At 35.5% G+C, this 111453-nt stretch overlaps 3 protein-coding genes across 4 annotated transcripts; 1 reads left to right on the top strand and 2 right to left on the bottom strand.

Annotated features, from left to right (window-relative positions):
• Window positions 1-7457: 7457 nt before the first annotated feature.
• Window positions 7458-37892, bottom strand: LOC123309376 (high mobility group protein DSP1-like). Of its 2 annotated transcripts, none has more exons than XM_044892464.1 (5): window positions 37740-37892; window positions 22381-22833; window positions 8738-8898; window positions 8344-8518; window positions 7458-8261 (listed from the first exon to the last, which is right to left on the bottom strand). In XM_044892464.1, the coding sequence occupies exons 1-5, from the start codon at window positions 37818-37820 to the stop codon at window positions 8145-8147; spliced, it is 987 nt and encodes a 328-aa protein (XP_044748399.1). In that variant the 5' UTR covers window positions 37821-37892; the 3' UTR covers window positions 7458-8144. The 2 variants fall into 2 exon arrangements, with proteins under 2 accessions (XP_044748399.1, XP_044748398.1); XM_044892463.1 differs by lacking the exon at window positions 37740-37892 and adding an exon at window positions 34806-35442.
• Window positions 37893-52718: 14826 nt separating this feature from the next.
• On the top strand, window positions 52719-108957 carry LOC123308972 (exportin-5). Its single transcript, XM_044891797.1, has 11 exons — window positions 52719-52910; window positions 52963-53254; window positions 55104-55325; window positions 55480-55794; window positions 55855-56004; window positions 83023-83405; window positions 83464-83792; window positions 87947-88917; window positions 100146-100269; window positions 100329-101029; window positions 108677-108957. The coding sequence occupies exons 2-11, from the start codon at window positions 52970-52972 to the stop codon at window positions 108797-108799; spliced, it is 3603 nt and encodes a 1200-aa protein (XP_044747732.1). The 5' UTR covers window positions 52719-52910; window positions 52963-52969; the 3' UTR covers window positions 108800-108957.
• Window positions 77215-78011, bottom strand: LOC123308973. The gene is made up of 4 exons (XM_044891798.1): window positions 77947-78011; window positions 77770-77850; window positions 77574-77651; window positions 77215-77457 (listed from the first exon to the last, which is right to left on the bottom strand). Exons 1-4 carry the CDS (start codon window positions 77972-77974, stop codon window positions 77321-77323), a joined length of 324 nt encoding a protein of 107 aa, XP_044747733.1. The 5' UTR covers window positions 77975-78011; the 3' UTR covers window positions 77215-77320.
• Window positions 108958-111453: the final 2496 nt, after the last annotated feature.

The raw sequence follows: 111453 nt of genomic DNA, 5'->3' as shown, positions 1-111453 counted from the left end.
AGGTTGTTAATTTTCGAAGAATTTCTAAGTTATTTTGTAATTAAATAACAAAGTGAGCTGGATTTTTTTTCTTATTTTTTCTGAAGTAGTCACGACCATGTACACCCTACGGCGCCGGCTTATCGTTGAATTTTGGGACACGTTGTATATATATATATATATATATATATATATATATATATATATATATATATGCTGAATAGCATAATCAAATATTTCATGGAAAACAAAATGGAACCAAAAACTCGAATACCTAAACATTGAACATGCATATCTGAAAAACTAGTAATTAACTAAAAAAATTGGACAATAAAGAATCATAATTTGTTTCCGAAAATACCACCCCTTTCTTTTAAACACTTCCTAGCTTTGGTTATCAAATCTGCTGCTTTTTTATTATTTCTGGTTGATTTCGTATCTTCTGACATGCAGCTTGAATTCCAATCAGTTGCCCCCTATCAACACTTGAAGTGCATAAATCAGATCGTAAAGACTTGCATTGTATGTGTACCAGGTCCCAGAATAAACAAGGTACCTAGTTACCTAGCATAAGATACCTAGGTATTTTTGTAGTTTTGTTGAATCGTTACTAAGATATGCCATAGTTCAAGTTGTATGGGAGGGCTTATTTGACAGTGCACTGGAAGGTTTGCAAATAATACAAAAATATATTTTCAAAATAATTTTTAATGTCAGAAAAGTCATTATTATCTATTTGAAAAATGTAAAAACCTGAAAGTACGACAACTTTATATTTCGGAATGCTTGATACATCAAATAAATAGTAGCAAATCGAAGTGAACGACGGGTACCACTTGTTTTCAAGAGTCATTTACAACGTAGTTATCAATATCTTGGTTCTAATAAGTTTTACAATATACTCCACTCTACATTAAAACATATCAACACACAAAGTGCAAAAATAATGAAAATAGTATATTGTCTACTATGTTGACATTGTTGACAATGAATAAAATTTCAGCAAATTTCTTTTATCATGAATGTTGCACAGATTTTCTCCTTCCTGGTTTCTTATGTGAGTCGGGTCCGGGTCGCTCCTCGGCTCCCTGTCGCCAGTTGGATTCCTGCTCCATCCGCACTTCCTGTCGCGGCAGACGGTGTTCCTCTGAATTTCCCATGTACTTGGGTACAGTTCTCGCCGTTCCCAGCAGTACCGCCTTCTGCATGACTCTATAGATATTTTCGTCCAACTGAAGTTTCCTCAAGTTCTCTAGTAGTTTCTTCGGTATCAGGCCTGCAGATGATACGACAATAGGGATGGTCTCGATATCTTTCAGCTTCCACTGTCTCCTGGTTTGTTCCTCGAGATCTCTGTACTTTGAAATTTTTTCAGTGTGCCTATATCTAGAAGATTGTTATTAGTAGTAAACGCCACATCGATGAATAGTGCTCTGTCCTCATCCTTATTGAGCAATATGAGGTCTGGTCTATTAGGGTTATTTTCCGGTCTGTGAGAACCGTGCGATCCCAGTAGAGCTTGTGATGTTCATTTTCCAATACAGCATCCGGATGCGGATGGTAATTGCTGTAAGGAACCTTTTTCGAACATAGAAGTTGGTGTTTTAGTGCCAATTCTTGGTGAAGAATCTTGGCAACGGCATCATGTCTACTTTTGTACTCCGTGCCCGCGAACTTCTGACATTCCCTGGTGATGTGCTGGATAGTTTCATGTGTCGCACAGCCATAACGACAGCTATCATCCGCCACTGAGGCATCCTTGGCGATATACAACCGTCCGGAAATCAACCAGTAGTTCGACGCGTTATGTCGACGTAATCATGGTTAACCTCGTTCTGGTGCCTTCCATGCAAAGGTTTGCCAATCAGTTTCTGCATTTCACTTTCTGCAGAGTGTTCGACGGTTTCCAAGTGGTTCTGCTGTAGCTTTAATGGTGTAGAACTATCAGCAACACAAACTACTTGATGGATTTCTGATGAAGCAGCCTTGCTCAGGAAATATTTTCGAAGTGCTTCAGTTTCCTGGGACATACGGTTGGACAAATCAACAATTCCTCTACCCCCGAGATGTCGTGGCAGCTCGGTCCGTTCTATTGAGCTTTGGGGGTGAAGTTTATTGTGTTTAGTCAGCATCGTCCTTATTTTTCTCTGTAAGGCTGCTAAATCGGTAGTGCTCCACGAGATGATACCGAATGAGTAGCTCAGCGCCGAACAAGCGTAGGTATTATTCTTTCTTCATCTGGCTCTGATTGATTTTTCTTGCCTGCATGTTTTATGCCCAGATACCTGTATGTGTCACCCCCACTTAATGCTTCAATTTCTGCATCTTCCTTGAGTTTGAACGTACCATCTTCTATTTTCCCTCTCGTTATGTTCAGCAGTCGACATTTTTCTAGTCCAAACTTCATTTTGATGTCTTCCGAGAATCCTTCGATCATTTTCAGCATTAGTTGCATTCGTTTTTTGGTAGGTGCGAAGAGTTTCAAATCGTCCATGTAAAGGAGATGATTCAGTTTCATCATAGTTCTACTGCCGCTTTTGATGGCAAATCCGTAGTCCGTAGAATTCAATCTATGAGACAAGGGATTCCGGGCCATGCAGAACCACAGAGGGCTCGGCGAATCTCCTTGGAAAATTCCGCGTCTTATTGGAATAGGTCCTGTTGTAATGGAGCCATCTGCTGCTTTCATTTGAAGACTAGTACGCCAGGTTGACATGGCGTTTTTCAGGAACTTAACAATATTGGGATCCACCTTGTGAATCTTCGCACCCTCGGCTGTCTTTGGTGCATCCTTTCTGTTGCATGGCGATGATGTTATTCCTTTCGCAATGGTTGTGAATTCGGTTTGAAATGCACGATGTGATTAATTTGTACATCGTTGGAAGACATGTGATTGGTCGGTATTTGGATGGATCTTCTGTATTCCTTTGGTCTTTAGGTAACAGGTAACATGTGTAAGGAATATTGGCATTCTTTCAGGATTTTCAATGACATAATTCATTGCGGAGGTCAATTTGTCATGCATGATCCAAATTTTTTTGATCCAGAAATTCTGTAATCCATCAGGCCCAGGTGATTTCCAGTTGTGTAGTCCTCTGATAGCTGATTTTACTTCTTCAATTCTGATCATGTCATGTTGCATCGGCTCATATCTTATAGCTTCAGACTATTCATCTTCAATCCATTAGGTATCTCCATTGAACTGAGATTTCGTTGATAATTGTTCGGTCCAGAATTGTTCAATGGCTTCCTTTGGTGGTAACTTTCCATTTTCTCCATCACACGATGTGAGTGACCGGTAGAAAGTTTCTTCCGACTTTTCGAATGAATTATTGTCTCTTTTCCGGCTATAATTGCTTTTATATCTCCTCAGGCGTTCTGCATACAGCCTTAACTTTTGCTTCAGAATGTCGAGGCAGTGGTGAGCTGTAGCATTCTCCGGCTCTCGTTATGTGAGTGTTCTTTTTCTATCCATGATTTCTTTGACAGCTTTCACAACCTTTCTTCCGCGATTCCCGTTCAAGTACTCCGTCAGTCGTGCAATGTCTATTCTTAGTCTTTCTGTTTTGTGTTGAGGACGTTTTTGCCATGGTGGCGCATGTAATTTGTGTAATTTTGGACCATCGTTGTTCGTTCGACGAATTTTTGCCCCTATGGTTTTAGCCGTCGTTAGCGCTGCACAGTAAAAAACTAGATGCAGAGATTCCAATGAACTTCCATTCTGTAGGTACTCAGGTAATACGTCCTTATTCAAGATGTCGATTATGAGTGACAGTTTCTTGGATGTATTGAGTCGGGGAGGTGCTATTCGATGAAGAGGATCTGTTCCTTCCAGTTCGGCAAAGTATCTCCTCATCTCAGAGTCAACTTGTCGGTGGAGCTCTTCCCTATCGTCCTGGTGTTCCGGCTCACTTCAGTTGCAAGATGGACTTTCAGCATCAATTTCTTCTGGCTGTTGTTGCCCAGGCATGTGTATTTCATCAGAGGTGTTGGTGTTGCTCTCAATTGCTAGCGGACGCTGAAGTTCTTGTTTAATTGCGTCGATTCGGGCCATTGGTATTAGTTCATTTCTCAGAATTACGCGGTATTGGTCTGCCATCCGTTGTTCATTGACATTGAGATTTGGGTAGGCGTTGCAGAATTCCTCATGGAGCCTTTTCCTATAGTTGTTCGTGTTCTGACATAGTCCCGTGATGAAGTTATATATGCGCACAATAGTTTCATTCATGGACGTTGTCCACTTCATGCGCTTTCTAACTAACCCCGCTTGGGTGAGCACTGGCTGAATATCCTGCGCAGCACCTTCAGCGCTTCGAGTCGGCAATTGAATTGGACTCGTTGGTTGCTGTTGTTGCTTTGGAGCTGTAGCTTCTTTTGCAGCAGGAGCCCGCTTCCTCAACATCCTGCCACCGACGTCCCGCATGCTGTCATGTCCAGCGCCGGCTCCAGACATGCCCTGACGATCCCCAGGCTGCGACTTGTTTCCGAGGCTTTTCGTTATCACCATTTTCATGGGTTTGTGCTCCCCTTTCTCGGTTTGGATGAGGGGTAGAGAAATGGGAGCAGAAAGAGCACACCTATGAAGGAGGTGAAAGAGAGAGGAAAAAGGAATGGGACTGCGGACAGCAGGCGTGGCTCGCTGCACCGTCTACGTCGTTACGTTGGCTACCTGGCAGGCCATCTAATAGATAGATATTATTATATTATTATCTTCCTATTTATAAGATGTTTTCAGAATGAAATATATCTTTCAAGTGTCCTCATTGAAAATAATTTAAGCGCATTTAAGATCGGTTAATCTTTTAGGCCAGTCATAAAAGGTCCCCCCTCATCCAAACCGATGATTCATTGGAAAATGGATGTAGATAACCTAGGTGCTTCAATAAATACCAACCTGTCCACCTGCGACAAAATAGTCTCGAGAGCAGTCTCGAGCACTCTCCGACACAAGTCAATACTAGTCTCCGAGACTGAACGCGTCTCAAGTGCTTAGATGACCAACGCCCTGAGATTAATCTCGAAATAACTTTTGCTCTCGTGATTTGATCTCAGGTGGACACTTACCATAACCCATATTTAATAGGTCTACCTTTCTTGTAACCAAGATACAACCTGATTTAAATCAGGTTACAATTAATTTTAATTTATATGAACCACCCTGTAAATTTCTGTAATATTTTATTCGTATGTCATTCTCTGTCAGGAGTGCTATAGATTGACAATAATGACATGATAAAAAAGTCTCATTACATCAGGTCCGGTTCTATAAAATTTAATGATTAGTACATTTTTCAGTTAACGAATCAGATTTAATCTCTTAGATACTTTATTATATAAAAATTTCCGTGAAAAAATTTCCAAAAATCCCATATGCCCATAAAGAAATCCTAAGCGGAATTGTTGAAACTTTTCGTAGTTATAAGCTATTTTCCATCCTAAAAGAGAGTATGAAAACATAATCATAACATATTTACCTATAAATTTTTTGCCAAGGTTTCTTGCATTGAAGTTATTACGTAAGGATCAAGCAACCGATTTGAGGCAGATCGGCCTAACTGAAATATTAGAAAAAGAGAATATTTTTGTGATTATTGGATATTATCATCAATAAAGTTACAGCCATAGAGAAAGTGTCTCTCTTGTCTCTGGTTACAGCTCTAGACATGAAAAAAATTGTGTTCGGTTTTTGTAAAAATTTGTTACGAAAATTCTTGAAAAATCCAGTGGGTAGGTATAAAGCCCGTTTGCAACAGCCGAGAATTCTCTAGAAAATTCACTCGAGATTTCATGCGCCGTGAATTATGTACCGTTAAGCCCGTTTGCAACAGCAGAGAATTCTCTAGAAAATTTACTCGAAAATTCATTTAGCGTGAATTATCTGCAGTTGCAACACACTTTCGGTAGAATTCTCCAGAGAATTCATTTCATTCCGAAATTTTCTAAAAGTGGTCGAAAATATGACAGTAAATATGCGCAATGAACCAGAACGGGTTGACGGTACAATTATGTACCGTTACATACGCACTTTCGGTAGAATTCTCTGTTGAGTTGCGTACTAAATAGTCTCTGCCGTTTTCTTGCGAGAATTTTGTAGAGAATTCTCGGCTGTTGCAAACGGGCTTAAGAATAGAATTCCATTTAAGAATTCGTGAGAGCACAAAAATCTCTTGTTTGTGATTAGAAACCTCCTTTCCAAAACACAAATCAACTCACTCAGCAAATTATTGCTGTAAAATAAAAAATAACCATACTCTGTAACCCGCTTATGCTTCGAAAACGGGGGTTATATCAAAACGGAAAAATGTTGGTGCAGTTTATAGAGGAACACCCTATATACTCAATAATCAATACTTAATGGGGAACTATAACGGAATCGTGCCAAATAATCAAACGGGAAAATTTATTTTCCTGGCCCTGTTTATTATTTTCTCATCAAAAAGAATATAGTTTACGGTCTAAAGCCCGTTTGCAACAGCCGAGAATTCTCTAGAAAATTTACTCGAGATTCCATGCGCCGTGAATTATGTACCGTTACATACGCACTTTCGGTAGAATTCTCTGTTCAGTTGCGTACAAAATAATCTCTGCCGTTTTCTTGCGAGAATTTTGTAGAGAATTCTCGGCTGTTGCAAACGGGCTTAAAACGGAATTTAAAAAATTTACCGCGTTCTATCGAAAGGCATAACAAGTCAAAGGAGCATATAGCATCCTTTTGCATTGAAAATAAGTCTTAGAACTGGCAATTTTTCAATATTTTGAAGAAATATACTTTATTCACTGATAAAGAGTTTGTTCCAACACTCCTCAAAAACTTTTAGCCTCATTAGCTCTCATGACCACGAGCCGCCACTGGTGTGTATACGTATATCGCTTAATTTTTTCAATAATAAACGTAAAGTGTTATTATTGAATTTATTTACTAACTGCTTCTGATGTGTTGTATTATTCTTACCGAGAAAATACGAAATTATAATACTATTCATACTCAAGCTGAAAGAATGATCAAAAATGGTTGAAACATTATTTTTGTATAAAATAAAGTTACGATTTCTTCGGAATGAACATGATTTTCATTTGACATTTTTTTTCAATTTAGTGCGATGAACACTTTCTATGATAATATTCGGTATTTGCGACAATTTTAAAATATTGACATAAAGGATGTTCGCCTCATGACCTATTCAGGACCTAAAAAGACTTTTTTCATGATCTTTAGACTCAACTCAGAATGTATAAGCCAAATATAAATATTATAAAAATGTGTAGGTTGGTTCATGAGTTGCGATTAATTGAAATGATTTGGAAAATCACTAAATAGCCCTGTATCCTAGTAATAGTAATGAATAAAAATAGACCCATCAAAATATAGGTTATTGAGGGGCACCCTGTATCCCCTATCTCCCCTTATTTTATGCGCAATTCCCAATGAATCACCCTGTATAAATAATTAATTTTGGGTGTGAATGAATGAAAAATGATTTGTTATCAAATTTTTATTAATCATTAATTTAAGATTCATCAATATAATAATAACGGATCAACTTTAAGTTTATGAATAATAAATTTCAATTATTTTTACATGATCAAATTTTATTTCCCTAAAACAATCTTCATAAGAATCAATAATAAAAAATTGTAAATCATAAAGTCAATAATAAAATAGAAATGATATTCATTATAAATTTCTAATAAATAAAAATGGTCAATTCTATCCATAATATACAATTGTGAATCTTCTGATCCTTATCATCAAATCATAAAAATTATAATATTACATATTTGAAATTCCAAAACGGAAAATAAAATGTTTATTCACAAAAGTTGCATTTTCACAATGCAACTAGGAAATCATATAACCTAACATTTCACACACACAAATAATAGATGAATTCGTTTATGGAAACTTAGGGCTTGTGTTATGGCAATGAACATCACTGTATTGATTTCTTTACTATGACGGTTGATCCTATTTCGGGAAGTTGTTCCACTAGCACTTATTCTGTCTTTACCGATAATTTTATTTCTCATTATTTGTAAGTACACATAGACGACGCAGGTAAAAAGAACACAAAACACTGCCATGTATATAATCATATGTACATTTTAAGGAATGAAATGAAGGCGTTGCTAAAAATGAGGTAACGATGAAAGGTCTTATTCACCACTTAATCATCTTCTTCATCCTCCACTTCATCATCATCTCCTTCATCATCATTTTCAGGTACAGGTGCGGGCTGGGCTTGCATTGATGGATTATTCTTCTTCTTGTATGCAGTCATCTCCTATTGAAAGAATTAGAATGACACAACACACTTGTATTTTAAAATATATGAGATTGATACTGAAAATCAATATGCTACTTACTCTTTCGTATCTTTGTTTGTCTTTGTCTGCCAAAGCTTCAAACTTGCCCTTGGTTTCAGGGTCTGCATCTGCCCACCTTCTACCAAGTTCCTTAGCTATATCCCCTACTCCATACTCAGGGTTTTGTGCCTTGACTTTACCACGCTCATCATTACTGAACCAGAAGAACGCCGACCTATAAATCGAATCAATTAAAACCAAAAAGTTCTTTCAGAAATGTGGTAGTACACATCCACTAGTATTATTCAGCACAGGATCATAAATGCTGTACTACAAAGGAAAAAAAAATAGTTCATAAGACCGTGCGATGGTTTTCAATTTCAACAATTCAAAATACTGGGGTACTGGGAAAATAAGAAAGTATAACTTTTCATAAGCAGCTTGTAATACTTACAGAGAACGTTTAGGTGCATTTGGATCTTTGATTTGTTTCCTCTTCTTTCCTCTAGTTTTCTCTCCTTTAGGGGGTATGTAATTTTGCATTTCGGAGTCATAACGCTTCTTATCGTTCTCAGCCATTTCATGAAAGCGCTTCTTTTCTTTGTCCAACATTGTCTGAAAAAAAAAAGAAGGAAATTGTTTAATTATATAAGCAAGAACACAACTGATTCTTCAGCTCTTTAGTGTGCTTTTGAGAGGTAGTTAAGATGATGTTTCATATGAAAATGAAAGCTGCTTACATTTTCCAATAAAGTAAAACAAGGTTAAGCATAATCAAACAAACATCAAAGGTGATTTTTTGAGCAATACAAAAAATAAGACAGATTTTAATTAAGCAGTTGTAAGACCAATTAATGTGCAACCCCATCCATTTGTAGGTTCTTTGAGCTAGAATTATGTGATCAGGAGTTCTTAATGAAAAATTAAATATTAAAACAGTACAGATATTTGAAACTGTCTCAATATCCGAAAAAAGTCAGAAAATTGAAATTGCGAGTCATTCTAGAAAGGAATCTGTAAAATAATTGAATTGCTCTGAAATGCATGAATCATCGCTTATTATTATTATCAGATATATCCCAAAAACTGTCAGGAAGTCAACAAATATGTATGAAACCAATTTTTGGGGATTTTTTAACAGCTGCCGTTATGAATGATTTTTTTTTAAATCTAGACATGGCAATTTATTTCCTCACTTAATTTTTGAAGCCAGACTTACTGCAGTCACAGAGAATGGAATCTATTGACCAGTTTCGACTGATTATACAAATAGCCAAAAATTTGGAAACAAATAATATAAATAAATATACCTGGGCATAGCTCGATTGCTTCTTGCTTACGCAATGAAATAATGTTTTTCATATAACTGAAAACCATCATATGAATAGATTATGATTAGGTATATGACTCGACAATAGTCTCAACATCGTTCCTTACAAAGCGCATACACATTTAACGAATAGAAATCGATAATATTAAAATTCAGTTTCTGCCCCAAATATAATTTGTATCAGACCCTGCCGCAGCACCCTCGTAATTTATCTTATTTCGTATAGGCCAGTTATGCCTGCTAGAGGAGGATAGAAGCTGGAGCAAAAAGAGGAGCCGTTTCCCTCGTATCAAAATAACCCTTTCCTCATCCCAAAGCCATCATTGATTTTCAGAGGTTGGAATATAAGTCGGCGCTTGCGTGAATTTATTCCTCGATATACATATTCCAATACAACCAACGCAGAACCCTTCTCGAATTTCTAGCCCTTCCCATTCTGGGATTAATGAATTTCTTTCAAAATGAAAATAAAATTTATACGTAGACGAATGTGTAATTGAAATTTCAGTATTTTCTTGGGAGAGGAAAAAACGGCTAAAATAGTTTTGCAATACAAATAGATTTCTTTCAATAAGCACTAATATATAGCTAAGCATTTTCAATTATTTCTGGGATGGGCAACAGTTGTCATCACAATTGTTAAGTATTCCAAAAGATATCATTTTTTAGCAACGAAAGGGCTGTCTACATATTAGTCGAGGATTAAAAAAATGTTTCACTGCTAATTGCATAGCCCGACCTGTGTTTTCGTTAGTAGCGTATCATTTTGACGAATTGAAATGAACGCACAGAAAATTTTCCGTCCACGACAATTGTTCAGATAAAGTTTTTTCAAATGGGTCCAAGATAAGTCCCCCTAAATATCAGCATTTTTTTAGGAATGCCTTTTATTAGTAGCTTTGATACTTCAGTTGAAATACTTCAAAATTGAGGTGAAAAAATGTGTTAATTGTTAGGTAATATAATACAAAAGGCTGTTCTTCAAAGAAAAATTTCATATTTATTTCATATTATTCGTGCTAATATAGCTAACTCCCAAACTAAACTTTCAGTTAGGGGATCGCGGAAACCAGGAGAGTTAGAGCAAGACAGATGGCAACTTTCCGAGTTATTTTTCATAGAAACAAGTCTCCTACGATGCTTCGTTTTTGATTAATTAGGAAAAATTGAGTTTTTGACGATTTCGAATAATTCACATAACTTTTTAATCTTTGAAGTTAGAGATTCAAATTTGGAACCTCTTTCAGGAACTTTTTCCTGATAATTTGAAAAAATTTTCATCTTGCTGTTTTCGAATTATGGATTGTATTTCCTTAAATGAAAACTACTTAATATTGAGTTTATCATCGTTGAATTGGAGAAAAATTCGTAGATTTAAGAAATATTCAGATGTGTTTTTCTTTCGTTTTGAAAGGAATACTTCAAATTCCTATAAATTTGCAACTGTAAAAATCGAGCATCAAAGTTCGAATGGAACTGTATCAGTTGATCACACCGATCGACACACCTTTCCATCTTTTTCTTCATCTTTTTCGTTCAAAAATTATGAATTTTTCTGGTTGCAACACTTCGAAAGTATATTCGCAGTCTCTCAAATATTCGCATACTTTGCGATATGAAATAAATAATAACCAAACAGTGAATAAACGTTGATTCTGAAACGCAATGAGGGTCTGCAATCGTCTCTGTTTTGTGAATGAAAGGAAATTGTATACTTCATTCAAATTTATTTTAGCAGTCGGTTGGCCATGAAATAATTTTCTCAAGTTTTTGTAACTAGAACGAAGTTAGGTTGGCACTCATGAAATGTCGTTAATGTCATAACGCCGTTGCCACAACTAATATCAATTTTTATTACGAAAATTCGAAAATGCCGAAAGTGATTGAAAAAAGAGACAGGGTTTCAGGAAGTGCTATTTAGAATTCAGGTCCGCTCATTCAAATGGTTATACCCTGATATTCTAAAATCCACAATATGTCAGACGGTATCGAATATATTCAAGGTAAGAGAATTTATATAATGTTTCATCTGAATCTAAACGACTTATATTTCAGCTGAATATTTCCACAATCAGAAAGATTGTGAATGAAGAGGATGACAAAGAATTTCCTTCTATTGGGAGACCCAAAAAAGTGGTGGCATTTGGGAATTTTATGTTTGAGTGAATTTATGCGAAAAGTTAACTACAGGATTTTCGATAAATGTCATCGGAGAATGAGTTCCCTAAAATGGATTTTTCTGTTTTTCATTTGACTTGTCCTATACAATGTAAATGTCTTAAGGTGCTAATAAATACCTAATTATTATAATTACATCAATGTATAAAGATGAATAGCTACAAATACGCGCAAGTTGCCCTGTTACTGTTTATTCATGTGAAATTTTTGTTCAACGGTGAAGTTGCATCTTAACTTGAACCTTCCTTCAACTCCTTTTACTTATATTGATGCAAGATGATTTTTATTGAAAAATTTAACATTCTTGTAATTATCTGTTAATTCTTTCGGGAGATACCCATTGCCAACCACTGCATCATATGCATTTCATCTTCGGGTTAATATTTTTGAAATCTACAAATGATGTAAGCCAAAGAAGATAACGAACATTAACTCTCCTCAAGCTAGTGCATATTATGATATTATACTGATCTCTTGTATTTTCCATGCAAATAACTGGATTTGGTATGCCTTCAATCAGTTTGTATAAACTTCAATTATGTTCGTCAGATATTTTCCGAAGAGATTCGACATTGTGATAAAATACGTAATAACAGAAACTTTTACGTAGAACGGGCAACATAGCGTTAATTTAAAACCCAAAAATGTTTTGACAAGCTTCATAACCCCACATTTTCGTACTATACAGAGTGAAATGTGTCAAATTTCCATGGCCAACCGACTGCTAAAATAAAGTTGAGTGAAGTATAGAATCCAGAATTTACAAAGATTATAGAGAATATCGTTCATAACAATATTGGCAAGGTAACGGTTGTTATGGTACCTGTCCACTTGCGACAAAATAGTCTCGAGAGCAGTCTCAAGCACTGTACGACACAAGCCAATACTAGTCTCCGAGACTGAACGTGTCTCAAGTGCTCAGATGAATAATTCCCTGAGATTAATCTCGAAACTTTCTCTCGAGATTTTATCTCTGGTGAACACTCACCATTTCTTGTGCGAAAAGATACATTCTTTCTGCATTGGATATGCAGGATACCTATTATTTTTTGAGAAAATTCTCTATTCTAGACTGGTTTTAATTAATTATTAAGTACGTTATTTACTGGGTATATCATCCAATAAAAATTTTCATTAAATAAAATTTATTCCAATGGAAAATTCAAGTTCAGAATTGCCAATTTGATTTTATTTATTGTCGATTTGCAATTGACTAATGCCAGATTGAAATTGATTATGGATGGCCAATTGGATTCTGATTAATGTTTTCTTATTGAAAGAAAAACATTAACAGTACAAGTGTTAGTATTTCGAAACTCTAAAAATGTGTTAAATATTCTACCGCTAACGATTCTGATATCGATTAAAATTCAATCTGGAAGGATTCTGCATTTTCTGAAACTTTTTAGGGTTTTCACCTATAATTTTAATGACAGAACCGGATCATTATAAACGAAAGATTGAAGAGGCCACGTGTATTCTGTTGGATCAAAATAATATTATAATTTGGCCAATTGTTCGGTAGGAATAGATCATATTTGGATTAATTTACTGAAGAGGGAACTGTCATCCGGTAATTTCAAAATTAAATGAATCAACGTTTCTATGCAATTCACCTTCGTCTGATGAAGGAGTCTGATATTGACTCCGAAACGTTACTGTACATTATAATGATTTCAAAGTTCTTCCCATTGTCAGGCAACAATTATTTCTACTTGATTTGCTCCTGACAAATTAGTGCAAGAATTTAAGCAGGCGCAAATCGGTTATTTCATTTCTTTAATTGCTTGTGTTCCAGAGTTGGGAGTGAAAACCCTGAAATGTTTCAGCTAACGATTCTGTTCGGCTTTCAAGTTCCTTTTTCAGAATTTCCAGTATCGACTCTACTTATGAAAATAGATATATCGAGTTAATTCTTTTCATATGTATAGTTCCTCAAAAATGGCCAATTTGTAGTGCACAAGAAACACATTTAGTTCGTTTAATAAGTACCAACTTTACTTTTCACTCATTCCTTTTAACTGCTTCTTGAACATTTATTAATTAATAGGATCTATCGAGTTTCAATTTTTTCAAAGATTCTTATTGTAACAGAAAGCTGAATCCCAGTATCAGCGTAACAGATTCAAAAGTTGAATATTCCTATACCCCATCATTTCCCGACCGTAGATCTCGAGATTAACATTAGTTGCTTTTCGGTTTTAAAACAACGGTGGTTAGGAGTTTGGAGAGTAATATTCATCTGAAGGTAAACTGGTTTTCTGCCGCCCATCTGCGTCCAGTACACAGGATTTCTGTGGTCAGATCGAAGCCGGTATGCAGCGTTGCCTTTTTAACCGATGATTAACGTACGCTCTTCCTGGCATGAATTTATAGATGTTCTCGGTTCAAGATGAATTGAACGGAATTGGGGAATTTTTGAATGTAGTTGGAGTTGAACTTTATATGTGCCATATATAGATTGGGCTGTAGGAGTTTAATATGACATAGATTTCAACAATATCAACAAAAACATCCCGTTACCTCACTCAGAAGATGTTTAACCCTATTGAAATTCCAATCCGGCGATTTATCCGAAATCAGTGTTGAGATAGAAATTCAGTTAAACGGGATCAACACAGGGTAATTAAATACATTTTTCCATGAATGAAGGGAAAGCAAAAGAACAACTTGAGCAACGAAAACTCACGTTGTGAAATTCCTTTTGCTGCATAAAGTTTCCAAAATATTGTGAGTTGAATAATTGCCAATTTTTGCAACGAAATGTGGCCACTCTAAGATTGGTCCTCATATCATTAGGATGTGATAATGAAAATTAAGTTTTCTCATTTGATAGCGGTTCTCGATTTATAGATGTGTATTCCTTCGAATAAAAAAAAAAGTTCTGCAAAGCCGGCCGCCACAGCTTGTTTTCAATAAGAATGCAGTTTTTCATGGAATGTGGAATTGTAGAAAATTCTCGAAATGTTTGGGTTCATTTGCGAGAGTTGAGAATCCTATCCAAATCCTTGCTCGATTTCAAAGATAAAGAATAAGGAAATACTGAAAGAAAATCTATTGTGTAATAATCTCTGAAATGCCGATACATCTCGGGCTTTTACTCTTGGATTTTCATATTTCGGGAGGATTTTTTGTTGCATACAACGGAATGCAACAGATCTGACGGGATCTGTTTGAATCACCGCGATCTAACAGGAACATTCTTGAGAGATTAATCGATAAGATATTCCTAAAAATAGTGGTGTTGTAATTCCGCTCATAAAGTAATGATTAATTTTCGAGAAATAAATTACGATAGAGCCACGAGAGAACGGACTGGCTGGAGGTTATTCACTCCCAGCTCATGGTCATTAAAGTTTATGGTGGATAAAAAAATGGCCCTGCGGCACAAACAATAATTTATAGTCTTCAGCGCACGCTACAAAAAAAAATCAACCGGCATTTTCAGCGTTCAAATCGGTCCTTTTTTCATAGGAAGTAATGCATTCTACTCCGAATAGATATAAGAATTCAAACCATCCAATATATATGCTCCAAATAAAGTTTTTGATGCACCATCTTTGAAACATTGGAGACAATTCAAATTTTGCAATTAATTTCCCCAACATCTTCTTTCGTATCACTCCCTTTCAATTTCGACACCTCATAAACCCTAACATGTTCATGAAGTTTTTTTCCGGGATTTTTCCCAAGAACGACAGCGTTATAATTTTGACCGAACCACTGTAATTTACGGATTTTGCACTGAAAATTTAGTCCCAAACGATTGAGTTGTACTAATTGATGAAGAATTTGAGGTCAAAGTCGATTATGTCTGTCCATCCGGCAATAAACATAACTTCCTAGCGAAAAAAATAGGGACACGAAATTTTCAGTGGTAGACTCATTGTCCGATATTGAGCCAAATAATCTGAATCCACTTGATGGTTTCGCAGTTATAAACATCTAAAATATATTTTCAATATTTGGAAGAATACCGATCAGTGGCGGCTCGTGATCTATTTCACTAGGGGGCTACTTTTAGAATAATAATAAAAATATGAAATTTTAAAACCAGTTTTCCGCGAAATTTTATGCAATTTATAATTCTTTTTGAAACATACCTGTTCTTATCTACTTGCTCGTTGTGCTTAATAATATTATTCCGGTATTCTAATTGAGCAGCGATATTAGTCGTAACCAGAAAAGCTAACTCTGTCGAACAATTTACATACTTGGCAGATAGCTCATGCTTCTTAATTTTTTCATTGAGGTGCTTCAAATCTCTAAATCCTGCCCTTGCCCATACGTTATCAATTGTTATACACTTGTCTTGAGAAGTTTTTGGAGTTTTATCTGCCTGGGTTAAATTTAAATCGGGAGTCGGTCTACCCAGCAGTTGAATACGGCTTTTTTCCGCCAGCGAAATCAGTTTTTAAAATATTTTGAACACTATTGTCCGCCGTGATTTGAAAACGTAAACAAATACGAACGCACGCTAAGATGTCTATACGCTAGCCGGCATCGGCTAGAATGAAGCGGATAGGGGCGACTTTTATCGTAGCCCTTTTACTCCTTAAAACGACCGACACGAAGAGTTGCGGCTGGAGCCGAATGACTGTCCGAATGCAAGAATTCGGGGCTACACGATTCATCGCCCATGCAGGGACGAACTGCTAGATTATGATTGAAATAAACAAAACTGCAGGAGTCGCATGAAAGTTTTACATTAATAAATTATATAAATAACCGTGGAGAGTAATATTTTCATTGAAAATCGTATGGGAAGGTAAATAGCATAAAAGGATTGATTTCTTGTGATTTCTTGTATGGGGGGCTGTAGCCCTATAGCCCTCACAGACCAGCCGCCACTGATACCGATCCGATAGAATGAAAACTCAGCAACTAGTTGTAAAGAACGGACGAGAAGAATTGTGCAAAATTTCGTAGGGATTGTTTCACTCCAAAATAAAAAAAAACCTCAAATTTTTTTACCTCCAAAACAATGCAGAAAATGCAGTACCATTCAGAACGTTATCATAACCAAGTATTCATACTAGTTTTCAAATTGATCACATGCAAGTGCATTGTGGGAAATATTCGGAAAATATTTGTTCTTGGAGCCAAGCAGCTTTTTGGAGGGTTTGTATCTACTTGTAGGTACTTCACGTCAGTGCTTTTTCCATTTTTCAATCAAAGGCATCACTTAATTTTTTTCAGCTATTTGATACAAATATAAATGACATTAAATAATACATTGAATAATACGTATTGAAAAGACGTTTTTTTTTGGAAACTCGGATGCTATGGAGGATGAGGAAATGAGAATCAGGTGCCTATTTGGAAAAAAACTTCTGCAAAATTTCATTATTTAATCCCTGTCCCATTATGAAAAAATGGAATAAATCCTAAATCCGTAATCATACAAGAAGTCACCTCTGACTCAACGTTAACTTTTCAGCGAAGCGCTCCTGAACTTCCCCGAGATTCTGGTACACCCTGTATAGTGATCGATCAACTTAGTTTGAGAGTTGGTTGTTGTTTCTGGACATAATGAAGAAACTGAAAGGTTTGGGTGGAATTTTGTGTTCGGGAAGATTCATTTGAAGATGAAAACTAGCTGGTACTTCATGGGGTGCACATGCAACTCCTCTCGAACGGCAGCCCTAGCTTAGGTTTTTTCGGCTGCTGATTATTGTTGCCCCGTTTGGGTTAAAAGTGCTAATTTGCAAAAAATTTATGTTCAGCTTAGTCTTTCTATGAGAATTATAACTGGAACTATTAGATCTTCTCCTATTCAATGGTTACCAGTTCTTTCAAACATTGTACAGCCCCATATTAGTAGAATAAATTGTGATAAATTCTTGGAATAAATTTCACTCCTTTCCCTACTCACTTCCAAGTAACGGTTTTGAAAAAAAAATCAGGTACGTAGCGCGAGTTGTATAGGTTAGGGATGGAATTATCTTCGAACTAAGATATGCCTAGTAAGCGGATATTTTGCTGACATTAGGTCCTTTCGTTTGAATAAAAAGTGTAGCACTTTTCTACACTCGATTTTAGTATTCGTTTGCTGATTGAATTTACACCAGTGTAGAGGAGGTGTAGTTTATCTATATCTCCTCTTGATTATGTGTAGATAAACTACATTTCCTCTACACTGGTGTAAATCAAATCGAGGGTAGTAAAGTGCTACACTTTTTATGCAAACGAAAGAACCTATTATATATTGCAACACCACCAAATTTTTTTTGTTTTCCTTTTCGCTCCCATAGAACATCTGCTCAATTTCATTTTTGCCGGTTTTCTGGTTTCTAAGAAAAAAAAATTTTGAATTGCTTAGGGAGCTCAAGTGAGCTGTATCTTAGCAGGGGCTACGAAAAAAAATTATATGGAAGACCCACACTATTTTTTCACGATTATTCATTTATGACCATCAATAATATTCACTTCTATTTCACGTTGCTTTTCTCATTATAGGTACCTCCTAACTCGCAAAAACTTGAATAATATTAAAGTATTGTTTGGCTGAAAAGAGATGGCTGTTTAGAAATTAAAAGATTTCGTTACATAGATATCTAGATAGATAGAGGTCAAGTTGATAGAAGTGCGAAAAACGGCTTTGCTTCTTCCCCACGTATTGTACAAGTTATCAACTCTTCACATCACAGACGTCCGTTTTGTATCAGGTTTCCTATGTGAACTATAAAGATAGATCCTTAATCTTGTATTTTGAACAGATGTTCTCCATCTAGCATTTGATTTACGTTATACTAATTTTCATGTAGACATCTTGTGGGTATTCTTAACATTCTTGATTTTCACTTCCGTTTCGAAAGGATAGTCCCGAATCATACCCCAAGTTACATCATAATTTTGGCGGGTTTTAGCCAGCAAATGAAACCGTTGCGTTGATTGGAAAATAGCTTCCACACTCTATCGAAAAAAGGGTCCAAAAGCATCATTAGACTCTACCATCAGTAATTGGCACTTCCTCAAATGAATAGAGAACAAATGAAATAATAGACTCGAGTGAAATAATTCAATAACCCCTCGAAGAAACATCAAACTACTTCCAAACTGGGAGCACCAAAAAAGGGCTAAGTTTGTATACTGAGCTTATCAAGTTTATGACTGTTCACATGAGAATGTGAATGTTATTTCTACACGAGAATCGATATTCTCATTCAACAGATGCATAATTTTGCATTTTCAAGAGACCTGAAGTAACAACTCAACAACTTGAATCTGAAGCCACAAAGTAAAATAGCAAAATCAAACATATTTGGACGCATAAATGGGTTTGAAAATAGAATTAATATTTCCAAGTCGTTTTTCCATTTCTTGCAAGATTTCGAAAAGTGAAGTTCAAAATATAGCACGTATCTTTGAGAAAGTAGAGTTTTCAACATTAAATTTATGAAGTTGAAATATTGATGTTTCCTGTCACATGCTCACCGTTCATCAAGAAAAAATATAGTAGTTGCCCGTTTGCAACAACCGAAAATTCTCTAGAGAATTTACTCGAGAATTCATGCGCCGTGAATTCTCTACAGTTACATACGCACTTTCGGTAGAATTCACTGTTCAGTTGCATACAAAATTATCTATGCCGTTTTCTTGCCAAAATTTTGTAGAGAATTCTCGGCTGTTAAGAACAGGCTTTATGCACTAGTAGGCCAGGATATCCAGGATAACAAATAGTATATGTGGTGCTGGAAAAAACCAAATGGAATAAATCTTGGTTACTGTACAGGGTAGGCAAAATTGGTGATACCTGAACTACAACTTTTTGACCCAACGAGATGAATGAATGGCACATTACGTTCGTCTTTTTTCGAGAAACTAAGAATGCCATAAACTGCATTTCTTCTTCTTTTGTTTTCAAGTTATAGGCCAAAATTGAAATTGGGGCGATTTCAACTTTGGTCATTGTCTCCGTTTCTGTTTGTGCTAGAATGTTGAAATGAAAAATTATGCAGACCCTTTTTTGATAGCGTACTATGTTTTTTTCCAACAGGTTTATTTGCTGGGCTATAATATGAAGTTCCTTTTTTTCTTATGAAAACAGTGGTTTAAAATCGCCACTTTTTTCCTGTTTCAGAAATATATCATACATCGCCCTCAGATTCGTTCAGACATTATGAAAAATCACATCTGTATGTTATAGCTCGGCAAATAAACCTGTTGGAAAGAATCTTAGTACGTCACTGGATGGCTATCAAAAAAGTGTCTGCATAATGTTTTCATTTCAACATCCCAGCACAAACAGAAACGGAGACAATGACCAAAGTTGAAATCGCCCAAATTTCAATTTTGGCCTAAGTATAACTCGAAAACAAAAGAAGATAGAGAAAAGCAGTTGATGGCATTTTTAGTATCTCGAAAAAAGACAAAGTAATGTGCCATTCATTTTCCTCTATATCGTTGGGTTAAAAAGTTGTTCAGGTATCACCAATTTTGCCCATCCTGTACATATTTATGAAAAATCACGTCAAATTTAATTTTTTTTTTCGTAAAAATACGAACCCTACCTTCAACCCAGCTCGAAAGACAGGTACAACCACAATTTATCATTTTAATGTTTATTGCAAAAATCAAAATAGAAAAAAAAATGTTTAGCGAAATTTGGTGCAAATACTAAAATGTAATACAAAATGTATGGAAAAAATTATCAATATTGATGAAGAAGATGTACTAAGTGTTCACCGCTAACGCCTTGGCAACATCCGAATTTCTTCCAAAGTTATTCAACATCTTAGGAGTACCTAATCGACCTAATCGTAAGCATGCGATTTTTGCAATAAACATGAAAGTGATAAAATTTCTGAATAGAGACTGACGCGACCTTTCAAACGATTCATAAAAATAGTAATAATAAGCTTTATTAATCCTATATAAGACATCAGAAACAATGTGTAGAACAAGTCTGAGGAAGAAAGAGAAAGAATAAAATAAAATGAAATAAACATCGAGTTTGGCAAACTGAGTATTGACAGAATATATACCCTAGTCAAATACAGTAGGCATTATTGATTCAACGTTCTACGTATTTTAGGATATTTCATGGATATTAACAGTAAACGAGAAAATATTTATTCCATTTGGCTTTTCCATACTGTGTACTGATTAGTTGAAAACCAAATTCCCCAAAATTCCCACTAGGTCTTTGCATTTTGTATTTTTTAAATGAATAACACAAACACGTTTCTCCTTTGGATATCACGCTCATAAGGTTGCAAAGATAGTACTTTTCAAGTTTTTAATGAGGACCTTCGAACAGCAGTTTTCATAAAGTGTATCTTGGGTGCCTTGGGACAGCCCTGTTCTAGAATAATTTACCAAAATTAATTGTTCATTTGCCGGTCAATGATATTTTAGCACACTTTTTCGCATATAATTCCAAAAAAAATCGAGAACCTCCTAGAATGTTCAGTCAAGCTGAAACTTTGAACAGGTCTTGGGTTTGTTTTTGAGCAAGTTGTTTTAGGATTCCACCTGATAGGACTAGGTATACGCATGAGAATTTTGAGAAAATACATATATTAGACCCAGTGAAAAATCTGTTGAATATTCGGAAGCATGATGTAACTGCTGCATTATATTTTGACCAAGTTTCGGATTCCCTAGAACAGAGGCCCTCTTATCTCATTTTATTTCAAAGCCTGGTTTACTTTATTTGCATATAAAATCATCTTAATACAATCGAAAATATGAATCTCCGACGCTTCTGAGGATGCGGCTGCTGGAAAGTGGCAACACGATATATAGTCTACTAGTATACAGGGAGTATCAATACTACATATTTTGAAATATTTCACTGATTCCCGAGTTCAAAACACATATGAATATTTAACCCAAATCATTTAAAACAATTGTGTCTCCTGTCTGAGAACCTACAGGGTTTTTCGTAGAACTTTTTTCAAGCTCTACAAAACTGTAGCTGATCATTTTTCTCCGTCTTCCCCATCTTACTCAGCGCCGGCCATTAAGCCTGAGACGAACGGGTTCTTTCAAAATTTGTTGTCATCGATACTTTCCTCATCTTTATTATGTAGGAATGAATTTTACACAAAAACCTTCTCGAATAAATTCTGTACACTTCAGTGAAATTCCCATCGAAATCGAACATCTTGTTTGAGAGTTAAGCAAGTACCTACGAACTTTCACATTTATAATAGTATAACGGAAATATATATAGTATATAGGAAAGAATTGTTAATTGCGTATTTTCTGTGCAAGTTATTACTCCATAACCGAATCTATGGTAATGATTAACTAACTGTATCAGATAATGAAACTGAATCATAATGTTCTTTATTGTTAAAGAATAATTAATTGATCCTTTAAGCGAACAGAGAACTTGGAGTAAGATTCTTCTCGAATATATAATATCTTCAACAGAGCTTGATTTAGCAAAATGACAAATGAAAAATGAGGGGAATCTAATGTTCAAATAAACGTAGCAAGTCGAGGACTTTCTGTAATTGTAACGTTTATGAAATTAACCTACTAAATGTGGAACTTGTTGGACACCCTATATGCAAGTATAGCTTATACAAGTAGTAGAATTCCTTTCTAAGCGAACCTTATAACATATAAGAACTTACCTTCCACCTATCGGCGCATTTCCTAGAGAATTCAGCGAACACGACGTTCTCTTCTGGATGTTTTTTCTTATGCTCCTCCCTGCATGTCTGCACGAAGAATGCGTAGGCGGTCATACGCCCTCTCGGCCTTGCATCGGCTTTAGCACGCGGCATTCTGCCTTTAGTAGCTACTGGCGTTAACTGTTGTTGATTCTGTTGCTGATGCAAAATCGATTGGTGGTGTGGTGAATGATGGTTGTTCAGTTGCTGATGATGCCTCTGCTGATGTGCATCTACCAGTGCCTGATGATGTTGCAGAGCGGCGTGTTGAGCTTCGGCCTGTCGCTGTCGCTCTTGGTGGTATCTATGAATAGCTTCGTTCTGCTGAGTCTGAGCCTCTTGATGCCTCTGAACGGCTTCTTGGTGCTGTTGCTGCCGGTGTGCTTCTTCTAATCTAGCTTGAGCTTCTGACTGCTGAAATTGAAAAGATGCCTTGTCAATGAGGATTTTTTTAATGAATAATAAATTCAGTTAATAAATTAAATTTGGTAATGAAAATAAAAAATGCTTTCATATGTTGAACCAGATACTTCTTTACCGTGAATGAATGATTGTAATTAATTATTCACGAGAGTTGATAGAGATACACATATATGTTTCGACTCCACCAGTCCAATTGTATATAAAAGCTCTATATTTCGTCACTTATCCTTGACTTCTTCAGAAGCGCCTGAATAATACAAATATCTCGCATTAAAAAATTCAAATTCCCTTAAGATAGTTGATGAAATAAAGAGCTTCAATACATTTTGACTCTCATAGGAGTTTTGTCCTAAAAAAAAAGTAGTAGAAACACCCTTAGTGTAAATTAATGATTTTCTAAACGACTAGTACTCCTTCAACTTTCTTTTTAATAATATATACATACAAAATACAAAGTTAAAAACCATGATAGTGATTACCTATATATAAAGTTAATCTCGGTATGTCCCTTCTATCATCTTGAACAGATTGCGACTAAGCTTTGTGGAATGATTGGACGCATGCCCGGGAAAGTTTCTGAGTTACTAAAACTGTGTTCCGATTTATAGGTAAGACAGTTCTGCGGTAAGAATTTTGCCAGGTCATCAAGTGTAGAAAAAAATGAAAAGAAATAAATGAAATATTTCAGTGGTAGTGGCGATCCCTCATGGATAAATGAACTATGCATTATAAGATATCCTGATTCTCCTAGATGCCAAGGTGTACCCCTCAGAAGCTCCTCAAAGAGCTTGTAGTAATCCCAATTTTTTACGATATCTTATATTTGGAGCGAATAAATAGGGAGGATACGTACTTCAGATTGCCCGATCATAAATGAATATAATCTCAGTTGTTCGAAACGCCCACGGCATCAATTTTTCTTTATAATTTTAAGAAATGCAGTTACTGAATTATTTCTTTGTGTAATTACTGAAAATTGATTTGAACTTAATTTGAGGAAGACAAATGATCAAGCAAAACAGGAGATCAGCGAACTATTTCCCATTTGGCATCCCATTCAACGGCAACCAGCTATTCGACAGATAAGCAGATATCCTAATGGAATACCACTTGCGTATATGCTCCGTGAAAAAGCTTAAATTGAATTTGAAATGACAAAGGTAATCAATTGCACGGTACGAACAGGCATAAAATGAAACGAAAATAAAAAAAAATTAAGAGTATTGGAATTTTTTTTACAATCATTGCCATATAATTGATTAAATCACTAAAAGGCATATTAAGTAATGATTTGAGTTTTTCGTAAACCATTTTTCGTATTATGACCTAAATCTGGCTGCCTAAACTCAGAACACCAATTCACTTCATAATCTCAATATTCAATATTTCAATAGTATTCACTACTACCGAACCTACTAACTATCGACTTCATTTTATTATAGTTGCATGAGATGCGATGTTCAAACTATTTACACCAAAACTATCAACTCTTTCAGTTACATTAAATATGAAACCGAATGATTTATCCACAATAAAGAGTAGAATAAGAACGCTGCAAAAATTCCACAATGCCTGCAATTCCCAGTTTTCTTCAAGCGTTCTAGATAGATTATATGCGCAAATAGCTGTTCGCTATATACCTAAAATTTACATTCGAATCCAAAGTGTTGGATAGAAAAATAGGATACTGAGAAGCGAGCCATACTCTCAAGTTAAATTATAAATATGCTCCCCCCGAGTAGGCGGGTATGGAAAAACGTAAGATATTTTTTCAGTCGACGGGTCTCAGGCTAATTCCATATTTTCATTATAAATCCGGAAAACCGAAGTGTGAATGTTCGACCTATTTCTTCAACATAAATTTTTCCTATCTCTACTCTGTGGACATCTCATAATATCCATAGATTTATTTAGGTATATTAATTCACCAACACCTAAAAATTTCTAGGTCCATATATGTAAGATAACCTCCATCAGCTTCATTATTGAAATTCCAGCCTAGCCGCCGAGCTCAAAGGATAGGGGTGGTAAAAATGAAAGCTACCTCGATCTCCACCCTTTTCGGCCCCCAGCATTAAAAAAGTATGACCTGCATGATTGGACTGACTTTCGAACATAGGTTCTAAAGCCGTCCACAGAAATAGTGTTTCGAGTTTTTTCGATTTTTGAAAATAGCTCTTGCAAAACAAAGTTATTTCAATGTAGTTTGGTCCCACATAAACTAAGGTTCAACATAGTTAGTTTATTATGTTCTCAGCAATTTCACGCCCTAGGAGCTAAATAACATACATCGATATAGAAAATTGGAAATATCTCGAAAACGATCACCTCCATCGTTGTTGAGGAAGTGTAGGTACCTTTTCTGCTTGGAAAAATATTTGTAAACTTGGAGGTTTTTTTATAAAAAGTACCAAAAATCGAAAATGTTAGGGCAATTCGAAATAAAAGATGTCAGCGTTCGCAGCGCTGTCTAGATGTTACATAAAAATTAATACAAAATTATCATTTCCAACGTCAAAAAAACCCCTGATGCCAAATTTCGTGCAAATAACTTGTTTTTCGCAAGAGTTACATATTTATAAAAAGCGAACGAAAAATTTCAATTTCAAAACGCTGCATGTCCGAAACGAAGCATTTCCGGACACAAGTTTATATAGATTTGTTTTCTTTAAAATTGTCTCAGGAACACGTCACTTGAACTGATGTTACACCCTGTACAAGGGAAGTTATCAGAGTAGCTCCAATATATCTCAAGGTATACCTCAGAATCAAAGAAGCCCCAGTTTACGGTACAGAGTAGTATGAAAAGGACGTTGAAATAACCATTTTTCTTCAAAACCATCCTGAAAAAATTAATGCGGGTATCTTCATGGGTAATGTTTTCATTCAAAAAAAGGTTGAAGAGTTTTAAGCTGATCTTATATAAGCGCGAAGTTTATAAAAATGTTCGAATGATTATTTTTGAGTTAGTAGTTTAGTTTATGTGAAAAATTCACCCCCTTCTGAATATTCAATGCATATTTAAGTTTGGGGTCGAGTGCGAAATAAATTAACTTGTATTTAGATATTGACATCATAGAAATAACATTAATTCGGAAAAACTTATCAACTGCTACGAAAATCCCCAAATCTGTCTTAGAAAAGTGAACATTTCATAAAGGGCGTATAGGAGTTATAATTTTATTCGTACTTGATTCCAAAGTTTCAGATCAAAAACTGTGTTTTTGTCAGCGGGTTTCATAAAATCTTGATTGTCCGATAAACGATTTGACAGTCACGAAATCACTGAAACCTTTTCATTTATGAATACATATATCGAAGAAGTAGCAATTGTAAATAAATGAATGAACGTATGAACATAATAATTATAATGATATTCTGATGCTCATGACTCCATTATCGACTGAAAAAAATGGACGTCTATTCGTCAATCAAGCGTTGGTTCCCCGATCGAGCTTTATGAAACCCGGGGTATATCTAGTAACTACACATATACGTAGATAATCAAGAAAAAATAGATCTACAAATACCTTCGGAGTGGATCAAAAGAAATTGTGTGCCTACTACAATTTTTTCGAGAAATTTTAGTAAATTCTGTTCCTTCTTTTCCGATATCCTCGAAAATCGATAGGCAATATCCGAAACATCTTGCCAAAATTGAGCTCGATAGCTTCAACGTTGCAACTTGTATCGTTTCCACAATAGATCGCACATACAGAAATTTTATACGGATTCTGAATCCAATAAAAGTTTGCATTTAAAATAATTAAAGTTCACCTAATGTTACGAAATGAAAAAATATTTTGAGCTCATCAGTGGATACGTGAAAAAGTGCCTATAGAAGTTTCAGGTTTCAGATTTGTAACTTTAAAGACAAAAAGTTATGAAAACTGAGTTTATGAGAACTTGCCCACCCTGTTCAGGGTTGGCAAAATTGGTGATACCTGAACTAAACCCAACGAGATGAATGGCACACTACGGTCGTCTTCCTTCGAGAAACTAATGTCATGAATTGCATTCCACTTACTTCTTTTGTTTTCGAGTTATAGGCCAAAATTGAAATTTGGGCGATTTCAACTTTGGTCATTATCTCCGTTTCTGCTAGGATGTTGAAATGAAAACATTATACAGACACTTTTTTATAGCAATCCAGTGGCGTACTCGGATTTTTTTCAACAGGTTTCCTTGATGATCTATATCATAAAGTTTTGTTTTTTCTTATGATATCTGAACGAATCTGGGCAATGCACGACGTATCATATTATATATTTCTGAAACGGGAAAGAATTGGTGATTCTTTTAAAACTACTGTTTTCATAAGAAAAACAAAAAATTATTTTATAGCTCGCCAAACAAATCTGTTGGAAAAATCATGGGACTCCACTGGATTGCTATCAAAAAAGTGTCTGCATAATGTTTTCATTTCAACATCCTAGCACAAACAGAAACGGAAATAATGACTAAAGTTGAAATCGCAATAATTTCAATTTCGGCCTATAACTTGAAAACAAAAGAAGATAGAGAAATGCAGTTGATAGCATTCTTAGTTTCTCGAAAAAAGACGAACGTAATGTGCCATTCAATTTATCTCGTTGGGTTAAAAAGTTGTAGTTCAGGTATCACCAATTTTGCCCACCCTGTAAAATAACCGAAAGAACAGAAAAATCTTATATCACAGGAGAAATATTAAACATTCGTATGATAGGTACCTAACGGTATTGGTGGCCTGAGGGAACCATTCAATTTCTCTCCAATGATAAAATGCTGATCATCCAATGAGAAAGTCACTTGATCGTAAAATCATATAATTTAACCGTTACTAAACAGTAGAAACCCCCTTTCAATTCCTGTCTTAATATTTTACCGAGTATATTTTACCGTGGTTCTTCTCAAAAATTATAATTTCATTTCATTCGGCAAGTTCAACAAAACTTCAATGATAGAGTGAAACACTTGATCGAAAAAACAATGTTATTTTCAATTAAGGAATCCTGATTTTAAGAGAATAGGTAGGCATCAAAAGATTAATTCAATAATCGAAAATTTTCCTTTGGGTTCGATATTTTTTTAATACAATCAACGAAATTTAAAACGGAAAAAAACATCCCGTAAATTATTAATTTTTAGGGAGTATGTAGATTCTGACAGTCGAATGAAAAAAGGAAGTCTCAGGTCAGTTAGCAATATTTGTTCTGAGGCCCGATTCTCAAATATCTATGGTCTATTGGGTCCTTCTCGCATGCGACATTACTAAATTGTCGAACGACATTGGTGATCGGTAGTTTTCATTGGCTGATTTTGAAGTATCGCATGTTTTAATAATCCCAGCTTTGATTTTGAATTTATGTGCTCGATACTGAAGATGTTATTCTATGTCCTATATAGTAATTCAGTTTCTAGTTTCTTCTCAAAGGTAAGTTGAAATCTTGTACAAAAAAGAAATTGGTTAAAGTAAAAGATAAGGGAATTTCGCTTTTCGCTCATATGTAAATACCAACAATATAATTCACAAAAATCATACAAAGTTCTCTTTACCTCCAAGGCATCTTCGATAAAAACATAAAATATACAGAGTGGGCCGTTAATAACGAAACAGCGGCTCTGTAGGTCGGCAGAACCGAATTATATAAAAACGTTCGTATACGCGTCGATTATTGATTCCACGCAGGGGGACAACTTCAAAGGGCGAATTCAAAAAACGGGTCGCTTCAACCCTTCGTAATACGACCACAACCCCTATATTTTGAATTGAGGAGATGGGGTAAGTGATACCTCTTCTGGAAGGCTTTCCTATTCAGAGTTCAGCATATTTAATTTTTTTTCAATTATTTAATTCGTTTTCGAAATATTCACATTTGAATTTCAAACAAATGTTATGGTTTTCGGTTTTCCCTCCGAATCAGCCGATGTAGAGTTTCCGCACTGATGGTAATTTTTGGAAAATAAGGAAATTATTTCAATTATTTCTGCCAATGAATAAACTATTTTTATCTTTTGTAATAAAAGAAACTAACAATTGAGCAAACAGTTATATTTTGATGGTGTAAATGAAACCATAGAATAAATTAGTGTAAATTTGATTGATTCACACAGAAGGTCTAACAAAATGACCAATTCCTCGCAAAATTCAAACCTGAATAACTCTCAAACGAATGGATTGGATGAAAAGAATTCAAACATGCTGAACTCAGATTAGTCTTATGTGTTCAACACAGTGAATTTTTCAATTAACGTCTGGAGCCCTCATTACCAAGTATAGATACATTTATTTCATTTCACATATGGAAATGGTTCAGAAAAACCTCCCCGGGTTTCTCTGCGCAAGATGTGGTTTGTCTACTAGTATACCTACATAAATTGAATTCTGAAGAAAATTAATCGACACTTTGGATTGTTAAGCTTGGAGTTCCGTGGAAAGTTGAATTGTGTTTTATTCATTAATAAGTTATTTAGGAATTTTCTCGAACCGGATTCATATCTTGATGAAATTTCATTTTATCCATAATTATGGTAAGAATATTGATGTTAATGTTAGCGCTCACGGTGTCCAACTGAAGAGGGTTGAAACGGTTAAATTCCTAGGGATAACTTTGGATGAAAATCTTAACTGGAGATCTCACTGTGAAAATATTTGCACCAAACTGAATTCAGTCTGTTTTTTATTAAGAAACTTGAAGAAAGTCTTGACATTGGATCAACTTCTTTTAGTGTATCATGCTCAGGTTTCTTCTAGACTTAGGTATGGTGTAGTGTTTTGGGGCGCGTCCTCTTTTGCTGAAGATGTTTTTCTCCTACAGAAAAGAATAATAAGGTGTATTGCGGGAATATCACAGAGAGTATCATGCAAACCATATTTCATGAAGTTTCAATTGCTCACTCTGCCATCATTACTGATATTGGAGATGGCTTCGGATGTTTTTGTTAATAAGAACTCACTCTTAAAAAATTCTGACAATCATAATTATGACACAAGAAACCGTTCGGATCTAGTTTTACCCAGTTTCAAATACAGAATCGGTAGGCGGTCACCGTTCTATCTTGGATTAAAAATTTTCAATAACCTAACTGAGGATATAAAAAGTTCTTTTAACATAAAAGTTTTCAAAAACAAATTAAAGCAGTATCTACTGGAAAAATGTTATTATAAGGTTGAGGATATTTTTTTTGTAATTCTCTTGTAATGTACTTTTTTTGTATTTTTTCTTTTTTTCAAATTGATTCATTCACCTGATATTTTTTGTAATTCTCTTTGTAATATACTTTTTTGTATTTTTTCTTTTTTTCAAATCGATTCATTCACCTGTGCCTATTGTAATTTTACTGACCTTTTCTATAATGATGTGATCATTCAAATGGAAATAAAGTATTTTGTTGTTGTTGTTGTATGTATCTGTTAGAACCTTCAGACATCATTATCTTTTTTATCTTCCTTTGAGAAGTACAAATTGTGCCAGAACTCTCCGATATATAGAATCTTAAAGTATTCCAACTCATTTGCTGATGATGTTTATATTTTTCACGACGAAACTGAAATCAAATTTTTGAATAGTTGATAAAACTTTCTATTATATTTCTGTCGGTCGGTTACATATTCCTTATATTTTCTGTCTCTATATATGCTAAATTCAATAGTATAATTATTTCCCTGCATTTTTAGTTCACAATGTGAATATTCTGTGTGAAGTCCACCTGTTGTATTCCCATGATCGATCAAATAAATAAATGAGGTATTAGCTACCCCATCCTCTATTCAAAATATCTAAGTATAAAGAGATTGGGGCAGTTTCCTAATCAAACTTAAAATTTTAGAAGTCGTCTCCTTGAAATCGAAAATTGACGTTTCCGAACAATTTTATATAATTTTTGTTCTATACAGAGCCGATGTTCCGCTTTCAATGGCCCACTCTGTATAATATTTAAATTTTTCGTTATGAACTACAATTACAACAAAAATTTAATCATAGTAGGAAAAATCAAGAAAACAGACTTAATAGTCTATAATAGATTATATTATTATACAGAGTGGGCCATTGAAAGCGGAACAGCGGCTCTGTATAGAACAAAAATTATATAAAAACGTTTGGAATCGTCAATTTTTTTAAGACTTTTAAGATACAAAGTTTGATTATGAAACTGACCGTTACTGTTAAAAACCCAATCTCTTTACCTATATTTATATAGATATTTTCAATAGAGAGGATGGGGTGGGTAAGTGATATCTCATTTATTTATTTGATCATGGGAATACAACAGGTGGACTTCACACCCATAATAGAATATTGACATTGTGAACCTACAACTGAGAATGTAGGGAAATAATTGAACTATTGAATTTGGCACACTGATATGAACTAAAAATATTGAAAGAATTATCAGTGCATAGCGGTGGCGCCCTTGGTTTATAATTCGTATATTGCCAATTTCAACAACTTCCAAGTTTGATTCTCATTTCTGTTCAAGGATATTTTTGCAGTTTTTTTTTTTTATTTGTTAGTGCTTGAAAATTAAATCCATTCTTCGATTTGTTGGTTTCAGGGGATAATTAGCACCCCCCCTAAGAATTTTTTGTTTGCTCATCTTATGTTGTTTTTTATATTTGTGAAATAAAAAAAAACTGATTTTCATAACTAATGCACGATAAATTGCACAGCAATATCCTTTCTATATTTTGTAGACAGATTGTAGAGAATTTAACGGTCTACAAAAAAAGTCTGATGGCATTTTTCGATAAATGAAGGTCAAAGTTTAATTTACCCTCAATTTAGCCGTTTTTGTGATTGATTTGCCAAAATAATATGTTTTTAGAATAAATGAGAACAAAACATTTCACAAAATATAAATTACACCTCTACTAAAAATAGACTTAGTTTAAAACGAATTATTACAGTTGACTCTTTTGAAAATTCCGGTTTTTTAAATTTAGAATCAATTGTTCAATTGGAATCATTTTTTTTTAACTCTGAGAATTTAGATATAAACTTTCAGTTTGTTTCAAAACCTGTAAACTTAAAATCAGAGTATTATGAAGAAAACGGCTAAATTAGGGGTAAATTGAATTTTGACCTTGAATAACTTTCAACAGAGTTCATTTATGGAAAAATGACATCAGACCTTTTTTGTAGAGCGTTAAATTCTCTACAAAATATAGAAAGGATATTGCAATGCCATTTATCGTTCATTAGTTATAAAAATCCTAGAAAAAATCAAAAGAAAATTTTTTTTCCTCTGTTATTCTTAGGGGAAATGGAAAAGTGCGATGCGAACAACTCGAACATTAATATTAAGAGTTCATATTTTCAGAGGCCTACATTAGCATTTGAACGAAACTTTTGAGCGTGCTTCCGGGCAAGAATAATTTCTTTGATATTTTTTTTTTAACGGCCTAGTACCTTCTATATAGTAGATTGTGATTTGCTTTATATTTTGCCAACTCTAGTCACTACTGAAATATATGAATGGGTGGGTAGGTAGAAAAAATTTTGGTTTAGCACAAGAATCAGGTGTTTGTACTTCAGAAATAGTTACGCGCTTACAATTTCAATGAGAACGAAATTTAGACTTAACGAGATATGCATTCAAGAAAACTAATAGTTTTACTATTAGAACTGGAACCTCTATTTTTCCGGCAAAACCAAGATTTCTTCATTAAGTATACCTACTAAAAAACTGAAATAATACTTGGGGAATGAATTATATTTCTTATACACAAGCCATAATTTGCCCATGAGGCAAAAACAGTTTTCAACTGTAACCTTGGAGGTAATCTTAGAAGTACAAATAAAAATTGTATAATTTTCCAAAGAAGTGAAGTTTCCATGATTTTAGAAATAGAGCCTAATATAGTATAGAAGAATTTTATTATATATCCCGTAATAGATTATAATGTTTATGTACCTATCCAGGTACCTATGCCCATTTTTGAATTTGATATGAGTTTCTTTAAATCAAAGGGTTTATATACTTCAACTTGCATTTTTATAATCTACAATTATATGAAAATAAAATCTATCTATCATTATTTTTCCCTGCCATCATGAAAAATAGGATTCCACTTTGAAAACCAAACTTACGGTCCCATTCTGTTCATAATTTTGGAGGCAATGTTCGAAACATCCTGTGATAATAATAACAGTATTTCTCAGATTCAAATGTTGCACATTTCCATACTCTTCTACTTCAAATACTCACGTGAAGGTGGTGTGAGCATAATACGGACTATACCTTCTCAAATTCCCTTTTTTTTATCAGTTTTTTTTCAAATATTTCGATTGGACTAATGCTACAGAACAGAAAATCCTCCAGAACTGTATACTGAATCATCAGGGAAGAAAATTTAAATTGATTTGTGCGGATGCGTCAAGGTTGCGAGCATATTTTAGGTTATAAAATAATATTGAAAAATGTCAATCTCAATTTACATATTTCAATAAGTCCTATAGTTCCAGTTCCCCAAAACGTGATTGAATATAACTGAAAACACAAAACAAGTGCTCACCTAGTCCTTAAACCTTTAATGATGGTCATCGTGTATTAATTAATACGTAGGTATAAAAATTATTTTGATTTATTACTCGTCCGTCGTGTCGATTATCCTTTTATAGGTTTTTTAGCTTTAATGTTGAGTTTTGAGTTAGTAGAACTCATTAAAATACGTCCATATAAGGAAAAAGAAAGTACTTCATATAAACCTTCGATTAGCTTGTCTGGATTCTGCTAGTTTAAAATTAAGAATTCTCCAACAATAGGAGAGAAAGTTTATGGTGAAAAAATATGGCCAGAAAGCATATCCAAAATTCCTAGATGGTTCTTCTATAGCTTTATGGGGGTTAAATATTCATCAAAATGCTTCACAGGTAAGATTCAACAATTTTTATAGGTGAAGACATAGCACAATTTCTTGACTCCAATCCTATGTATTGAAAAAATTGTTCTATACTCGGTTCTATACCTATTATTCATTTCAGCATAGCTACTGCATTAAATTTTGATACACACCGGTTTTTATGAAAGCTTTGAGGTGCCCCAAAAAAATGTTTTTTTCTCGACATGCAGGTATTCCGATCTGAAAGTTGGAATTCTCTGATACAATACCTACTTACAGGCCAGAATTCTGACTTGCAACTTGCAAGTGGGTATTACAACTTGAAACCGAAATTGAAATTCATAATTCCGGCTTATTGCAAATCGAAATTAAACATTTGGGAAAACTTATTTTTGTGACACGCAATTTTAGGTTCCCTTCATATATTCCAAGTATTAATTACGGCTCCGAGATTGGCCCTATCCTTGAATATTCGATTTCTTCGCTTCTCTACGATTCGAGTATTCGCGACTTGTTAAAAAAAAACACAATTATGATAATTTCTTTCGCACTATCCATATCGATTATTCCCAAATTGGGATTAGAAGCGCTGATAAAAAAAAAATGGATTGATTATAGGTATCTTATATCAATCATTGAATTTGAAAGAAAACTACAACATATTATGTTATAGCTATATAGCTTTACGTTCCAGAACATAATATTATTCAAAATTTCATAGCCTACCTACATTACGAAGGATTTTCTTGAACGTAAGTATAGGTACCTACTTCATATAGATAGAGTTTCTTAGATACCTACATAACTACACGTATCATAATAAATTCAGCCGAAATCTGAGAGAATGGAGATTCAAATTGACATTTTTTGTTCGAGATCATCGTTAGGAGATTTTACAAATAGATTAAGAATCAATAATATCAGTATCCACACATGAATGTTGTTTCATGAATCAGTTTGTGACGAAAATAGATGATAATTTGAATATTTTCAAGACTTATAGTTAGTAGGTATATTGAAGGTCATAAGAGACATAAGAGAATGTCCGAAATTATTTCTAGAAACCTTTCAGGGTTTGTTTATTTCCAATTTCTCCACAGGTAAAAAATAGTTATATGAAATGCCAATCAGAAAAACCTACCGTAGGCGAGGGTGACTGTACAGGTGCCATAGTCTGTTGTGGGGGTTGCTGATGTGATAACATGGATGAATGCATGTTATCCATCGTAGATGGAGGATACCACCACTGCGCTGCCGGGGAAGGCATTGACATCGTGGGATTGCCACCACCATGTCTATAATCATATTCGCGAATCCCCTGCGCCCCTACAGGCGACGTACTGTGCACATTTGAAACGTGCATTTGAGAGTTCTCGAAACTATTGGCCATTTTATAAGAAAACAGCTGTTGAGACTGAGATGCTGCAGTGCTAGCCGCTAAAATCTGTTCTTGATGTTGCTGCTGAGCGATCTGCTGCGCTTGGTGCTGCATCATCTGCTGATGATGAAGCGATTGCTGATCGGGGTTCCACCACATCCCCTGATCCGAACGGGAGCCCCATCCTCCGGAATGATGCTCCGACATTACAAACTAACTATATTCGAAGGGGACGCAGAATTGTGTGCGCATGGATTCGCAAGACAATTATTCACAAAAAATCACAAAGGGGCATTCCACAAAAACATTTAGCGGACACTTGCATTAATGCCATCACTGGTGTCCATCGCACTCGAAAAAATCGTGTACCAAAAACATTGAGCACTCAAGTAGCCGGTTCTTGGTTCTGCACGCCGCACGATGAATAATGAACGAACCAGCAGAGCGCGCGAACTGCTATGCTACGACGTAGCCTTTGCCTGAAAAATATGGCAACATAGCGCGGAGTGGAGGACCGAGGGACGCCAATACTAGCATCTAATGATCTGCAGCGCCCTCACACGCAGCGGCCGACTTTGGAACTCCGCGTTCATAATCCCTCCCTTGCCCTCCGCCCACATTTCGCCAGGCGCTCGATAAGACAAAGCTCAATGCCTAAAGCCCCCGGGCCGAAGCCTACGCTAATATCCACTCATGAAAACTGCCATAACTCATCAATAATGAATTAAATCTCATCTTTCCACCCCATAACTCTATAAATTTTATATCTTACATACTCTCAGATTAGCATGGATTCGTGAGTGTGGTGAACTACAGAAACTCTTGGAACTGAACCGGTTTTAACATAAAAATCTGTGACCGGTATTTTATTCAAATTTTCAGGAACAACCAATGAGGTTTAGAACGAAGTGCAAACTACATTAGGTATAGGGAGAGTCTCCTAAGATTCCCTGGATAAATTCAAACACAACTGACACTTAAATTATTGCAGTAGGTATAATTCAATATCAACTCTTCTAACAATTCGAGCTATCACGAAATTTTCAACTTCTTAGTGCTGAAAACCCAATGATCACCAAAGGGATACTAAAACTATCCCTTGAAATAATTTGTGGATAGATAAGTAAGTATAAATTCTTCTAACGCAATCTTGGAACAGAGAATTTTCGTTGATATTGATATTATCATAATATAAAACAAATAGAATTTCTCACATACGAAAATAAAAATTTTCAATTATATGTACATATTAGATTTCCCAACTAAAGGAACAAAATCCGAACCCAAGAAAAAAATTATTCGATTAACAACCACCACTGAACCATCCACTCAATTTTCGAAAAAAAGAAAATTGTTTGAACCGTTGAGAGTAAAATTCATTCTCTTATTAGTTCTCGAAACATATTTCATAATTCATCAACTTTAAAAGAAAAATAGTTCATCAAAATTATTGATTGTTGTTGCTTTTTCAAAATTTCGAACACTACCTATTCATCAATAAAATTTTCAAGTGGATAATTTTGGCACAAAATATTTATTTGAAGTGGATGTTATTAAATTGATGAAATTCCTGGGCATACATTGAAAAAAGAACGAAGCACAAAAAACTGTTGAGTGCAAATCCCTGAAAATTTTCAAAATATCTACATATACAATCTACATACTCAATTTTGGTGTAACTTTACTGATCACTGCATAAAATTCAGATTCAATAATTTTTGATTATAATAATAATCAGATACCAAATTTGTATAAATTGAATCAACGAATTAATTTAATCTAATGACACGGAAACCAAGAAAATTTTTCTTCGAAAATGAATTCACAACATGAAATTCTAAATTATCAATCAATAAAAAAATGGTCCAGGCATGAGACAATTAGGTACCTACCTACGTAATTTAAAAAAATATAATAAATGTCTGGAAAATTCACTTGACCTTATATAACCTTCAGAATTGTCTCTATGAAGAATCTAAATATTAATGAAAGCTGTAAGAACCCCCCTACATCGAAATTGACGAGTGAAAATTTTGGCGCGAAATATTTCCTACATATGACATAGCTGGAAATGAAACAAAAATTGGGAATAATCCGAAAATCACAAATTTACTACAACGTCATCAATTAAACCTGATATGAATCATCGAAAATATTCCTTCATTGCAATTACATTCCAAATAATAACGATTTTTAAGGAAAAATAAGAAATTTTTCATCATCGGTATAACGCTAATGCAACTATACGAGCCATAAGCCTAACGCTTTATTGTATAGGATCTACGTGCTACAATGGAGTCCAATACACGCTCAAATCGTAGCCATATGAACAAAGCGTTAAAGAGTATTTAATTATAAATGCTATTTCATCGAGCTCAAATAACTGAAAATTACCCTAAAAATAAGAAATAATTCGTTTTCCAATCTGTTAAATTTTCAAGTGCCTCATTTTCATAGTTTCAACAGAAAAAAATAAACACTGTTTCGTCTGGAACTTCCAATGCAATCCTTATGGCAGCCATTTGCCATATATTCTATATGTATACCACCAGCTAGGAGATATTCACAGTTTTCAAGCAAACGAATTACATTTTCTAAGCACTACTCGCAGGATAAACTACATGTTATTATACTAATGAAATGATGGAATATGAAACTATGACAATTTCTACAAACAAAAATACAAACGATTCTTACCTGACAGAGCTTCAAACTACTGCTGAAACACGGCTTCGTATTTGGATGCCCCACGCCACTTACGAGTGTATAAGATAGCATAGGAAATTTCGAGCGTTCTCATTGGAGCTATTCGAAACTGCCGCGGCGAATACACCAATGGTCGATCTTGAATACCACAACGTTACATTTCTTTTCATACCCAATAATATTTTCAGTTGCACAATAAAGGCGGCATCAACGTTTTTTAGTGGATCTAACAAAGGCGGGAAATAAATCATTAATTTGTCCTAATTAAATTCAACAGGACCCTCACTGATAACATATTATTGTACCTACGTTTATATGTAGGTATTTAGATTTGATATTAGGTACGATGTGCAAGAAGAAATATCTCTATTTTTAGTTAAAACCCGGCACTAGTAATATAATGCGTACTTTTTACTTCGTATGCGTAATAATAATGCACATATGGCTCTCACTCGAAAAAAGTTAGTTTATGAGCATTCCGTCCTATCGGCTCAATTCAGAACCAGAAGAAAATGATAGTTAGGGAAGTGTTTGATTATATGATAACGATATAAGTATGTAGAACATTTTTATTTATCAATGATTTTTTAATCACCCATGCAGACATACATAGGTATTTAATAACTACCTAGGAGGTGGTTGGTTCGAAATGTGAAAACCAATTAACGTCAATTTGGGAATATAGGTAATTCAAGCATATAATCCGACTGGGTTGAATATATTGCCAAAAGTCTTATGTATCAGACAAATTGATTAAATAATTTAATTGAGCATAGAATTTGAAAATCAACTGAAACTGAAAATCTACCGTAAAAAAACACTTCCTTGAAAGAAGAGTTGATGAAATTTCATTAGTAAGCTATTTTAAAATTATTTCTGGTCTGTGATTGAAAACCTTGAGGTTCCTTTATCCTTTCTGAAATATAAGAATATTGCAGATACATCAACTCCTGAATATGTAAAAAAAAACCTGTGAAGAAAGCTGTGTCAAGGGGAATGAGAAAGTAATGAAATGAGGATAAATGGCGGATGCATTTTATGTTGATTTCAAGAATTAATTTTCCTGATTTCAGTTGACTCGAATGATGTTTTTCATGATGAAGATCCGAAATATTTCAATAGTACCATTAGTACCTATACAGACTGCTGAGTGCTGAAAGTAATCATTTCGCAACCCAACAATAAAAGTGGCGGATGTGCTACAAAATAGTTTTGAGATTCCACTCGTATCCATACAAGAAAACTCATGCAGCGAATGACCGAATATCCACAAATTTGATTCTTTTCAGTTTTCGGAATGTTAGCACAATAGGTAGGTACATTAAAATGAACTAGAAGTTCATATTAAAATTCACCTCTTTAGGCAATCATTCGAAACTCATATACTGAGTGGTTCATGGCTGCTGATACTTACCGGCCTTATCTCGTAAAGCATATATATATCAAAGATATTACACATTACATGTGTAATATCTTTGGTGTATATGTCCTATCAGTGGCGTAGCCAAGTATTTGTTTTGGGGGGCCGAATACCGAACGATCGAGATGAGATTTGGCGAAAGCGCGGGAACCCATATAAAAAACTTTAAAATTAAAATTTTCTATAAAGGAATGAATAATCAATTTTATTAATAAGAGGATCAAACTGAAGCTCTAAATATTAAAAACTTCTTATGAATTCCTGAATAAATTCATCCACAACTGACACTTGCATTATTGCAGTAGATACCTAATTCAAAAACAAGTCGTCTGACAATTTGAGCTTTTTCCTTATCACGAAATTTTCAAATTTTTTGGTGTTAATAAACCTAATGATCATCAAGAATGTTATAAATAATTTGTGGATAGGTAGTACATATATTCTTCTAACACAATCTTGGAAAAGAGAATTTTCGTTGATAGTGATATCTATCACAATATGAATATGAAAAAATTAGAATTAATTGCATATATGTAATATATATGAATATAAAATATAAAATTTTCAATTATAATACCTACATTTGGTTTTTCAACTATATAGAAGTAAAATACAAACCCCCAAAAAAAACAATTTTATTTGATTACCAACCCAACCATAACGAAACAATGCATTGATTATCAAAACTGTCAACTGAGAACTGCCTACCTATATATAATGACCGATGAAACGTCTCCGAGCTTTTTTTCAGAGAAGAAAAGAAAAATATGTAAAAGCCTCCTAGGATCTTTCTTTATTGTTTATTGAGATTTTGACGATTTCGAAAGGTTTTAATTTAATAACTTTTTTGTCTTTGGAGTTACAGATCTGAAACTTGAACTTTCTAAGGCTTTTTTATACGTAGAATCTACTGACAAAAGATTTTTTTCCAATTCAAAAATAACAAATTCAATAATATTTCGCATTTAAAAAGACATAAGTTGACCAGTAGACTTAATAATTGGAAATCAAGAACAAAAAATTTTTTTTCGAACTCGTCAGTGCATGGATTCTACATGTAGAAGGTTATCAAAAATTGTACGGGCACATGAAAATCGTTATACTGGTTAAACAATTAGGTAACATGAAATGAATGAATTCACATGTGCCTATTTTACAAGTAATATAGATAGGTATTATTTCAGGTCTGTAATTGAAAATCTTGAGGTTCCTTCCTGGAATATGAAGATATTACATTGCATTCACTCCTGAAAAAGGATATAAGAAATTTATATAAGAAGGCTGTGTCAGGGGGGACGAGAAAATAATGAAATGAAGATAAATGGCGGATGAATTTGATGTTGATTTCAAGGAATTCAATGATTAATTTTCCTGGTGAATTTGTATGAAAAAGTCCATTGAAGTAGGCTCGAATAATGCTTTCTATGATGAAGATCTGAAATATTTCAATATATGTGTATACAGTATACAACAGACTGCCGAATTACATCAGGAAGTAATCGTTTCACAAACCAACAATAAAAGTGGCGGATGTGTTACAAAATAGTCTTAAGATTCCACTCATATCGGAAGAAAACTTACGCACCGAATGATCGAATAGTCACAAATCAATAATCTCATTCTTTTCGAAATATTAGCACAATGCAGATACTTCAAAATGAATTAGAAGCTCATTTATCAAAGTTTACCTTTTTAGATAATCCACTAGCTCAAACCAGCGGTCTCACTCGAGTAAATTTCATATAGTAAAACGCTAGTTAAGATATAGTTATAGTTAAGATATAATTACGCTAATTCAAGAGAGAAAATGAGCAAAAAATTAAGAAGGCGTAGAAGGGCCACATAATATTTTAAAAATATGTTTCCTTAAATTCCGACTTTGAAGTCGGAATTTTATTTACATCGAAACCGATGCAGGCTAGATGCACATGTTCTACGACGACGTAGATTATTTCTCCATATATAAAGAAGGATTGATGAGAGGTTTTGTTTTCGTAATTCAAAGTGTTTCTGTATTAATGAATACTGAAATTTATTCGTATTGCATGTGTTCGTTCATTTATGATGAATGTGATTGTTATTTATACAGGATGTTCTTTGATATTATTCAACTCTCCTTGCTTGATGAAATTATATGTAATGTATGTATGTATTATGAAAATCTTAAACAGGCTGTTCCATGACGGCTTCGGTCATTTCTCGATATGCAGAATGATTTATGAAAACTAGTTTTCCATATGTAGGTACATAGGTACAGGTGTAGGTATATAATGGAAATCGATAAGGAATATTATGTACACATGGTTCTTTGATTCTGTTTTGTTTAATGAAGAGGAAATTTCAAACGAGCTTTATGCGGTTCTCACTCTGTAGTTTCGACTTCCTCCTGAGAAAAGCGCAGAAGATATAGTCATATCCAAGAACCTTGTGTATACATACAATCCTAATTGTAGCCGTTTTTTTTTTTAGCCTGGGAGCTCAATGTTATTTTATGGTTACTATTTCAGTACTGAGGTGGGGGGAGGTTGTGCCCAACCTTACCTCTACCTGTCTACGACCATTAATTCTTAATTATTCAAAAACAGGTACCTATTTAATGACAATTTTCTTCAATAAAATACATCAAGTTCAATATTTATCAAAGAACAGCGTGTTTATTTTGTGAAATCTGAATCCTCTCATGATTATCTCAGTATATTTGGAAATGAATCAATTCGTCATGTAGAGCAGCCTATATGAAGTTTTCTCACCGTTGAATGACCTCTTCATGTAAGAAATCTAAAGAAACATCAAAATACATCGGGTGTACCGATTTCTTGTCCATTGATATAACCTAGGCTCACGAGTAGGTACATATGAGAAAGAAATTTTTCATAAAATATCCGCAATAAAGCTAAAAAAATATTCATGTCGTTATGGAACACCCTGTAAAAGGTTGTCATATCATGGTTATGACCTCTCATAGAAGAAAACTTAAATAATAATTTACACCCTGTGTACAGGGTGGGCAAAATTGGTGATACCTGAATTACAACTTTTTCAACCCAACGAGATAGAGGAAAATGCATGGCACATTACGGTCGTCTTTTTTCGAGAAACTAATGCCATCAACTGCATTACTCTATCTTCTTTTGTTTTCGAGTTATACGTCAAAATTAAAATTTCAACTTTTGTCGTTATCTATCTCCGTTTCTGTTCGAGCTAGATGTTGAAATGAATAAAACATTATACAGACACTTTTTGAAAGCCATCCAGTGGAGTGCTATGATTTTTTCCAACAGGTATATTTGCTGAGCTATAACATAGGGATGTATTTTTTCTTATGAAAACAGTAGTTTAAAATGACTTAGAAAGACTGGGGGTGATGTATAATACATATATTTCTGAAACGGTAAAAAAATGACGATTCTTTCTAAGTCACTTTAAACTACTGTTTTCATAGGAAAAAGCACAACTTTATGCAAATAAACCTGTAAGAAAAAATCATAGTACGCCACTGGATTGCTATAAAAAAGTGTCTGTATTGTGTCTTCATTTCAACATCCTAGCACAAACAGAACCGGAGATAATGACCAAAGTTGAAATCGCAATAATTTCAATTTTGGCCTATAACTCAAAAACAAAAGTAGAGGAATGCAGTTGACGGCATTTTATTACTTTCTCGAAAAAAGACAACATGAATGGTACATTCATTTTTCTCTATCTCGTTGGGTTAAAAAGTTTTAGTTCAGGTATCACCAATTTTGCCACCCTGTACATACCTAATAATCCATTCATCATAAAAGGGGAAAGATGGTTCGCTTACTGGAAAATATGCTGTCAGATAGAAGGTTTCGCGTTTTTGTAGATGATAACAGTAGTAATTTCAAAACTCTGAATAACGGTCTTCCACAAGGATCAGTTTTAGCACCTCTTCTTTTCAATTTATATCTGTGTGATATCCCTACGACTTCTTCTGAGAAATTTATTTACGCTGATGATATTGCCCTCGCATTCCGTCATTCTGATTTTAGATGCATAGAGAATAATCTATCTACATATTAAGAAATTTTGAGGAATTACTTTTTCTAGTTTGCGTCCTAACGCAAATATAAAACCGAGGTTTCGTGTTTCCATTTGAATAATCATCTAAAATATAGAAAATTGAGCGTACCTATAGTTTTCGGTAATTCTTTTTTGGGACATAACTTCAATCCGAAATATCTAGGAGTTAGGCTGGATTCCTCGCTAAATTTCAAAGCCCATTTGGAAAATTTGCGTCTGAAGTTAAAAACTAGGAATAATATCTTTCATAAACTAGCAATGTACTTCATGGGGTGCTGATGCAGCCACTCTTCGAACGGCAGCCCTAGCTTTGGTTTTTTCGGCTGCTAAATATTGTTGCCCCGTCAATAGTGCTCATGTGCAAAAAATTGATGCACATCTGAATCTTTTCATGAGAACCATAACTGGAACTATAAGATCTTCACCTATTCAATGTTTTCCAGTTCTTTCAAACATTTTACCGCCTCATATTCGTAGACAGACTGCGGTTATGAATTCCTGGAATAAATTCCAATCCTATCACGACTCGTTTCCAATTCTTTCGTACATTCCAGAAAATACGATTCCAAGACTGAAGTCGCATAAACCTACATGGTCCAACTCTTTTCTTAATTCGAAAATAAGGGACAAAGATCTTTGGCAGTCTGAATGGAATAGGTGCACTATTTTCAACAAAGAGAGAATAGAGTTCCTGGTTTTGATCCCAGGAAAATATGGTGTATTCTGAATCGTATAAGAACAGGTCACGGACGTTGCAATAGTATGCTTTAGAGGTGGAATTCAGTTGAAAGCCCTAGTTGTGAATGCGGGGAACCAGAAGAAATCATAAATCATCTGGTTAATCATTGTCCGATTTATAAATTTCAGGATGCTTTTAGAGCTATACATGCAGTTTCCGAATCTTTTTTGAATTGGGTTGTCAATTTTGGGTCAATCTGACATATTGAATCTGATTTTATTATTTTACCTTTTTCTGCTTTTGTTTTCTCTCTATTTCAGATAAAAGTTTCTGGTATCTTGGAGAAGACTTTCTGGATTTTCCTTTTTGTTGGAGAAAGAATCAATTTTTGCAGTGCGAGATGCCCTCCAATATGGAATATTTCAGCTTATTTCGTGAACAACTACAATCCACTACACTTACGGGGAGAAAGGGTTTTTTTACTGAGGTTTTTCCTAAGCTCTTGTATCATACACCAATTTGTATGGTACCCCGTTTACGCTAACCTTTGCTAAAACTGTATCTCATCCACATGCTATAATTATTGTTTGCCGTTAAAGATTGTAATGCTCTGTATCAAAAGAATATATATATTCTTTCGATCATAAATGTGGGAACAACTAGTAGTTAGATTTCCAAAATATCTTCATTTACTCCCTCAAAATGAGCGCCGCGTCTGGTGTGGGCCACCCGGTATATATATTTTATAATTTTTTTGTATTATTGTATGAGAAAAAAAAGTATGCACTATTTGAAAACGAAGTTGTTTTTTTTACCCTTAGTACAAAAGTTAAAAAAAAAAGAATATAGTGTCGTATTTCCAGTGAAAAAGACTCTCCACGAAAATCGAGCCCAGGACTCATTTCAACGCTTTTACCTATCTAGCCTACAAGTACCAGAAACAGCCAAAATCGAGCAATTTGGTAGATATTAGGTATACCCTGTACAGAATGGGCAAACTTCGATAGTATTGAAATGTAGCTATATACCTAACCATGAGAGCTAGTAAAAATGGATAGTACTGTAACGTTTTCTTCGCTTAATTAAAACGTCCAACTTATTAAAATTATTTATTTTCACTTAATACACTTATAACTCACACACTAACTATGACACAACTATTTCTTTCCACCCGTATTTATTTCCACTAGTCGCTTGCACTGTGAAATATTCAGGTGTTTCAAGTTATAAGTAAAAAATCATTTTTCGGCTCTTTGAATTGGTGCCTCCATTTCGTATAGTGGAATCGACAAGCAACAGTAACATTCTAGAGACGCTTTTTTATGTGGAATGCAGTGGCGCCACATTAGTGATATAATAGTAATTTTTATTTTTTTTAAATATAAACCTTACTATGTTGTTTTTTACATATTCCCCTCCCATGTTTTTTTTTTTTTTTGATTCAGAATATTAGTAGGGGAGGTAGCGTACTATTTTTTTATTGATTTGATACCGCATGAAATTCTTTTTGGTGGTAGATTGATGTTCAAGTATCATGAAAGTGAACGTCAGTCGCCGCGCCAATGGTGGAGCTATTGGTGGCGACGTGTTAGAGTTGCCGAAAAAGAAAATTTTAGCCTTTTCCATAGAAAAAGCTAAAAAATGGTTTTGCACAAATGGTTTAAAATTAGATACTGGAAAAACTCAAAAGCTGACTTTTACCAACAAGAAGCACACTGATGCATCTCTTACTTATCTCTAGAGGAGTGTGGAAACTGCTGAACTCACCTATTATTCGGCATTTCACAGTCACATTCTGTGGGGACAAGGTTCCTATATCGAGAAGGTTCTCATGAAACAAAAAAAAGGGCCATCAGAACACTCCATTATAGGATGGAACGAACTGAGAGCTGCCAGAGTTTTCAGAAGGAAGAAAATTCTTACAGTTGTATCACGTTCCATATAATAACCTATGTGAAATATGTTCATGAGAATCGAAACAGTTTCACTTCCACGATTATAACACTCGCGAGAAACATTGGTTGGTTCCTAGCCGCTCCTCGGTTTCCTGAAGCCGATCAGGTCCTGTCTCCTCCTGCCCTCCTCGTCTCCTTGGTGTCCGTTGAATTCCTGATCTCCCCGCACTTCCTTTCGAAGTATATGGTGTTCTTTTTCATGTTTTTCTGCATTTCCCAGGAACTAGCAGTACAGCTTTGTGCATGACTCCATGGATATTTTGGTCCAGCTGAAGTTTCCTCATATTTTCTGTTAGTTTCTTTGGTATCAGGTCTGAAATAACAACAGGGATACTCCTGATATCTTTCAACTTCCACTGTCTCCTAGTTTGTTCCTCGGGGTCTCTGTATTTCGAAATCTTTTTGATGTGCCTGTCTAGTAGGTTGTTGTTTGGAATCGCCAAGTCGATGATTAGTGCTCTGTTGTCAAACTTCATCATTCAGCAATATGAGATCAGGTCTATTGTGAGTAATCTTCCTGTATGTGAGAACCGTGCGATTCAAGTAGAGCTTGTGATGATCATTTTCCAAAACAGCATCCGGATGGGAATTGTAAGAGGGAACCTTTTTTGACTTTAGAAGTTGATATTTCATTGCCAATTCTTGTCGTAAAATCTTGGCAACAGCATGTCGATTCTTGTACTCCATGCCCGCGAACTTCTGGCATCAACCGGTGATGTGCTGAATGGTTTCATGTGTCGCACAGCCATAACGACAGCTATTGTCTTTCACTGAGGCATCCTTGGCGATATATTTCATGTAGTTCCTTTTTTGGAATCACCTGATCCTGGATGGCAAGTATGAAATCCTCTGTCTCGGGAAACAACCTTCCAGAAGTCAATTAGCAGTTCGACGCAGATGTCGACGTAATCTTGGTTGATATCGTTCTACCTTTCATGCAAAGGTTTGCCAATTAGTTTCTGCGTTTTGTTTTATGCAGGTCTCTTTGTAGTTTTGTCGTATCTACCAACGATTTCGAGAAAAATTTTTTTTAACGATTCTCTCGAAATTCTCGTAACTATGCGTATGGTCCGTATATACACATTTGGTAACCGAAAGTCACCAGAGCGGTTACTCTGGTGACAGATATTGAACTGAATTGTCAGGAATTCGACATTTACGGACCGCCCACTTACTAACCAGAAGAAACCAATCTGTGGTGTATAAGAGTTGGGCTAGGACATTTTCAACATTTGCTGTAGTTCAGTCCTTTGCAGTTACTTAGTTTTCTTGTTATGATTTTTTTTTTAGTTTTACGTTTCTTGTTGTAATACATTTTTTGTGTTGATTATTCGAGTTTATCGAAACTTTATGAATCATCGCTACAGATCAGGAAAATATCACCCTGTAGATCTTCTATCGAAATTGCCATGTCACGTGGTGAGAACTCTAAAATGTAATATCAATGCCAAATTTCAGTTGAATATCTTGTGAAGTGTAGATACTATGAGAAAAAAACTTGAAAAAAAATCAAACTTCAACACTCTGTATGTCGAAAACGAAACGTTTGCGACCCCTTGTTTATGGGACTTTTTTTCTTAAACTCACTTGAGGAATCTCCCCTCTTCGTTTGTACGTTCAATTTAGGAACACCCTGTATAGTGTCAGAAAACTGCCCTAGATAACCTCAATAAAGTATATATGTATATTTGAAACCAGAAGAAGGAGCTTTACCGATTAGGAAAATAAAACACAAGGTGTACCCTTTGAAAAATAAGAGTTCTCATAAAATTTTTGGATTTACAATGCTTTTATGCATTTCATAATACTAGTACTGAATTCTAAATGCCGATAAAAAAATACTAAAAATTTGCCCATTTAAACGTTTTCGTACGACCACTATTAACTGAGATAGCTATTGGGTAAAATATAAACAATCACCCGGTACATGGCAGCAGGCCTAATGTTCATACCTATGGAGGGTCAGTGAACTCTATAGTATAGAGTTCAGTGTGGAGGGTAGACCTACCTTCCTACCCTCCATATTCATACCGTTGAGGATCACGATACGACTCGTGCCAGAAAGTTTGTGGATGAAGAGGATGACAAAGAGATCCAACAAAGTGGCATTTTGAAGACTTTATTTAGAAATGAAAGGAAAAGAAACGAAACGAAATTAAATTAAATTATATCAAATCAAATGAAATGATAGGTATTTATTGATCAATTCCGACAAGTTAACAAATAATTTATTGAATGAACAGGCAGTGAACGAACGCAAAAAGTTACTACAGGATTTGCGATGAGTGTCATGGTAGAATAATTGAGTTCCAGAAAATAAATTTTTTTATTTTTCATTTGACTTGTTCTATAAATTGCGAATATCTTATTAAGGGATCAACAAATATTTATTATTATTATTATTGAATCAAAGTATTAAAAATGCAGTCTATATACAGAAAGCCTACTGAGGGGATCTCGAGAACTATAGAAGCTGGAAGAAAACGAGATTGAGATCAGGGCCGCCGCCAGACATTTTGCCGCCCTGGAAAAATAAAATTTCGCCGCCCCCGCAAAATGATATTTTGCCACCTTGCTGTGACTATATATATTGAGTTTAATTACATCATTTTTATGGAATAACGTAGAGCATGTTCAAAATGTAGATATTTAGAGATAAGTCTTATTTATAATTTGATATGCCTTAGTCAATGTTGAATATAAAAAAACGACAAGAAAAAAAAAGGAATACAAAAGAGAGGGTTATATATCTACGAACTACGCCGGCGACGGTATCATATACAGCCTATAGGCTGTATTCGGGTTCGGCTTTTGGACGGTCCGAGAATTGTTCTAACTGTGCAAAACTAAAGCTACATTCACAATCAATTCACGGGCCGAAGTGCACTTCGGCACGGAAGCTCAGCAGATGGCGTTCTCCGTCACCATTCACAATGAAATTCAAGACAAAATTTCTTGCAAGTTGCAAACTATCACTTCGGCAAGGAATTTCGTGCCGGCTATAGATGATGCTGATGCTTATGCTTTGATCAGTTACATTTTTGATTCATTTGAGTATTTGGTACCAAGATTATTGCGAATGGTAAATTACCTGCCGAAGTGCACTTCGGCCCGCGAATTGATTGTGAATGCAGCTTAAAACTGTTGCGCCCTAGGATAAAATTCTCTGCGCAGTTCTGGAACCATTCTCGGACTGTCCGAAAGCCGAACCCGAATACAGCTACTGTAAAATACATACAGTGAAACGTTTGAAAAATGCAGATATAGAACTGACCTTCAATATGATTCAATTTGAAATTCTAAACTCCATAGATATATGAAAATATTCTACAGTCTCAATTCGTATAAACACGACATATACATATACTATTGTAAAGGGTTGATAGGTTACAATTATATAAAGAAACAAAAAAAAAAGAATATGATGAGCTATTATGCAGGTTAAAAGCAAAACATTTTCATGAGGAAATTAAAAAATCTGACAACAAAAACTAAACTATGTGGAAAATATGTAACCAAATCAATGGTAAACAGAAAATAAAAACAAATTGTGAAATTGAAGGCAATGCACTTGATATGTTGCTGAGAAATTTAATTTGCATTTTGAAGACAGTGTGTCTAAGATCCTGCATAGCTTTGAGTGTTCTTCAGTTAATCATTGCATTCATTGCAGTGATATTACTAGGAATGATAGATCAATTTTTTTGACACCTACTACTCCGGATGAAATTGTCGCGCTGTCAAGATCTTTGAAAAACAAAAATAGTTGTGGGGAAGATGAAATTCCTATATTTGTTGCAAAATTCTGCATAGAGGAAGTCAAATATGTTTTATCATATATGTTAGATTTAATAAAACACGTGGTTGGTACTTTTTATTCACAAAGTAAGATGACGGTCGGTTATCTAGCACGTGGAGGTGCTCTAACAAAGGGTCAGGTACAAAGCGTACCGCCCGACAAGGTAGTTCGAGTAATTGTGTGTTCGGCCTGTGCGAAGAGAGGGCAGGTAACATTGGAGCACAGAGTTCACAGAGCATAGGTTCTATACTCTTATTCTTCCTTCGACACTCGTCGTCGGACATTATCAGTATATTTTAAGGGGGGTCAAATTAACATTTGCTAACATATATAATTAATAAGTCACTCAAATATAGGATATATCCAGAAGATTCAAAAACTACATTAATCAAACCTTTACTAAAAACAGGTGATCCAACAGATATAAATAATTATCGTCCAATCAGTTTATTACCGAGTTTTTCGAAGATTTTTGAACGTGTGATTGTAGTCAGGTTACTTAATTTTTTTAATGATAGTGGTATTTTTACTGAAACGCAGCATGGCTATCTGGCTGGAAGATCAACTCAAACTGCTATTTTTCAATTCACAAAGAATATAGTCAACTTAATTGAAGATAATAACATTGCTTTGGGACTATTTTTAGATTTATCCAAAGCCTATGAAACATGAGATCGAAATAACATGATAGAAAAACTTCACTTGTACGGTATTAGAGGAAATGCTATGGCATGGTTCAAATCCTATCTTTCAGCAAGATGCTAGAGAGTTGAAATAAAGAAAGGCAATGGCAGATTGGTTCATAAAGGTGAAATTTTCTTTAACAGAGCACAATCATGGTTCAAACAAAATAAATTGGTTTTAAATGAGACAAAAACGAACATTGTAATTTTTAGTACTATAACCGATGTAGATTAGAAAAACCAGAACAAATAACCATAAATGATAATGATTTTTCTCTCTCGGAATACACAAAATTCTTAGGTGTATACATTGATAGATTTTTGAAATTTGGCTACCATACAGATATTGTGTCAAAAAAACTCAGTGGAATTTGTTATGCTATGCGAATAACCTCTAAGTATGTTGGAGTAGAATCACTTAAAATATTGTATCATGCTAATTTTGAGTCTAGATTAATATACGGCATAATTTTTTGGGTCGTAGAGAAAACTTAAAAACAATGTTTATAATTCAAAAAAGAATAATAAGGATTATGTATAAAATGAAATACAGAGAAACTTGTAGGAGATTATTCAAACAAAAAGGTCTTTTAACTGTAAGTGGCCTATATTTAAATGATTGTTTAATATTCTTGTTATTATGTTATAATATGTGTTATAATATAATGTTATAATCTATTATACAGGGTGGCCATTTGAAAACGAAACAGACGAGATTACAGACGAAATAAATTTTTTCGATAGAAATGCTCGGACAGGTCGATTTCTGTTTCGAGGGGGACAACTTAAGATGTAGGTTACGGACGCATAGCGCTTCAACCCTTGCTACTACAACCCTCACCCCCAATTTTTGAATAGGGAAGATGGGGTGAGTGATACCTCATTTGAAAGGTATTTTTATACTGAATTCAGCACAGTGATTGTTTTTTCATTTTATGCATTAGTTCTCGAAATATTCATGCGTTAGTTAATTTTATCACTTAAATTAATTTTTTGCGAATAATTGACATTTCGTGCTTCCGAAACACCAAAATTTCCGTACTTGTATTTGAAATTGCAAAACATCTACCACTGGGCAAATGAAGTCATACCGTACGTGTTAATGCTACTAGGGTCAGATGTTCGACTAGCTGTTTTATTCACTGCAATCATTCTCCAACTGTACGGTATCAGAACGATTTGAAGTATTGATCTAAGAAATAAGACTTTTCAAAGTAAAGTAAATAATTTATCAAAAACTCACATCAATTAATTAAATATTCAAATTGTTCACCATTAGCTTCCATACAATGAAATAAGTTTTGTTCGAAACGATGGCGCACATTTTGCAGCATTTCTGGAGTGATTTGACGACATTCGTTCACTATACGTCTTCTTAAATCTTCTATGGAATCGGGCTGTGTAGAGTAAATTTTACTCTTCAAGTGGCCCCAAAGAAAGAAATCTAGTGAAGACAGATCTGGCGATCTGGCTGGCCATTCAGTGGGACCCATCCAGTGGATTGGAGGAAGGAAGCCACAGTCATGGTTGTTTTGAAGCTCAAAATGTCGATTTTTCACAAAAAAAACACTACAAGTGCCATGAAAACACCACTTCATTTTCAAATATGTACTTAGTTAAGAATATTTCGAGATCTAATGCATAAAATGAAAAAACAATTACTGTGCTGAAATCAGTATAAAAATACCTTTCAAATGAGGTATCACTCACCCCATCTTCCCTATTCAAAAATTGGGGGTGAGGGTTGTAGTAGCAAGGGTTGAAGCCCTATGCGTCCGTAACCTACATCTTAAGTTGTCCCCCTCGAAACAGAAATCGACCTCTCCGAGCATTTCTATCGAAAAAATTTATTTCGTCTGTTTCGTTTTCAAATGGCCACCCTGTATAATAGATATATAATTATATAATAGATATGGTACAGGCATAGTGAAATTTAAAAGAGTTCAATGCAGAGACAACGGGTTGTCTCTGGTTCAATGATTTTACCAGAGTCTCTGATTTTACGGGAAAAATAATCTGTGGTCTGAAAGCCGCGATCGTTTTCCCTCTCTACTCTCCATATTAGTGTTCTGTGCTCTCCATACTTCATAACAAAGATATTAATATCTTTGCTCCATAACAGAGAATATCTCTGCTCCATAATCGTTCGTGTTCTGTGGTTTTACTCTGTTATCTCAGTTATCTGTGTTCTCTACTCTACTTTGAATTTTGTTCTTGCAAAAAATATCTTCCTCCTTGACCTCTTTGGTTCTTAATTATCGACAAAACTGAAAAACTTAATTGATTATTGTATCAGTTTGCTTTCAAGTTTGGTGAGTTTTTAACGATGAATTACTGTCACTTTGCATAAATTTCTGAACGTACACTTGATCGAAAATTTGACACTGACATTTACTTCTCACGATTTCGAAGAACCGGCAACAGTTGTTAGTGTTTTTAATTGAATAATTTTTTTGTTAGTGGATGTTGAGAGCTAATTCACCAAAATTTTATGTGAGGATGCAGTGAAACATAATTACAGAATTATTCTGCTAACATCCATTAGAGCTTCATAGATTTGATGCAAATAATACTTAATTTATGTAAGACCATGTGTGTTCGCAAGTGACAATATATTAATGGATTAATTTTCAGACCAAAAATGTCTGTTATTGCAAGTTCAGATGTTGCAGCTTTAGCTTCTGATTTGGCTAGAGCTGTTGAGCTAGCTATGAGTGCTGAAGCCTCCCATTCAGACAGACATCAAGCATACAATGCTTGTGAAAGCTTTAAAGAAAACTCACCATTATGTGCAGCAGCAGGATTGTACTTGGCAGCAGGCGCTGAACATTCTCTTACTTCAAGACATTTTGGCCTGCAGTTGATGGAGCATATGGTTAAATATAGGTGGACTCAGATTTCACAACAAGAAAAAATTTTCATCAAGGTATGAAGAAGGAATGGTTGCTTCTAAGAAGCATTAATAGATGTACAGTGTGGGCAAAATTCGATGGGATTGAATGGCAGCTCTGTCACAATAAGAGCTAGGGAAAAATGGATGGCATGGGCTCTTTCATTTGGTGCCTGTATTTCGTAAAGTTTCAATGATATCGAAAAACATGTAACATTCTATTGACACTATTTTATCAAGAATGAAGTGGGGTAGTCAAAGAATTTTTTTTCAGTTCACCACTTCAGTAGTACAGTAATAACTTTTTTTTCAGTTCACCACTTCAGTAGTACAGTAATAACTTTAATTTTTTACATTAGATTGCATCATTTGTTTTTCGATATCACTTAAACTTTACGAAATAAAGGCACCAATTCAAAGAGCTGAAAAATGAGTTTTCACTTATAACTGGAAAAAAAAAGGAAGATAGAGGTATACAGTTTTGGCCATTACCCATCTTTTGAAAATAGAGGTCGGAAACGTGTCATCCATTTTTCACTCGTCAGAGAAATCATGGGAGGCTAAGCCTCCTAATCTAGAGAAGTTCATAATGTCAGGGTAGGCAAAATTCGTTGTCCACTCGAAGGGTCTCAAGAACTCTTTTTCGGAGAAACAAAGAATGGTGAAAACCGTAGACTCCTACGATTCTTCGTTTTTGAGTTTTTGGTAAAAAATGAGATTTTGACGATTTGAAAGATTTGAAGACTTTTTTGTTTTTGAAGTTATAGATCTGAGACTTAAGCTGCATTCACAATCAATTCGCGGGCCGAAGTGCACTTTGGCACGAAAGTTGGCAGTAAATGTACCATTCGCAATAAACTTAGGACAAAATTCTCAAATGATAAACATGTAACTGATTAAAACATAAGCATTAGCATCATCCATAGCCGGCACAAGATGACAAATAAAAATAAATTTGCATTTAAAAAACGAAAGTTCTCCTAATGATTCGAAATGAAAAAAGATTTTGAGCTTGTCAGTGGATTCTACATAAAAAAGTGCCTGTAGAAGGTTCAAGTTTCAGATCTTTAACTTCAGAGACAATAAAGTTATGAGAACTTTCTGAAATCGTCAAAATCTCATTTTTTGCTAGTAACTCAATAACGAAGAATCGTAGGAGGCTACGGTTTTCAACATTCTTTGTTACTCTGAAAAAGAGTTCTGTAATGTGTCATCCGCTTTCTTCTAGCTCTTATAGTTCTCGAGATCCCCTTAGTAGACAACGAATTTTGTCCATCCTGTACATATATTTCTAAGCTAAAATAATTTTCGTGAATAAATTAAAAAAAATATATTTAAAAGGCCTGGAAGTGTTGCATATTAGTAGAGGCTATTTGCCATTTGGTTGCGCTGACAGCATACGCTCACAGTTCTCATAACCTAGCAAGGTAAGAATTCAGCTGACTGACTAGAAATATCTGAGCTTTCAATGAGGCAACAGAGGTTGAGCAGTTGCAATTCTCATGTTAATTTTGAGGTATGATTTCCACACAGAGTTCATGTTTACTCACTTCATAGTAAACTTTTATGATTTTGTTGTCAGGTCAAAAACATAATGGATAAAATTCAGGAAATTAATTATTGCGGAATTATTATACATTGTATTTCGTAGAATTATTTCAGCCAGTTACATTTTCCTGGCAGAAATATCACCTCCACGCTGGTTCTTGTTGGACGATGAAATATATTTTGGAAACTATTTTCAGCAGAAATTAATTAAACATAAATATCACGTTTCATTATATTGCTCATCAAAATTTGAGCTGCCTCCATTCAAATGACCATAGTGTATTTCATATGTACATTATAACAGTGTCCACCTTCTTATAGATTTGTTTTTCAATAGGAAAATGCTATGAAGTTATTGTCTGCTGGTGGGGTAAGTGATGAACTTCATATGAAGGATGCCTTAAGCAGAGTCATAGTAGAAATGGTTAAAAGAGAATGGCCCCAACAGTGGCCAAGTCTTCTGTCTGAATTGAGTGATGCTTGTGCCTGTGGTGAAGTACAAACTGAATTGGTGCTACTGGTATTTCTTCGACTTGTTGAAGATGTAGCTTTGTTGCAGGTAAAAATTCAAACATATTGGAATAATTTCAAGTTGATTGCGTTAGAATTCGCAAATTGCATATTTCTTAGCTACTGATCAAGTTTTTTTATTTTTAAACATTCAATGTTGTTTCAGACTATCTGTTTTGATAATAACAAAATTTCCTTCGTAGACTTTGGAATCCAATCAACGGCGAAAGGATATCTACCATGCTCTCACATCCAACATGGCAATTATTTTCGACTTTTTCCTGAGACTCATTGAATTGCATGTTGGTCAGTTCAGAAGATGTCATGAAACTAACAATGTTATTAAAGCTGTTTCTCATGAACGAGTGGTGAAGATGGTACTCTTAACTTTAACAGGGTTTGTTGAATGGGTATCAATGGTTCACATAATGAATCAAAATGGAAGGTTGCTCCAGATACTCTGCCTTCTTCTGAATGATGAATCATTTCAATACCCTTCTGCTGAATGCCTTTCTCAGGTATATTTAAATACATATTTCTTCGATGTTCTTTCTTCAGTTTCTTATTCTAATTTTCAGATTGTCAATAGGAAGGGAAAGATTGAAGAAAGGAAACCCCTATTAATCTTATTCAATGAAGAACCAATCCAATGTTTAGTATCTGCTGCTAAAAATCCTGGAAATGCTGGAAATGAACAACTTTACCTCTTCAAGAAGAAATTAGTTCAGGTAAATGATCACTTCCAAATTCCAAGTCATTCCATCCCAGCAAAAGTCTTCTTCAAATATAATATTATTTTGGATTGAATTGAAAATGATAAAATTGATTATAGTGAGTTATCCTCCAAAGTTAGACCTGCGCCATCGCGGACCTTTTCATAGAACTTTGCGGGATGTACTGATTTGTACTCGATCATTTTTCTCTATCTCTTATAGTTTCCTCAGTGTTGAGCATGAAAGCCTGAAATCAACAGCTTCATTCACAACTTGTGTACAAAAAACGATATTTCTCGTCATCTCTGCATTATGTACGAATGAATTTCTAACGGAAAGATCATCAAATAAATTTTCTACACTATCGTCCAGTTGCAGGAAAGTCCATTAAAATTTAATACTTCATTAAAATCTTAATCCTCCATTTTCCCCTTCAAAAATGACAGTTTTAAATTTTGATAGGACATCAAATCTTAATGGACTTTCCTGCAACTGGGCCTTAAGTAGTGAAATCCCCATCAAAATCGAACATCTGGTTCCGAAGTTAACAAAAAACTAACAAAGCTATAAATTGATAAACATATCACTTCCTATTCAGAAAAAAAGGGAATGTTCGAAGTGGAATAAGCTTTACATTATTCACTTTAATCTTAGCACTCGGTTGGCCATGGAAATTTGACATATTCCACTCTGTATAGTACGAAAATGTGGGGTTATGACGTTTGTCAAAACAGTTTTGGGTTTTAGATCAGCGCTATGTTGTCCGTTCTACGTAAAAGTCTCAATAATTACGTATTTTATCACAATGTCGAATCACTTCGGAGAATATTAAGTGGAAAATATGTGACGAACATAATTGACGTTTATACAAACTGATTGAGAGCATACCAAATCTAGTTATTTGCATGGAAAATACAAGAGATCAGTTTTTAAATATATTTATTTTTGTTATGGAAGAAAATTGACTTATAATATGCAGATATCGATTGAAATTTATTCTGGGAGGATTCTGCATTTCTTCATAATATGCAGTAGCTTGAGGAGAGTTAATGTTGGTTATCTTCTTTGGCTAAAGGTTGAATACGTTACATCAGTTGTAGATTTCATAAGAATCGACCCGAAGATGAAATACATTTGATGCAGTGGTTGGGAATGGGTATCTCTCGAAGGAATTAAAAGATAATTACAAGAATGTTAAACACTTCAACAAAAATCATCCTGCCTCAATGGAAGTCAAAAGAATTGAAGGATGTTTCAAGACATGAGGAACTTCACCTTTAATCAAAAATTGCCCATGAATTAACGATCAACAGAACAACTGGCTCGTGTTCATGGCTGTTTATTTTTAATACTTTGATAAAATAATAATAATATATTTATTGATCCCTTCAAGACATTTGCAATGTATAGGACATATGAAAAATAGAAAAATTAATTTTCTGGCACTTATTCTACGATGACATTCATCTAAAAACCTGTAGTAACTTTTCGAATATGTTCACCCTAAAATAATCCCCTGGGATCTCCCAGTGGAAGGAAATTCCTTGTCATCCTCTTCATTCACAATCTTTCTGATTGTGGAAACATTCAGCTAGAATATAAGTCATTTAGATTTAGATGAAACATTATACATTGTGTTTCCAAATTAGACGTAAACCTTGAAGGGAGTGTTAGTATCACTCATTTGCTGTCGTTTGAGCTACATGTATTAGTGATAACCAAAAATCAACAGTTTCCCATATATTTGAGTTCTTGTGTTTTTCAAAAAGTTTCTCACCTCACTTCATTTTTCGTCAATTTTTTCTATGTCGATCAAGTTTGATTATAATTTTGGATTATTTTCTTCAGAAAAAGATATGATACGTGAAAAATGCAAAACTATCCTGTATTAGATGGTAAAAAATAATAAGTATGATTCAACAGTTGGTATATGAAGAAAAGGAAAATCATACTTATTCTTTTTCAACATCTTATACAGGATAGTTTCTCTTTTTTCATATGTATCATATCTTTTTCTGATGAAAATAATCCAAAATTATAATCAAACTTGGTCAACACAGAAAAAATTGACGAAAATGAAGTAAGGCGAGGAATTTTTTGAAAAACACTAGAACTCAAATATCTCGGAAAGTGCTGATTTTTGGTTATCAATAAATATGGCTCAAACGGCAGCAAATGAGTAATACTAACACCTCCTCCAAGGTTCACGTCTAATTTGGAAACACCCTGTATAAATTCACTTACATGGAATATGTTCGCTACCGACTGATATATTGTAGTTATTAGAATGAGCGGACCTGAAACCCTGTCTTCTCACTCATCAATAACTTTCGGCATTTTTGTAATATTAATTGATATTAGTTGTGGCAACGGCGTTAAGACATAACGACATTTCATGAGTGCCGACCCTACTCCGTTCTAGTTACAAAAACTTGAAATAATCTGATAGCCAGCCGAGTGCTAAAATAAAAGTGAATGGAGTATACCATTGAGTACTAACAGGAATAATAATAATATAATTTCCAAATAATTATTATCTCTTTAAAACAAGAACTCGTAAAACCTGAATGAAATATAAAATTCTTGAAAAATTGCATAAGTTACATAACTGTTGCTCGGGTTTTTTTTTCAATGGAATTCTGTTGTTACAAACATGTTAAACACGACCTACAGGGTGAAATATTTTGTGAATCAAAAACTACCCCCTACCAATCCAAGTTGAACTATCATGGTTCAGTTCAACTTCTTGAAAGGTTGGTTGGGGTAGTTTTTGATGTACTAATTATTTCACCCTATGGACTGTGTTAAACATGTTTTTAACAACCCTTTTCCATAAAATAAACCCCGAGCAATATTTTTTTCACATTTTTTAAAGTGACATGGAAGATAAAATTCGAAGGGTTGGTAGGGGGTACTTTTTGATACACAAAATATTTCACCCTATAGACTGTATGCAGCATGTTTTTAACTACCTATGCCATAAAAAAAAACCCTGAGCAACGGTCTGATTTAACTTTTTTTACGGTGACCTTATAGATAAAATTCGAAGAAAAGGTATACTCCATTCACTTTAGTTGTAGCACTTGGTTCGTCATGAAATAATTATCTCAAGTTTTTGTAACTAGAACGGAGTAAGGTTGGCACTCATGAAATGTCGTTAATGTCATAACGCTGTTGCCACAACCAATATCAATTAATATTACAAAAATCCGAAAGTGATTGAAAAAGAGAGAAGACAGTGTTTCAGGAAGTGCTATTTATAATTCAGGTTCGTTCATTCAAATAGTAGGTAACTCTGATATTCTAATATCTACAATACAGACACTAGCGAACATATTCAATGTAGGTGAATTTATATGATGTTTCATCTGAATCTCAACGACTTATATTTTAGCTGAATGTTTCCACAATCAGAAAGATTGTGAATGAAGAGGATGACGAAAGAATTTATTTCTATTGGGAGACCCAAAAAAGTGGTGGCATTTGAGAATTTTATTTTAGGGTGAATGAATGCGAACAGTTACTACAGGATTTTCGATGAATGTCATCGTAGAATAAGATGAGTACCAGAAACTAAATTTTTTTTATTTTTCATTTGACTTGTCCTACACATTGTAAATGTCTCAAGGGAATAAGGGATCAATAAATACATTATTATTATATCAAAGTATCAAAAATAAACAGTCATAAATACGAGCCAGTTGTCCTGTTGATTAATTGTTAATTCATGTCAAATTTTTGTTGAAGGTGAAGTTTCTCTTGCCTTGAAACTTCCATCAATTCTTTTGACTTCCATTGATGCATTGTTTTTGTTGAAGAATTGTAACATTCCTGTAATTATCCGGTAATTACTCCGAGAAATACTCATTTCCAACCACTGCATTATATGCATTTCATCTTCGCGTTAATTTTTTTGAAATCTACAATCGATTTAACCTATTCCACCTTCAGCCAAAGAAGATAACCAACATACTGTTCATAAGCTACTGCATATCATGTGTCAATAATGCAATTTTCTTCCATAGCAAAAATAAATATATTTAAAAACTGATCACTTTTATTTTCCATGCAAATAACTAGATTTGGTATGCTTGTCAGAATAGGGGCGTTCGGCCAGTAGACTCTATCAGCACTTTTTGTTCCGAGTCGTTCGGGCACGCAGTTTCGGAACAAAAAGTGTCAATAGTTGTCGTTCGTTCTAGACGGAGTAGAGTTTTCGGAATCAACTCTATGAGCCCCAGCTCCCAAGGTGGGGCGCGAAAGGAGTTTGTGTAGAAGTAGGGTTATGAAACGAGACAAAGCATAAAAAAACAACTTATAAACAAACTATTCATAAAACTGTAGAATTGCCGTCTAATCCACACTAAGAATTATCTATTCATATACATTTTCGAACAAACTGCATTCAAATTCAAATTTTTCCCATGATTTTTGTGGGTGACATTTGTCATTCGTTCATTCAAAAATTGTCAATTTGTACAGGCTCCATTAGCCCTAGCTGATCTGTGATAAACCTCTAGTTCTACTCGCTCTGTACCGGTGTTTACTGGCCGAACGTAGTCTTTGTATAAACGTCAATTACGTTCGTCACATATTGTCGACCTCATATTTTCAGAAGTGATTCGACATTATGATAAAATATGTAATTATTGACACTTTTACGTAGAACGGACAGCATAGCGCTGATTTAAAATCCAAAAATATTTTAACAAGCGTCATTACCCCACATCTTCGTACTATACAGAGTGGAATATGTCAAATTCCCATGGCCAACCGAGTGCCAAAATGAAAGTGAATGGAGTATAGATGTTAGTTTTTGATCACAGAATATTTCACCCTATAGACCGTGTTCAGTTTGTTCGAATCGATTCATTTCCATGCTTTTTTTACTGTTACAAAATAGTTCAGTTTCGGAGGGTTAGTGGGGGGGTAGTTTTCGATGCACAAATTATTTAACCTTATAGACTGCGTTCAGCATGTTCGGAGTAACCCATTTTTATCGAAAAAACTTCGAGCAACGAGTATTTTCACATCATATATAAAAAGTATAAGCGAAATTGTAAAAACCATTACGGGAAACTGTTGCTGCCTTCACACCCGTACTTGGCATTGCAAGACTTCAGAACCTCGAGAGACGCCTTCGGGTAGTTTCGATATTCCGGAACAGTACTGCCAGTATTCCCAGTGACGATGATTATTGGTGAATCCAAAAATCTCTGCCGACTGAATTACGAAACTACTTTGTCAGTACTGCAAAGTCAAAACAAGTTTTGTTTCTTATGTTTTCTCTTATCTCACGTTGTCCAACAAAGTATTATAATTATTATTTGCAGAAGTTATATTGGGATTATTGTCTGGGTTTCTGAATAGAAGTATTAATTCCGAAAAAATATTGGAAAATGTATTTATACCAGTGCTTTCAACTGGCAGGCGTAAGGTTAGACGATTTTTCTTTGCGAGAGTTTTCTGCTAAATTCTATTGACGATTTAGAAAAACAATTTCTCAATTTGTTTCATGAGCTGAATCATATTTATGTCTCTTGAGATTTCAGTATGAGGAATACCTATATCATAACATGAAAGTCAAAAATTTTAAATAGAGACTTTAAAACTTTCACATAAACGCTTTACTTATCAAGATTTTTAGTTTCTACCTCCTTCACAAACTCAATATATGCTACCTCAACATTATTAACCCTACATTACTCGCGTGGTCTACGATTGTAGACCATACCTATTCGAACGAAAAAATGTTGAAATCTGAGACATTGAAGTTTTCTCGATTTCCTCTCAAAGAGAAGCATTATTTTATCACAAAGTTTCAATTATATGAATAACAAGTGGTCAAATAAACGATATCATCATAGATAATCTTTGAAATATATCAACGTAATATTTAAAGTTAAAATAAATAATATGGTCTACACTTGTAGACCACGCGAGTGAATACGATCTAAAAGAGGGCGCGACTAACGCAGGGTTAACTAGGTTTACTCCAAGAAAGAATCTGTGAAATAATATGAATTTGTGTCTAGGTACAGTGGATCACCAAAATCATCGCTCGATTTTATTCCACAATTCATCCCTTTCAACTGAAGTATTTCCAAAGAATGTTGATCTTTCTTTACGAAACTAAATCAATCAATTCACTACCGATAACTCTGTTAGGCCGTACAAATCTCGAAAAGAGTACTTACAAACGTCAAAGTTTGTTTACATTTCGCAGCGCCCTCAACGGTAATTATTGGATTCGCGAATTGGCCTGGTCGTTCGGGTTCTATTGCTATTCGAATGCGCCCAGTAACTCCAGCAATATCGGAACTCGCCCTACGTCTATCCCCATAATAACTTGTGCCATTTCAGGCTTGCCACTTCTATTATACATGCTGATTCATTGGGAAATACGCATACAATCAGGGTAGATGAAGGACACCGATGTGCTTCTAAATAACCTTTATTTTATGGTTCTACTATTCTCTGTAACTAAAATACAGGCTGATTTACTAATTTTCGTCATTTTTTCAATTATTTATTATTATTTATTCAATTATGAACCACTCTATACATTTTTGTTGTATTTAATTCGTATGTTCTTGATCAGGAGTGCTATCGATATACGTTAAAAAAAGTCTCATTCCAGGTCCGGCTGTAAAAGAATTAATAAGTAGGTTTCGACCCTGTATAAAAATTTAGAAATTTCATTCACAAATTTTCAGAGAGCGGAAAAAATAAGTAAGATTAAATGTATTTCGTGTTTCCGAATTTTCATTTTTTTTTTCAAATATATCCTTCCTGTACCTCTAATCGTTTCTGTATTCATTATGAAAGTTGTAGACATACAGGGTCTTTCACGAGGAACCTCACCCATATTTATACGGGAAACTACTGAACGTATTTTCATGAAATTCAGCACTTATAAGTATTTCACGATGCTGATGAAATCTAAAATATTTTCAAGGCATGAGCACCTCCGGTTTTTCCGGAAATGACGTCAACTTCCGTTTTTCAAATTAGAACACCATTTTTTTATTGCAGAAATAGATTCCTTAGAAAATTTCAAGTTATTTTGATGTAACATTTTTCAGTTTTGGTTGGAAAATTCTCTCTGAGCGGGAAAATTCGAAAAAAAATCGAAAATAGAGCTCCGCTGAAACAAGAATAACTTCGAGGTTTTTGGATGGAAAATTTTCATTTTTGGGATTTTTCAAGATGTAAGATTGATGTATCCACTTTGAAAATCGAAGTCGCGATTCATGATACAGGGGGTGAAAAAATCGCTTTCAAAGTTAGGGATGACAAAATCGTGAAAAATCAATTTTTTCAAAATAGAACCCCATTTTTTTATGGCAGATATTGAATCTACGTTCAAAAATAATGTGAGTGTATGCATCACACCCTTGCCCTAAAATGGATATTTTCTGAGTTTTTCACAAAAAACTGTTTTTCGTCTTGAATTTTCAGCTATTTCTTTTCCCTTCACGCCAAGAAGATGAAATTTTCAGGAACTGTTATTTGAACCATGCTGTAGATTTTTCACCCCTTCTTGAAACCGACTTCAAGTTACTATTAGGAGAACCATGGCAAACTCTCGCAGTTATAACTAGAGAAGATGCTCAAAGTTTTGACCGTTAATTTCTAGACTTTTATTTATACGTCTCAGGAATGCTTCGTGCGTTGCTCTTCTTATTTCATCTAGAGGAAGAGATCTGCAAAAGTGTTTAAAAACCAAATCGAGTTTCAAAACTATGAATATAAAAATCTAAACAAACCTGAACGCATTTCTGACTCGTTCTATGCAGTCCTCTTTATCAGTCAGGGGAGTTGAGTAGACAATATTTTTTATCCTACCCCAAACATAATATTCTAAAGGAGTTGAATCGGGAGAACGTGGTGGCCAAAGATGTGGACCATTGTTCGCCAACCATCGATCTTCAAATAGCCTGTAGAGGATATTTGACACATTGAGTGAATTGTGTGGAGCCGCGCCATCTTGTTGATACCATAAGTCATTATGGTTCTGTACTAGCGGCTCAATTATTTGAGTCAATATGTCAGAATATCTATCTCCTAAGGGAGAACATTCTTGGAATAATGCAAACATGTGTAATGTTCTATCTTACCAGTTAAAGTCCCATCATAAATGTGAACATCGAGAATTGCATTATTTTTGATGGCGAAAAAAACATCGAAACTCCAGGTCTCTTGAAAGTTCCATTGTCTGAAGTGGTGGTTGTTCTCTTCATCCCAATAATGACTGTTATGCCTATTGAAAGAACCATTCTTTGTGAATTTAGATTCATCTGTCCAAATTATACAGTCCAAAAAGTTTTCATTCTTTTGAAATCGAATCATCATAGCTTCGCAAAACTCTGTTCTACTGACGAAATCAGTTTCCTTCAAATGCTGTACTCTATTGAATTTATATGGGTGCATTTTATGTTTTTTTAATATTCTCCAAACACTCGATTGAGATAATCCCAGATCAATCTCGGCATCTTTGAGAGAATTTTGAGGATTTCACGAAAATATGCAAGAACTGTAATTTCGTTGTTCTCATCTTCTACTACACTTTTTTCTCTGTGTATAGTTTTCTTAACGAAAGATCCGACATTTCTCAAGTTTGTCATGGTTCTGTTCATGGTATCTCTCGTTGGTCTGGATCGGTCAGGAAACCTCTCAATGAACAGTCGAATCGTTCTATCTACAACTTTATTACATTCTCCATGAAGTAGAATGAGATTTAAATAATCTTCATTGGTAAAATTAGGCATAGTGATCGATTTTATAACTTAATACGAATTATCACCAAATTAATAGTAAACACAAAATGCTACTGAATAAAGAGGAATTTGGCAGATGTAATTAATGATATCTATCATTAAAAAAAAAGAATGTAAAACATGGTAAGTTTTTGCATATGGTTCATAAGGAATTATTTATTTATCACTGGAGAGAAAACTGATGGCCGATTAGTTGAAATAAAGAGGTTTCCGATACACATTCGAATCAAAATTCGCCATCTATTTAGGAACAACCTGTAACTTTTTTCTCTTGCATATTAGGGTAGTAAAATCTAAAACATGGTTTAAGTAACAGTTCCTGAAAATTTCATCTTCTTGGCGTGAAGGGAAAAGAAATAGCTGAAAATTCAAGACGAAAAACAGTTTTTTGTGAAAAACTCAGAAAATATCCACTTTAGGGCAAGGGTGTGATGCATACACTCACATTATTTTTTAACGTAGATTCAATATCTGCCATAAAAAAATGGGGTTCTATTTTGAAAAAATTGATTTTTCACGATTTTGTCATCCCTAACTTTGAAAGCGATTTTTTCACCCCCTGTATCATGAATCGCGATTTCGATTTTTAAAGTGGATACATCAATCTTACATCTTGAAAATCCCAAAAATGAAAATTTTCCATCCAAAAACCTCGAAGTTATTCTTGTTTCAGCGGAGCTCTATTTTCGATTTTTTTTTCGAATTTTCCCGCTCAGAGAGAATTTTCCAACCAAAACTGAAAAATGTTACATCAAAATAACTTGAAATTTTCTAAGGAATCTATTTCTGCAATAAAAAAATGGTGTTCTAATTTGAAAAACGGAAGTTGACGTCATTTCCGGAAAAACCGGAGGTGCTCATGCCTTGAAAATATTTTAGATTTCATCAGCATCGTGAAATACTTATAAGTGCTGAATTTCATGAAAATACGTTCAGTAGTTTCCCGTATAAATATGGGTGAGGTTCCTCGTGAAAGACCCTGTATAACTGTACAACTTTTGTCTGAAGCAATTTTTCATTCCCTAAACGGTTTTCGAGAGGGTGATAAGGGCGAGGAGCTTAGCCACACATGGGAAAGGTCAAGGTAGTTCTACCCAGTCTAATGTACAGGGTGGGCAAAATTGGTGATACCTGAACTACAACTTTTTAACCCAACGAGATAGAGGAAAATGAATGTACCATTCATGTCGTATTTTTTCGAGAAACTAATAATGCCATCAATTGCATTCCTCTATCTTCTTTTGTTTTCGAGTTATAGGCCAAAATTGAAATATGGGCGATTTCAACTTTGATCATTATCTCCGTTCCTGTTTGAGCTAGGATGTTGAAAAGAAAACATTATACAGACACTTTTTGGTTAGCAATCCAGTGGCGCATTATGATTTTTTTCCTACAGGTATATTTGCTGAGCTACAACATGAAGTTGTGTTTTTTCTCATGAAAACAGTCGTTTAAAATTACCTAGAAAGAATCGCCATTTTTTTTCCGTTTCAGAAATATCATACATCTACATCGCCCTCAGATTCGTTCAGATATTATGAAAAATACAGTTTGTATTCATGTAAAATTTAAAATGAAGAGTATTATGGAAGCTGAATTATAGATTTATTTTTCAAGAAATCACAAATCTCGTAATTTTCGAATATTACCACAATGCCGCCAATAATGACTTCGAATTCTAATAAATGACAGTTGTTCTAAACCGAGATCGCCTGGAGGATTGAATCAAGTATTCAAAAGCTAAATAATAATCAAACCATGCGTAGAGAAATATTATTGTGATTCAGCCTACTTAATACTCGAATCATTTAAAATTCACATATAAACTATGTTTTTCATCATATCTGAACGCATCTGAGGGCGATGTATGATGTATGATATATTTCTGAAACGGAAAAAAATGGAGATTCTTTCTAGGTCATTTCAAACGACTGTTTCCATGAGAAAAAACACAACTTTATGTTGTAGCTCAGCAAATATACCTGTTGGAAAAAATCATAGTACGCCACTGGATTGCTATCAGAAAAGTGTCTGTATAATGTTTTCATTTCAACATCCTAGCTCAAACAGGATGATGATCAAAGTTGAAATCGCCCAAATTTCAATTTGGCCTATAACTCGAAAACAAAAGAAGATAGAGGAATGCAGTTAATGGCATTATTAGTTTCTCGAAAAAATACGACATGAATGTCTATCTTGTTTGGTTAAAAAGTTGTAGTTCAGGTATCACCACAAAATTCGTTGTCTACTGAGGGGATCTCGAGAACTATAGCAGCTAGAAGAAAACGGACTGCACATTCTCGAGCTCTTTTTTCTTGACTAATCCAAAACTGAAAACATATCCAGCCTAACGTTCATAGATTTTGAGTTATGAACGAAAATTGAGAAATTGTCATTTTCAATGAAGCTGAATAACTCGCTTATTTGAACTCGTATTCGAAATCCGTTGTTACATTCTACAGGCACTTTTTTTATGAGGAATTCGAATATGATATCAATAAATTTTTTGATCCCGTCATTTTCGAGATACGACAAGGATTTCTGATTTTTCTAATGTAAACTATAGTTGAAAGTTTTTTTGCTGATTTCAAAAATGTATCATATGTCGCTATTCACATGAATATAATGTAACAAAATTCAATACTTTTTCCTGCTTTTCGATTCACTGTTGAATTTTCGGTAGGCTGGCGTAACCATAGCGACGATTGAAAATGCATTATGGTTCGTAAACTTCACATAATCCTATGTGAACTCAACCTTTTGCGATAGGAATCACCTACTGGCGAATAATTATTTCTTTTATATATCGATATCGAGATCGATATCCTTTTAAAGAGAGTAAAAGTCTTTCGTCTGATTATTAAAGAAGAAAATTTATTCAATTATCGTTTTTCAATTTATGAAGGAAACTATAAGAGTTAGTAATATTATAAATAAAATACGATGGCTATCTATAATTATAATTTTTACACAAGTAAGATGATGAAAAATAGATACTTCTGTCAACGGTAGTGTTCGAATTGTGAACCATCGTAAGATAAGCATGCCAAACATCGCGAGAACAAACGATGGCAAATTAATCATCGAAATATTTATTCAGCAATCCGTGATTTAAATCATAGAGGCTCAGGTTCACAAAATATAATGCATATTCAACGGTTCAGATATCGATTGAAATTTATTTTGGGAGGATTTTGCATCTCTTCATAAACTTTTTAGGGTTTTCACTCCCAATCTCTGAAACAAACTCAATTAAAAATGAAATCAACGATTTGCTCCTGCGTAAATTCTCGCACTAATTTGTCAGGAGCAAATTAACTAGAAAAAATTGTTGCCTGACAATAACTCAAAATAAAAAACGTTGAAATTATAATTCTTTGTGACGTTTCGGAGTCTATATCAGACTCCTTCATCAGACGAAAAAATCTACTTTTTAAAAAACTTCTGAGTTGTCGCTTTTTGTCTGACATTAATTGTCAACACACAGAAACAGAGACTGCACAGAAACGTTGATTCATTTAATTTTGAAATTACCGGATGACAGTTCCTTCCTTGAAACGAGCGTATACCGAAAAAAGACACATACTAATAGATATTTAAATTTTTATTCCAATCACCAAGTAAGTGTCAAAAGAGGTATCATTAAAACACTTTATGATAGAGCTAATTTAATTTCATCTACACCCGAAATTAGAAATAATGAAGTTGACTTCATTAAACATTTTCTTAGGGATAATCAATACCCAAAAAATTTTATTGAAAAAACAATATTAAATTTAGAGAGAAAAATGACTAACCAAAATCGTAATAATGATCAGGAACAACCAACAAACCGTCAAGAACAACCAAATTTGTTGAATGTAATTCCTTATGTTAATGGCCTTTCAGAAAAAATAAGAAGAATCGGTTCGAAGTTCAACATACGAACTGTTTTTAAAACGCAAAATGATTTAAGATCTATATTAACAAAAACTAAACCTTTGAACGAAAAACAAAAATCAAAAAATTGTATTCACAACATACCCTGTATTTGTGGTAAAACTTATACAGGTGAAACGTCCAGACCTCTAGAAATAAGAAAACGCGAACATAAAAATAATATTAAAAATAGAGAAATTAATCGATCACAAATCGCAGATCACATTTGTTCTAATACGGGAGACCACATGATGGATTGGGACAACACTAAAATTCTAATGACAGAACCAGACCATTTTAAACGAAAAATTAAAGAGTCTGCGTGTATTCTATTAGATCAGGATAATAATTTGGCAAATTGTTCGGTAGGAATAGATCATATTTGGATCAATGTACTAAGGAAGGAACTGTCATCCGGTAATTTCAAAATTAAATGAATCAACGTTTCTGTGCAGTCTCTGTTTCTGTGTGTTGACAATTAATGTCAGACAAAAAGCGACAATTCAGAAGTTTTTTAAAAAGTAGATTTTTTCGTCTGATGAAGGAGTCTGATATAGACTCCGAAACGTCACAAAGAATTATAATTTCAACGTTTTTTATTTTGAGTTATTGTCAGGCAACAATTTTTTCTAGTTAATTTGCTCCTGACAAATTAGTGCAAGAATTTACGCAGGAGCAAATCGTTGATTTCATTTTTAATTGAGTTTGTTTCAGAGATTGGGAGTGAAAACCCTAAAAAGTTTATGAAGAGATATTCAACGGTTGCTATCAGAGACAACCGAGACGGTCAACTAGGAACTAAATCTATGTCCGATTTTATCTTCCATCTCTTTCTAACATTGGCTTTGGGAATATATAGGTGGCGCTGGAATAGGCGGCGGAAGAAATGGCGGGAAATTTGAATCTCCATTAGTCCATATCGCAGTTAAATATTTCGATTTTTGCGAACATGAGGAAAAAGCTCTCATTTTTGATATTCAAGACACATATAATATCGACGAAAATATCTTGAATAACAAAAATGAAAGTTTTTCTTCATGTGCAAAGTTAATCATTTTTGACATTTTTAGGAATAACAAAACTCTGTATTCACAAGAATATGTTTATTGGCATACACACACATATTGGTACATACATATACAACTAGTAAATCCAAGAATTTATTACAATTGGTGCATAAAAATTGAAGATTAGAACATATAAAATTCATTAAACTTTGAAATTTTTGAAAACCATGAAAATTAGAGCCATGAAGGTCATAAAGGTAGACAAGAATGGCGATCGAAATGGGTGATGATGCAAAAGCTGGTCGAAGAGAAGTAAAAAAATAAATTAAATCAGGAATGAAGCCCTTTTTTTGCATCTGACTTCACTTCTTCGCACTTCCTTTTGCAACACCAAGGAATGCCAATCCCACATATTGCAGCAGAATATGTTTATTGACATACACACATATATATATATAGCTGGTGAATCCAAGAATTTATTACAATTGGTACATAGAAATTGAAGATTAGAACATATAAAATTCATTAAACTTTGAAATTTTTGAAAAACATGAAAATTAGAGCCATGAAGGTCATAAAGGTAGACAAGAATGGCGATCGAAATGGGTGATGATGCAAAAGCTGGTCGAAGAGAAGTAAAAAAATAAATTAAATCAGGAATGACGCAATTTTTAAATTTTTTTTTTCATAGGCCTTTTTTTTGGCATCTGACTTTACTTCTTCGCACTTCCTTTTGCACCACCAAGGAATGCCAATCCTGCATATTGCAGCAGTCGTGATGTCCCTTATGCTATTTTTATGATCAGGACATCCTAGATCCTCAAAATTTATGTCAGATCTAAGTACCCCAAGTGCGGTTGCTGCTACTTTAGGATGGGATTGGGAGTTATCTAAAAATTCCTCCAACCTGTTAAATCCACATCCTACAGCAACAAAGTACCTTTCACTTGGGTACATTAGGACTGATCTTTCATCCGACCATTCTTTATTCGCTATGAATAAATTTTGAGGTTCTGAACTGGATGAACTGATCATATTATCGCATAAGGCACAGCATATGTGTTTTTTGAGGGCCTTCAGAATAGCTCCTGCCACATATGCTACCGAAAAAACACCAGGGTTTCCAGAAGAAACTTCTCTCGATATATTAGCCGACAGTTCCTCAGGTGACGTCTGGAACTGAGGTATTTGATCGGTCAAAGAAGCATCTTCTGCAACTTCCATCTCCTCCCTCTCAAGGGAAATATTGAGGAATGATTTCAAATTGCACAAAAGTGTATTTTCGTCATCCTCACAATTTCTCCCTTGAAAGCTTTGATTAACCAAACCATTGAGGAGTTGTGTTTTCAGGGTTCCAATGAATTGCTGCACTGTAGGATTGTCATTGGATCCGCAACCATACCTTATTTGCCCAAACAGGTTCTCCAATGGATCTTGATTCAAAGATCTGGTCCTCAGGGAAATGAAACCATTGTTCCTTAAGTATTTCCAGATCATTTGAATCGCATTTATAGATTGGAGCCAACCTGTTTGGGAAGGTGGCATAGATTTTCGGATTCTGCCATTTTTTGTATACCTCATGAACTGCCAATTTTGCACCTTCTCATGTTCCTCCTTCCAAAAAGTTAGGTTGATGAAATATATATTACCTCCACTGACCAAAGTGAATACGTAAGCTGCAACTGTACGACTCAGTACTTTTGCAGCTACATTCACTTTCATTGCATACTGCAATATGGGTTTCAAGTAAATCTCCTTGATTTTGCAAAGACTTCTGAGCACCATATTTTTGGATTTGTCTATTTCGTACGCTTTAACCACATGTTCAAATTTCGCTATTTTGGTAACTGTGGTTTCACCAATTTTCAGCGGAATTTGGACATTATGCTTACGAAACAGAGAATATGAGCATTTTAACAGATGTGGTGGGTCGAACATGCAAAAAACTTTTTTTTCTTCAAAGAAGAAAAAAGGTGTCTCCATGGTAGCACCAAGTTCTTTCACGCACCTCACATTGCTGGGACCCATATCGCAGATTGTAGCAACAACATCCACTTTGGCCATGTGCTTTGCTGCAGAGAGGACTGTTAAGAGACAATCTTTCAACTCTGCAGCATTACAACCCCTGTGGCTGAAAAAAAATGCCACTGGTTGCTTCCAATTTTTGCCCAACCCTACCAGCATAAATACCAATGCTTTGGTGGCAAGCCTTTTACTGAAGTTGAATCCTCCAAAATCTTCAAAACCAAGAATTTTATCTTCCCCACTATCGTACTGGACAGCTTCTTTAATGTCCATCTCATCAAAAAGAAGGACACAGCATCTTTCTTTACCTTGGGGAAGATTTTGATCAATTTGGTCAAAAATATTTTGGTTTATGCCAACTTTGAAAGGAACCTTCTTCAGCAAATTAAGAATAGTATTTTTGCATGGTAGGGATGCAAATTTTCGGAGGAGATTGTAGTGTGGGTTGAATAGTCTGTTGAGCTGGAACTATCGTTAATATTTTCAGGGAAAAGGGAAGTGAAATAAAATATTCCCACAGAATATCACAGTTTTTATTCAACCCAACTTTTATGAGGGTTGCCCTGAAGAGTAAAATATATGCAATGTCGTTTTAACAAAAACGAATTTGTTTCGCCCTAATGTGCGGTCACTGTTGACGTCCGGAATGCAGGCTCGGGATGCAGATCAAGTGTCGCACTGATAATTGTTGCCAGATGTGTTGGGACCGCAGGTCTTCGAGTAGCTGGAGTGGTTTTGAGAAAAACCTTTTGTGTGCAGGCTTGGAATGCGGAAACGATATGCGTAATTTTCTTAGCTGGTGGTCGTCTGTTTCGATCGCTGAGTGTGAATGTGACTGAATCTTGCTTTCCATATGGGTTCTTTTTATACCATTTTCGGAACATTTTCTCTGCACCAATGAAATTGTACGACGAAGGAGGAGTGGTTTCCTATGTTTCTCCGTTTTGATTTTCTCGTCGAATTTGTTGTAGGAATTCGGCATGTGAATTTATTTTCGAGGAAATTATTACATTTCCTACACACTCCCCCACCAGTGACGAAGTTACGAAACATATTGTAGAAATCTCTTGGGAAAATGAACTCTTCTGCCGGATCTAGTAGTTGTTCTTTCCTGGGCTGGAGTTTGATCTTCTCTATCGGGTTCTACAGGGTGTTCTTGCATTGGCTGGTTCTCCATATCGTCGTCCGCGATGACATAGGCTGGTTTTAACCTGTCGATTGTCACTGTCGTTTCCTTGTTGTTCATTCTTATTATGAAGTGTTTTGGACTTCGACTCAACACTTCGTATGGTCCGTCGTAGGGGTTTTGCAGGCCTTTCTTCGGGCCATCATGCCGGACGAACACGTAAGGTGAAGTTACCAAGTCCTTGAATATAAAGCTGGTCCGCTCTACGTGGTGGCTTCCGTCAGTGGGCCTTATTTCTCGCATTTGTTGCCTCAGGTTCACTATGAAGTCGGATGTGTTCTCGCTGCCATCCGTACTTCTGGAATCCAGGAACTCTCCAGGCAATCTGAGTGGCTCTCCATATACCAGTTCTGCTGCCGTTGCTTTTAGGTCTTCTCGCCAGGCTGCTCGCATTCCGAGGAGGACGGTTGGGAGTGTTTCGGTCCATCGGTCGTTCTGGTGGCATTTTATTGCTGCCTTAAGTTGTCGATGGATTCTCTCCACCATGCCGTTTGCTGCTGGGTGATAGGCGGTAGTTCGGATGTGATTCGTGCCAGTCAACTTATTTAATTCGTTGAACAGGCTCGACTCGAATTGTCTTCCCTGATCAGTGGTGATCCGAAGTGGAGTACCGAACCTCGCTATCCACTTTGTGTAAAATTCTCTGGCGATGGTGGATGCCTCCTGGTTTTGGAGTGGGATGGCTTCTGGCCATCTAGTGAATCGGTCGACGCAAGTGAGGCAGTATCGGTAGCCCTCAGAGTGTGGCATGGTGATGATGTCCATGTGCACGTGGTCGAATCGACGTGTTGGTGGCATGAAAGTACCTAGTGGAGCATTGACGTGGCGAGTGACTTTGGCTCGCTGACACTCTATACAGCTGCGGGACCAATTTCTGCAGTCTGCGTTGATTGAAGGCCATACGAAACGTTGTTTGACCATTTTGATGGATGCATTCACTCCGGGATGTGCCAGTCTGTGAATGGTATCGAAGGCTGCTCTGCGGAATGATTTGGTGAGAAATGGACGTGCCTGAGGTGTGGATGTATCACAGTACACAGCGATTTCTGACCCATGTGGTTTCATCTTCCGTAGCAGCAATCCTGTGTCACCTTGAAGATATCTCTGCAGTTCGTCGTCATCTTCTTGCGATGTGGCCAATGCTGCATAGTCCAAGACGGGAGTCACTTCGTCCACTCTTGAAAGGGCATCAGCGAAGACATTCTGCAATCCTGGTACGTAGCGTATGTCGGTGGAGAATTGCGATATATAATCTAGATGGCGGAACTGTCTGGGCGAGCACTTCTCTGGCTTCTGCTTGAAGGCATACGTCAGTGGCTTGTGATCCGTGAAAATGGTAAAGATTCGGGCCTCTACCATGTGTCTGAAGTGTTTGATGGCTAGGTAGATGGCTAGCAGTTCACGGTCGTATGCTCCATAACGAGTCTCTGGTGGTGACAGTTTCTTGGAGAAGAACGCCAGTGGTTGCCATTCGCTGTTGACCAACTGTTGTAGAGTAGCTCCTACTGCAGTGTCTGACGCGTCGGTTACTAAGGCTAGAGGAGCGGCGTCCTTGGGATGCGCAAGCAAGGTGGCTGAAGCTAGCATCTTCTTCCCTTCTTCAAAGGCTGCAGTGGCTTCTGGGGTCCATGATATCTTCGCCTTTCCTTTCAGTTTTGGCACAAGCAGATCGTGGAGAGGTGCAAGTGTCTGTGATGCTCGGGGTATGAAACGAAGATAGAAGTTTATCATACCCAGGAATCTTCGAAGGTCTTTGGCGGTTATTGGTTTACTGTACCCCAGTATGTCTTGGATTCTGTCTGGCAGTGGTCTTGTTCCATCGGTAGAGACGAGGTAACCAAGGAACTTTACTTCTGGTTCTCCAAAGATACACTTGGCTGGGTTGAGGACGATGGAGTAGTTGCGGAACCTCTCGAAGATGATCCGCAGATGTTCCATGTGTTCTTCTTCCGACGATGAGGCGATCAGTACGTCATCAATGTAACTGAAGCAGAAGTCCAGTCCTTGTAGAACCTCATCGATGAATCTTTGGAAAGTCTGTGCTGAGTTCCGTAGTCCAAACGTCATGACTGGGAACTCGAACAATCCAAATGGCGTCGTGATGGCGGTCTTGGGAACATCTTCTTCGGCCAAGGGAATCTGGTTGTATGCCCTCACTAGATCGAGGGTTGAGAAAATTTTCTTCCCCTGGAGGATGTGGGCGTAGTCCTGGATATGTCTCACGGGATACTGATCGGGGACAGTCCGGGCGTTTAGGGCACGGTAGTCTCCACACGGTCTCCATTCTTCAGAACCCTTCTTTGGTGCGAGATGCAGTGGGGATGACCATGGACTCTTGGATGGACGGGCGATTCCTAGTCGTAGCATGGCTTCGAACTCCTTTTTGGCTGCCTTGTACTTATCTGGTGCCAAACGTCGTGGTCTCGAAGCTACTGGTGGTCCGGGCATCGTCTTGATGTGATGCCTCGTGTTGTGCCTGATGCGTCCTGGGGCTCCTGCAGGTCTGGTGATCTCTGGAAAATGCGTTAGTAGATCATGATACCTGGAGGATCCGTTGACAGTCTTGACTTCTGGGATGGAGCACTCAGCCACTTCTCCTTGGGTAGTGAGTTGGGTGGTTCCGTCCAAAAGTCTTCGGTTCCTCACGTCCACTAGCAGGTTGTAGAAACTCAAGAAGTCGACGCCGATGATGGGCTTTGATACGTCGGCTATGACGAACCTCCATGTGAAATCTCGGCGTAGTCCTAGGTTCAGCGTGAGGGTGGTTGTACCATACGTAGCGATGGGTGTCCCATTGGCTGCTGAAAGGACGTAGTCGGACTTCTCTCGTCTGCCAGTCACTGCGCTGCGTGGGAAGACGCACAGGTCTGCTCCAGTGTCGACCAGGAACTGCAACTTGGAGTCCTGATCCGTGATGAACAAGCGGCGCGTCGTTGGGCTCGGATCACTGGCCGCTTCTAGTGAAGGCCCCCTTCGTTTCCCGAGGTGTAGTTGCAGGGCTGCACGCACTTCGTGGACCTGGCTCCAAATCTCGTATGGTACCAGCACTTTCCGTCAGTTGGCGATCGTCTGCGACTCTGGCTTCTTCGACGGTCGTGGGAACGGCTTCGGCTACCATCTCTCTTGGGTCGTTCTCGGTGGTGTGTTGCCAGCTCTGCCCGCAGGGTTGCTATTTCCAGGTTCAGTCCTAAGAACATCTGTTCCAGCTTCCTATCGATGATGGCCTCTATGTTGGTTGACTCGGGCATCCGAAAGGCGACTCTTGAGACTTGGGCTGCTTCAAGTTCCATTTTTCTTCGGGGCTTCTTTTCGATCACGTCGGGGTCACCAATTTGTGGGTTGAATAGTCTGTTGAGCTGGAACTATCGTTAATATTTTCAGGGAAAAGGGAAGTGAAATAAAATATTCCCACAGAATATCACAGTTTTTATTCAACCCAACTTTTATGAGGGTTGCCCTGAAGAGTAAAATATATGCAATGTCGTTTTAACAAAAACGAATTTGTTTCGCCCTAATGTGCGGTCACTGTTGACGTCCGGAATGCAGGCTCGGGATGCAGGTCAAGTGTCGCACTGATAATTGTTGCCAGATGTGTTGGGACCGCAGGTCTTCGAGTAGCTGGAGTGGTTTTGAGAAAAACCTTTTGTGTGCAGGCTTGGAATGCGGAAACGATATGCGTAATTTTCTTAGCTGGTGGTCGTCTGTTTCGATCGCTGAGTGTGAATGTGACTGAATCTTGCTTTCCATATGGGTTCTTTTTATACCATTTTCGGAACATTTTCTCTGCACCAATGAAATTGTACGACGAAGGAGGAGTGGTTTCCTATGTTTCTCCGTTTTGATTTTCTCGTCGAATTTGTTGTAGGAATTCGGCATGTGAATTTATTTTCGAGGAAATTATTACATTTCCTACAGTAGCAACGTGGACTCCTCTTGAAGAGAGATAGTGCCAATATTTTGTCCTCCAGGGACCATCTTCTTCCTTTCACATTTTTCACTTTATAGTTTCTGATTTGAGACACCATCAAATTGGCTGTCAGTGATGGCACATCCTTAAAAATATTTTTCACAACCCTTTCATTCGAAATGTCAAGGATATCACTGACAGCAGCACCCCTTTTTCTGCACAATGCCTTCACCTTCCGCAGTTGATCCTCCTTTCTCCGTAGTATATCGACCAATTTCTTCTTTCTTGGTGTCGAATTTGAAAGATGGAAATTGTCGATATTTCTAAATTCACGGGATCTCCTCCACATTGGAGACTGTGGCAATGCCGGAGTACTGGGAGTCGGATCATTGAGATCTGAAAATAGACAAATGATTTTTACATTTATTCATAATAGAAAAAGTTTGCTGACACACCTCAATACTTGATATGTAATAATGATCAGTGATGATAATAAGTCAGAAATTGTCTAATGACAATTCTTACATACAAAATGAATAAAAGTTTTAAGATTTTCATTGAAAGCAAAAACCATACCTGATAATGAAATTGATGTACCTGCATGTATCTCTTCAGTTACAGAAGCTTTTCCCTCATTAGCTGGAACTAATTGAAAGATCATTGAAGTTGTAGTTTATAAGAGAATCATACATTTGATGGAATTGTAGAAAACATGGAACCATATAAACTAAATTAATATTTTATGGAAATGAATATAATACCTGATGATGGGAATGTGGAAGTACTTGATACAGCAGCATGTTCCTCATCAGTGCTAGGTTCTACCTCATCAGCTAGAACTAATTGAAAAACAATAAGAATTGTATTTGATTAGGGATTTACACATTTAATTATAGCATCAAAGATAACATGCAACCATATGAACTAAATTGATATTTATAGGAATGAATAAAATACCTGACGCTGGGAATGTGGATATACCTGATGTACCAGCATGTTCCACATTAATAAGGGAAGGCATGCTTTCCAATGTATTTGCTGAAACATCGAAATAAGAGTTAGCATTGTAATATATGAATATGATAATATGCAACGTTGGACGAAATTAGTAATTTTAGAAACAAAATTAATTACCTGCAGAAGAAGAGATTACCCAAGGCATGGGAATAGCATTTCTATTCAGTTTCTGCAAACTTGAATCGGTGAAAGCTTCCCTACTGAAATGGTTGTTGCAAATTCTGTGATGCTTTCTTACAGCACATGCTTTAAAACCCAGAGTTTGCATCCACAACTCATTCCTGTGAAAGAAAATATACATTTACTCAAATGATCTTAGGTTTAAATAAACAATTTTACGTACCTTGCAGGGTTGTATGGAAAACAAAATAATCTCTGGACTTCTGACTCAGAAGCCCCACATATTAAACACTTTCTTTCGACCATAATAAAAATTAAAATCTAAATTAAATCACTTGCACGAGGCGTTCTCTAAGGAAATTCAAAATGATTCTTAGAGATAGGATAAACAGAGTCATGCGCCATTCCGCTTCTTCCATAAATTTTTCTTCTTCTTTATCATTCTGTACATAGACATTTCAAATTATCCAAAAAGCGTTGGTAGCGCCCTCTGGAAATTACTGGAGGAGATGGTTAAAAAGGATAGACTTATACAAGTCACACAGAACAGAGAGAGATGCAGCATCATTCTTAACTTCGGACAAATTTTGGCCTGGAGTTGACCGTCTCGGTTGTCTCTGGTTGCTATGGTAACCCAGCCTACTTATAATTCAACAGGGAATCGAAAAGCAGGAAAAAGTATTGAATTTTTTTCTCGTGTAATATTCATGTGAATAGCAACATATGATACATTTTTGAAATCAGCAAAAAAATTGCGGCAAGATGAAAAAACTTTCAACTATAGTTCACATTTGAAAAATCAGAAATCCCTTTCGTATCTCGAAAATGACCGAATCGAAAAATTTCTTAATACCATATTCGAATTCCTCATAAAAAAGTGCCTGCAGAATGAAACAACGGATTTCGAATACGAGTTCAAATAAGCGAGTTATTCAGCTTCATTGAAAATGACAATTTCTCAATTTTCGTTCATAACTCAAAATCTATGAACGTTAGGCTGGATCTGTTTTCAGATTTGGAATAGTAAGGAAAAAACAGCTACAGAATGTGTCATCCGTTTTCTTCTAGCTGCTATAGTTCTCGAGATCCCTTCAGTAGACAACGAATTTTGCCCATGCTGTACATTCATCGCCATATATCTCAAAAACTTTCAAACGTAGAAAAAATTGCTCCGGACAAAATTTGTAGAAAATGTTATGCTCTACAAGTTTTATAATGAATGCGATAACAATTTGAAGCCCAGGAGAGGAGATAATTAAAAAAATAACTTATTTTAGTGACCTCTATGGCCAATTTTTATTGTTTCGGGTTGTTGGACAAACGGTGTATACAATTAAAAATACTTTTTTGCAATTTGGGGGTGCTGCACAGGAAATGCACCGAAACAACCTCTTTTTCCATATCTCTTAAACGGTCAAATGAATGAATGAATGAATGAAAAAAAAGGTGGACAAACATGTACCTATGATTGGCATACGATTCTGAAATTCTGGTTCAAAAATTTTCATTTGGGAGTGCCAACTTCACACTTTCCAAAATTTTCAAAGATTGATTTCTATGGCTCTGTAGGAGGACAAACGAAAAAATTGGGCGGACAAAAGTGGAATCACGTTGGACAAACGATCTTCACCATAAAAAAAACACTTTCGCAATTTGGAAGAGCTGCTCAGAAAATGCACTGAAACAACTTATTTTTCCATCTCTCAAACGGTGCCTGGACAAATAAGAAAAAAAGGTGGATAAACATGGACCTATGATGGACAAACGACCCTGAAATTTTGGGTCAAAAATTTTCATTTAAGGGTGTCAACTTGATACTTTCCTAAATTTTCAAAGATTGATTTCTATGGCTCTGTAGGAGGACAAACAAAAAAAATGGGTGGACAAAAGTGGACTCACGATGGACAAACGATCTTCACCATAAAAAACACACTTTCGCAATTTGGGTGAGCTGCTCAGAAAATGCACTGAAACAACTTAGTTTTCCATCTCTCAAACGGTGCCTGGACAAATAAAAAAAAAGGTGGATAAACATGGACCTATGATGGACAAACGACCCTGAAATTTTGGGTCAAAAATTTTCATTTAAGGGTGCCAACTTGATACTTTCCGAAATTTCCAAAGATTGATTTCTATGGACAAATGAAAAAATTCAGGTGGACAAAAGTGGACTTACTTTGGACAAACGATCTGTACCATTCAAAATACGTTTTTGCAATTTCGGGGTGCGGCTCAGAAAATGCAACGAAAAAAGTTCTTTTCCCATATCATTGTGCCTGGACAAATGAAAAAAAAAGGATGGACAAACATGGACCTACGATGGACAAACGACCCTGAAATTTTGGTTTTAAAATTCGCATTTGGGGTTTCCAGCTTCACGTAGCTCTCCACATGATCTCAACATCGCTCGTGGACTCCAATATAGAGTCAACACCAGCGATCCTGCTATGCAACTGTTCGTAATTCGTTACCTTTATTGTTCTCCACTAGCAAAGCCTTTACGCGACACTTAAAAGCCTGGAAACTAAGAGACGTTATTGGCTCGGGAAGCGAATTATACATTTTCACTCCATTGAAGACATCAGTGATCTGTCTTTTTCAATCTATGTATCGGAGTCACAAATGTATCCATTTGTCTTGTTCGATAATTGTGCACATCAGAGTTCTTTGTGGACATACAGTAGGCACTCGAGGATGTAGCAACACGGAGCCGTTGGGTTTTCTCGCAGTTTACCTTCATGCAGTTGGTCCTAAACCATTCAACATCGTCAAATAAGGATCTCTCGGATTTTTCTCGGAGTAGTTTTCTATCTTTCGCTCTATCTCTTTATCTGCGTCGATGTAGATCAAGAACAAAATCGGTCCCAATACCGACTCCTGAAGTACACCCGAGGTGATCCTCCTCATTTTTGACTTTTTTCAATCCAGATCAACAACCTGTTGATTTCAGAAACTCTAGTGCTATGCCTCCGATGCCGATATAATCCAACTCGTAAAAGAGCTTTTCTTGGTCAACACAGCCAAACGCTTTGCTCAAGTACACGCAGGAAACAATTACCTCCCCCAAATCGTCCATTGCCTTAACCACGAATTCCATCATCTCGACCTATTGGGTCTTCCAATATAAGGAAATTTTTGTCTTCCTCCCCACTCACTCTCAATCTTCCTGATTGTGGAAAACATGTAGCTGAAATATATGTCGTTCAGATTCAGATCAAACATAATATTAATTTACTTACATCGAATATACCGTCTGACAAACCTTCGATTTCAAAATATCCGGAATTATCAGAATTTTTCCTTGCTTTTTGGCAAGCACTTTCGGTATTTTCGCAACGAAAAAAAATTGGACTTGATAAATGGTTGTGGCAACGCCGTTTTGACAATCGAAATGTTTTCTTTTTCTTCTTATTCAAATTCTTATTCGAATTTCGAATATTACACACTTTGTCAGAAATGGAACATTTTCTATAGTATCAAGTGTTGTTTTTTTTTATTATAATATGTATTACAAGCAACCAGAATAATCATTCTATGAACTCATTTGCTGGCTTTAAAGCTAGATGCTTTCAATTGTCGTGATAAGGTCCTGTCCAGAGGCAGTTCCAACTCAAATTTCTTTCAGATCTGCTGGCCATTTACGTTTGAGTCGCCGATTATTTTGCACTTCAGTCAGCGGCCTTCGAGCCTTGTGTGATGTTTTTTGCTTTTTTCTTTGATCACGTCCTGGACGTATGGTACCTTCAGGACTTCGTGCAGAGTTCGATTTGTAACATACCACGGTGCATCTGTTATCATTCTTAGAATTTTGGACTGACTTCGTTGGATTATTGCCATGTTTGACTTACTAGTGCATCCCCAGAGCTCAATTCCATATGTCCAAATTGGCTTGATGATGGCTTTATAGATGAGGAGTTTATTCTCCAGAGTTAATTGTGATTTTCTACCAATAAGCCAGTGCAATTTCTTGACCTTTAGGTCCATTTGCTTCCTCTTCTTCGTGTTCGTGTTCTTTCCAAGTTAGTTTTTTATCCATGTGAATACCCAGGTATTTTACTGTGTTACTGTGTGTTTTATATGTACTGGAGGACATTCGCCCTTTCGTAGTGTGAAGTTGACTTGTAGGGATTTAGTCTCATTAATCTTTATTTTAAAGTTATAATCAAAAACAATAAAAACGGGCCTTTTCATTTGAAATGAGATAAAAATTGTTTATTCATTAGATCCATTTGAAAATTAGGAACACCATTCTGGTTCTCCTAATGTTGATATTGGTGATATTAAAAGAAGTGTTGTGTTCTAATGGATAATTTTCCAGAACCTTTCTTTGGTATACGAAAATGCACGTAAGATACAGTTTTTGGAGAAGGAGGAAGCCAAAAGAGAAATTCTCGGGCGGAATCTTACAGGAATAAATCACTTTAAAAAGTGTAAAATCCAAAGAGTATCTGGATCTCAGAAATAACAAGTGACCCACCTCACTGGCTTTTTCACAGAGCATTGCCGTATCAAGAAGCATCTGATGAGAAAGGATTTATCAGGAACTGACGAGTTCCTTGTGGAAGAGGCAATCACACCTAATAACAGAATCTCTCGCCATTGCAATCCTATGAGAAGAATAATCTAAGATCTAAGCACTCGAAACCTCCTTGAAACCCTCCTAGATAGTGGAATCAATTACAATTCTAGAGCTGGAGGGCGCGATGTAGGTGGTGCGCTAGTGCAAACAACTCTGATGGGTGGCACAATAGACCTTAAGGTCGCAGTGGTATTGAAGGAAATTAAAAAACCTATGAACTTACAGAAATAGCATCCCTGACCTGATCCTTTCTGTGGGTTTGGGAAAGACATATATATGGGAGTGTTTCAACAATGGGTGGTGAACCATAGAAAAAACTAGAGGAACACACCTGGACTTACATAAAACCCCTATTGTTTGTTGATAGTTCTACCAAAATCATTTTTTTCCTTCCGCGCACATACGATAATCAAATAGCATATTTTTTAAATATTTTTATGAAGAAATCCTTTGATGATGAACTCGGCAGTACTGCAAATAATGGTATATATTAGGTTTTAGGAGGACTTACAACACAAATTTGCAGTCTTTGGGGAAAAGAGGGATGGACCAGACCACCTAACTTCAACATGTTCCTGGAGGCCATTCTTGCTTTCAGCAGCCATCAAAGTTTGACACTTGCCCACCTAGCGAATCCTTTGTGGAACTGTATGCTGAAACACGACCAGATTTCAAGAGATCCAGTATTTCTATCTTACATACCACAGTGGGTGCAATGTACCGCACCCAAAATAATAAAATTTATTTATCCTTCAGCCAAAATAACCCATTCTGATCTGAGTCCGAGTGCTACATATGCTAAATACGATTTTGATAGCGAAGAAGAGTTTTCTTCTCATTTTTATCGATGTCGAGCTGATTTTCTAGATAGTTTTAGGTGAGCACTTAATCCTTTGTTTTAAAATTATTTTGATTAATCAAATGTTCCTTTACAGGCATGCTACTGTTGTTGCTCCATTAGTTACATTCAACTATGTGGAGCAGTGGCTTATCAAATGTTTACAAGTTCCTAATTTAACAAACAATCTCAGTCAAACTGATCCAGTCTTTCAAGAATGGGAGGCCTTGTCTACATTTCTAGAGAGTATTCTTAGTCGAGTTCTACAAGCCAAAGAAAGACCTTCGATTGCCACGGGTCTACAATTATTACAACTGTGTCTTTCATATCAACCTGCTGATCCCTTGATTTTGTCTACTTTGCTGACATGCATTTCGGCACTTTTTGTTTTTCTGAGTATGTCCACTGGACAAATGGCACCAACAGGTAAGTGAATATTTAAAATTTTTAATCAATTTTTGAAAATTTTGGTTCGCTTAGAAGAATTTTTGGGCAGTAAATGTGCGGACAATCACCAAAACTCTATTTTTCTTTTTTATCAAATAATCAGGATGACCTATCAATTCATCTGATCACTATTTCTATTCTACGTCAATCTTTACCTACTGTTTATTTCGAATGTGGATCATTTCACTGAACTAAAAAAAATATTCGCAATTTCCGTAAATTTTTGTGTTGAAGAGCTACTTACAGGCCACTCTAATTCCATAAAAACTTTTTTTCCTTCTGAATTTTCGGATCAACATTATCTGAATATATATTTGCTCTGATCTCTGTTTCAAATAATACTAAAGCCCGTTTGCAACAGCCGAGAATTCTCTAGAAAATTTACTCGAGATTTCATGCACCGTGAATTATGTACCGTTGCATACGCACTTTCGGTAGAATTCTCTGTTCAGTTGCGTACTAAATAGTCTCCGCCCTTTTCTTGCGAGAATTTTGTACAGAATTCTCCAGAGAATTCTCGGCTGTTGCAAACGGGCTTAAGAATTAATTTAGAGACATCGGAGTGGGAATTGTATTGCTCTGACGAGATCAAATGGGACTTGCTCCCTGACAGGTTACGGGCGATGGCTAATTGGCTGGTTCGATTCAGACCATAACAGTTATTGATATTCATGTCAACAGGTAATATGCGTTTGCATAAGTTTTTATTTTTGTATTCATGCCTCACAGATGTAAGCGTTATCTCTTGTAAATCAAATAATACTATTTGAAATCGAGCAAAAAAAAATATGACATTCACTCTATTGCGGCAGTTACATATGTATACGTTTTCATGTTGATAATAAAAATGAATGAAGAAAAAGCACATCCTGCTGTCTGGGCTTTTTCACAAAAATAGCTTTAAAGGGATTGATCCAATTTCGTTCCATTTAACAACCTCCAACTTTATAACTTCAATCAATAAGTTCTGAATATTGAAAGTGTATACCTTAAAGAATGATATTCATTAAACGGTTGAACCATTAAATATTTATTTGTAGAATAATTTTTCCAAATGAGTTAACAAGTTAGTGGAAATCCCAAAGTCAATAATATTTCTAACACTCATATTGTACCTCACTGAATGTGATATTTAATTTTTTTATGTTTTATTTACTTTAATAATTTTGCAAGTCGAGGTACGTAGGCAAATACTTGTTTTTTATCTCAAAAAGAATTTGCCAAATATGAATTTTTTATTTAATTTTTTTTTGTCACTTGATTATCCTTTCCTCCATGAATGAAAATGTTGGTTTTCAAATGTTCTTAGCGCCAATTTTCAGAGTAATATATTTGAAAAACATTCACTCTATTCATAATAGTTATTTTTACAACAAGTGAGTTAAATGAATGTTTATTCATGAGAAAAAGGGGAGTAGGTTTATTTCTTCGAATTAATAAATATTTATAACATATATATAAAATTCCATTTTGATGAGGATTGAAATGATTATACTTTCCAGAGAATTATCTATGAAATGTCATAACAATCGATTGATTGTTGCTAGGGCATTTTTCTATCCATAGCTACAAGAGCAAGATGACATTTATCTACTCATGTTCATGTTACTTTAGCTGTATTCGGGTTCGGCTTTCGGACAGTCCGAGAATGGTTCTAGAACTGCGCAGAGGATTTTATACTAGGGCGCAACAGTTTTGCGCAGTTTTAGAACAATTCTCGGACCGTCCAAAAGCCGAACCCAAATACAGCCTCTATTTCACTTGTGAATTAAACATTTTTCATTTCACTTATTGGATGAATGTCAACTTACCCTTCTTGCTATGATCTGGTTAATGTCGTCTAAACGTCAAAATGGAATGAAAACAATTAATCCTTCATTTCCCCTATGTCCAAACTCATGAGGAATTATATGATAACCGAAAGTCAATATTGAAATAATCCTCATTCCACTCCAATGCACGTTTGCATTCGCCTTCTTAGGCAGCGATTAACCTAACAGTAACAACAAGAGGTTTCACGCATGAATTTGCGCAAAATGACTGTTGTGTCGGCAGCCCACCATTGCGGATACCTATGGGCTGCTCATTTTTATAAAAATATTCTTGAGGATTGGAAATCCCGCCTACATATATGAAAACATTTTCAACCACTCATTCGAAATAAAAACAGAACAGAAGCAAGGTCAATCGTGAATCTCTGTGACTAATACCTTGTATTGAGTTATTAAATCATTGAAATATCATTGGCAGTGGAAGATTTTTATTACCTATTTTAGTTCCTTGTATTCAACAACAATAATCAAATAATAATACTTTTCTACTTTTTGTTATTTAAAACTCACTTTGAATAAATAAGTATAAATTTGAAATATACAATATGTCTTCCTCTTGAGAGTTAATTACTCAAAGTATTATTAAATTATTATAAAATATATGTGTGAAATGTTGTTAAATACAATGTATTAATTAATTAATAATACAAATTTTGCATTGTTGATAATAAAAAAATAAGGTGTTACAGAGATTTACGGTTTACTTTGCATTACAGTGTGTATTGTTAACGCCAAAAGTAAGGTGTATACGGATTTCCATCTCATTATCTCATTTCGAGGTGAAACCTTGATTTGAAACGACTAGTAAGAGCAAGGGAAAAATGGTTGACACCTCGATTTTCAAATGATTGATATTGGCCAAAACTGCATTCCTCTATCCTCTTGATGCCTTTATTTCTTACAGTTTCAGTTATATCGAAAAACAAATGAAACATTATACAGTCCATTATTTCACTACAATTTGGTACTCCACCACATCAGTGATTAAATCTTCGGTATGTACTAATTTCGTAAGTATCGAGCGGGATAGGTAAAGGGGAAAAACAGCTGATTTAGAGGGTTGGTAATTCGCTATCTATGAGCGAACCACTGCATCTCGAAGATCGCGAAGAATGCCTTCGGAGTGTCCAACAAAGTTCGTAAAAGCCCAAAAAGAGTCCGAGAAAATAGTGATTTTCGACGTTTACGAAACGCGAATGTAAATAAACAATTCCACGTTAACTCCACGCGCTATCTATTTCTGTACCGCAATATGCAGTTCCTGCAATCTGGGAATTTGAGCAACTGGATACTGCGATCTTTACTCTGAGAGTAGGAGTAGGAATTGTGTTGGATGTGTCGGACCACGTTTCCTCCCAGATGGCGCTAGGGTGTATTCCTTCACCGTCGCGAATTCTGATATCGAATAAAAGGAACATCAATTCGTTCCGTTTTCGTCGATCGTCGATGGACTGAGGAGAGTTAGGACGCGTTAGATTTCACGGCAGAAATGATGCTGGAGGAAATCATATTAATAAGAGATAACGGCTATGTTAGTAGAGCTTGAATGAAATAATAAGATTTTATACAGTTTTCCATCGGAGTAACGTTATGTTGCTCTGACGAGGTCAAATGAGGCCGAAACTATGGCCAGCATCTTTTATGGCATTTCTTTTGATACTTTGAGTAATGGTGGTTGGCTAGTTCGATTCGAATCATAACATTCGTTGATTTTATTAGCGGACGTTATGTATTTGAATTAATTTCGTTTATTATTCACTGGCCTTAATTTTGAAAGCGTTTCTGATGATACTAATTCAATTTATTTCTTGCGTTCCATAAAATTTGTAAAAAGATTCATTTTTAATAATATAATATACAGAGTGATTCACCGCGGCGGTCTATGAGGCGTTTATGGAGAAGAAATCATAATTTTGAGCTGAAAATTTGCATATTGGGATTGTCTACAATGAACCTTCTCCCTTAAATATGTTAAGACCTCTGCAACAGCCTACAATTTTCTTATCTCAAATGGCCCACCCAGTAAATCTTCTGATTTAACGCAAATTCAAGTAGTATGCCACACTTTGGGTGGAAACTCAACGGTTTATTAATTACTGGAATTTTTATGAAATAAAAATGGTGACCCCTACTTGCAAATTTTCAGCACAATATTGTGATTAGTTTTCCCTAAACGTTAATCATTCCGTATTATTATGTAGCTAACACTTATTGCTTGAATGAATCAAAAATAAAAGTTTCTTTAATTTAATTGTCCATTCACCTTTTGTATAGGTACTAATAATGATGAAAATGTTTCAGTTAATTCAGTTGCTGCATCAGGGGCTGCTCTTTTACCTCAGGTGTTGGACAAAATTTTTTCAACACTTGTATACTCCCCAGAAGGTCATGATAAAAGCACCAGGTCTCGTGCCGTGAAGAATGTCAGGCGTCATGCAGCTTCTCTTATGGTTAAAATTGGAAATAAGTATCCACTCCTTCTATTGCCTGTCTTCGATCAAATAAAGGCAACCGTAGAGAATCTGTCAAGAGCAGACGGCCCCGCGCAACTGAGTACCATGGAAAAAGTAACACTACAAGAATCCCTTCTACTTATATCCAATCATTTCGGAGATTACGACCGTCAAAGTAACTTTGTCGCTGAAACCTTGACAGAGGCGAATATGTACTGGACAAATGTCGCAAACTCTGGAGCGTTCGAAAGTGCTGCCAGTTTTATATCATTCATCGGTTTAGACAAACAGCCGGTTCAAAATATGATCGACTCGTATGGTCTCAACAGATGCAATATCATGTTCTGTATCAACATGTTTTTGGGTGCTGTGAAGCGTTGTTCTTGGCCCGACGATCCGGAGCGAGCAACTAGAGGTGGTTTTGTGGTGGGACTCACGGAATCTGGCAACCCTATCTGTCGTAATCCGGCAACACCGCACATCATTCCTTTGTTACCCAACATGCTCTCACTGATACGTATCTTCAATGAAATGTTCTTGCCGGAAGTGCAGGCTATGATTCACTCTGATTACAGACCATGCCTTTCTATGCTAGAAACTGAGAAATCAAATTTATTAGGTTTAATAGGACAAATAATTTCGGATAACAGTGATAATGCAACTACTGTGCCTGGGGAAAGGATGCAGAGGTTTTTAGTAGGCCTTCAAGAAAATTGTTACCATATGATGGGATCCATGGGTCCTTCTTTAGGACGAGATCTCTTCAGCCTACCTGATGTTGGACTAGCAATAATGAATAGCATTTTATCATGTTTACAAGTGAGTATTTCTTTTTAACTAGTACCTTGATTGAAGAACTATCATCCACAAAAATATAATAAAAGGGTTTTTTTTTTCATAGATTAAAATATCAATTTGAGTTATAACAATAGTTATGATTTAAAGTGAATTTTTCTGCGAACAAAATGGTAGCGAAAAAGGCCGCAATGAAGTTCAAATATGTGAACTTTTTGCGAAATCTGAGAAACCACAAAATAAGGATATCAGACTCCACTGTATCTTCTCCATCCCTATTGACCTAACAGCCGAGTAGATAAGCATACAATCATGAAAAAACTTCAACTAGAGCATTTATTGCAGATATGTCCATTTGAATCCTTTGAGCAAATCTTCGAAAACGATTTTCTTGCCAAGGTGTCAGTTTTCACCTCCACGGAAAGTTAAGTCATTGTTTAAGGACATATGTATCTTGTCGTTTCAGCATGGTTGAGTTTTCGTACATTTCAAATAAGTTACGAAGAATATGAGGTGAATTAACTAACCTGGATACATTACCTCAAAATGAAAGGATTGACACAAACAACAAATCTGTTTCTCCCAAAGAGGACTTTTCCAACCAGTAAGTTGATATACACATGAATTTCAACTTGGACAAGTTTTCTTAGCCATTTTCCAACTTTAGCCATTGTAGGTAATGGAGAAAGCAAGATATCATAGTTGTGGTTTTACATAATCAATGTCCTTCTATTATGATAGTGTGAAGAGCCACAGCCTTCTGAAGGAATAGCCCGAAACAAACGCCCACAGCGGCAAAGTCGCGTGTAAGAATAGAAATTCGAAGCGTAACGCTGAGGTCCAAATTCAGTACAGCCGTTCGAATGTTTCACACGTGGTGTTGTTCATGTTCGATAAATCGTTGAATTTTAGTGTGATATAGGTTGAAGTGAAGTAGATCTAGTTCTCGGTGAATTTTCTTCCGGAATTTGGGTGAGATAATTTGATATCGAGATCAACTATTGAGGAAAATTGTGCAATCATGTTGTGTTCCCTCCTGCAGGAGCAATCATTCTTTTTCCAAAGACCGAAATTATGTTAGTTGTTTCAAGTCTCCAAAAGATGAAAAACTGAAGCTTCTATGGGTAAAAGCTATCCCACGAAAAAATTTCACACAAGCTTATAGGTCGGTTTGCGAGAAACATTTTGGGGAAAGTGATGTTATTAGGGATGAGAAATATTCACTTCCGGAGGGAACCACTGAAATGTTATTATTGAGAAATACAAAACTAAAACCAGACGCCTTTCCAAAAATTTTTACAAATTTGCCAAAATATCGAAATCAACCCCAAAAGTTAGCTTAGAAGGAATGAGATTATTAGTAGACAGGATAATGAAATAGAAACCTTTTTGAGTTCAGATATTATTAAAGATTTTTATGACCTTATTAACAACTATTTCACTAAAACTGGAGTATCTGCATGGGAGGTTAAGAAATTAAAGAATGAGATTTATTTTTATATACTTAATTAATAATAATAATCCATCATTTGTAGATGCTTCAGTTCAAATCGATAGGACCTTCATTTGAAATTATTCATAGAAAATGTTCATGTCTCTCCAAATGATTTAAAATGGATTCTTCCCTTTGATCTCATCTTCAGTAGGTGGTCTTAACTTACAAATTTACTTGCTAGATATAAAAGTGTAAGTAATGAGGATTCAGCAACTGCAACATCTAAGTAAGATTTATTGAAAAATTCTTTATTTTGTTTAGAGGCATTTTTAGCGGATAGTTTTAATGAAAATTTTGATAAACTCAGGCAGGTAGAAACCATTACTTACAGATCAACTGAGACAAATCATCAGGAATAAAATTAAGTACTCATCAAGTAGGGGAGACCGGTGTCAATTGTAACAGGTGTCGAAAGTAACATGGCCGACAACAAATCTATCTCTGTGAATTTCAGTGAAACACGAGTGACATATAAAGCAGAGCTATTCGGTAATATGTAATTCTGTTAGTTTGACAGACGATAACGACGGCCGTTTAGTAGACGAATGTTTATAAAACGCTGTGAAAGTGAATATCCGAGGTGCCACAAATCGTTTTTTCAAGCTTGAAGTCTTTATAGTGACTATATTTCATGGTAAGGGTTGGCTTTATTTATCAGTGGCTGTTTGTTAACTGCTTCATATAAAAAATATAGAAATATAATCAACATATGTAATTCAAGGTTGTAAGGTGTCGATTGTAACACGTGCTAGGGTGTCGATTCAGCTAAAATATAAGTCGTTTAGATTGAGATGGAACATTATATATAAATCCACTCTTATTGAATCGCTACCATCTGATATATTGTAGATACATCAGGGTTACCTACTATTTGAATGAGCGGACCTGAATTCTACATAGCACTTCCTTAAACCCTGCCTTCTCTCTTTTTCAATCACTTTCGGTAATTTTGAAATATTAATTGATATTAGTTGTGGCAACAGCGATATGAAATGTCGTTAACATTTCAAGTGCCAAACTTACTCCGTTCTGGTTACAAAAACTTGAGAAAATTATTTTATGGCCAACCGAGTGCTAAAATAAAACTGAATGGAGTATATATATCCCTAACACGCTGTAGTAGGTACCATGATCGTTTTTTTTCTATTCTGACAGTCGTAGAAAATTATTCCCCCCCCTCTTGGGAATTCAAATGTAGATCGCGGCAACATGGTGATAACAGTTTGAACTAAAAAGTTTATACAGTCAGTGCCATTTTAAAAGAGATTTTGAGATCTATTTTTTTACGTTTCTTGATGACATGTTCTTTCCAGGTTAGTCTCTTGTCCATGTGCATGCCCAGGTATTTTACTGTGGTATTTGTGTATGGTTTGTATGCACTGGGGGACATTTGCCCTTAATGTGAAGTTCACTTGTACAGATTTCGTCTCGTTGATCTTGATTCTCCATTTACTTAACCATTTTTGTATCTCGTCCAGGTGATTCTGCAGCATGTGGGAAGCTTCTACAGGGTTTTCGTCGCTTGCCAAAACAGCGGTGTCGTCTACAAATGTTCCCATTACAGTATGTGGATTGGTTGGTAGATCCGCTGTGTACAATAGATACAGTAAGGGACCAAGAACACTTTTGTGGTACTCCAGATGTTATGGGTAACATGGGATATTTTGTCATCCACTCTCACTCTAAATTTTCTGCTGTTCAGATAGGATCTCAAAAGTTTGAAATACGCTATTGGAGGAAATGTTTTGATCTTGTAAAGTAGGCCAGGGTGCCAGACCTTATCAAATGCTTGGCTCTCGTCCAGAAATGCGGATGTGCAGTATTTTTTCTGTTCCATTGCTTGGTTAACTACGTGGCTTAGTCTATGTGCTTGCTGCACTGTTGAGTGAGCTGCTCGAAACCCAAATTGATGATCTGGTATCCATTGCTCTGTTGTTGGATCTGAGTTGATTCTTCCCAGTACGAGTCGTTCAGGGATTTTTGATATGACTAGAAGCAGACTGATCTTTACCAGGTTTTGGGATGAGAATAACTTCTGCTGTTTTAAACTGCTCTGGCCAGTAGTTTTGTCTAAGTATGGCGTTGTATAAATTCTTCAGTAAGATAACCCCTTCCTGGTAACTCTTTTTTTACTTTTTGGAGTAATTTTGTTAGATCCTGCTGCTTTTTTATTTTGAGGTGTTTGATTTCGTCTTGAACTTCGGCTCTTTTGAGAGGTTTGATAGGTGTTGTATAATCAGGTTTATTCAGGAGTTCCCTCTCTATTTCATATTCTATGGCGTCGTCGTTGGGGGTAAACACTCTGGCTAGGTGTTCTGCAAATAATTTGGCCTTTTCTTCATCGTTTCTAGCCCATAGTATAGCAGATATTGAAGGATTGCGTATAGCTTTTCTTCATCGTTTCTAGCCCATAGTATATCAGATATTGAAGGATTACGTATAGCTGGGATGTGCATCGTAGGCTTTTTGGAACTCTTTAACGGCTTCCATATGGAATTGTCATTTCTCTTGAGGTTTGAGACGTAGTTGTTGAATGAGGTCTCTTTTGCCTCTTTGAGTTCCGTCTTCAACTGGCGTGTTATTCTGTTCAAGGTGATTTTATCTGCTGAGGAATGTGTCCGCTGCCAGTTTACTTTTGCCCTTCTTTTTCGTGCCATGAGCTCCTTAATTTTCGCCGGGATATTCTAGACCTGAATTGCTTCGTTCATTGCTGGGGTTGCCTGTTGCACTGCGTGTATAAAGGTTGTTGAATGTGCACAGCGCTTTCTCAATTTCATCTGGGTTTTTTAGGCTCACATTAAGGCTTATCGTTTCTTCAATTTTGTTTCGGTATTCGTCCCAGTCGGTTCTTCTGTTGTGTAGTCTTGGAATTGGTTTTTTATATATTGCAAAGGTACCGACTGTTGCAATTATGGGGGAGTGGTCCGATGATAGGTCGTAGCTTGGAACAATATCCATGTTGGTAGAAGAGATGCCGTTTGTAACGAAGAAGTCCAGTAGGTCTGGAATCTTATTGGGATCAGTTGGCCAATATGTGGGGGTGCCAGTTGATAAAAAACTGTAGCCATTTTGTTGTATGAGACTAGCAAGCTCCCTATCCTTAGTTGTGGTGAGTCGCGACCCAAAGAGGGTATGTTTCCTGTTATAATCTCCTACTGCTATGAAGGAGTTGAAAAGAAGTCACTGAAGTTCTCTTTTTTGATGTTGTGACGTGGTGGACAATACACTGCAGCAACTTTTATATTGTATGATGCAAGCTGTACCTTTATAGTTGTAGCTTGTAGCAGGTCTTTATTGTATTTCGGTAGTTCCACTTGATTGATGGCATTTTTGACGATGATGTCGGTGCCGGCATGTGCGGTGTTGTCGGGATGATTGGTGTGATACGTTGTGTCTTGGGGTATGTTGAAGTGTGTTTCACTTATCAGTAGGATGTCTATTGAGTTGTAATGGGGAAAAATTTCTATTTCATTTTTGTGTTGTAGAAGACCTTTGGCATTCCACTCGGTATTTCAATGAAGTTAGTGAATTTTACTGATAAGGGTTGTTAGCATGTTCATCATCATGGTGTTCTGTTGAATTAATTGTTGAAACATTGTTTTAAATTCTTCTAGAAATTTGTTCATTACATTTGTGAGATCATTTGGTTGTTCTTGATTTTTTGTATTAACTGCAGTGCTATAGCTTCTTGTTGTTTGCTGGTAATGATATGGGGATGTTGTTTCTTTCTGGCGAGATTGTAATTTTGTATATTGCTGATTATCTATGAAGGGTGATGTATGTTGTGTTTGTGTTGAGAACGTTGTTTGCTCATTGTTGTGTGTCCTCCTGTTCGGTTGTATATTCTGTCTATTATTAGCATTACGGTGAGTGTTCAGTAATTTGTGATAAAATTCGCATCCCTTGTAACTTGCTGGATGATCTCCTCCACGTAAGGCACATGTTGTTGGCGTTTCTTTGCTTTTTCTGCAAGTGGCAGTGTTGTGTGGTCCTCCGCATTCTACACAGACTACGGTCTGTTGCAATAAGTTTTTGAGTGCCCATATTGGTGGCACCTCAAGCATTGTGTGATTCCTTTTGTTCTAATTGGGGGTTCAATTTGTATGGCTATGTTGTGGAGGTACTTTAGTGCATATATGTCTTTGTTGTTAGTGACTGGTTCTAAGTCTACAAAGGAGAGATTCAGTGGTTCTTTAGTCTGTCTACGCCTTCCATTAATTATATTCCTGACTTGGTGTCCTTTGTTTGCTAGTTCGTTCTTGATTATATTAGGATCTGTTGAGTGATGTACGATCATAATAGAAGGAAATTGATTATATGAGAGCCATAATTATGATATTTTGCCTTCTTCATTATACAGGGTGTTCCTAAATATGTGTATCAACGGTCATCTATAGATTTCTCATGACAAAATAACATTTTCCATTTTTCCTCCGGGTCTTCGTTTCCGAGATACAGGGTGTGTTGTTAACTATGGTCGCTAAAAAAAACCTTCGAGAATATTTGTTTTCTAATATAATAATAATAACTCCGTACTTTATTATCTCAAAAGGCCATCGACCAAAGTCCTTCAGCCTGTGTATATAACATTATTAATATTATACATAAGCATATCCATAACTGAATTTCTAAGTGTACAAAACTCGAGGAAAAAAAAAAGAAGAAAATCTACAATTGCTGTATCTCCTCCCATATTGTGTGCAGCGGGAACTTTCTCCTGGTGCCCCCATCATGATCTCTTTCCACACAAAATTGTTGTAAGATTTCCTTATTGTGTTCTTTCTGAGCAAACTTCTTGGCGAGCTCACCCATACGTGAGTTTATAGGTATTATTCCCGTTATTTCATAAAGGAGAGAGTTTGGGGGATTATGAAGAGGGTTACGGGGATGTCTCATCTTTGTTATGGCTCTTAAGGAGGTAGTCTCTGCTGTTTGAAGAAGCCTAGTGGTGGTCTTATTTGCCGTGAGGTATATTGGATGGCAGTATTCCAGAAGTGGGCGACAGATTGTTTTGTATATGTGCGTTGCTGTTTTCTTGTTGATACCAGAATTTTTGTATGTGAGTTTCCTGAAATGCTTGCTTCTGTTGATGCATTTTCTCTTTATGATGTTCGCGTGTTTTTTGAAGGTCATCTTTTGGTCTATCTCTACACCAAGGTATTTCGCACTCTCTTTACATTCTATAATTGATCTTCCCCTAATCAGTTTAGGCGAGTTTTGCGTGATCTTGTGATTAAAGATGATAAATTGGGACTTGTCGGGGTTCACTTGTAATCTCCATGTATTGAGCCAAGATATCGTCCTATCCAGTAACCACTGTATGTTATCTACTGTTTTTGCACGGGAATTGCCATGACTGATAGGGGCGTTATCCGCAAATTGTAGAATGTACATCTCAGGTTGTGTGTCGTTGTTGTAGATATCATAACAGTACACCTTGCACAGCAACGTAGCCAGTGGCGAACTTTGAGGGACACCTTGTTCATTGTTGAATAGGAAGGGTAAGTGGTTTCCCACCCTAACCTGAAAAGAACGATTCGTCAGGTAGTTTTTCAGCAACCAGATTAGATAGCCAGGGCATTTCAATTTGTACAGTTTGTATATTATTATTATTATTATTATAAAAGATACAGAGTTGAGTATAAAATACTATAGAACTCTTGAAAAAGAAACATAATAAAAATAAGCAATATTCATCCAATGACAAGGAAAAAAAAAAGAAAGAACAGAAAAATCCCCAATATGTGCTGAAATATCCTAAATAACACTTGTCCTCCAGATGTCGAACCGATTCTTGAAAACATTAACAGTCGGAGCTCCAACAACATGAGGTGTAAGTTGATTCCAACAAGCGAACACTCGATTGCTCAGGAAATGCTGACGGGCTCTCGTATGGAATCTTTCCCGCGCTAGCTTCATGTCATGTCCTCTGAGATGGTTGGTGTTCAGCACAAAGATGCGACAGATCACAGCCGAAAAATCCTTTTAATGCTCTGAACGCCACAATCATGTACCCACGGATCTTTCGATCCGCGAATGTATCAAGACACATTATATTCAGACGATCTCCGTAGGTAGGTCTTTGCACTCCATATGGCAACCGTGTGACACGCCGCTGCAAAGATTCGAGCATCTGAGCATCTCGCCGAAGCCATGGATGCCAGACCGGGCCAGCAAACTCAAAAATTGGGCGGATGTAAATCTTATAAAGTGCGGCGACGGTATCTGGATGGCAACCCTTGAAACACTGCTGGATCATGTAAAGTTGTTGTTTTGCTGTATTACAAATATGTAAAATGTGTGGACTCCAGGAAAGGTCACTGTTCACAACGACTCCCAAATCGACTTGGCTCAAACATCCATCTAAGGCACAACCATCAATAAAGTAGGGTCGTCTCGGATTATTGTTGCCCTGATATAAAACACGACACTTGGATATATTCAGAGGGAGCAACCAGTCGGAACACCACCCCACCAGCAAATCCAGATCACTCTGAAGGGTCCGATGACAGTCCGACCTGTTGTACAATTTTATGTCATCTGCGTAAGAAGCGGAGGGGGAGCGCAATAACTGTGGTAGATCGGACACATATAAAATGAACAAGAGGGGACCAAGAACCGATCCCTGCGGTACACCGCTCAGCACTGGCCTCAAAGGGGATGTCATGTTACCAACCCTAACCGAAAAGGTACGATCCGACAAAAATGAACTGATGAATCTGAGTAGTGTATAGGAGTCCTTTGTGCCAGATGCTTTCAAAGGCTTTCTTGATATCAAGGAATAGTGCAGCACTATATTTTCCCATCAGTTTGTTGGTCTGAACATTCGATGTTAGAATTGTAACTGGGTGGACGGTGGAGCTTTTTTCCCTGAAGCCAAATTGATGATTCGGTATTTTCTGGCCAATTTCTTTATCTAACAAGTTTTTTGTTAACTGTTCGAATTGCTTTCCTATAACAGACAACAAGGTGATTGGACGGTAGTTTCTTACAACGTGTTTATAAGTTTTTGACTTAGGTATTGCAATGATTATCCCATGTTTCCACTCGGATGGAAAGTAGTGGTGGTTTAAGCAGTATTCGTACATTCTAATCAAGTATTTATGAGCAGAGTTACTCAACTTGCGTAGGATTTCCTTTGTGATGTTGTCGTGTCCAGGTGTTGTACTCTTGCCTTTGTTCAAAATTTAATAATACTTGTCTTCGTCTATTTTAATATCCAACATATTTGGTTCATCCTGGAAGTAATCATCATACCAATTACAGACTTCATAGTATTTTTGTTGGTCAAACTGTGCTAGCGACTCTTCACGAAATGTTTTCTGATAGTAAGATGCAAATAGGTCTGCTTTTTCTTTATCTGTTGAGTAAATTGTGTTGTTTTCTATTTGTTTCGTATATCACGATTTTCTTCCAATGTTTTCTTTATCATGAAATTATAGCATTTTCGTTTGGATATTGTTATTATATTATATTGTTATTGTTATATTATGTTATATTAACATTATTTTTATTATAAATTTGAATTTGAAAACCTAGTTGTCAAATTATATTGAAATTAATGAACTTGTTAATTATCACTACTCATTTTTCCAATTACAAGAAATCTACAATACATTAGCAAATTATTTTTGATCATAAAATGTTTTCTCGAAAACGGTTCACTTTAGAGCAATGAACCAGGAGTACCTTTTTCATGTAAAATACTGGCGCATCAGAATTTGCTGTGCAAATGCAAATTGGTCCAGTGGCGTTAAAGTTGGGGGGTAAAACCTTTGTGCAAATTCAATATCTCCGCCCCTGGCATTTCTAATGAAATCGAGTGAAGTGCAAAAAAGTAGTTATCATTAGTGACAATGTGTGTACAAAAACTCATTTCTGTAATTCAAATGGTACTTGAGATATCAGCAAAAAACTGGAAAAAATATAAATTTTTGACACCCTGTATCTCCGAAACGAAGACCAGGAGGAAAAAATGGAAGAGAAAAAAATGTTATTTTTTCATGAGAAATCTACAGTTGACCGTTGATACACCCTGTATACAATGGCTAAAATTGGAACATTGATGTAAAGAAAACTTGTCTGAGTTGAACTGGAAATCAGAAATGATTTTCTAAATGAAGTTTGTGTGGATTTTCGAAATTGATATGTATGTATATCAACTGACTAGGTGAAAAGAGTCCCCTCTGGGGGGAAACGGATCTGATGTTTGTGCAAATCCTTTCATTTTGAGGTTATATATCCAAGTTAGTTAATTCACCTCCTATTCTTTGTAACTAATGTGAAATGTATACTTTACCATGCTATAAGGACAAGATACATATACAGGGTGTCCGCGCCATGAGGCGACAAAAAAGAGATTGTATCCTTATATTATTTAGAACTATACAAATTGTTTTGTTTCTTCTGCACAGCTATCAACTTCTCTAATTTAAATGGAACATCCTATATATTGTTACATTTTTGAATTCCTTGTTAAATTTGAATATAAGTTAACTATGTCTGAATTCTCAATGGTTTTCGAGAAATTTGACTTTTTATTAATGTTTTGACAGTTTGAAGTACTTACATAAAGGACTATAGCTCCTTCCCTATTTTATGTAATTGATACAAATTTGGACTGTGTCTAGTCAATAAATGCAACACAAAAATGTTCTCTGTAAATAACCATATTATATATAGGGTCCACGAAAACGTAGATCCATTATCGAAACAGAAATTCATCAAAATCTTCAATTTTTTAAATGGCAACCTATATCACGACTTCATTCAAAACAACTAAAAGCGAATAAAAAATGTTTAAATAAAAATGAAGATTTTGATGAATTTCTGTTTTGATAATGGATCTACGTTTTCGTGGACCCTATATATAATATGGTTATTTACAAAGAACATTTTTAGTGTATCATTTATTAATAAAAAAAATTTGAAACAATTACATAGAGTAGGGACGGAGCTATAGTTCTTTATATAAGTACCTCAAACTGTCAAAATATTTATAAAAAGTAGAATTTCTCGAAAACCGTTGAGAATTCAGACATAGTTGTGTTGTCAAACTTATTTTCAAATTTAAGAAGGAATTCAAAAATGTAAAAATACATGGGGTGTTCCATTTAAAATAACGAAGGTTGTAGCTGTGCAGAAGAAACGAAATACTTTGAATAGTTCTGAATAATTTTAGGGGATGCTAAAAGGCTATGCTAAAAAGAGGAAAGTTTTATTTGAAACTCTTTTTTGTGAAGTTAACAGAATTAAGACCGCTGCCCCATGGCGCGGACACCCTTTGTGTCCTTGAACATTGACTAAACGTTCATTTCATCGTGGAAAATGGTGAAAACTGACACCTTCACATAAAAGTCTTATTCGAAGATTTTTCAAAGGATCCAAATTATGAACACTTCACTAAGCTTCCCTCATTATCAAATATGAAGATATTTTCAACATTTATTATTATATATGATATTTTTTATCAAAACTCTTATTGAAACACCAAAATATTCTCTGTTCCTCAATGTAAACACACAAAAGTGTATTAACTTTTTATTTAGAAAAATTGATACCCGGGGGCGTATCGCTTGTTGGGAATTCCCAATTTACAGGTCTAATTTTTTTTTAGAGGTACTCTACATGTTCCAAGGTATCTCCCCTTATATTAATCTGATACGCTGGAAGAAATCCCGAATTTCCAGCTTGGGCTCCCCAACTATAGGGGACTGATAATTTAATTTTCATTGTACTGAATATTGTTTTCTTACAGTTTATCCCTGACTATAGGCTGAGGCCGATTATAAGAGTTTTCCTGAAACCGTTCATACATTCCTGCCCTGCTCCATTCTATGAAGTTGTAGTTTCCCCGATAATGGAACACCTCACACCCATAAGTGAGTAGTTTAATGAAACAAGAATTTTCAATTTCTTTAAATAACTTTATACTTTATAGTGTTCTCCAAGTTACAAACCAAGTGGCAGCAAGTAAGCGAACTACGAAATCCAGATTCTCAGGAGGATCAGGATACGCAAGAAGTACTGGACGATATTCTAACTAGGGCTCTTACTCGTGAATACCTAGACATTTTCAAGATAGCCTTAGTTGGCGGGAACTTTACGCCAGAATCGAATCATGATACGATGGAAATCGAGGACCTCAGTACTGATTCTCCTATTCCTCCACCAACTAGAATAAATATCACAAATGAAGTGATTTCAGATTTAGGCTTAATCCTGTTGAGAAAAGAAAAGACTTGCCAGTCCATTTTGCTGACGGTTTTAGGAGCTTTATCCTGGATTGACAGCAATGCGTCACTCAAAGCCACCTACTTGATTGGGCCAATTATAAGACAGCTGGTAGTTGACAATTCTCTGAATGGACAGATGGCTGCCCATGTCATGGCTGCTGTGTTGAACGCATTGACCTTACATGGACAACATGAAGCAAACCAAGGTTCTTTATTGACTTTAGGCGCTCAAATGTATGAAATGTTGAGACCTCTATTTGTGGAAGTCTTGGGTATCATGCAACAAATACCTGGTGTTAGTCCAGTAGACTTGCAGAAACTAGATGAAAGAATTTCAGGGAGCACTAGTAAGGGCAATAAAGTTGAAAAAGTCAAGAAAGATTTGTTCAAGAAAATTACTGGTTCAGTGAGTACATTTATCACTAATTTTATTTTTTATGAACTCCGCATAATCCTAATATGAATTTTGACATACGTCTAAGGTATATATTGAGAGTATCGACCTACTCTCAATTTGTAATCAAAATAATTTCATCCTAAATATATAATTTCATAAATATATATAAAGTTGATGGATTCAAATTGCAGTCTCAACATTGTATGGTACCCCGTTACACTAACCTCTACTGAAACACATACACATGCTATATTGTTTAATATAAAAAATATTTTTCTTATATTCAAGGTAATATACAGGGTTATTCTTTCTCATCTCATCCAAAACAATACTGGGAACTTTTCCACATTTTTTCATGAAATTCATTCTCAATGTGATATCCGGGATGACGAGAAAATCTAAAATATTTTCAAGTTTCTATTACTTCCGGTTGTAACGGAAGTTATTATTGAGGCTGTTGTACGTTTTCACACTGGATACAAAATCCAGAATAGTTATTCTAGTTTTCAAGAAAAACTTCCTGTTTCATTTGGAACTCATTTTTTTTTTTTTTGAAAATATAGTTCTAATTTTAAAAGCAGATACAAAAAATTCCCATCAACCATATGCCTAACACTGACCATTTTCGAGATATTCAAGAGGTATTACTTAGGTAGCGCATTCAATCACAAAATCATAGTTGTTTATTTCAAGGATGTTGATGACGATCTGAAGAATCAATAATTGTTATTAATAAAACAAGTGAGTTAAAGGAATGTTTATTCATGAGAAGAAAGTTTAACCTACGATTCAATTCAAATTATTGTTGCTAGAGCATTATTCAGTCCATATCAACAAGAGCAAGATGAAGGTTATCTGTCCATATTCATGTCATTTTATTTCACTTGTGAGTTGAAAAAAATATTTCACGGAATGAATAAACATCCCTTGTTGCTATGGGTTGAATAATGTCGTTTCTAAACGTCAAAATGGATTAAAAAAAATTGATCAGAAGGAGACTCTCCAAGTTCTGACAGTTCATGTCAAGACATTTGTTTCGTGCCTCAGAAATGATTCATTCTTTGCTCCCCTAATTTTATGATGAGGAAGAGATCTGAAAAGGTGTTTAATTAGTGAATAAATTTATTGAGAGGTTTTTATAACTCAACCTGAAAGCCTTTCTGACTAGTTGTTTGCAGTCCTTCCTATCAGTTAGGAAAGTATAAAGCATATTCAAAAAAAGATTGTGTTAATTGGGATGCATTGGAATCTGATGACTTCTGAATAATATAATCATCGACGTTCCGCAGATTTTCATGACTTGTTATCTTTGTGATTTCTATTTTATCATCTACCCTGAGTGAGTCCTGATATCAGTATTGAAAATACAAAAGTATTCTGCTGTAGGTACTTGAATTCTAGCAAGACGATTCACCCACAACACCAAGTCCAACATCCACTACGTTCTGATTTTCGGTCAGTTCTGATTTATATTTAAATATTTAAAAGCAGCAGTACCCAGAACCGTGTTCTTGGGTACCCATTCAATTTTTTAATTATTCATTAGAAAAATGTTGGTGTTATTGGTGTTTTTGTCCTTTATTTAATTCCCGAAATCATATGCATTGTACCCAATGAGACAAAAGTTGAATAATGCCTTCGAATTCTGGGTATACTATGACATGTTCGTGTTCTCCGCATATGCTTCGTCGATTCTTTTAATTCAATGAGCGTAGTTCTGAAAGTGTGAAATATTTATCTCTCTTTGAATATTCTTTTGATATTTTTCTTGGAGAAACATAGTGAAATTATGTTCGATTATATTCGAAGCTTTTTTAGTGGCAAAAGAATTTATTTTATGTGTTATTCGGAAATTAACCTTTTCGGAGTTATTTGGGAAAAACCTATTATTAAAAGATCTTTCTGCAGGTTGTAGCACCTGATTTGGAATATACGTCCATCAGACGAACACTACATATTTCTTGGTATGCTATCACGTCCAGCACTATTTAGGATTTTAAAATTGAATTATTGCCAAATGCGACATGCCAAAAAAAAATTGAAATCCACCGTTCAATTATTTCGTTAAACAATTTAGTGAAGCAGCGTGCGAGATTGACCCGCTAGACATTTGAGAATCTGGTCACTGGTCGACAATTTTGTTTCGCCTTGCTTATCTTTGAAGACAAATTTTAACTTACGTATTTTGAATTATTCGAAAACGGTTGATTTTTGGTTTATCTATCTATCTGTTTTCAAGAAAAAGCTTCAAAGAATAATTTTCGATATGCATTATCTGAACAAACTGTCAACAAAAAATATGCCCAAAAAAAGGTCTCCAGAAAGACTATCCTCAGTGAATCCGAATCAAAAGAGCATGATAAAAAATTAAATTCTGTGATCTCAAATAATATTGAATGAATTTTGAACGAACAAGGTGACCGAAAAGAAAATTTATAGGCTTGTTCGTAGAGTGGTTCACAACGGTTGTGAACTGTACAGAATAAGCGCAAATGGATTTTCGCTACCCTAAAATGGAATTGCGCTTGCTCTGTACAGTTCACAACCGTTGCAAACCACTCTACGAACAAAGCTTATATGTAAAATAGCGATACAAGAATTAGCCGTTTGTCGGGAAAATGTTTATTAGTTATTAATATACGCTATTTGTTAATTAATTTCTTGAGAATAATGTCCAAATGTCTACTCTCGTGTTCACGACATTCATTCAATATAACACTAGAATTCCTGATGATGGTTTGTCATGTATGCTACTTGATGGTTCCCATTTCATGGCGATGTTTCAACTTGGTCAGGGGAGTTGGCTACTAAGGTTAACTTCAGATTTAAGGAAACCCCAAATAAAAAGTTCATAGGCGTCGAATCAGGACTGCAAGGGGCCCATTGGATGTCCCCAATACAGGAGATTAATTTGCCTGGCAAAACTCTTGGCAGAGACACATTTGACGTGTGTTAAATTGCTCTATCCTGATGGAACTATGTTTTTTGGTTGTAGCCAGGGAAGTTCTACCATTCGGGCAAAAGAAACTCAGTTTAAATCCTCTCACATTCCACTTGTCGAAGGAGAGATTTCTGAGGATTGATTTTCGGATTGGTTGCACTCCAGTACTAACAGTTCCACTCTATTTTACGTGGCTATTACGATGAAATGAGCTTCATACAGAAAAAAGATGTTGGTAAACTCCCAATTCCCTGGTTCACGAATTCTAACCTCTGAATGGCATTATGGGGTTTCATTTCTTGCACCAACTGAATTTTATAGGGGTATATATTTAGTATCTACACCGTAGATCTAAAGCGATGATCATATTCAAAGCACTTTCTCGCTTCATGGAGAAGTCGGGATCAGTATGGACAGACCGATAAACCCTATTCCTCTTGTTCCCATTACCAATAACCTTGGGCGCCTGGGTTTTGGTTTGTCTATTATTGAACCAGACTCATTAAACTTTTTTATCAATTTCCGAATGAGAGGTAATGGTGCATCATTCGAGCGACAAGAACCTCGAATATTGGAGAAATTTCTTCGCGCTATTCGCGAATCCAATTACCGTTGAGGGCGCTGCGAAATGAAAACAAACCTTGACGTTTGTCAGTACTCTTTTCGAGATTTGTACGGCCTAAGAGAGTTTTTCTAGAAAATCAAGATATTTATCGGAAGTGAATTGATTGATTTAGTTTCGTAAAGAAAGATCAACATTCTTCGGAAATATTTCATTTCAAAAGGATGAATTGTGGAATAAAATCGAGCAATGATATTGGTGATCCACTGTAGCTAGACACAAAATCCAATTATTTCACAGATTCTTTCTTGAATTAAACCTAGCTTATAATGTTGAGGCAGCATATACTAAGTTTGTGAAGTTTCTATTTGAATTATTTCAATTCCATGTTATGATATAGGTATTCCTTATACTGAAATCTCAAGAGAAATAAATATGATTCAGCTCATGGAACAAGTTCTACAGATGAGAAAAAGCATTCATTTGGAAGTATGAAAATTATGAAATTGTATTTCTAAATCGTCAATAGAATTTAGCAGAAAACTCTCGCAAAGAAAAATCGTTTAACCGAACTCCTGCCAGTTGAAAGCACTGGTATAAATACATTATCCAATATTTTTTCGGAATTAATATTTCCATTATAACTTCTGCAATTAATAATTATAATACTTTGTTGGAAAACGTGACATAAGGAACCGAACTTATTTTGACTTTGCAGTACTGACAAAGTAGTTTCGTAATTCAGTCGGCAGAGGGCGTCTAGATTTTTGGATTCGCCAATTACCATTTTTGTAAAATTCACACACAGCGTGCGATACGCACTCACAAAAACTCTCCATAGCAACTGAACTCCCAACAGCTATGCTACCGATTGGCACATCCACCGCACCCTTCCGAATCGTTGCGTTAACTCAGTAAGCTAAACAAATATAAACTTTCTTTTGAGACACCTTGTATTATTCAGGATGTTTCAAAAAAAAAGTGACCCCGTCTCTAGGATAGATAGAAAACTGAAAAATATAGTTAGGGAGCCGACGATGCTAAATCGGGATTTATTCGAGCGTCGCGTCGTGGAGACCTAGTCGATTTTGAAGATTAGATTGTAGAAAGAAAAAAAGGTTCTATGATGTCATCTCTTTCAACGGTGAGGAAAGCTTTTGCAGGTTTTCAAAGATGTAAAAAAAATCGTCAGGTGTACCGGGCTTTTCACCATGATTTGACCCTCCCCTTTAACTTTGTTACTAAAAGAGGTACAAAAAATGTTTTATACAAAAGTTTCACGAAATTGACTGATGTGTTCCAAAATGATTTCACAAAATGAAATATGTACAGAGTGGGCAACATAATGATTGCAACTTCATTTTTTCGAATGTAACACCCTGTATATTTCTCTATATTTGGCTAGCTCCCCCGATTTCGAATATATAACATATGTATGGTCTATCTCTTTTATTTTGAGTACCTTTGAGTATTCAAAGGTTAATACTCAAGGGACCCACAGAGTTTCAAAATCCAATAACCACTTGGCAAGCTTAGGTATCAGTTTTCAAGTGGTAAGCTGCGATAATTCGAAAACCCCCTTTTTCAGTTATCTCGTTGGCAACAATATAACATACGTTTGACATTGAATGAAACTATATTAAGGCCCGGTTGTTCAATTCGTGATTAAAGTTAATCCTGGATTAATTTTGACATTTACGTTCAAATCTGTCACGTTAATCCAGGATTAACTTTAATCTCGGTTTAAACCAGAATTGAACAACCGAGCCTAAATATGCATTACACAGAAAGGGAAAAATTTGAAATATTTTCACTTTATGTGAAGAACAATAAAAATAAGAAAGCTGCAAGGGGAGAATATATGGATATGTTTGGAAGATTATCGACTCGTATATTTGTAATTGAGATTGGTTATCGGGTGCAAACGGAGTCAAAAAAGGCCACTATTGGTTAATTTCTCTTTATTGATTCCTAAGCTTTCGCTACTTTCTGTGTAGCTTCATCAGAGGTCTGAATTTTTTTATTAAAAAACAAAGCCATTAAAAACGAATACAAAAACATTTTTTTTAAGTTTTACTCACTCAATGTGAGGTTTCACAAAAGCCTCGCTCCATCCGAGCAAAATACTATGGTCTGAAATTAGGTTCTCAGAAAACATCCGACGAATCTTTATGAAAAACACTCGAGCCTTCAAGGATTGTGCAAATTGATGCAGATGAGTTAAACGATTCTTGCTATATTTCACACCGACAGTGTGGTAAAAGTTTTTGTTGAAATATATGAAATATAGCAAGAATCGTTTAACCCATCTGCATCAATTTGCACAATCCTCGAAGGCTCGAGTGTTTTTCATAAAGATTCGTCAGATGTTTTCTGAGAACCTAATTTCAGACCATAGTATTTTGCTCGGATGGAGCGAGGCTTTTGTGAAACCTCACATTGAGTGAGTAAAACTTAAAAAAAAAATGTTTTTGTATTTGTTTTTAATGGCTTTGTTTTTTAATAAAAAATTTCAGACCTCTGATGAAGCTACACAAAAAGTAGCGAAAGCTTAGGAATCAATAAAGAGAAATTAACCAATAGTGGTCTTTTTTGACTCCGTTTGCACCCGATAACCAATCTCAATTGAGAATATATGGAGTTGCATCCATATCAATCAATTCCAAGTGATTGATTGAAGGAAGCGTCACGTGACCTGGAAATATGCTATTCCTGGATTTATACTAAAAAAGAACCAGTATAGGCCATACAAATTATTACCAGTACAACTCCTCACAGAAGACCAGAAGCGGAAACTCTTAGTCAAAACATGCTACAAAGACTAGAGGAAAAGCCTAATATAATATGTTTATAATATGGACGGACGAATCATCGTTTTCCACAGCTGGCGTATTCAACAGAAAAAAACAGACATTCTTGGGAAAAAAAATCGAAGACAAAGAAAACCTATTCGAATCATAAAATCCGGAAAAAAATCTGTTAACGTTTGGTGTGGCATTGTTTATGATAAAGTTGTGGGGCCTATATTTTTCGACTACAAATTAACACGTGATGCATATTCAGAAAAGATATTGCCAGAGGTAGCTCAGCTTTTGGAGCAACTGTTTTCCGCTGAAGAATTGGAGTAAATAATTTGGCAAGAGAACGGAGCGCCCCCGCATAGCGTTTTGGAAGTTTGAAAACATTTAGTGGCCAATTTGATCTTTGGATTGCGCACCCATTTCATGGCCATCAAATAGTATTGAACCATATGATGTTATATATTTTTGAAATCAGTAAAAATTAAGCTTTCAAAAAATTGTAAAGAAATCTAGTGTTCCCATTTAAAAAAACATTACTTGGGGTCATAGCTTCGTAATAAGAAATCCTGCTAAAAAGGCAAGCACGCCAAAGGATTCTACTTAAAAAAGTGTCTTTATAATGTTTTAATTTCAGAGCTCTATCATCAGTGTTAGCGGAGATATAAATTTATTTCGAAATCGCCATTTTTCCAATTTTTGTTTATAACTCGAAAACAAAAGAAGGTGGCCAAAAATGACTACTACTCTTGTTAGTTTCTCAGAAAAAGAGAACGAGAATGGGGTATCAGATATTGTCTACCTACACTGGTTTAAAAGCTGTAGTGCTAAAACATCGAAATTTGCCCACCCTGTACATCAGCTTGTTCATTTGTACAGAATCTTAAAAGTTCCAAAGGAGGAATGGATTCCAAGAAGGATCGAAACGTCGATGATTTGCAAAATGTTTATAATCCATGCCAGCAGTCCTGAAGACAATATTCCTTCCCAGTATTGTAACAGCAGGGAATTTGTTCTGTTTGTTTAACTTATGGGTTCAATGGATTCAGTCAAAAACTTATCTAGATTATATTTATATATTTTATTTCTATTATGAAACTAATTCGCATGTGGACTACATCAAAGTTGTCTCTGGTCAAGATTTCGCAATGTTTTATTGTATAGAGAGTTTACAATTAACTTAACTGATACATTTTCGCTCAGAGGGGCATCTCAACACTTATAATATTCAGAAGTCATTTTGAACACAGAATTATATTTCTGCTCATCCCACATCACAACAGTAGCCTAATCTACCATATTACAACACTAGATGTCGTATTTCCCATTTTTATTTATAATGATTCATTTTTCAGCTGATTGGTAGAAGTATGGGGCAGCTATTCAAAAAAGAAGTTAGAATACAAGATTTGCCGCAAATACCTGTAAAAAAGAAGAAGGAACAAGAATTCATCGGAGATTTGAGTTTACTGAGTTGAACTGTAAATTTATTTATTCAATATATTCAATATTCGACTCATGTTGATGAAAATGACTGTATAGCATAAATTATGAAAATGCATTTTTTTTGTATATATACTTTGTTGAAATTGATATTATTCAATTTTTCTTAATATAATTGGATAAGTTTTCCGAACAGTAGTTTATTATATTTTCCTCACATACACATTTTCCACGCAAAAATTCCATTCGTTGAAATATTTCTGGGAATGAATCGAAATTCAAGTTTGCGATTCCGGGGTGAATCTTTGACAAGACTACAGAGATGTGTCCTTGTTAATTCTATTGCCGAATTCGAACTGTTGCGTATGGTAGGGGCGTGTTTACCATGGTAATTCGAGTAAAATTAATGACATAATAGTATAACAATAACTTAAATGAATAATGAAACGAAAACAATAATCGCAAAAAATAATCAAAATAATCTCCCTATTTGCATTTTTCTTACGAAACAACGTAGTAGCGGGCAAACTACGATAGGAAACACGGACCTAGCCCTGAAACGCCTTGTAAGCTGCGATCTCCCAGCTTAACTCCCGTAGTCCGTAGTGGATTCTTGTATAGAATTCCGCTCGGTACCCGCGTGTCTAGGATCGATCGCGTAAATTCTAAATTTCATTAATTGAACGTAGAATTCAGGCGTTTTGCTTTGAATTTCTAACTATTGGCTATTTACATTTTCTCACTTTGAAATATATCTTTCTTATTTGACCATTATAAGTATTTACGTGTCTTGAAAAGTACGAGAAATTCAAGAAAGGGAGAAAATTTTGGAAGAAGCCTTCAACTCTTCAAAATCATAGTTCGATTTTCTCTTGTAGCGTTCCGAAATGTCTGTTCATAAACTTTGCATGTCAAAAACAATTTTCTGCTTTGCAAAGTAGAGAATAGAATACTATGACGTCGATTGAAGTACCTATTTGTTGTAATTAACATTTAAATTAACGACTAGTGTTGGAATACAAAAATTGATATAATTATATCATCTACTATGTATTTCCTGTTTTTGTTCTAAAATATGCGTGAAGATGTGTAGTTTATTCGTAAATTTAATATGGACTCACTTGATGACAAATTTTGTTAAATGCACGATATATCATATAAATGTGTGTTAAAAAAAAATAAGAAAATATAGAGTAGCTTCCCTAATTCCGAAGGTCTAGACACGCAACTGGCGTATGGAGGTTTGCGATGCTCAACGGTAAAAATAGGCTTGTTGCCATGTATACTGATTTTTAAGTAGTCCATTGATTTTTTTAGGTTTTTCAGAAAATCTAAATGGCACTAGTCACGAACTATATGAAAAAAATTTCACAAAAAAGCAAGAAAGTGCTGGGATAACTTTTTTCCAAAATGTTCATTTTTCGAGAAAATACCGTCAAGTGGGGTAACTTCGGACGAAATATGAAGTTTTCGTCTAAATACAAAAAAGTGAAATGTGAAAAAATTAATATAGATTCTTTGGTATGTTCTTCAAACATATTTCATATGAAAAATAGTCAAGATTGAGGTGAGTTTTTTTTTTATTCAGAAATTGTCCGAAATTCCCCGCACAGATGGGGTAAATTCGGACATCTAAATTGCACAAAAATTGAAGTAACTCCGTGTGTTTAATGAATTGGGACACCAAAACTTGAATGAGCATATGTACAGGGTGTCCCGTAAAGACCACGTCAAACGAAAACGGAAAGTAGATCAGAATGTGCCCTACCTGATCTGAAAAAATCGTTCATGTGAAAGTCTCACAGTTTTCGAGATATTGGATGTTTTATGAAAATGTTGAATTTTTTCACTTAAAATGATTTCTCTCTTGCGGTAGCTACAATTAAATACTTTTCGAATCAGTTTTTTTTCCGTAAATTTTGTTGAATGGTTACTCCAATTCATGCAATGAAAAATACCACAAAATATTAGGGATTCTGAAAAAAAAAATTAAAATTCATGTTCTGAAGGAAGTGTTTTTTTGTGTTGAATTCTATCTGACGTGGTATAAAAAAAGACACCAGACCTTTTCTGCATATTACGTTGAAAAGTTGCCTATTTTGTGAGGATTCCGAAAAGGTAAAATACAGGTGATAACCTTCTTCACGAAAAAAGATATTTGAATCTTTATCGAGAATGGAGCATTTCTATGAAAAACTGATTTTTACACCTTTTCCACAAATTCTTTTATTTGACAGATTCTGCTGTAACATATTGAATAATTCTCCTGAAAAATGTCAGTTAGTCCTTAAATTACTTATAAAATGAAATTATTCATTAATTGCAATGATATAATGTAATAACGCACAGGACCTTCAACATCAACAAATCTATTGTGAAGAAACTTTATAAAAATATCAATAATAAAAATTTAGGATTCTCATTAGAGCAAATGCTCAAAATGACCACCCCCTTCGCTAATACATGCCCTGCATCTATTGAGAAATGACCTTTTCAAACCATACAAACTTCTCCCCACTATTTTGGCTGCTGAAATACGAATGCGGTCCCTAAGTTGTGCTTCATCTCTTAAAGGATTCGAATAAACTTCATTTTTTAAAAAACCCCAGTAAAAAAATCCAGAGGATTTAAGTCTGGTGAATCATTGAATCGCACACATCATATCGATGTTCGAGAGTTCTTTAGGCAA

This window comes from Coccinella septempunctata, chromosome 3 (genome assembly GCF_907165205.1).
Source record: "Coccinella septempunctata chromosome 3, icCocSept1.1, whole genome shotgun sequence".
Lineage (NCBI taxonomy): Eukaryota > Metazoa > Arthropoda > Insecta > Coleoptera > Coccinellidae > Coccinella > Coccinella septempunctata.
This window is presented reverse-complemented; position numbering and strand designations above follow the sequence as displayed.

Excerpts from the sequence above, each read along its gene's own strand:
- LOC123308972 (XM_044891797.1), top strand. The coding sequence starts at position 52,970 with ATGTCTGTTATTGCAAGTTCAGATGTTGCAGCTTTAGCTTCTGATTTG. Across the intron at positions 55,326-55,479 it reads AAGATGTAGCTTTGTTGCAG|ACTTTGGAATCCAATCAACG; the intron begins GTAAAAATTCAA and ends TTTCCTTCGTAG. Across the intron at positions 83,406-83,463 it reads GATTTTCTAGATAGTTTTAG|GCATGCTACTGTTGTTGCTC; the intron begins GTGAGCACTTAA and ends GTTCCTTTACAG.
- LOC123309376 (XM_044892463.1), bottom strand. The coding sequence starts at position 35,249 with ATGTCGGAGCATCATTCCGGAGGATGGGGCTCCCGTTCGGATCAGGGG. Across the intron at positions 8,899-22,380 it reads AATGCGCCGATAGGTGGAAG|ACAATGTTGGACAAAGAAAA; the intron begins GTAAGTTCTTAT and ends TTTTTTTTTCAG. Across the intron at positions 8,262-8,343 it reads ACAAACAAAGATACGAAAGA|GAGATGACTGCATACAAGAA; the intron begins GTAAGTAGCATA and ends TTCTTTCAATAG.
- LOC123308973 (XM_044891798.1), bottom strand. The coding sequence starts at position 77,974 with ATGCCTTGGGTAATCTCTTCTTCTGCAG. Across the intron at positions 77,851-77,946 it reads GGTAATCTCTTCTTCTGCAG|CAAATACATTGGAAAGCATG; the intron begins GTAATTAATTTT and ends TCGATGTTTCAG. Across the intron at positions 77,458-77,573 it reads TTCCACATTCCCATCATCAG|TTCCAGCTAATGAGGGAAAA; the intron begins GTATTATATTCA and ends TCTTTCAATTAG.